At 52.0% G+C, this 142721-nt stretch overlaps 1 protein-coding gene and 1 pseudogene across 1 annotated transcript; both read left to right on the forward strand.

Annotated features, from left to right (window-relative positions):
- Positions 1–441: 441 nt before the first annotated feature.
- On the forward strand, positions 442–1147 carry LOC102922724 (proteasome subunit beta type-6 pseudogene; annotated as a pseudogene).
- Positions 1148–24306: 23159 nt separating this feature from the next.
- On the forward strand, positions 24307–45817 carry Irf8 (interferon regulatory factor 8). The gene is made up of 9 exons (XM_006990149.4): positions 24307–24395; positions 27833–28007; positions 31830–32013; positions 34590–34678; positions 35390–35495; positions 36594–36641; positions 42506–42886; positions 43367–43482; positions 44017–45817. The coding sequence occupies exons 2-9, from the start codon at positions 27834–27836 to the stop codon at positions 44191–44193; spliced, it is 1275 nt and encodes a 424-aa protein (XP_006990211.1). The 5' UTR covers positions 24307–24395; position 27833; the 3' UTR covers positions 44194–45817.
- The last annotated feature ends 96904 nt before the right edge of the window (positions 45818–142721 follow it).

Below are 142721 nucleotides of genomic sequence, written 5' to 3' on the forward strand. Positions count from 1 at the left end.
ACACACACACACACACACACACACACACACACACACACACACAAATATCAGAGAAGAGGGATCCCACAGAAGGAGTCTTTCGGGATTTAACGTGTTCCGTGTTTACCCATGCTGACATGTCAGTGATCTGTTCCTTTTCATCACTGAGTTGTGCTCCTTCGTACACAATACTAATTTCTTTATCTTTCCACCTACTGAGGAACATTGGGTTGTTTCTGACTTTTGCTGGTTCTTTGGTAAAGCTGCCATAAGCTTTGTACACAGGTTTTGGGGTGCACATATGTCTTCAGATCTCTCAGACAAGGGAGATATCCTTGCCTCAGTGTTGAACACAGGGCAAAAGCGTTTGGTCTTTCAGCACTAAGCTGTAGGTTTTGAGTAAACACCCTTTTCTGGTAAGAAGTCTCCTTATGGGCTGCTTTGTGGCAGCAGTAGAAGAAGATGGCAGCCACCTCAGCTGTCCATGGAGGGGGATCCACACTGGCTCTTGGGCTGGAGGCTCTCACCCCAGAATGGGAAAACCAGGAAGTCTCCACAGGGACCGCGATCATGGCTATGCAATTTGATGGGGGCATGGTTCTAGGAGCAGACTCCAGGACAACCACTGGGTCCTACATCGTCAATTGAGTGACTGACAAGCTGACCCTAACCATGATCATATCTTCTGCTGCCACTCAGGTTCCACAGCTGATACCCAAGCGGTAGCTGAGGCTGTCACTTACCAGCTTGGTTTCCACAGTATTGAACTGAATGGACCTCCACTAGTACACACAGCTACCAGTCTCTTTAAGGAGATGTTACCAATACAAAGAAGATCTGATGGCAGGAATCATCATTGCGGACTGGGACCCTCAAGAAGGAGGGCTGATGTACTCAGTTCCCATGGGCAGGTGATGGTAAGGCAATCCTTTGCCATTGGAGGCTCCCGGAGCTCATATGTCCATGGCTAGGTTGATGCTGCCTGTCGGGAAGGCATGATCAAGGATGAATGTCTGCAATTCACTGCTCTTGCTTTGGTCATGGAACAGGATAGCTCCAGTGGAGGGATGACTCACTTGGCAACCATTCAAGAATCGGGGGTAGAGCGGCAGGTATTTTGGGAGACCAGATACCCAAATTCACCACTGCCACCTCACCACCTCCCTGAATCCTAGTATTCTAGGGTGTAATAAAAGATATTCATACTGGTGCAAAAGTTAATAAACAGTTTGTGAAAGAAAAAAAAAGTCTCCTTATGGGGCTGGGGAGGTGACTCAGTGGTTAAGAGCACTGGGTGCTCTTCCAGAGGACCCAGGTTCAATTCCCAGCACCCACATGGCAGTCCATACCTACCTGTAATTCCAGTTCCAGGGGATCCAACACCCTCACACATACATGCAAACAAAACTCAAATACATATGAAAATTTAAAAAAAAAGAAATCTTTTTATGTCCTTGGTTTGCTGAGAATGCATTTATAATGATGGGTGGTTGTTAGAGTTAGTCTAATGTGTTTTCTGTATCTACAGAGACAATGTATGTTTCCCTCTCTCATCTCTCTTAAATTCCTTTTCTTCTCTTTGGGGTTTTGAGACAAGTATCTCCGTGTAGCCCAGGCTAGCACTGACCCTATAATCATCCTATCTGAGTTTCTCTCTCTCTCCTGAGTTTTACTATGTAGTCTAGGCTAGCTTAGACCTTACTTTGTAGCCTATGCTGGCCTCAAACCCATGGTAAGCCTTCTGTCTTAGCCTATCGGATTGCAGGGCTGAATCCCCACAGCTGCCTTTCATTTCTGTGTGTACACACTCACATGTATGTGCACATGAGTGTAGAGGTCAGAGGTTGACATCGGGAGTCTCCAGTTGCTCACCACCTTCTTTTTGAGACACAGTCTCACCAGGTAACTCTGCCTGTCCTGGAACTCACTGTGTAGACAAGGCTGTCCTCGAACTCACAGAGATCCATCTGCCTCTACCTCCCAAATGCTGAGTGAGGTTAAAGACATGTGCCACCACACCCGGCTCCACCTTTATTTTTTGAAACAAGACCTCTCACTGAACCTGGAAGTCACTGATTTGATGATACTGGCTGGCCAGTGAGTCACTGGGATCCCCCTGCCTCCCAAGTACTGGGGTCACGCTGTAGCCTTTTACCAGGGATCTGGAGAAAGAACTCAGGTCCTCATGCCTTGTACTGACCAAGCCCTGTTTCCTTCCTTCCTTCCTCCCTCCCTCCCTCCCTCCCTCCCTCCCTCCCTCCCTCCCTCCCTCCCTCCCTCCCTCCCTTCCTTCCTTCCTTCCTTCCTTCTTTCTTTCCTTTTTTCTTTTTTGAAACAGGGTCATGTAGGCCAGGTTTGCCTCAAACTGTCTATGTAGCCGAGGATGCCCTTGAATGCCTGTTCCTCTACCTTCCTCAGAGCTGGGTTTCCAGTCGTCTGGCTGAAGATTTTCTAATTTGACTCGATGGCTCCTCCCAGTACTCGGTGCCACCTGGTGTCACCTGCTGTCGGCCCCGAGCTGCTGTTGCCTCTGGAATTTTGAGGACTATGGTGTCCATGTTCATGAGTGTTGTGGTGGTATGAAATGTTCCCGAAGGCTCATGTGCTGAAGGTTTGGTCTCCAGCTAGGAACGCTGTCAAGCGTGACTGGATCAGGAGGACACCAGCCTCGTTAATGGTTTAACCCATTGGCGAATTCATAGCTAGATGGGGGCCTAGAAGGTCTTTAAAGGGAGTGTCCTGTCCGTGGCCTCTTATCCTTCTCACTGCTTCCTGCTGGCCATGGGATGAGCAGCTTCCCACACCACACCCATGGCCACGACCTCCGGCCCTACCACAAGGAGTAGCTACGTGGCCTTAGGCTGAAACCTCTGCCACCATGAACGAACTCAAATCTTTCTCTAAAGTGTCTGTCACAGGCATTATGTCACAGTGACGGAAAGCTGAGGCACACAGTGAGGTTTCCGAGTGGCTTGGAACATGCTCCCTCCTCTCATTTTCTTGGAAGAGATTACGAAGGATTAATTTGTTTGGTAGAATTTTTAAATAAGACATATTTGGGTCTGAGGTTTCCTTTTATTTTTATTTATTTATTTTTAAAGATTTATTTATTATGTATACAGTGTCTCCCCCCCGCCCCCCATGTATCCCTGCAGGCTAGAAGAGGGCACCAGATCTCATTACAGATGGTTGTGAGCCACTATGTTGTTGCTAGGAATTGAACTTGGGACCTCTGGAAGAGCAGCCAGTGCTCTTAACCTTTGAGCCATCTCTCCAGCCCCTTCCTTTAATTTTTAGAGATTAAAAAAAAATGTTTATTTGCGTGTGTGTGTGTGTGTGTGTGTGTGTGTGTGTGTGTGTGTGTGTTCCCACAGAGGCCAGAAGAGGGCATCTGATCCCCCAGGAGCTGGAGTTACAGTTGTGAGCTGTCTTGGGGTGCTGGGAACCTGACCTAGATCCTCTGGTAGAGCAGCAGCCAGTGCTCTTAAACCCTGAACTACCTCTAGACCCCTGGGATTTCCTTTCTGGAAGATTTAAAAAAGAAAATTAGATTTATTGGATTTCTTAATAGAAACAAGACTACTTAGGCCATCTACTTCATCTTGGGTTGTGCTAGTCTGTGTACAGAAACAACTCAATTTCCAGACAGGGCTACTCAGAGAAACCTTGTCTTGTAAAACAAAACCAAACAAAACAACAACAGAAATAGCTCAGTTTCATTGAAGTTGTTAAGTGCACCACAGACTTGTTGGTAAATTCCTGTCTACTGCCTCTGGGGCATTTATGACAGCTCTCATTTTGGTGATTTCTAACCTATTTCTTTTCTTTCTCCTCAATCTGGTCATACATTTTAAAGTTTTCTTTCCTTTTTTTTTTTTCTTTTTTCTTTTGAGACAGCGTCTCTTGATGTACCTTCTCCTGGCGGGCCTGGAAGTCACTATGTAGATCAGGCTGGCCTCAGACTCATAGGGATCCACCTGCTTCTGCCTCCAGAGTGCTGGGCTTACAGGCATGTGCCACACACCAGGCTTGATTTATTGGAAAGAATGGGCTCTCGGGGCCTGGAGCTGTGGCCCCGTGGTAGCCCTTCCTAGCATACCTAGCACTCTGTTTAACCTCAAGCAGCACAAACAGAAAATAGAAAACCATCCCTTTGGTGCCATGGATTTTTCTGTTTCCAGTTTTGCCTGTTTAGGTCCTAGTCCCCCTTGCCTCTCTCCCCCTGGGTTTGGTTTGTGCTTTTCTCTAGTTTCGGAAGGGTAAGTTTAGGCGTTTTTTTGAAACCAGTCTCCTTCCCAACACAAGCCTTTAATGCTGCCACTTCCCTGTCAGCACCGGCTTCCTCGAGGCCCACACATTTTTATAAGTTATGTTTTCATTTTCATTCCACTCAAAACATTTCATAGTTTCCCCTGTGACTGACTTTTTGGCTCAGGGATTATTGAGAAGTATGTTGCTTCATTTCCAAATATTTAGGGGATTTTCTAAATACCCTTTTGTCATTGATTGTAACTTAATCCCATAACTTACGCTTAGAGGACATATACCATATGATTTCAGTATTTCTTTTGTTCATTTGTTTGTGTGAGACGGGTCCCGTGTAGCTCAGGCTAGCCTCAACTTTGCTATGTAGCTGAGGGTGACCTTGAACCCTTGATCCTCCTGCCTCTACCTCCAGAGTAGTGGGGTCCCAGGCCTGGAGTTATTTTTAAATGTTTTAAAACTTAACCATGTGACTCAAGATAAGGTCTGTCTTGAGAAAAATCCGTATAAATTTGAAAAGCAATTGCCTGTGTTGGGTGGAATATTCTGCACATGTTAGTTGGGGCAAGTTGCTAGCATTGTTCAGGTCTTCTGTGCTGGTGTGAATGTGAACAGCCTCCATAGGCTCAAATGTTTGAATCCTCGGCCCCCAGTTGTTGGAACTGTTCATGAAGGATTAGGAAGTGTGGCCTTGTTGGAGGGGGTGGCGTTTGAGGTTTCCAAAGCCTGAGACCATCCCCAGTGTGTTCTCTGCCTCTTGTCTGTGGTTGAGATGTGAACTCTCAGCTGTTCCTGCTGCCATGTCTTTGACCTGACATATTAGGGACTGTAACCCTATGGAACCCTAAGTCCAATCCAACACTTCCTTTTATAAGTTGCCTTGGTCATGGTGTCTTATCACAGCCACAGAAAAGCAACTAAGACATCCATGACTTTGTGTCTGTTTCTTTATCAGTTAAGGAGCGAGAAGCAGTGACCTCCCCAAGCGCAGTTTTAGAGTTGGCCCACTTCCCTCCTCCCGGTGTGTATATATTTCGAAGCACTATTGTTAGGTGTGTACGTGTTTATGGTTGTTACAGCTTCCCAGTGAGCTTGCCCTGAACCATCATCCTTTAGCTCCTTTGTCCTCAGCCTTTTCCTTTGTCCCGAAGTCTAACTTTGCCGGATTTCCTGCAGTCACTCTAGCGTTCCTTTTTAAGTATCAGTTCACACTCCAGTTTAAAGGGTGGTCCATGTTTTTTCGGTATAGTCACAGACCGCGAAAACGTCACCCCAGCCAATCCTGTCATTGTTTGCTTCCAAAATAAGTGTCTTTGGTGTGTCCTCTCATGGGTGAAGAAGCCCCAGTGTCCCCTCAGCCCCCTTTCATAGGATTCTGGGCATAGGGTGCTGCTCTCCATGACCTAATCCCCTCCCAAAGGCCCCACATCTGCATGACTTCACCAGGGGGGAGGGGCAGCTTCCGCCATCCTTCGGAATCTTGGAGAGGCATAGATGTTGAGAGGACAGCTGTCTCCAGACAGAGCATGTGCACATGGTGACACACACAGAGCATGCCCACGAGGTGACACAGACTCTGGAGCTGGGGCTTGATGGCAGGAAGCACCTGGACACTTTTGTGAAGTCACACGACAAGGATGATTGGAATGTTACTTACTGTAGGGAAAACCAGAAAGAGCGACACTGTCTGATATTAGGGGACTGACTGGTCAATGAATTCTGGTTTATTTACACAGTGGGACAGTGAACAGTCTTTGGGACAGTTATGTACATAGAACAGAGCATGGTCATTCACCAGGCCAATAGGCAAATGTAATCTGATTTTTTTAATGCAATAAATTTTAGTATATTATCTGTCTGTCTATCTATCTGTTATCTATCTATCTGTTATCTATCTATCTATCTATCTATCTATCTATCTATCTATCTATCTATCTATCTATCTATCTATCTATCTATCCATCCATTTATCTATCAATTATCATTTATCTATTTATCATCTATCATCTCTCTTCCTTTCTTCCCATCTCTCTCTCACATTCTTTCTCTCATTCTCCCCCATCACCCTGTCTACTCTACCTGTCTCCATCCATTAGCACAGCAAGGGAGTTGGAAAACCATCATCAGAGGATTTTTACTGGACAGTTGACTCTCTAGAAAGATATTCTCTGCTTCCGTATGTCTTTATACATCGGGGAAGTTCCTTACATGAATAGTTTATCTTTATAAAAAGTAAAACCAATTTCACTAGGGAGCTACCCTAAAATAATGAGTGGCGAAGATCAGGGGATGGGGGGAGTGTACAGGGCCGCGTGGGACCTGACCTTGCTCGTCTCTCCGTCCTCCGAGCTTTTGACAGATGGTGCTGTCCTTCCATTCTCTAACAGAGAGGAAATACTTTCACATCTAAATTTATCGACGCTTTTCACAAGTTCCAGGAAATAGTAGTTTTGCTTTCCTGTCCTGCGGTCCCCGGTGGCTGCTGACTCAGTGTTTCAGGACAGTGATGTTAATGCCTGCCATTTAAATATCATAGACCATCTATTTCCCTCTGTAGCTGAAATGCTTTTAATTTTCTGGTAACATAGGCCTAAGGTAGCTAGCTGTGTGATCTCAGCCAGTTTTAGTTCAGTTCTGTGGCACTTGTTCCACACACTCACATTGCTATGCCAGTGCCACCTCATGTCCCAGGACCCTTTATCATACTTAACTGAAACTGTCCCCATTAAATAATATCCCCGCAGCCCTCACAGCCCTCATAGTACCCCCAGCCTTCCCACCCCAGCCAGTTCTCACAGCTCCCACAGCCCTCACAGCCCCCTCCCCCTACCCTCACGGTCCCCAGTATGTGAATCATTGCAATGGTATAGTGTTCAGTTTTCTCTTCTTTCTTTCTTTTTCTAAACAAGGTCTTGTAGCCCAGGTGATCTAACTCCCTAAGTGGAGGATGATGACTTGGTCTTTTAATCCTCCTGCTCCCAGTCTGCTGTGCTGGGGTTCCGGGCATGCATCACTGTGCCTCGTTTACGTAGTGCTGGGGATCAAACCCAGGACATCGTGTGTGCTAGGCGAGCACCCCATCAACTGCATTGCACCCCAGCCAGCCAGCATTTGCTCTTCTGCTTGGCTAATGTCACGTGGCATGATGTCTTCCCAACATAAGTGACCCACAGTCACCCTTGTTCGTGTGACTCAGAGGAAGCCCATCTCCAGGTCATGCTCAGCCTGGCTTGGGATCAGCAAGAGGAGCCCAGCTCCCTGCTCAAGCGCCTGCCAAGTCAGCATCTTTGAAGCAAGAGTTTTGAGAAGTAATGAAGAGAAGCCACATGTTGCTACTCAAGGCAAACACAGAGTGGATCGAAAAACATGAGGCTGGACATACCCTACCAGTGCACCCCAGCCTCTGGGACCTGCACCCCAAGAACCATTTAAGGAGGCCTGTGGAAGGTGGCATGCTCAGCTGGTCATCGTACCCTTGGTGATTAAGCTGGCAAGTGACAACTTTGTTCAAGGTAAATGTGACACAGAAAACCACCTTGATTATATGACAAATGGATGAATGTTTTTCTAAGAAACAGTGCAGTCAGGTATGGTAACATGCTGGCAGTCTCAATGCTCAGCTGGGAGAGGATGGGCTAGCCTGGTCTACAAATCAAGGTCTTGTCTCAGAAAAACAAACAAGGAAAAATGAAGGTAAGGAACTTACATGTAGCGCAGAGTGGCACACTGGACATATGTGAACTCAGCTGCTTGGGGACAGTGACCAGGCTTCTTGGGGACAGTGACCAGGAGGGCTGTGCCCCACTTGTGACAAGCCACTTCCTGAGAAGTCATGACTTCCCTCAGTGTCTCCTAGTGCTGAGGATGTCGTGTGTCTTTCAGGGTAGGGACTGTCATCCTGCTGCCTTTCTTGGCAGCCATGCTGGACGAAGGGCCCTTGTGCCCTTGAGGGTCTGGCTTTACCAAGGTCTCCATGGAGGCGTTTGTAGGGATGCTGGAAAGCTGAGGTAAAGACACCCTGCATGCTTTCTGCTTCACTGCCTAATCATGTGTGCAGGCTCACACAAAGACGCTCACACAGCCCAACCCCTTCACTGTCTTCTAGCATCCCTTTGGAGAGCACAGCGGAGTCACTTAGTACAGTTGTACTCCAGGGAGAGGGCAGAGTTCCCACCCTCTCCGTCCAGGCTGTCACCCATTGGAAAGGTCTGGTTTCCTGACTTGGGAGGGGTGGGGCCTGGGGTAAGTCACAGTGGGGATGAAGGTTTCGCTGTGTGCCGGGTTAAGTCCCCTTCTCCAACACCGAGGTCTCCCCCTTTAGCTACTGGCTCTGCAGACTGTAGACACCCAAGTGGGCAGTGCGGCGCTGTTGCTGGGGCGCGAACCCTAGGCATCCAAGGACGCAGTGCTGGACTCTGAGGCCCCTCGGTTTCTGGGTGACTGTACGCTCTCCGTTTTCTCACCCTCAGCACACGGCAGCGTCTACTGCACAGGGTGGCTGCCCAGATTCGTGCGCTGACTAATATCTACATAGCTTTCCAGAAATACACATTTCCCAAAAGCCATTGCTAAAAAGCGAAAACAAAAGGGTAAAACCCACTTTAGTATCAGAACCCCCTCCTGCCCCCCGCAAGTCTCCACTATGATTAACATAAATTTGTTTGTTAGTTTACACCCTGGAGAGATTGTTTGAAGATTTCAGCAGGGGAGCACAGCTCTCTCCATGCCCCATGATGGAAGATCTGTCCTCCTCTCTCGGGGAAGGTCTTCCTCCTCCACCAAGCACACCGTTTCAAGAGGGACATGCATGGAGCCGTGGTGAGGGGGGAAGCAGGAACCCTCCTAGCCAGCCAGATCAGTCGAATCAACCCTGGCAATCAGTAGGGTGAACCCACCTCACAGCCCGATATTGTCCTCACACCCCGTTCTACATTCATTCTGCTCATATTTAGTCTCTGAAGTCCACTGTACCGGCTGGCACCTTGCGGCACCTCTCGGCTGGCACCAGCCGCACTGCACCGTGAGGCTGGAGGCTGCCATATTGGCAAGGCAGGAAGATTTGGTGCCCAGGAAGGCAGCTCAGTGATGAGGTCAGGAGGGCTTGTTTGCTTCCTGATTACTTCCTGTTGTGTGTTTGTCATCTTTGTCTTGGTCAGGGGTGTGTGTGTGTGTGTGTGTGTGTGTGTGTGTGTGTGTGTGTGTGTGTGTGGTGTGAACACAGAGGCCTAAGACTGATGTCAGTGTTTCCCTCAACCACTCTGTAGAGTCATGTCTTGGGGTGGGCTCCCCACCTGTCAGATCTGGCAGGATGTGCCTCCCTGAAAGCCTTTCTCTGCACATGTGACGTTGGCTTGAGAGCCATGAGGACTGAGGGAACCTTATGAACTCGCTAGAAAATTCCTAACCTTTATTGTCAAAAACGGGTATCGTTTCATACTTTTTTCTACTTTTTGCATGTGTCTCTGTGTGGTATGTGTGCACGTGTGTATATATATGTGCATGTGTGTACCTGTGCATGTGCATGAACACAGCGGTCTAAGACTGATATTTGTGTTTCCCTCAATAACTCTGCACCTTATATAGAGAGGCAAGGTCTCTCAATTGGAACCCCAAACTCTCCAATACAGCTAGTCTTGCTCGCCAGTTTGCTCAGGGAATCTCCCATCTTCCTCCTCAGAATGCTCGAATTACAGGCTACCGTGCCCATATGGCATTTATGTGGGTCTGGAGACGTGAACTCTGGTCCTCACACTTGTAACATTTTGTCTCCTGAGGCTTCTCCTCGTCCCCACACATGCCTTCTTCTGCCATAACTTGTTTACACACTTACAAACCGAAAACTGCAAATAGAAAGATGATGAACCCTTCCCCCCAAAGCTTCAGGATTAGATTACAGCAAGGACTGACAGGCGTCTTTTTGACTCTCAGGATTATGTATCAGCCAACCCCTGGCAGGACTGGTTTGCCATCTGTCTTAGTGACTTTTCCGTTGCTCTTATATAGTACCCAACAGAAGCATCTTACGGGAGAAATGCTTTATTCAGCTCACAGTTCAAGGAACAGTCCATCATGGACAGACAGGGGGGTCACAACAGCAGGGGCTTGAAGCAGTTGTCCACATTACATCATAGTCAGGAAGCAAAGAGGAATGAATGCATGTTGCTCCTTAGCTGGCCTCCTCCATTTATAGGATCCAGGACCCCAGTCAGGAAAAACCCCACTCACAGGAGGACAGTTTTCCCACCTCAGTTGATGCAATCAAGATAATGCCCACAAAGCCAGGCATGGTGGGGCATACCTTAATCCCAGCACTCAGGAGGCAGACGCAAACTGATCTCTGAGTTCGAGGCTAGCTTGGTCTACGTAACAAGTTCCAAAATAGCCAGGTCTCTATATAGAGACCCTGTCTTAATAAAATGAAAGATCCCCCCCCCAAAATAAACAAAACCTATGACCCCCATGAACATGACTAGAGGCAGCTCCCAGGTAATTCTAGATGCTGTTAAGCTGATACCACCAACCACCACATGACCTTTCCCATCTCTCTTATAGCAGCATGTCCCTTACACAAGTCTGCTTTGGTGGGAGGAAAATCCCTCGCTGCTGGGGATGACGTTTCAAAGCTCCTCTGGGTGGTTTTGTGTGAACCCGTCTCAAGTCTGACACCCCTGCCTCCACACTCGCCACTTCTGCTGAGACACTGGACGCCACCGCTGGGTCACAGCAGACAGGGGCTTTATAGCCCACTTTCACCCATGGGGGCTCATGGTGCCGGAGGGGCTGGCCCCTCAGCTCCCACAGCCTACTTCTCTCCCCTCTCAGGTCTCAGCTTCCAGTCACCTCCTCAGAGCTGTGTGGCCACCTGTCTGTCTCACAGGCCTTGCGTGAGCTTTTCTCCTTTTCCGTCTTTGTCTTTTGCTGATAGTGTCTGCGGGGTGAGGGTACAGTGACCTCAGTGTTTTCAGATGACATAATTCTTAAATTTCTTCAAGTAAAAACCAGAATAGAGAAGTGGGAAGCCTTGGGTGAAGACTGTATGTAGTTCGGTAGCTTTGGAGATGGGAAAGCAAGGTTCGATTTCAGTTTGATGCACCGCTGTAATTTTCTCTCTCTCTCTCTCTCTCTCTCTCTCTCTCTCTCTCTCTCTCTCTCTCTCTCTCTCTCTCTCTCTCTCTCTCTCTCTGTTTTTTTGAGACATGGTCTCATGTAGCCTAGGCTAGCCTTAGGCTCCCTATTGTGGCTGAGGATAACCTTTAACTCCTGACCCTACTGCCTCTTCCTCCCAAGTGCTGGGATTACAGACACGCATGTCTGGCCCAGTCTTAAGTTTTTGAAGACACACAGTCACTGAAAATGAACCACGATCTTGCATATATGTTTTCCATCCCAGACCTACAACGGCTGGTTAGAACTCACCCTGATTGACAGTCCATCTGCCATGGCATTTTCCCATCTGGAGGGCACAGCTCAGTGCATCTTAGTGCAGTCATAAGGCTGACCCACATGACACCCGGAAAGCATGGCTGTTAGGGAGATTGAGTTTTCAGGTTTTTTTTTTTTTTCTATGTAGAATCTGTGTAGTGTTCACTGTTACAGCAAGATTGAAGCCGTATAGAATTAGGGGTGTTAAAGGGGACATTTCCTGCACTGGGGAGAGGTCCCATGGGTGAAGTTTCTGGTGAGGCACTGCCCGATGCCACGAGCCAGGCAGAGAACTGCCTCTTTGGAAAATCCCAGGGTCGCAGTCGGGGAGAGCAACTGCCATAGGAAAATCTTCTGAATGGCATGATGCGTTCATTTGCCCTATTGGCAGCCAGGGAAGACATGCCTCCAAGAGGATTCCGTACCTTGATGTTGGTGAGGGCTGCTTACCTCTGTGACTCCCTTTCACGGTCCTCACGTTCAACTGCTCTTGTGACTTTCCTAACGGTCCTTGAACATTGCCCATGTGTGTTCTCTGTGATGACCCTCCAGGACACCTCACTTATGTCCCTCAATATCTGCCCTAACAGTGTGCTGGGACCCAGCCTGGTGGCCAGTAGGACTCCTACAGGGAGGCAGTAGCACATCAGTGTGTCCACAGGTCAGGCCACCTGCAGAGGTTTCACAGAGACACTCCTCTGCTGCCGTCCAGCTGCTGTACACTCACTCACACACACACACACACACACACACACACACACACACACACACACACACACACAATCACATGACTTAGCCAGGCCAGGCCCCCAGCCCACGGGATGGTGCTCCCACAGTCAGGTGGGGTCGCCTCTGTTCAGGTGACCCAGTCTAGACACTCCCTCACAGACCTGCCAGAGGTTTGTGTCCTTGGCAATTCTGGGTCCTGTCAAGTCGACAGTCAATATTAACCCATTCATGTGACTATGTTACATTTTGTTTATTCATTTATCCGTTGCTAGGCACTGGTTTGTTTCTATTTTTTTGACTATTATGAAAAAAGCTACTGGGAAGAGTCGTGTATGTTTTTGTATGTGGACATATGTGATGGTCAATTTTAATCATCAATTTGACACAAAGTCACATCACCTGGGAGGAGAGTTTTAGTGAAGGTCATTTAGAGCGGGTTGGCCTGTGGGGGACTGTTTTGATTATGTTAACTGAGGTGGGAAGATCTGTTCTCTCTCTCTCTCTCTCTCTCTCTCTCTCTCTCTCTCTCTCTCTCTCTCTCTCTCTCTCTCACACACACACACACACACACACACACACACACACACACACACACACAATCACATGACTTAGCCACTTCCCCCTCGGAGGAATGAAACACGCTGTCTTAGTCTCATTCCGGTTGCTCTCATAAAGCACCCCGACAAAAGCAATTCAAGGGAGAGGGGGCACGATCAGCTCACAGTTCCAGGTTACAGCGCATCTTGGTGGGGAAGCCAACCGGTCAGGAACTTGAAGCAGCTGGTCACATGACAGCCAAGAAGGTGGGGGAGAGATGAACGCATGCGTGCGCATGCTCAGTTTGCGTGCTGTTACTGTAGTCCAGGACCCAAAGCTAGGGAGCAGCGACACTTCTCAGGAGTCATTTCTCTCCTGTCACCCACACCCCGTTTGGGATTTGAACTCAGGTCATGAGGGCTGTGTGCGGTTGCCGTTACCATCTGAGCCGTCTCTCCCGCCCTCATCTGTACCCTTTGCATGCTTGTCAAGTTAGTTGTTTGATGTGTTTTGCGGGCTTGTGGGAATCCTTGTACTTTGGGGATAACAGTCTGTTTATACTATTTGTTGGAAGTAGCTTCCAGGTCAGGGTCTTGTTTACTTTCTCTTTTCTTTTTTAATAGTACAGACGCCTTAACATGTCACCGATTTCCCTCATGGGTTATGCCATTCTGAGTGTTTCTTGTCTGAGAACGTGTTTCCTCCTTTGAAGTTGTAGAGCTGTTGGCCCATGTTCTTTCCTAAGGATTTAGGCACACTGCCTTTTGTCCTTAGATCTTTCTCTGTGTGTTTGTTGTGTGGTATGAACTGTTCTTTAAGAATCTCCCCATGACTAGTACATGGTTGATTAATCAGTCTTTCTTTCTTCTGCTGATGTCAAGCACTCCTCTGTCATGTGTGAGTCTTCACATGCCCAGTAGGATAGGTTCTGAGCCGATCCTGCTGCTCTTTCATCTTAAGCTTTTTAAAAGAAATTTATTTAAAATTACCTGTGTGTATCTGCATGTAAGTGTAGTACCCACAGAAGCCAGAAGAGGGTGCTGGAGTTACAGGCAGTTGTGAGCCACCTACCATATTGTGTTGTGGTCACAGGTTTTCTTGTGAGACGAGCTTCCTGCACCCTTAGTGTAGCCTCAACCCAGTCACCGTACAAGCTGGGTGTCCAACTTGATTTCCTGATGTAATTTAAAATTATAGATTTTAAAGTCTGTGTTTGTAAGTGATGGTGCATAATTTTCATTCTTTAAAAATCATTTTTTAGGTTGGAGAGATGACTCAGTGCTTAAGAGTGATTGTTGCCTTTTCAGAGGACCCAGGTTCAGTTCCCAGCACACACACTGTGCTGCTTGCAACCACCTATAACTCCAGCTCCAGAGAGATCTGTTGCCTTCTTATGGCCTCTTTGGGCACTGCACACACACACACACACACACACACACACACACACACCACACACATAATTAGATAGAAAATAAATAATATTTTTTTAAATATAAAAAATCCCCACCACCACAATTTTTTAATCTGGATTAATTCAAATATGGTCTCAAGTTTCTTTTTTCTTGTTGGAATTGGTTTTCTCCTTCCATCATGTGGGTTCAAACACAAGTCATCAGGCTTGGTGTCAATCATCTTCACACCTTGACTCACAGAATGAGAGTCCCACTCAGCTTTCTATGATATAGGTTTTCTTTTTCTTTTCTTTTCTTTCTTTTTTTTTTTTTTTAGAGAAGGTTTGTCACTGTAGCCCAGGCTGACTATGAACTTGAGGCAATTCTCCTGCCTTAGTCTCTGGAATACTGGGATTACAGGTATGTGCCACCAGGCCCAGCAGGTTCAAAGTCCTTGAAGGAGGCTAACCATTGTGTCGCTGCAGGAAAACCGAAAGGACCTTGCTCCTGACAGGTGTGCAGTGAGCAATTAGCAGCTGTGGGAGACGTTTGTGGAAACTTGTATGTTGAAATAGTTAATAACAGAGTCCACACAATGGCGAGGTCATCAGAGCCAAGAAGAAACTCGGGGGAGAAAGAAATCTGAGCTCCAGAGCTTGGAAGAACCACTGTCCTGTTCCAGCCAGTGAAGGGCAGGTTAGCTCTGATGAACAGCACGCATGCTCATGACCTTCCTGTGCTCACAATTCTCCTAAAGCACCAGGTTTTCATCCACCTATATCTAAACAGGAGTCCCTGGGAATTGCCTTATGAAGGGATCATTCTTTTTTTTGGTTTTTCGAGACAGGGTTTCTCTGTGTAGGTTTGTGCCTTTCCTGGATCTTGCTTTGTAGCCCAGGCTGGCCTCGAACTCATAGAGATCCACCTGGCTCTGCCTCCTGAGTGCTGGGATTAAAGGCATGTGCCACCACCGCCCGGCATGAACTTAACCCCCGAGTTCCCAGAGAAATCCAGAGCTGTAGTCGGCAGAAGCAAAAGAGCTTCACGCAGCAGGTGGACCCGCTCACCCTGCCCCAAGCCCGACTTCTGAGCAGTCCCTGGGCAGAGGCGAAGCAGGTGTCCTATAAACATGTCTCTAGGCTCCCAAGTGACCGTGCATTTATTTGCATGAGCGGGTCACAGGGGTAAGAGTGAAGAGCACAGAACAAAAAGACTGCCAGGAAGGAAATGACCAGCTTGTCTTCGTCAGCCATGCATGTCCTGCACCCAGCCTCTCCCTACCTGGTATCTGGTTGGCTCCTCTTCAGTTTGTAGATGTTTACATACAACCGTAGGCTTCACGAAATTGCAGCCATTATTTTGTTGTTTTGAGATGAGACCTCAAACTTGCAATTCTCCTGCCCCTGACTCTTGAGTGCTGAGACGATAGGTATGTGCCAGCAAGTCTGAGCAGGTTGAGGCTTTTATACCTAAAATAAACCTGAGCCCTGACTAGCTCAATGCTTTCACTTCATAGAAGAGGAAACAGAGGTGTGAATTACACCTCTGTACTCTGGGCTGCACCTGCATCCCCTGAGTGGAACACGGTAGATGAGTGGAGAGCTTGGGATTTGAAGGCAAAAGGCTTTAGCCTGCTGAACCTCAGTTTTTCCATCTGTCAAATGGGGATAACAAACACTTGCCCAAGCAAATGTTTTGCAAGAGAGGGAGAGAGGGAATTACAGAGTTTAGTTGCTGCTAGTAGCATTTAAGTCTACTCAGCACATCAGCTCTCTGTTGTCTGCACTGAGCCCATGGGTCCCTCACAACCTCTGAACTTGGATGTCTCTCTGCCTTGTGATCTTCCCTTGCAAGAATCTTTGGTGGGAAGTCCCCAGCTGCACTGCAGCCAGCCCTGTCAGTACAGAGAGAGTCATGGAGAGAGCACAGAAGAAGCTGCTACTCAGGGTGTCTGTCCTTGACGCACTCACTGAAGACGCACCAGGCAACAGTAAAGTTGACCTGGGGACACAGACTTGGAGGTGATGGGCTGAGTCATGGTCCCTTCCTCCAGCTGACACAGGGACACTGAAGTTGCCTCTGACTGTTGCTCCAATGTGAGTTTCTGCCAGGTGTGGTGTCACTGGGGTCTGAGGCAGGAGGATTGAAAGTTGGAGGCTAGCTTGGACTGTATGACAAGTTTAAAGCCAGCCTGAGTGGCAGTGATCCTGTCTCAAAAAACACCCTGAGCCAGATGTGGTGATGCACACCTTTAATCCCAGCACTCAGGAGGCAGGGACAGGAGGATCTCTGTGAGTTCAAGTCCAACCTGCTTTACATAGTTCCAGAACAGCCAGGGCTACATAAAGAGACCCTCACCAAACAAACAAACAAACAAACAAACAAACAAACAAACACAACTCCTCCAACCGCCCTGACACCTAACACCACCCCAAACAACATCAGACTCTCTAAAACCCTGAAAAGCAACAAAAAAGACAAACCTGAACCAAACTCAGATGCACACTTCCAGGGGACAGCAGCTGGTGCCTTCTGAAGCGCGGATCTCTTTTAAAGAAGGGTGTTCAGCCAGCTCACCAGTGAGTAGACTGGCTTAGAACAGGGTAAGTGGTTCTTACGGGCACAAGCAACCACATGCTGACAAGGTCTGGAACGAAGGCTGCTTGCAGGGCTGATATCCTGGCTCAGTGGGCAGAGATGCTTGCCACCAAGCCTGACAACTGAGCTGCATTCCCAGGACTCACATGGTGGAAAGACAAAAGACAAGGCACAAGTAGTCCTTTGGCCTACACACACACACACACACACACACACACACACACATACAACACACACATCACACAACACACACATCCACACACACACACACCACACACATATACATACATACCACACCCACCCACCACACACACACACACACACACACACACACACACACATCCACACACACATCCACACAACACACAACACATAACACATACAACACACACATACACACCACACACACACACACACACACACACCACATACACACCATGGCATGTGCTTCCTCCTACACATACACATAAAAAAATTACCAATGAAAATGTAATTTAATTTTTAAAAAAAGATTGCTTGAAAACAATTACAGTGTCAGTATCTGGTGAGTTCCAGGGTACTCTTAGGAAAAGCTTAGAATTTGTCACTCTCTTTCTGGGTAACTTATCTGTCGGAACAAGATGCCCAAGCTGTCTTCCTATTAGAGATGTAGATTTTCTGTGTGTCTGGTTACTTGTGCATAAGTAAGGATACATTGTTCGGAATTAGTTGAAGTTTCTGAATATGTGGTTCCCAGGCCTGGCCCAAAATGTGCTAGGTCCATCCTCCTGGGTTTTTGTGCCTGTGATAAGTACCCTGATGTGAGTCATACATACTAAAACTTAAGCACACAATTATGTGTTTTATATTAAACACACATACATGTATATATGTATTCTTTTGGAGACAGGGGCTCTTGTAGCTCAGGCTGGTCTCTAACTCACTAAGTAGTTGAGGATGACCTTGAACTCTGGATCTCTCTGGATCCTTCTATCTCCACCTCCCAAGTGCTGGGTTTAGGTGTGCCCCAGCATACCCAGCAAAATCTGTATTTTCGGTAAAATGGTATTTCTTGGCAATAGTTCCTAATATCACAGATGCTTCTTACCTATGCTTCCAATCCCTTCACCTGGGAGAGCTAATCTTTCCTGGACTGTTCTAGGCACTCACATTGATAATAAATACAAGTGACTTCCACACCTCTGCAGTCTCTCTCTGTGTAACAGCCCTGGCCAGCCTGGAATTCACTTTGTAGACCAGGCTGGCCTCGAACTCATGGAGATCCTCCTGCCTCTGCCTCCCGAGTGCTGGGATTAAAGGCGTGGGCCACCACCGCCTGGTTTCTACCTTTATCTTAACTCTTTATCGCGTTGATGAATTTTGCAGGCGTGCCTTGAACATGATATCTAGCACACTCTGGGTATTTAATAAGCATCTGATAAATGAACTAATGATGCCCTTGACAGTTGTGAATTTTAGGCTACAAATAAACACAGGTGGATATTTGTCTTGTTTCCTCTCTAAGAGTAAAGAAATAGATGGGGCAATGTTATCGGCTAGTCAATTATCATCCAAGTCCACCTTGAGCAAATAGAACATATGGATCCAGTAAAAGAGAACTGGGGCTGAGGAAACAGGGCAAAGGTCCTCCCCGCAGCATGGGTAAGTTTTGCCCCGGTTCCGAATACCTTCTTCTAGGGCCCTTGATAAGTCCCAGTTAGCCAGTGTGAAGCAATCCCACTTTTATTGGTAGGTGCTTCCTGCATGGAAAAAAAAAATTCTACCTGTGTATGAGTAGTGTGGGTGCGCTCATGCGCGCACACACACACACACACACACACACACACACACACACACACACACACACACGCATGCATGTGGTATTGAGCACCCTGATTAGCTGTGGTTCTGTGCTCAGTGAAAGAATGAATGTATCTTTCCTTATCTTTTGGGATTAACTATAAACTTTGGTGTTCTCTTTGCTTTTCCCAGGTGAGGCACCCAAAGCCCTCCCTGCACCTGCAGCCTGGGACATGTCTCTATTGCTGTCCTAGGACTAGTCTGCCTCTGGTTGACTAGTGCCTTCAACAGTGGACCTCACTGTGTTTTTGTGTCCTGTCAACTGGAGTGCACAACAGGATGGCTTTTCTGTACACGTACACACCTACTTCCACACCACTCAGATGGACACACAGAATGCCCCGGTTCTGGGTAGCATGTTTCCTATTTCTGGCTTTTAGATCCAAAAGAAACCTGGTGTGTCCAGTGGTCTCGATTCCCACTCATCCCCACCCACAGGAGCTCTCTTTTGACCTTCACAGGAGCTCGCCTGTCACTCTGGTGTCTCTGTCTGCATCCTTCCCTTAGCCCGGTGTCAGAGGTCCATCCTGTGGTTGAATACAGAGCATTCTGTTCTGTTCACCACAGTGTCTTAACACATGATTGTGTCACGGGTGGGTTTGCTGATGTTTGCTGTGTGTCCTAGTCACTGTTCTCTGGCTGTGAAGAGACGCTGTGGCCAAGGCAACTCTTGTAAAAGAAAGCATTTGATTGGGGCTTGGTTGCAGTTTCAGAGGTTTAGTTCCTTATCAGAGGTTTAGTCCCTTATCAGCACTGGCAGGAAGCATGGTGGCACACAGGTAGATGCTGGAGGAGTAGCTGAGAGCTATATCCTGATCTGTAGGCAGAAAGAGAGAGAGGGACTCCGGGCCTGGCGTGGGCTTTTGAAACCTCAAATCCACCTCCAGAAGTGACACACTTCCTCCAACAAGGGTACACCTCCTATTCCTTCTCCTTTCAAGTAACTGCTCCTGGGTGGCTAAAGACTCAGATATATGGGGGCTGTTCTTATTCAGACCACCCAGTGTTTGTACTGACTCTTATCTGAGAAACTAGTGATTTTTTTTTTTTTGTTTCTCCTAAAGACTTTTTTTTTTTTTTGAGACAGTCTTATATATGAGCTTGGCCTTGAACTCACTAATATAGCCAGCTGAAACCTTGAACTTCTGATCTTCCTGACTCTGTTTCTTGAGTTCTAGGATTACAGGGACGTGCCAGTCTGCCTGGCTTATGCAGTGCTGGGGACTAAATCCAGGACTTTGTGCCTAGGTAAGAGCTTTACCAGTTGAGCTCTGGGCCTGGCCCTCAGGTCTGAAGTTTGGGGTGTGTGGATGTAGCTGTGGCCAGTCTTTGTCGGCTTCCTGCCCTTGCTGCTCTGGGGTGTGCCCAGCAGCTGGCTTGCCAGAGGGCCGGCAAGGAATGACAGTCCATCACTCCACATCTTCCCCGGCACCCAGGCTGTCACTTTATGATTCTAGTCATTCTGGGGAGTGGGCAACATCCCCTTATTGCCAGCTTTAACCTGTGCGATTTTGACCATTTTCACCAGGGTTCAAGGCTGTTCTTAGCACCGTGGCTGTCAAACCTTTTTTTCTTCTTCCTCTCCTCTTTCCTCCTCTCCCTTCCTCCCCTTTCTCCCTCACTTCTTTCTCTCTCTTTTCCTTTTTTGTCCCTCCCCCCTTCTGGCCCTTTCTCCCTGCTTGCTTGCTGAGGACAAGCCTATGCATTCAGGGCTTAGTAAGTTAAGCCGACTTAACGCTGAGACTTCAGTAAGAGGGATCAACTCAAAATTGGCATTTGTTTTGTGTCCCTCTCCTCACGAAGATATTTTGAGACCATTAATGACCCCATAGTTGGTCAGCTTTATGCAAATAAATAATCTTGCAAAAGAAAAAATCCTGAACTCTTGCCTGGCTGGAGGGAATAAACCACGGATGCACAGTGACTGCACTAGAGACAGAAACAATGGCCACCGACTCTTCGGCAGCCAATGCCAAAGAAGGCCTTTGAGTCAGGGTGATTAATACTGCAGCAGTCCAGGCACTGCTGAGCTGGGCGCGCTCTGATGAGGGAGTTCAGATGTGAAGTGGCCTCTGGGATCTGGACGGAGAGAAAGTCCACGGAGCACAGGGATTCTTCTTGGAAGTGCAGGGATTAGCACGTGCTGGTTAACACGGGGTGTTATCATTCTCTCATGGTGCTGGCTCTGGAACCCAGGGCCCCTGCTTGGGTTAAACCCGGGCTCTACCACAGAGCTGTATCCAAGTTCAGTTTGTTTTTTTTCTTACTGACGCATGGGGAATTTTAAAAACACGTTCTGAGTAAAGTCCTTTCTTTTTCTTTTTGAGACAGAGTCTCAATGTATAGCTCAGGCTAAACTCCTGATCCTCCTGCCTCGGCTTCCTGAGTGCTGGGATGCCAGGCATGCCCTACCACCTCTGGCTTAGGTAGAATGCCAGGCATGCCCTACCACCTCTGCCTTAGACGCTCTTTCTAGACCACATATTGCCTCTTCAGTTTTGTCTCCTCCCTCATTCTGAATGCCAGCTCATATTCTATTATTTTTATTTATGGTGTGTGTGTGTGTGTGTGTGTGTGTGTGTGTGTGTGTGTGTGTGTGTGTGTATGTGCCTTTCAGAGGCTAGAAGAGGGTGTTGCATCCCCTGTAGCTGGAGAAAGCAATTATGAGCTGCCTGTTGGGAACAAACCTACTGTCTTCCTAAAAACAAGTGCTCTTACCCCCTGAACCATCTCCCCAGTCCCATGAACACATTCCTAATTTTAATTTAGTACAACCTGCCTCTGTCCTTTCCTGGTCAAAGCCTCCTCTGCGTCTTGCTGAAGCAAGCTCTGCCCAAGCCCCTTTCCGGTGTAGGGACATTGCTCCCTAGTGAACGTGTTGTTCTGTATGTCTGATCCCCAGCAGACTGTGTTCCTCATAGCTGTTCTCATCTACCCAGGTCCATCACCTAAGGTCCGATGGGGTTCCTAGCACCCATGTCTAGCAGTTCACAACTGTTTCTAACTCCAGCTCCTGGGGATCTGATGCCCTCTTCTGGACTCTGTTGATAACCTGTACTCACAAGTGTGTGTGAATGCACCCCTCCACACACACACACACATATGCACACAAATTTAAAATAAATAAGTAAAAAGATGTGCAATGTGCTTTGTTAAATACGTCACTGTAGCTAGAACCTGGGTTTTTAAAAAATTAAGGTCTATGGAGGCTGGTATAGGAGAAAGGCCTGAAGCTGGCTCTTGAGGATGGGGTGGTAGGCAGAGCAATGGCCCCTCAGGGATGCCCAAGTCAAAGTCCACAGAACCAGGAATGACGCCAGGAGGCCATACTCAGCTGACTTTAGGGCAATGATCCTGGATCATCCAGCTGAGCCCCATACAGTCCCAAAGCTCTCAGTGGAACAGAGAGGCTGGGAAGAAGAGCCAGGGACATGACTGGACATGAGGAGGACTCACCTGGTCTTTGCTGGCTTTGTATGTGAATGAGGCCATGAGCCAAGAATTTCCCTGGAAGGGAGATGGACCCTCCAGGTAGAGACTCTTCCCGGAGTCCTCAGGAGGCTCAGGAGGCCCTGTTGACACCTCTGGATGGGGAGTGCCTGCGTTTGTTCCAGTGGCCACAGACGGTGAGTGGAGAGGAGATTCTTTTTTTAGGTGACAAGAAGACATGTGTGTGTGTGAAGGGAGACAGATTTGGTGATGTAAAGGACCCTCAAAAGAGGCATGGGTAACCTGTGTACAACAGTGAGAAGGTGTCATTGGGAGGGTGTGCCCTGTGGGTCTAGAAAACATGTTCAGCTGCCTCCCCTCGAGGAAGAGCTGGGGGGTGGTGATGGCCTCTCTCAGAACATTCTGGGGGCTCTTCTGAGTTAAGCCCAGCAGATGCCTTTCTCCTATGTGGTGGTGTGACCTAGCCCCACCCCTAGAGATATGTCTATGCCTCCTCTCCCAAGGTCCCTCTGTCACCCCAGAGGCTCTGACAGGCGGGATCTTACACAGAATCTCTCCTGAGTGGCAATCTCTGGCATGTAGGAAATTTACATGTGGCTCACTTGAGACACCACCTTCATGGCCCCACCTCCAAAGACCCTGTCAGTGTTCAAGCGTGAGTTAGTGGCCATTGAAGGCTTGGGTTCTCTTAGGTCTGATCAGAAACCCGGGCTGTCAGGGGATATGTTTTAGACTTTGAAAACATTCAGCAAGAATAGGCTATGCAGCAGCTCCCCTGAACACACATGGCTCCGGACAGCTGTCAGGCAGGTTAGACTGGTGTCCTGCACTGTACACAGTGACACCTGCTCCTGGGACCACACGCTGGGGCTGGCGTCCCTTAGCTCTCTCTACCTGCAGCTAAGAGGCAGGTGTGCTGGGTGGACATTTGAGCTTTGCGTCTCTGACAACATTCGTAGGTAGGAAAATCTGCACAAGCTCACAAGCTGCATCTTTGGGAAAAGAAGGGAGTGTAAATGCACATGGGAGTCTGTTGTACAAATCTTCCCCAGGCCCCTGGTTCCTGGACCTGCCCTTCACCACAGACAACACATTAAAATAACTCCCACACTACTCTTCAAGAATTTGAGCTTTAAAAGTAGTTTTCATTTGAAATTCTTTGGCCCCAGGGAACTCCACTTGGCTCTTGACTTTTGGACAATATTTATCAGATAATTAACAAGTGGCAACCTATATCTCACAAATGCCCTTCGGGTATATCAAAATGCTCATCAGGATAAATTAGAGTTAGGAGGCCCTGTTTGGAAAAGTCCTTATTTGAATTCGTATTTATTTGAAACTTAGCCGTGTACTTCTTGTATTTGGGGGGCAATTGAAAGTTCTTGTCCTGGTTCCAACGTTTTCCTGTCTTTGAAAAGTCAGGTGAATGAGTCCCATAAACGTGGCCACAGGTGTGTGGTTGACAGCAGGCAATAAAAGTCGGTTACCTCACTTAAGGCTCCACGTCCTCACCTCCTATTCTGGCTGGGAACAGGCTCCAGCCCGGTTCCGGACACCACTGGAGCGCAAGGGAAAAGATGCTGCGGAGCCTTCCTGGGGGGCATTCCGGTCCCAACGCGTGCGACGTCCCTGGTTTCTCGGGTCCCCAGGGCAGTTTCGGGTGGTCATCCTCCTTTCACTAGGGCCGGTGGAAGGTAGCTGTCGTCCAACACGCAGCTCTGGGACCGGCCTTTGCTCGGCAACCCCAACCCGGGCAGGTGACACCCAGGGCGCCCCCGACACGTGCTCGAGACAGGGGCGCCCTGGAACCTGAGCCACACCCAAGGGTGACCTGTGCACCACCAGCCGCCTAGACCTTGGGCGAACACCCCAGCCCCCCTAGCCATCCTTGGGGCAGCCCCCTCCCGCGCCGCCCCCGGGATAAAGAGTGAAAAAGGACTCGATGGGGAGCGGGTTCGTGCAGAAGTGATTTCTCGGAAAGGCGAGCGCTTCAGAGAAGGCGGACCCAGCGGGCCGCTCTGATTGGGCGCCGCCCGCGCCCCTCCCGCGCGCCATTGGCTCGCTCGACCGTCGCTCCACGTGCTGGACCCGCCCTCTCCCCCGCCCCGTCCTTAAAGGGGCGAGAGCGTCGACCCAGTAGCCCGCGGCTGGTCGCCGAGGCGCGGGCAGCGTGGGAACCGGCGGCAGGTAGGACGCGGCCGGGGAGGGCGCGCGGGCCGGGGCTGTGTCTCTTCCACTCGCTCCCAGATGGAGTGTACAGCACATTAGCAGGTGCCTGCTCCCGAAGACTGGCTGCTTCTTAAAGCAGCAACAACCACCACCACCATCTACACAACAACCCCCCTTTCCCCTTGAAATTGGCCTGATGGGCAACTTCATGATGAAGAGAAATAGCAACCCCCTGTATTGTAAGACCTGCCAATCTCTGCGCGGCAGTCAGGTTACCTACCCAGAGTGAACTATCCAAAGCAAGCAGGTGGGCTCGCCCAGGGACCTACAGGCTCTGATTCTGACGAGTGGCGGCAGTCTGATTGCCCAGTGGTGCAGGACTTCTCTGACTGCGCCAGAGCCCAACTGGCCCTGGAGGAAAGTTATGTTCCTTGTGGGTCACAGCTCCCAGGACTGGTTTGCTGTGAGCTTGGCCCCAGGCTGTAGGGCAGACATTTCCTGGTGAGAAGGGTTACTTAGCCACAGCTGGGAAAGGCGTTCGAGGGTAGAAACTAATAGAAACTAGCCATAAATGTTCTAGAATTTTAAAATTGTCTCCTGTAGCTCACCTTTTTAATTTTTATTTCTGTTTTAAGATAGGGTTTCACTCTGTAGCCCAGGCTCGTCTGGAAAACCTGGTGATTCTCTTGCCTTATCTTCCTGAGTGTTAGGATTTCAGGCCGAGCCCCCCCCCCCCACTTTTTTTCCTTTAAGGCCAAAGATAAGAGCAGTTACAGGACAGTTCTGGGTTTGTTCTTTTAAGTTATGCCAGGGCTCCTTCATGAAGATCTGGGAGTGATTCAGTGACTTGAGGAAGCTTTGGGGCCACAGAGAGAAATGGCCATGATGGGTTTCCGCTTAGCGGTAGCCAGAGTGGTGGCCAGGGCTGAATGAAGGAGATGGTGTGGGTGAGCCCTGCTACACACGGCTGGTGCGGGCGCTGACATCTGGGTTGGATGAGCCTCTGCCGCCTGGTATCACCTGCCTTGTGAGGAGCCTGGCCCCAGGACACGTTGCTCCGGCTGTGGGTTAACTGTAGACAGGCCTGGTCCCAGAGAGGGACCGCTGCCTCAAAATCAAGAAGAGGAAGCTATCATCATGTGAGCATGTTTATAAATTATTATTGCCCATAGTTAGAAGAGGGTCAGGCTCTGCCTGCCTCGGACCTCAGAGGCGACTGCAAAGGGATTAGAAGGGATTGTCCATGTGCTGAGAGCCAGAACCCAGCTGAGGCTTTTGTCTGTAGAATGAATACAATCACTTCTGGGAGCCGGGCACAGTGCTGACGGGTTGTGCTGTGCCCAGGGGATGGCTGTCCCCCCAAGCTTCTCCTCCTCTGAGTGAAGAGGAGGCTGGGCTAGAGGATTTTAACCTCCCAGCTTTCACGGTCTGTAGTTCACCTTTCCTTCCCGTGACTTCTTTTCTCTGTCACTCTCTAAGACAGGTAGGTGTCTTTACAGTTCTGGGGTGTTGGTCCTCCGAGGAGCCCTGATGAGAAGGTGCTGTTCTTTTTCTGGAGAGAGCTCTAGCCATGCCAGCAAATTCTCTTTAGATTTCAGGAGGCTCAGGTGCCAGGAGCTGTGGTTTACAAATCCATCTCCAAGGGAGAAGTTGGGAGGGCTTTGAATTGACATGTCTTCAGACACCAGTCCCTCTCTTGTCTCCTGAGCCCCAGACCCCTGCTCTGCCCACATTCATCCTTGCAGCCCACATAAGATACTGTCAAGTCAGGAAGAGGCTCCTCTCTCCTCCCTAGAACAAGCGGTGGGAGCCAGCACCGTCCTTGCTTTTGGAAGATACTTGATGGCATTTTATTTCTCTTCTTGGGTATTCTTTTCTGTCCTATCATTTATAAACACTTAGAATTCTGGGTTTCTTGAGATATCCTCTCTTCCCCTGCTTTTCTGGTGAGGGTCCTCAGACTGAGGACCAAATGGTGAAGAGAGCCCTTGCTGAGGTCAGGGTTTCCCAGCCAAAGTGCTGTTTTGCTTGAGATGTGGCCCAGGTGGCAAGAGCACTTGCCCAGCATGCACAAGCTCTGGGTTTCAGCCCTGTGAAGGAGGGAGTGGAGGCAGGAGGATCAGGAGTTCAAGGACATCTTCGGCTACCCAGGGAGTTAGAGATTGGCTTGGGGTATGAAAATTCCAAAAATAAAACAAAAACAGAACCCGAGTCCGACTCTGCTTTGGCCCTCACCTGCTTCCAAGCCCACAGGTGGCAGCTGGCACTGTTGGGTGGCAAAGCTGAAATCAGCTCTGGAGAGATCTCACCTCCCTCTTTCAGGACCTGCCTGTTTTCCTGCACCCTCTGCTGCTTGCAGCAGCCTGGAGTTTCTGACCTGCATGCCTCTTCCCAGCAATCCTGACTACCGTTTTGCTTTGGGGGACATGCTGGCTCTAGATGTAACCGTGTTCTTGGGGACATCGTGTTTCTTCACAGCTGATTACTTCTTTCTTTCCTGCCCGAAGAGGTCACATTTTAATTGGAAGACCAGAAATGCTGTGTTCTAGTTTTGGGGGTGGGCATCTGTCCAACTGCCTCGGGGATTTCCAGGCTGTTCTAGTAAACGCTGGCTGCAAGTCTCTGGGCACAAATGTTCTCTTTCCCCAGGCGGCAGACAAAGCTACCTGACAGTGCTGGTGAGAATGTCCAAGGGTGTCGTTAGGTGTCAGGTGTGTGTGTGTGTGGTGGGGCCTGGAAACAGAGCCCCCGAGTGGGCTTTGCTCTTGTTTAGGGCTGGTCCTAAGAGTCCCCGAGGATCTGTGTTACTGGAGGAGTCCTCTAGGGCACAGGCCCTGATGCAGGTACTTTACACACATCACCTAGACCGAATCCCTAACACTCCAAGTTTAAATGACTTTAAGGTCACCCAGCTGGAACATGACTTCAGCTCTGACTCATTCCCAGTGGCAATAAGACCCTATCCTGTTTTGTATTCCTGTTACCACTCCAGCTAGGAAAGGATAACCTATAAGAGGCAGCCTTGAGGGTCTCCTCTTTCTCAGGAGGTGCTGTGGTCAAAGTCTGCCAGGGACAGGAGTCCCCTGGGCATCAGTAGTTAAGCTTGTTCTCAGAGTGGTGGGCAGCTCATAGCAAAGTACAGCATCATCTAAGAGTGACTTCTTCCCAGCAGGTGCCCTCAGTGTCTGGAATGGGAGATCAGGGGAGAGCTGGAACTCACAGCCAGAGCGGTGGTGGGTGGGGCACATCTTTGGACAGGCAGTTCTGAGTCCCTCGGGCTTTCAGTTTTCATTTGGGTTTAGGGTCATGGGGCACCACTGTTTTCTCTTGGCACTGGCCCAGACTTCTCCCAAGCCAGCACCTTTGTGTGGACCTCTGATCTTCCTGTCAGTTCTGGGGTCACTGTGACTCATGAAGCCACATTTGTTATACTAAAAGATTTGTTTCTTTCCAAGGATGTGTGACCGGAATGGCGGGCGTCGGCTCCGGCAGTGGCTGATCGAGCAGATTGACAGCAGTATGTACCCGGGGCTGATATGGGAAAATGACGAGAAGACTATGTTCCGTATCCCTTGGAAGCATGCCGGCAAGCAGGATTACAATCAGGAAGTGGATGCTTCTATCTTCAAGGTAAAGGCTCCTGCGTCCCCACGCGGCGGTTTCTGATTTCTCTCTGGCTCTAGAGGTCCTTAGGAGTGTCCTGATGACTAAACAATTGACCCGGTATTTTAAGAGAAACACCGGCTGAGGAGTGCTTGGATCTGGCGTGTTCCCCCATGAAGTCAGGTGTGCTTTTCCCACCTGCCCTGCACCCCTTTGCCTTGAGGTACTGCCAGGCTCTGCACAGTGCTATGGAAGGCTTCAGTCTTTGCTCTTTCAAAGTGTGACTCCTCCTTGGCATGACAGGGCCAGCTAAAAGGGTGACAGGTTTCCATCCTTGCTTCTGGGTCAGGGTTCGAGGGGCATTCCGAGCCTGCACTTGATATTTCCCCTTCTGAGGAGTGAGTGCGACCACCGAGGGCAGGCCAGACAGCTGGGGTGAGAGCGGGCTTGAACCGTTCTTTTCTTTTTCCTCGTCTCATCCTGTCTGCATTCTGCAGGGGCACTGAGAGGAGACGAGGCTTCTCCAGGGTCTCATAACCCCCTGTGTGATATAGCCAGCATTTGGATCAGGGGGCTCAAGGTCCTAACCCTTTACTGGACTGAGAAGTAGGGCAATTTCTCCCTAAGGACCAGGCCAGCCCAGCTCTGCAGGCAGGCTGGGTCAGGAGTCCCCTGTGAGTTGTCATAGTCACCTATGGGTGTTTCTAAGGCCCTAGGCATCTACATTTCACTCTGGGAGTTTCAGAGTCCTAGGTCATGGTCAGCCCAAACTTCTACTTTGTGAGCAGCTACAACCTTGGTGGTCTGACCCAGAGCCCAGGTTGTAAACCACTGCCTTTAGTTCTGTGTGTTCTGGGGAGCTGGGGCTGGGGAGGAAGGTCATGAGGGTCACAAGGCAGCTTGAACTGCTGAGGACCAGCAACTGACTCAAGACTGTGGTCCAGGGGCGAGCATGGCCTGCAGAGCATTGTGACGGCCCAAACCATCTTGGATGCTGTGCTCTGGGGCACAGTCTTCCCTTTCCAATGAGGACCCTGAATTGAGCTGGTGATGACTCTTATTGACACTGAATCTGAGGCACAGGGTATTGGCAGAGAGACCATCATGATTCTCCCAGAGAAAGGGCAGAGTGCTGGCCCGGGGGTCTCACTTGTTGCAGGAGATAGCGGGTCTCTCTTTAGGCAGTGCCCTACCTCAGTGAACCAGGAGTCCTGAAATAAAGCCCCAGATTTATGCATCTTATGCAACGTGCTTCACTACCAACAAGCCGTTTCAACAGCACTGAGAAGAATGCGCAAGATTCCCGATGTTTCCGTTGGTTACGCAGTCGCTCTGTGTGGCAATCTGAAATGAGACAATCTCGGCAGGAATGGCGGGAGAGAAACGGGTACCCACCAAATAGGGAGGCGAGGGGTGGGATGGGGAGGGGCGGACAGCCTGGGAGACATGGAGCGGAGAGGGGTTTTTCTGAGCTGTTCTGTATGGGGCAGGATGTCTCTGCATTATCAGCCAAATGCATCTTGGCTGTTTGAAGGGACCCCCCTGTGTTGAGGCCTTGGACAGAGAGCCATATTAGGGACTTGTTGGTTAAGGAGGAAACCTGCTATTCTCAGACTATTAAAAACTTTGAAAAAAAAATGTAGGTATTAAGGAAAAGGTCTATTGCTTGCTTTTCTACTGGGGAGAGGGCTTATACCAGAGAGCCCAGAGCTGTCTGTAGGCGGCATCTGGGGGCCTGCTTCCTGTGTAGACCACAGATGGAGAATGAAAAAGATACTGAACTTACGTCAATCAGGCAAGGGCTGAGATTCCCTGGGCCCTATTGGTGATGGGACTACTACTTAGCACTTAACTAATGCACAGAGGGCCTTGAAGGAAGAAATAGGAGTTAATTTTTATTTGATTTTATTTTGAGTCTGGGACTTACATAGTTCAGGCTGATCTCAAGCTTGCTATATAGCTGAGGATGACCTTGAACTCCCGATCCTCCTGCCTCTCTCTACCTCCCGAATGTTCAGATTATTGGTGTGGGTCACCATACTTGGTTTATATGGTGATGCTGAGGATTGAAGCCAGGGCTTCATGCATGCCAGGCAAGCACTCTTTTCAGCTGAGGTACGTTCCCGATGTTGATTTTTAAAGTGCAATAGGACACAGTGTCAGCAGTGGGTCCCTGGACGACCCACTCTGGGATTCAGTTCTGGGTGACCCCAAGAGACCATGAAGCTAAGGCAGTCCTTTAGAGCTGATCTCTGGCCAGATGTGACATGGCTCAGGGTAGGCCCCTGCTGGTACCCAGTGGTGTCTCAGAATGCTTCTTGACCATGAAGTCTGATTTGATAGTAGGGGCCTCCAGGCCTTCATCACAGAGGAAGCGTGAGCCCAGAATGAAGGAATGAACAGGGCAGTGCTGATGAGGCGCCACAGTTCCATCGTGTGCCCCTGACGGGCATGCTGCTGCGGCATCTGTGCCTCCTCAGGTGCCACTGGAGTGTGGGCTCACTCAGTGATTTAGAGAGGGGGTCTTTACTCCCAGGGCAGAAGTTCTAGATTGTATATCCAGGGGGAGGTACTGCCGGAGAGTGCTTTAGACAGTGTGTGAGATGGGGACCACGCTGAGCATCAGTGGCAAAGAGACAGAACCTTCCAGTAATCATAACCCTGAAATCACACTTAGTCTGGCTGGTTGTTCTTCTCTGCTTTTGAATTCCCAACAGTCCACAAGTCAGTATGTGGCCATCAATGCAGTTTATAATAAAAGCCAGAGTTGGAAACCATCTACTTAAAAAATATTTCTAAAAGTGGGTTTGCAACTATGTCAGAGAGGAAGTGACCACTCAGGCTCAGTGATAGGAATGTTCTCCAGCTTCTTGCCGAGCAGAAACACTGAATCCGGCGCCAGCAGTTCAGAGAGCACTGGCCTCGAATGTAAGTGTTCCCTGGAGCTGTGCATGTGCCTTTGGAAGCCAGAGGGCTATGCTGGGTGTCTCTGTCTGTCATCTTCCACCTCAGTTCTTTAGACCCAGTCTTTCACTGAACCTGGAGCTCATGGACTAGGCTAGATTGGCTGCCAGTGAACCCTAAGGATCCTTGGGTCATCGTGTCCCTAGTGCTGGGATCACAGGCACACATACCCAGCTTTTTCTGTGGGTGCTGGGGATTTGAACATATTTGATGGCAAGCACTGTATTGACTGAGCCCCTGCTTTGACTTTTTGGTCTTTGCTTAGATCATAAGCTTTGGACAGGTCAGAAAAATTAACTATTAAAAAACTATATATATATATGTATGCATGTATAAAAAGCAAAGACACTTAACAGGGAGAACAATTCATTACATTTTAAATGGCTAGAATCATGCAAAAAAAATGAAAACAAAATTTCTATTAAAAGGAAAAAAAAAACAGTGATCACATTCAGACTTTTTCACATGTTCCCTTTTTATGCTCAGGGCTTTGTTTGAAAAAGCAGAAAGTCTTTGTTTTGACCATTCCAGTGAAGCCCCATGCACATCTTCCTCTTTAAGCTTCACGACCTCAGGCTCGCAGGCCCTTCAAGCAAGAGAAGGACTTTGCCAAAGATGCATCCTAGGGTGTGGGGAGCCTGGGGCCTGGGTTCAAATTCTGCCTTTGCCGAGTGTTGCTCTGGTTTGTTCAGATACAGTAGACAAAGTGGTCTTCCTGAAGTCCCATTGAGTGCTGACCTTGAACAAGAGTTGACGGCCAGGAAAGTCTGGGGCGGGGTGTGGGGGGGGCGGGGGGGGGGGAGAGGGCCGTGCGGTCCTGTCTTCGTGGCGAACTCTGTGGTTTGTGTCCCTCCGCGTTGACTGTGTTTCTCTTTCTTTCTTCAGGCCTGGGCAGTTTTTAAAGGGAAGTTTAAAGATGGGGACAAAGCTGAGCCAGCCACGTGGAAGACGAGGTTACGCTGTGCTTTGAACAAGAGCCCAGATTTTGAGGAAGTGACTGATCGATCCCAGCTGGACATTTCCGAGCCGTATAAAGTTTACCGAATTGTCCCCGAGGAAGAGCAAAAATGTAACTATCTGTTGGGGCCAGGAAACCTCCCAGGACCCTTCCTCACCTTCCCCCCCTCTGCCCCGTTTAGCCTTTGGTCTCCACAAAGCAGGCATGCCACCCGCAGGGATCGGGTGCCTGGTTTAGCTAAACAAAGTGGTTCTCTCTTGTGTAAGCAGACCCAGAGAGCCGGCCTGCTGACCTCACACGCCATGTGCCGTCAAGTGGCAGCTTCCTGCAGAGGGAGTGGCCACACAGAGGCAGGGAAGGGTAGCCCAGGGGTCAGAACGCTCTGGGTCATGGCTCAGAGCAGAGCCTGGCAGAACCCCTGGAGCTCAGTGTAAGCTCCCCTGAATAGGTGTGAGACTCTGCCGCAGCATAGCATGCGATGCAGAATTCCTTCTTGTTTTCTAGAATTTTCTACGGGGGAGGCTGGAGAAGATCGAGTGGGCAAGGAAGGCATGGGTCATAAAGCTGAGTGAAAAGTTCTCCAGTTAGACAACTCAGCAGCAGTGACCTCACTGATGGCCATGGCGTGTGACTACTGCCAGGGATAACATCATCCCTGAGGTCTCTTCCAGCAGTAAAATCCTAAAAGCATCTGTAAAGGCCTGAAAGCAGAGACAGCCCAAACTTGCCGCACTGCGTGTGCCTGTCTGTGCTCTGGCCAGACATCACTAATCAATCAGAATGTATCGAGCTCAGCGCTGACCTCAGAATCCTTTTAAACTCCTGTCCTGTGCAGAACCAGAGCTGTTTAATCTCCATCATGAGTTTGTGAGGATTTTTGAAAAGCTTTGGTTTTCACAACCAGTCCACACAGACCCAAGAATATTGTGGAGTTGTGACTTTTTCTCTGGAAACTTACTGGCAGGCTGGGAAGAGCTGAAACCTTGCCACAGTTCTTAGGGCTGAACACAGATTCCGGGTTTGTCCTCGTCCTTCGGTGGGGGTATCGAACAGCAGACACACAGTTTTTTAAAAAGTACAAATCATGACTCAAACATCTATATAGTGAGCCAGTGCCAGAGTGTCTTCACACACCAGGGGACTGACCTGGTGACGAAGCCTGTCAGAGAATATGGAATGCTGATACAGCTAGTCTGTTAGGGGTAGGAAGTACGTTGGTGTGTGTGTGTGTGTGTGTGTGTGTGTGTGTGTGTGTGTGTGTGTGTGTGTGTGTATGTGATCCCAGGACGCAGGAGGCCAAGGCAGGAAGGAGGATTGCATCCATAAAGCCAGCCTGGCCTGCAGAGTCAGACCCTGTCTCACAAACAAAAACAAAATCCCCCAGAGAGGAAGCTGAGCCAACTGAGGCCTGACTGGTGCAGGTGCTCCCACTGCGGTCGGTCGGCGGTGCTGTATGGTCTGTCGTTTGTAGCTTAGTCACCTGCAGGTGGCTACCTGGTTTCACTGACTCAGAGCCCGTGTAGGTGACCGTGATAAGACTTACACAGTGACCTTCCGTAGAAAAGCCTCGCGGCTCCGGGGGCCTGGCCCATTCTCTGCCGCCTCTGGAAGAAGGGTCAATTAGCCGGAATCACTCCCTGCTCTAGACTGTTGGTCTTCACAGCGATCTGAAGCAATAGGGAAGTTGCTCTCAGTGCCCCGCTGCTCCCCCAGGACCAGCCAGGCTTGACTTGGTAGACGACCCTGACTTGTTTATAGCGTGGGTGGAGCCCCATCACCTGCAGCGTTGGGGGTGAGGGAGCAGCAGGCTCTTGAGCAGAGGGACACAGCATTTGCATAGTATTTGTCCTGGTGGTACACTGTACTATGAACTTGACTGATTTGCTGGCCTGGGGGTGGGGCGGGGCGGGGAGGTGGGATGGGGTGGGGGGCTTCTTGCCCTCTGCTTGCCCCAGCAATGGCTTCTGAGTGAAGCCCTGCATCTGGATGGAGCAATAGGGAGATTGCACAGGCCCCTGGGAGTAGGAGGCCTGGCGGAGGGGGGAGGGTTAGTTGGTCATGCTGTTTCTCATGGGGGCTAACCTTCCAAGGCGAACTTCTGATCAGGGAAGAGGTGCAACGTGGGCCAGAAGCCATCTGGACCCAGATGCTAGCCGATAAAAGCTCTGGCCCCCCTGGGAGGCAGGGGGGAGGCTGTGAAAAAGGGCACATGTGTGTGACTTTACCACGTGGCAGAGGTGCGCAGACACACACATGCATATTTGGAGAGGACAAAAAGGTTTCCTGCTACCTGGCTCCCCATCTGCCAGGATATTTTCCAGTAAATCTCTGGATGTTTTCAAATAACCCAGACTAGCAAACTTATCTTCAATATGTAGACAGTAAACGTCTGGTATAAAATGTACCAGGCGGGGCTCAGATAGAAGGAAGAAGCCAACCAAAGTCTGGTCCCTGTCCTGTAAAAGCCTTGTGTTTACAACCCCCACCACCCACTTCTCCCTTTTGACTTGGCTGATCAGATGACCAGGCCATGAGAAGGCACGGCTGAGTCTTTCCCAAACCTTCTAGCAGCTGCTGGTCAAAACCAGTGAGGACGCTGACCACCTCCGTTTCCTTAATTCAGCATTTTAAGAAAGGTTGCAATGCTTGGCTGCCCTGGGTCATGGTGTCCATCCCCTTTCCCATAGGCAAGCTGGGCGTGGCGCCGGCCGGCTGCATGAGTGATGTCACGGAGATGGAGTGTGGGCGCTCTGAGATAGAGGAGCTGATCAAGGAGGTGAGTAGAGGCCTCCCAGATGCCTGCCAGGGAGGGAGAGCCATGGATTTTACCCCTCACAGGCATGGAGGGCCCTAGGCTCTCAAGGGAAGTGACAGTCCTAGCTGAAGAGGCAGACTGAGGGGCTCTCAGGCCGCCTCCCCAGGCCAGCCTTCCTGTACTGGTTAGGCCCTGCATGTCCTGTCTCCTCCTGTGGGAAGTTGTGATGTTCAGGGAGGTCTTGGTTCTGCATCCCTTTCCCCTTGTCCTGTTCTCAGTGTATCAGTTTTTTTTTTTTTTATTTTTGCCAACTCACTTGAGCAAGTAGATGGTTATGATGCCGCACCAGGGTCACAAAGGAGGTTTCAGGACCTCTCGTAGTTAGATGTATCCACCAAGATCCCTGTGGCTCTTTGAGTGAGGTTCTCAAAACAGTGTAGGATTGGTTCAGTGTCACCCCACAGGTTGCCCCAGAGCTGGGTCATGTCTCCCCGCATCAAAAGACCAGTGAGCTTTTTCATCGCCTCGGCAAGCCTGGTTAGGCTACCAGCTCGGTGGGTTTGTAGTCTAGGGTCCTATGAATGCGAAGCGCAGCTCAGGCTCTGTCTCATGTGATAAAGGTGGCTTTACTTGTGTATCTGATATTGGGTTTTACCAGCATGGGCTTGGGGGAGGGCTGTGCCGGAGACCTGTGACTTAACTGTTATTTTCTGTCGGTACCTGGTCCTATAGCCTTCTGTGGATGAATACATGGGTCTGACTAAAAGGAGCCCATCCCCACCAGAGGCTGGCAGGAGCCAGGTCCTCCCTGACTGGTGGGTCCAGCAGCCCAATGCAGGTGAGTGTGGGTGACCAGCACTGCCAGCCATTAGGCGCTTTGTGTTATGGTTGGGGGTACACGCCACTGTTAGGCTCTATGTCCTGTGGAAGGTTGCTGAGTCCAGATAGGTGAAAAATCACAGCCATGAACTGAGTTAGCCAAGCTGTAGCCTCCCAGGAAGGCACAAGTGTCTTGGTCCACAATAGGTAGTTAGGCATGGCCACTCTCCTCCCAGACGCCCAGGAAATTGAGAAGAGGAGTCGTCTGCTGACATTCTCACGGCTGAAGGGAGGCCACAGCTCTCAGCCACCCTGCCTCTCCTTCCTGGCTCGCCATAAGGTTTGGTGTTCTGTTCAGACATTCAGGACACCCCCAGACCCAGAGAGACCCAGGGCTTCTGGAGAGAAGGGAGCTCAGTCAGGGCAATAGCTTGGAACCACATTGGGCAGTTGCATGTCTTGGTGGTGCCTCCATTTACTCATCTATAAATTGGGGACACCAGTACCTGCCCAGTGGAATTAGAAAGTTAAATAAGGGATTCACACCTCTGTTAGCATCTGGCGGGTGCACCCAGGCCGTGGATGCTTAAGAGGGTCATTCACCTGGGCCCCTGCTACAGCATGTGAGCAAATGTTATGGCTCATAGGTACCTTGGTTTCCTCCTTTGCCTCTTTTCTGCTAAGACAGGAGCTGCCAGGAGGTCTTAGCTGGCCCTGTAGGCCTGTGACATTTCCAGGCTGTAGGTGTTAGTGTCTTGCAAGGGGCCCTGTGTTGAAAGATGCCTTTGGGAAACCTGCCTGGGATCCCAGGCTCCCACGTGAGACAAGCCCTGGTTATGTGTATAATCTAGTGACATTTGGGCCAGATTCTTGCAGTAGGAAGGAAGCATGGTCCTGTGGATTGCTGGCACAAGGGCAGGATCCCAGAGCAGGAGGAAACCCTTTACCCTGATGAGTTTCTGCGTTTGTGAGCCTGAGAGCTCACATAGAGTGAGATCTGCCCATCAGCATCAACATCAGCATCATTAGCGTCCCATCCATACCCCAGGGACACTTGGGTCACTCCCTGCTCATAACACCAGCCCAGATGGGAATAATTTTTTTTCTCCGCCTACAGGCCTACCACTGGTGACCGGGTACGCCACCTATGACCCGCATCATTCAGGTACCAGGCTATTCTGGGTGGGTGGGCATGGCGCAGGCTCTTTTGGAAAACAGTCTCTTGACCTGGGTGGGGTCTTGAGGTCCTAGGGACAAGTGTGGCTTGGGGGTAGGCTTTGAGGGCTGCCTCCCCCTCTTCATTCTGTGTAGTTTGGGAGCAGGCAAGTGGCCCAGGTTTGCTGACCTCCCTGAGGTGGCCGTAGTCAGTCCAGAGGGTCTTCAGAGGCAGCAGGGTAGCCTTCACTCTCTTCTGCCCTGCTGCCTTGGCCTCGATGGAGGGATCTGGCCTCTTGGAGCATCAAGTTTCTCATGTGTGAAGTGCTGTGAGGACCCCATGTGCTGCACTGCCACTAACACTGTCTAGTAGGGATACAGCTGGCCAGTGCCACTCGTACGGGGGCCTTCACCTCCTTTCACCTCCAGCCCCTTAGTGAGAGTTACAGTGATGGTTGTACCGATGCTGACGGCACTGATGGCAATGGTGATGATGCTGATGGTGCTGATGCAGATGGTGATGATGGTGCTCATGGTACGGGTGATGCTGATGGTGATGATGCAGATGATGCTGATGGTGTTCACTGTATGGGTGATGCTGATGGTGATGATGCAGATGATGCTGATGGTGCTCATGGTCCGGGTGATGCTGATGGTGATGTTGTATCTTTGAATTCTCCACTTCTCTCCCTGTGCCTTCTGGCTGTCTTGTTGTCTGTGGTCTGTGTTATTTTGTCTCTCTGTTCTGTGGGTCTGATGTCTCTCTGTCCCTGACAAAGTGCTGTGCTCTGTGATTCTTTAATGGCACGGAAAACACAGTATGTGAAAGGACCGAGGAATTTTTTTTTTTTAAACAGAGATCTTGAACCGAGTTTTACAAGGGAAGAAGTTACTTTGCTGACCCCAGCTGACCCAGAATAGCACTTAGAGCTTCAGATATGTTATTTATTTTTATCCTCATGTTGCTTCTAACGCTTATGGGATATTTGTTTTATTTAAGATTGCTTTTAATCTATTGGCCACTTTCAGCAAATGATTACCACAGCATACACACAAGCACACATGTACACACACATACACACACACATATGCACACACACACACACACTATTCTGGGGCATAGGAATGGAAGAGTACATAATTTAGGATTAAAGCTATTATTTAGCTTGGGTTGCAAAAGCTGATTGCATGGGAAATCCAAGGCATAGTAAGGTTGGTTACATTGTTTTCTTAGAGGCAGGTTAAACAGGTAGAGAACACAGCAGGGAGAGAGATGGAGGTCATAGCTTTAAATGGTCTCAAGGCAAATTATTAACCTGTTTGCGGGGCCAGGTTAACTGTGCAAGTTCAGTTTCTGAAGGCAAGAGGTGTTTCCAGAAAAAAGCCAATCCCACAGTCGATGTTTCTGATGGTAGGATGGTGGTAATGCCGGGACTGATGGTACAGGTACTGATGATGCTGTTGGTTACGGTGCTGATGGTGATGGTGATGATGATGGTGGCTGGTGTTCACGGTGCAATTTTGGGTGCCAGGGTTAAGGCTGACATTCTTATGGGCTCTTTTCTACCCATGTTTCCAACCTCCTCTAGGTTATGGAGGTGGGTTGTTCCCCATTTCACAGGCCCTGGGTGGTGAGGCTGACAGGCTCCAGAGTGGAGATCTGTCCCTGGTGTCCCATCCTCACTGCTGCTGGCTGTGGGACTGCTGGCATCTCTGTACATTCCCAGGAGCCGCCATGTTGTCTGGTTTCATGGTAGACCCAGTGGAGCTCAGGGAGAAGCATGTCCTGGGGACCATCATGGGGACAGAGGCAGGTGCTCACTAAGTAAGAAAAACACAAAGGAGATGTTGCTCTGTCTAGTGCCAGACTGTATGTTGGGGCCCTTCGAGACCTGTCTGTACATAGAGACCGTAGCTTGCTGAAGTTTCTGAGGGCATTTGCCTCCCAGCCTGTTCTCAAGCCTCCTTAACCCACTCACAGGAGGCCTGGGGTCACGGGCCTTTAGCCTTGTCAGTCCTGGGCTGTGGCCCTGGGAGTCTGCTGACCAATGCATTCTGGGTGCCGTGTTGGCCGGGCCCAGACCTGTGGCCATCTGAGTGAGAGGTAAAGTTAGGCTGTGAGGAGGAAGTGTCCTTGAGCCTTGCAGAGCTGTCTCAGCATTTATGAGGAAAGCAAGGAGTTCCCGGCCAGTGCTGGGAGCAGATGCCCCACGCTCCTCTTCCAGAACCCAGGTCACACACCCCGTCCCTGTAGATAAGCCGAAGCCAGGGCTCCTGACTTCCTGACTACAGAGATGACGGAGCGTGAGATGGGTGGGGAGGAACAGTAGGGAGCAGGGGAGACTGCGGCACCGTGGAGAACCTTGGCCTTGAAGTCTGCCCCATGGTAGCTGCCTCCCTGTGGTAACCAGTGTTCTGGGCCTTTAGATCAGGCTAGGATGGGCTTCCTATTTATCAGAAAAATCCAGAGGCCTGGCTTTTAATTTTTTTTTTTTTGAGACAGTCTTAATGTGTAGCCCGGGATGGTTATGAACTCACAACCCTCTTGCCTCAGGCTCTGGAGTGCTAGGGCATGTCCACCCCCGAGTCTCTCTCAGTGCCACCTTGCTGTCAACCCTCCTGCCAGTGTGTTCCCAGCCTGTGTGTGCTCCATACATGAATCAAACAGTGAGGCCCTTCGGCGTGTCTCAGCACTTCAGAGTGAGCCAGAGCCAGCCTGCTGTGGGGAGCAAGGCCAGGCTCGCCCACAGAACAGCTGGACTGGCGCACCTTCACACCCTTCAGCCTCACTTCCTCATCTGCAAAAGGGCTGCCGTGACCAGTAACGCACGGCAGGGGTCTGATGTGTGGATGGGGCCAAAGCACCTGGCTCAGCACCTATCACAACCCCTGCGGACCGGGGTTTGTGGTGCCCAGTCTCAGGGGACTTATTTGTGGACCCAATTTTGCCCTGTTTCCCTGGCTCATGTGGTCCCACAAACCCCACCCCCACCCCCAAGCTGGTGCCGTTGCCATCTCTAGGTTGTTGATGAGCAGCAGGCACAGAGGGGTGAAGCCTCTTGCCTTAAGTCACACAGCTGTGAGGAAGCAGTGCTGGAATTCGGTACTGAAGGGGATGCTGACGGTGACGGTGCTGATCCTGATTTTATGATATTAATGGGGGTCCTGGGGTCCCATGTGGGGTGAGCCGCTGGTGTCTTCTGTGGATGCTTGTAAAGCAGGCGTAGGCTGCAGTAGAATCTCAGTGGGGGAGGTGAAGACTTGCATGACAGCATGGAGAGCACTGGTCACCTGCTTCTCCTCTGGGTCTGCACTTGTCACTTGTGAGGTGTGGCAGCTTGGCACCACGCTCCTCCCACCTGTCCCTTCTCCAAGCTCAAGGTGCTACGGCAGGGGGTCACTGAGCCAGTCCTGCCTGCAGACCTCTGAGACATTTTGCTGTTCCTGGAGCTGTTCCTGGGGGTGTTGAGGGCTTCTGGTTCCAAAATTCCTCTGAAACAACGGGGTGAAGTTCACAATGTGTTCATAGCATGAGCACAGGGCACAGTGTGGGCACAGGGCACAGTGTGAACGCAGGGCACAGTGTGAACACAGGGTACAGTGTGAACGCAGGGCACAGTGTGAACGCAGGGCACAGTGTGAGCACAGGGCACAGTGTGAGCACAGGGCACAGTGTGAGCGCAGGGTACAGTGTGAACGCAGGGCACAGTGTGGGCACAGGGCACAGTGTGGGCACAGGGCACTTGTGAACACAGGGTACAGTGTGAACACAGGGCACAGTGTGAGCACAGGGCACAGTGTGAACGCAGGGCACAGGGCACAGTGTGAGCACAGGGCACAGGGTGAGCACAGGGCACAGGGTGAACACAGGGCACAGGGTGAGCACAGGGCACAGTGTGAGCACAGGGCACAGTGTGAGCACAGGGCACAGTGTGAGCACAGGGCACAGTGTGAACACAGGGCACAGGGTGAGCGCAGGGCACAGTGTGAGAAGCCAGATGCAATGCTGGGAGCTCCATTCACTTAGAATGAAGTCCTAAATTGTCCCAGGGTGCAGAGGGGATGTGTCAGTTTGTTGGTGATACAGACACAGGGTGTACTCACATGACTGGTGGAGAGTACAGGGTGGGAGGAATAGGTACACTAGAACTACCACTTAACTGCTGACCTGGGCCTCAGTTTCCCATAATGTGAGCTTGATGACCAGAACCCAAACAGCTGACTGTTTATTCAGATGACTCTAGAACTCTCTGTAACTGCAGCAGGGGACAGCAGAGTCTGTGGACAGTGGTGGGCGCTCCGATTGATAGACCCTATGGAAGGGTCTGAGGATTCCAGATGTGCAGCCGCGTTAGCCCCGACAGTGTGTTACTCACACAGGCCCGTCCAGTGGCGAAGCTGGTGGCCGGCCGCACAGCTCCAGGACACTGGAGGTTAGGGGAGCTATCAGCTTCTGTGGCTCCAGAGGGACGCCTGAACTGGTGAGAAGCTGAGGACGCATGAGGCTGCTGTTGGGGGAAAATTCTGTTTATAGCAGTTATGGAGCATCTCCAGCGTCCAGCTCTGGGCTGTTCCCCTCATCCCTGCAGTAGTTCAGGGTCTCCCTGGCTCCCATCATTGGAGCCCCACCTCCACGCTGGCTGTCAGTCAGGGACTGCTGGGCCCTCTGCATCGTATTTTTCCTGTCTTTTCCCTTTGTAAGTTCATCTGGAATGCTGCCGCCCTTGCCTGTAAGAGGACACCGGCAGCACCTGTGAGACAGGAAGCCAGAGGCTGAAGCAAACGAAAGTCCACAAAAGCAAAGTACAGAGTTGGTACATTTCCAGCCTCACGGCTCAAGTTCAAAATCTTCCTCCAAAAAGGTTGTTGGGATTATTATGGTCTGTTGGTGCCAAACTGAAGCCTTTCTCTTTTTTTTTTCCAATTTCACTTATTGCGTAGTTTACATTTGTGGTGCTGAGGTTGTAACCCAGGACTTTGCATGTGTGAGACAAGCATTCCCACTCTGAACTGCACCCTGGCTCTTGAGGTGACAGACAGAGCGAAGGAATGGTGGGGGCAGAGCCTTTCTGTCATCACAGCCCCCTCCCGCATAGCTTCCAGGCAGAGCGCTCCCTGGCCTTTCTGGAGGACAGACGTGTGCAGGATTTTACTGAGGTTTGCGATCTGAATCCAGGGAATCCCAGGCCATCCATTGTGTGTTGTGAAAATGATATTATGACGTTCACACCGTTGATGTTTCTTCCCGTCTCGAAGGGAGGCCACTGAGTCCAGGGTGACAAGGGAACCAGAGCCCCAGGCGCTTCATGAGAAATTACGTAGGCAATACCTGCGTAGCTTGAACTTGGTGAAGTTCCCAGGTCTTCCTAGATTGTGTATGTGTGTGTATGCTCACATGTGTGTGTTCATGTGTGTGCAGAGGCATGTATATATGAATGCATCTTCATGTGTGTGTGTGCATGAATGCATGTTTGTGTGTGTGTTCATGTGTGTGCAGAGGCATGTGTATATGAATGCATCTTCATATGTGTGTGTGCATGAATGCATGTTTGTGTGTGTGTTCGTGTGTGTGTGTGTGTGTGTGTGTGTGTGTGTGTGTGTGTGTAGGCCAGAGGCCAGTCTTAAGTATCATTTCTTGGGCACTGTCCATCTTATTTTTTGAGACAGGACCTCCCATTGCCTTGGATCTTACCAGATGAGACTGGCTGGCCAGTCAGCCCCAGGGCTAGCCTTTCTCTGTCACTCAGGGTGTTTGCTGGGATTACAAGCACACACCACGTGGAAGGAGGAACAGACTCTGAGCCTTTGGGAAAGAGGGCCTGGGGCTTCCGCTCTGCCAGGCCCCTGACTGCCCTGTGTTCTCACCCCCAACAGCCTTCTCCCAGATGCTGATCAGCTTCTACTATGGGGGCAAGCCGGTGGGCCAGGCTACCACCACCTGCCCCGAGGGCTGCCGTCTGTCCCTGAGCCAGCCGGGCCTTCCCAAACTGTATGGGCCCGATGGCCTGGAGCTGGTGTGCTTCCCGACAGCGGACACCATCCCCAGCGAGCGGCAGAGGCAGGTGACCCGGAAGTTGTTTGGGCACCTGGAGCGTGGTGTGCTCCTGCATAGCAACCACAAGGGTGTGTTTGTGAAACGGCTGTGCCAGGGCCGCGTGTTCTACAGTGGCAACGCGGTGGTGTGCAAGGGCAGGCCCAACAAGCTGGAGCGGGATGAGGTGGTGCAAGTCTTTGATACCAACAAGTTCTTCAGAGGTCAGTACTGAATCACCTCCCAGTCCCTGCCCTAGAGTTCACACCCACCTGCCACCCGGTGCCACCTGCATCACGGACTCAGTTTACTCTCGCAGGGGGGGAGGGCTTTGGCAATGGTATAGCTGGGGAACCCTTTGAAGCTTGACCTGCACATTCTCCCTGAGTAGCCTGGGGAGCCCTTGCCTCAGTTTCCCCTGCGTAGACAGGACATTAGAGCGGGATCCTTTCCTTTCAGAATGTGGAGTGAATGAAGCTCGTGGTTGTCCCCTAGCCTGGGAACTGCTTAGAAATGCAGAGTCCAAGGCCTCAGCCAGCCCAAGCTCAGCTCCTTTACCTTGGCAGGGTCCCTGGAGAGGTGGCATGATTCGGTGTGTCCAGTCGTCAGCCTGTGGGCTGCGTGTGGCTCCCTTCCAAGCTCTGCAGCCCACCCCTGGACTCTGACTTCAGCTCAGAGGCTCACTGGTTTCTGTGTTCTTCCAGAACTGCATCAGTTCTACAACGCCCAGAGTCGTCTTCCTGACAGCAGGGTGGTGCTGTGCTTCGGGGAAGAGTTTCCGGATACAGCGCCCTTGCGCTCCAAACTCATTCTGGTGCAGGTGAGAGCTAGCGGCTTCTGTCTTGTGCTCAGGCATCCTCACCGTAGTTTCTAATGGGGGCCAACTTTATCCCAGAGAAGAGACAGCAAGGACTGAGAATCCCACCCCTGTGACCAGGGCAGAGGGGCGCGAACAAGACTGCACAGGGCTCCTGCCACCTCTGCGTTTTGTCTTCCCATGTTGGGAGTCTCTTCATCTGTGTTTTCCTCCTTCTCTTCCTCCCTCTCTCCTGATTTCCCTTCCTCCCTTCCCCTGTTCCTTCCCCTTTAGAAAATCTCCCCCTGCCCAGTGGCCCTAAGGTCTAAGTGACAGATTACAGTCCTGTAAGTCCTCCTTTGACTGTGGTCGAGCAGTGGCATTCTGAGCATTGTCTGGCCAGGCTGGAGCAGTCCTGGGAGAACACTCTCAGCAATGGTCAGAAGCACTGCCCTGCCTGGCTCCTTCTTGTCACGGAGGGGCTCGGGCAGCCTGTGGTGGAGGAAGGCCCCCGCTCTCCTCCCACCTCTCTTCTGACTTGGCACACGGCCCTCGCAGGTGGAGCAGCTGTATGCCAGGCAGCTGGTGGAGGACGTGGGCAAGAATTGTGGTGCTGCCTCCCTGGTGCCAGCCCTGGAGGAGCCCCAGCTAGACCAGACCTTCCGGATGTTTCCAGACATTTGTGCCTCACACCAGAGACCCTTTTTCAGAGAAAACCAACAGATCACCGTCTAAGCCTCTCCCCGGGCCGTCCCACCTCGCCTGAGGCTCAAGCTTCACGATTCTGTGACTGAGAGGATTCTGAAAGGATGTGGACCCCTCTGACTAGGGTGGGCGGTGTCCTCCGTGGGGTCTCCAGAAGCACAGACATGGACACGCTCCTGCTCAGGCAGATATCGGAAGCTGGCAGGGGCTGTGGCCAGAACCTGTGATTAAAACGTTTGTTTCCTGAATTTTCCCCTTTACCATTAATGGTTATTCTTTCTGCATGTTGAAGTCACTTTGACAGTTTAAATCAGTCTGTGCCAATAGGGCCTCCTTTGTCCTTCTTGGCTGAAGGTAGAGATTTATGACTTCCTGTGCTTGCCTCTACACAAGGCATCTTTTTACTATTCAGCCCTTTTCTGTTTGTTTTTGGCCAGAAGGCTGAAAAAATAAGTTGATGCATTTTTTTTTTTCAAAAGAAACTTTTGTAATGAGATGGTCCAGGTAACCGCTGTCTCCTTTCTAAATGGTTTTCGTTTTTTTAAACAATATTTGTATTTTTGCATGACCTACTGCCAATCACTTTGGACCTTTCCTGTAAAATGGGCAGATAATATATATGAGTGTAGATACTGCTTGTGAGTTTCATATGAATTTTGGTTGTGGCTCATCGATTCACATGACTCTGTATCAGCTGGCAGGGGTTTATGTGGGGCGTGGTAGGACCAGGAACTGTGGAGGGGACCCACCCATAGACATCTCACCCGTCCATTGTCCCACGACACACCCAATCAATCCTAAGACCCAGTGAAAAGCAATATCCAAATTGCAGTCTAGGCTTAGAAGTGCCCCCCCCCCCACATGCCAGAGAAAAGGTACACATCTTCCATATCACAGAGCAGAATGTCCACCTGTAACATGTTGAACAGAAGCCAGGGTGGAAACCTTAGGGCCTGGCTCGGTGACTGAGGCCCGTTTGTGCCCCCAGTCTGGCTGTCCCGTCTAGTTCTAGTATCTAAGTAACTTACATCACTGGCTGTGGAGCCACAGGGACGCCTCCAGAACCGCTTCCTGCAGGAGTGAGCCACTGCCAAGGATTTAGTTTGGCTACCAGGGCATAACAGGTGCGGATGCCAAGCAGAGGTGGGTGTAGGGAGCATCCCTTTTCCTTCCAGAGACCTCCTCCATTTGTTCTCCTTTGTGACCATCCTGGGTCTCTCCTAAAGTGCCAGCATTCCACAGAGAAGGGCAGGGGAAGCTTTACCTGTTGACTCTTGTTCTGAGAAGTAGGGGAAGCATGAACGGTGGGAAGACAGTCCCAGCCACTGAGGGGCTCGACAGGCCACGCCTTACAACCAGAAAAGTCAAAGAAGATGGAGAACGTCGTGGCTGCTGTGTGAAGGTGATGGAGGTGGGCCGGCTCAGCAGATATCGTCGCCAGAGTACGGGACACCTGCAAACAGAACCCGGGGCTTGCTTCTCCCCCTCGGTCAAAGCCAGGACAGCCTGTCTGCTGGCCATGTGTCACATGTCACCCACCCTCCTGTCTCAGGGAGTGCTAACACACAAATATGTAATCCAAATATTTATTTTTGTATCCACTTGAAAAGTATTGATCTCCTCCTTTATTAAAGTAAATTACTCTTTCATAAAAGTGATATCTGTTCTTTGATTTTAAAAACTACTCTCAAATATAATTTTCATTAGATTCCAGGATTTTTTAAAAAATTTTTTTGGTTAAAAAAAATTGAGACAGGATCTGACTCTGTAGTCCAGGCTTTGAACTCATTGCAATCCTCCTGCCTCAGCCTCTGGAGTGATGGGAATATAGGCATGAGTCACCATGACTTTGAGGATTCTTAAAGAAGGAACTTTAAAGAAATGATGGACTGAGATTTTAAGGATTTAGAGGTTTTTGTTTTGTTTCCACACAAACATTGGCGGAAAAGGCCTGGAGAATGGAACAGGTGGTAGAAGACACTGGAGAGCACAGTGGGCAATGGATGCTGTTCTGTCAGAGGCCTATCTGGGTTTCAGTGAGCCTGGGCTGTGTGAAGTGTGGGAGGGCATGGAGGAAGGAGACTGCACCGGTAGCACCTTTCTGGAAGTATCAGGGGGCTGGTTACCAGTCATAGCGATGAGGTAGGACCTTCCATTTACATACACATACTCATACTGGACACAAAGCCCAGCATGGTCCCTCAGTGATGCTCCATCCAGCCCAGGGACCATCGCTTTAGCAATTGGGAGCGAAGCCCCCACTGCAGGTGGGCACGGGCTGCTAGCTCAGGTGGGTGGACGCAGCCCAGCACATCCTGTCTCTGAGGCAGTGCGTGCTACCTCTGCTCTCATGGGATCCCTCAGAGACAAGGCCTGTTAGTCACAGCTTACAGGTGTGGAAAGAGAGGCAGAGGTCCATGCGTGGCTGGTGTGAAGCTTTCTGGGAGCACTGTTAGAGGGAAGAGCCTCTGTGCAAGGTCCTTGACCCAGAGGACAGCTGACCCCAGAGCGAAGGACAACAGGCATTTCTGCACTGAGTCACATTAGCTCTGGAGTGCTCGGAGCAGGAATTTTGTTTATAAGCCGCTCTTCTCTGAATGTGGAGAGTGAACCCAGTCCCAGTTTGTGTCTCTCAGAGTTAACTCATGGGCCAAGAATGGATGGTGCCCCTGCCTCTCTGAAGCGCAGGAGGGAATTAAAGTCTCTGAAGGCTGGGGCCTCCAGGGACAAGACTTGGGTCCTCAAAGGAAAGTGACTTTCTCTGAATGGAGAGTGTTTGGCTCTGAGGGAAAGACCAGCTACCTCCATTCTTAGGCTCAAAAACGGCTTCGGAAGTTGGCGTGCATCAACGCGGCTCTGTGCATTGCTGTTTAGCTCACCAGTGCCTGTAAGATCCACCAGGGAAGCAAATGTCCTCTTTCCCCTTGTACCATCCACATAGGACAATGACCCTAGAGACGAGCAGGTAAGAACAGGGTGGGGCAAGGCCAGGGTGTACCTGCTGCAGGAGGGCTTGGTTGGGCTGGTGGAGGGTGAGGGGAGACTGTGTGACCACAGGACAGGTTAGGGTGCCGCCCACTCACAGCTCACCAGCTGCTCCTGCTTCTGACTCTGGGTTTCCTCACCAGTAAGAGGGGTTTGGTTCCACGCACTGAGGAGCAAATGGCCTGCCACTCAGGAAATGCAAAAAAAAAGTGCATTTCCGTTTATCACTCATTTATAATTAAGCTGTGAGTGATTAAATAGTTACACTATAAATATTAAATAGTTCTTGTCAACGAACTGTAACGCCAATGGTCAAGTGTGTGTGGCAGTCAACTATGTCAATAACGTAATTGTTTGTGGGGTGTGGGGGTGCAGTCCTGTAATCCAAGCACTCAGGAGGCTGAGGCAGGAGGATGGTGAATTCTAGACCATCCAGGGCTATACAATGAAGCACTGTCTCAAGAAGCCAAACCAACAATAATAGAATAATTAATACTCAATTGTTAGGAGTTATGATAGAGCAATCTATGAATGTATAGAATTATATGGTTCCTTTTAATTATGGACATCGATTTAATTGTATACGATATTAATGTGATCATTTAAGAAAGCGGCAACTGTAAACAGTAATGAAATTACTAAACTTCTCTTATGAAGTTACACAGATCTCAGCTAGCCCAAGGGCCAGGCTACCTTGATCCCAGCTTCCCGCCCTGGACTACTGTAGCACTCTGTTTTATTATTTATCTGTTTGCTTTTGAGAAAGGGTCTTAGTTTGTCGTCCAGGCTAGCCTCAAACTTGGGACAAGCCTCCTTCCTCAGCCTTCCGACTGCCTGTGTGGTAGGGTGGTCTGATGGTCACACGGGTGGTGGGAGGGGCTGTGACGCATTGCCTGAGATCTACGTGGAGCCCTGTGACGGGAAGAGGGGCCCGAGGGTGGCTCAGAGCCGCTGAGAGATGTGAGATCCCATCTCAGCCGTCTCCCAACAAGCAGTGCCAGCATGAAGGCAATTTCACGGGTTTCTTTAAGCAGTCAGACGAACTCCCACACCCCATAGGAGGAATCACTGCGAGCACCTCCCCTGGAGACCACTGAAATGGTGTGCTTTAGGTCAGCCTTTCCTATGTGACCGAAGGAGAGAGGCAGGAGAGTGAAGGAAGGGCAGAATCTGGGGGTCTAGGATCACTTGTGGTGAGACGTGGGGAGGTGACAGCTTTTGTGGATGCTGACAGCGAGCAGGGACCTCCTAGTCCCTCCATCATGGCTAAGCGGAGGACGGAGTTTGGGAGTGACCCTGGCTTGGAGCTGTGTTACTGAGTGGGACCGAACTCAGAGCATTACGGGTCACACCTTTGCACTGAGGGTCTGGTGCCTATAACGCCCCCCTGCTTTGCTTTTTTTGTCTGAAGTATATGAAAAGGGAAACTTAAAAATTGCCCAAACCCACAAAGGGACAGGAGGGAACCCCAGGGCAGCTCCTTGGCTAGCGTTGGGGAAAAATCAGTGTCTCAGCTGCCCCAGATGCCCCTTTCCTTCCTGCCTGTGGCCCCTGCAGGGGTCCCTCGATCTCCACAATGCCCTGCCTCTGTCTGGAGCGAGGTGTGGAGCAAAGCAGGATCCTGAGGCCAGCATAAAGTGGCTGTTGCTAGGGCCTCTGTGAATAAGTCAAGAATCTTACAACGGGAGATCCTTCTCGGTTATCCATACAGGCCAGTGTCCCAGTGTTGAGTCAGAGTCTATGGAGAGGGGGCACAGAGATCAGAGAAGACACGTGACACCAAGAACAGGATTTCGTCAGGTGTGATGGCTCGAAGGTGGAGGCCAGGCCGTGAGCCAAGGAATGAGCAGACTCTGGAAGCTGAAAATGGCAGGGAAACAGACAGAAGGTTCTAGAAGGAGCTGCCATTCCCACTTTGTGACCCTGAGGACTGTAAGGGAACGAGCGTGTGCTGTTTTAAGCCACTATTATGGCCAATTGTCCCACAGCCCTAGGACAGTTGCCCAGAACCTTGATGTTCAGAAGAGACACCCAGGACTCCCAGGATGGGGATTAGGGGTCCTGTATTTCATGGTGGGCTGTACCATCCCCCTTTCCTCCAGACTCAGCTTCCCCACAGCTGCTTCTCTTTCATCAGCCGCCTGACCTTACGGGGGAGCCACACTGCCCCCAGCACTTAGGGACACTGGGGTGGAAACCCCAAGGTTGAAAATAGCCCATGCACTTTTCTTGGTTAGGTTTCTTGCTGTCAGCTGCCTCGGGGCAGCCGGCTGAAAAAGCCACTTCCTTTCTGCCAGCCTAGCTGTCCATACTGGCGTCTCTCTTCTGTCCTGCCGAGTTCCCAGCCATGCGGGTGGCCCAGGCTGGGCTCCTTGGGAAGACTTTCCCAATGTTCCTGGCCTGGCTGTGGCAGGTGTTTTGGGGACGGGGTGGCACCTGTTTCTGCCTTTTCATCCCAGGGTCCTTCCTCACTCTCAAGTTCGAGGTGATGTTTCCTTTCTCGGGGTGTGAGCTCCGACCACGATGGTGTCACGGCCAAGAACTTGTTTCCACTCAAAACCGCGGACAGCGCAGGCCTTTCTCAGGAAATTTCTCCCCCTCCCCACCCGCCATTCTCAAGCTTGACCTCAGGGCTGGCTGCTGCTGGAAAGTATAAATGACACCGTAGGACACAGATCGCCTTGGGTGCGTGGGAGGAAGACGCCGTCTTTACAGTTTACCTCATTTCACACAGGCTGCTTTTTAAATGCCAGGGAGGCAAACAGTGCCCCCTGCTCATGGTGACCGAAAGATGAAGCTTCCTGTGGTGGCCTGCCACTTGCCCCTCACCACAGGGCGGCCAGAGATGGATGTGTGTGTGAGAGAGTGTGCTGCCAGGGTTCTGACATGACTGGAAGGTTCTAGAACATATGATCAACCTCCCCTGTTAAGTCAGACCCACGTGCTTACTTGAAATCATTGTCCAGGTGGGTCCTAATGCCCTGAGTGTCTTCTGGACTGGACCACTACCCAGTGAGGACAGTAATCTGTTCTAGCATGATGGATTCAACCCCATGATCCCGAGGGCATGCCCCAGTCATGTCCAGGGCAGGTCCCCTCAGTCATGACCAGGAAGACTCTGTGACAGGTGGTAGTGTCTTCTATCCCATCTCCTCCCACTTCAAGAGTATCACTCTTATTATTCAGATAGAGAAACTAGGACCCAGAGATGGGGTTTAAATGGCAGAGCATCTTATGCTGGAATTGACCAGGAGGTGATCCTATGCTTGGTGGTGGGTCTGCAGCCTGCCAGTCTCTCCCTCCCTCCCTTTTTCTCTCTCTCTCTCTGGTTTTTTCAAGACAGGGTTCTCTGTAGTTTTGATGCCTGTCCTGGAACTCACTCTGTAGTCCAGGCTGTCCTTGAACTCACAGAGATCCGCCTGGCTCTGCCTCCCGAGTGCTGGGATTAAAGGTGTGTGCCACCACTGCCCAGCTCCCTTCCTTTTCTTTTTGATTTTTTTAAGATTTATTTATTTATTCTGTATACAGAAGAGAATGCCAGATCTCATTACAGATGGCTGTGAGCCACCATGTGGGTGCTGGGAATTGAACTCGGGTCCTCTGGAAGAGCAGGCAGTGCTGGGGTTAAAGGCGTGCGCCACCACCTGGCTCCTGCCAGTCTCTTGCCATGGAGCCCTGACTGTGTCGGGCATGCTGTCTTCCTCTGTGTGTTTCAGGGGAGGGTCCCGTCCTCACCCAGCTACGCACCTTGGCCATCTCTGAGACAGTGGGTCTTCCTGAAGGGTCATGTGACCAGATAACAGCCAGTGAAATATTAGGGAATGACCCATTGGGCTTCTGGAAGGTTCTCCCAGCCCTCCCTAAGCCGACAAACAGCTACAAGGACTCTCTAGCCCTGTGTCTCCATCCTCAGCCACCACACAGGAAACTCCTTCTTGCCTCTGCTTGGCCTCCTGCGCTGCGGGACTCTCCTGCACACGCACGCGCATGGTAGAGCAGAAGGAGGTGTATGAAAGGAGGGTGTGTTCAGAGGGGCCACCATGCTGGGAGAGGTCGGGTGTCACCCAGCTCTCTTGCAGGCCTGTTCCGGACACTGGTACAGAACCTAGTGTACTGGGACAGAACTAGGCCAGCCTCACACCTCAAGTATTAGCCCAAGGGCCCTGTAGGTCCCCCAGTTCCTGGGGTCTCCAGCAGCTCCTACATACTGGTTTTCGAGAGTGTTTCTCAGCAAGTTAACCTGAGTAGTTTTTCCAAAAGTCCAATAATGACGTGGCCTGTGACACTCGGGAGCCCTAGCCTGCTCTCTGCCTGAGCACCATCTCCTTCTGCCAGCTGGGCCCAGCCATGCTAGCTTCCTTTCACTTTCCCCAGGATCCACATCCCCTTCCAGCTATCCCAGGGCCAACACCCACTGTTTCTTCTGCCAGGAATCTGCTTCCTTCCCTGGTAGGCTGGTCCACTTCCTCTGCCTGGAATCTGCTTCCTTCCCTGGTAGGCTGGTGACAGCTTCCTTCTTCAGACTCAACTGCCAACAGCCACCTTGGGAAAAGCTCTCCTCCACCCTCCAGAGTAGAAGAGCTCCTTGACGCTGACAGAGCTGGAGCAAGGACTCCCGAAGTAGGGCTTTCCCTTTTGTTAGTGAGTCTCCTCTATGGTACACCCAGGAGGGCAGAACTCTTTGTGTTTGTATTCCCTGATGTATCTCCAGGGTGGCAGCCCAGAGCCAGGGGGATTACAAAAGGTCCAGGTGCTCTTGTCACTAGATCCATCTACCTATCAACCCGCCTGTCACTTGCTCATCTGTTCACTTAGCACTTAACCCACGGGATCATCCATTCATCCATCAACTTGATCATCCGTCGATTCATCCTCCTAAACATCTACCCATTCATGTATCTACCCAACCATCCATCTACTCACCCAAACATTTACCTATTCATCCATCCATCCATCCATCCATCCATCCATCCATCCATCCATCCATCCATCCATCCACCCATCCATCCATCCATTCATCTAACCATCTATCCACCCAAACATCTAACCAATCATCCATGTACCTATCCATCCATTCACTTATTCACCTGCTCACTTATCTATCTACCTACCATCCATCCATTCAGCATCAACTTTCACTTATCCATCTGTCCTCCCACTTATCCATCCATCCATTCATCTACTCTCCTATCCATTGACACATCCATCCACCTACCTCTCCATCTACCCACTCACCCATCCATTGACCTATCCATGTACCCTTCCATTCTCACTTATCCCTTCCTCCCTCCCTCCCTCCCTCCCTCCATCCATCCATCCATCCATCCATCCATCCATCCATCCGTCCATCTCTCCTATCATCTCCCACCCCTCTGCTGAGCCAAGCACAGTGACAGGTCTGGCACACAGGGTCAAGAGAGGCCCCTGCTCTTTGGGAGCCTATAATAGTCTTGGTGATTCTTCAGGGAATGATCCTGTCTCCTGATGGATCTTTAGACCTTCAGACTTGGAATTCTCTTTTGGCCCTGGACACTTTGGGGACTCTGTGGCTGCCCTGTGCTGGGTGCAGATGACAGCTCAGACAGGCCTACCACATTTGCATGTTTTACCATTTCGGTCTCAGTTTTGTAGAGGAAACTTTTCTGGAACTCTTTTAAAAACCAGAAAAAACACAGGAAATCGTGTCTTGTGTTCTTGGTAGCTAACTCATGCTAAGTTTGAACACAGCTTTCATTCTTCCCTTCCTTCCTCCTTTTTCTTTTTTCTTTTTATCTTTCTCAAGTGTGAACTGAGGGCCTGCTGTGGGAAGGTAGCAACAGCAGCCCTGGCCTGTAGTGGAATCCTGTGTGTGTGTGTGTGTGTGTGTGTGTGTGTGTGTGTGTGTGCGTGCGTGCGTGCGTGCGTGCGTGCGTGCGTGCGTGTGTGGTGTGTTGGGAGGTGGATACTAGAGCATGCCCAAGGGGAAGAAGCCTTTGAAACAGGATGGTTGAAGTGAGGACGAAGGCAGACAGAGAGCAGGGATGGCGTTCATTCACAAGACGGTTCAAAGCAAACAGCCTTACTATGCTGAGGGAGCCCAGAGATGGCTGAAAATGGGCAAATATCAAGGAGGTGGCTGCCATGAGTGCTGGTGGCTGCTGGCTACAGCAGGCGTTATGCTCAAGAGGCCAGAACTGTGGCTGTGAGTGCTGCTGGGTGGTGTGTGGCGGGGCTGAGATGGAGGGAGAAGAGTGATTTCTGTTGCTCCAGCTGTGGGTGGAAGCTCCATAGTGGGCGCTCTAGCTTCCTCCTCTGTAAGCCAGGATCTGGGACTCCTGTTTCTCAGATTCACGTGAAGGCGAAGGGAGCATGTCTACATGCTAGCCCCAGTGTGAATTTCCCCATACTGCTGACCTTTGTCTAGGTAGCAAGGTGGATGCAGGTGGCCAGAGAAAGCCATTGGCTGAAGGAATAGGGCATCCAGCTGGCATTGGGGGCACTGTGGAAAAACAGAATCAGCCTCCAGATTCAGAGGCAACCCCTTTAGCACCCTGATGTATGCTGTGGGTTTGGCCAGGTGGAGTGTCTCCATCTCTTCTGGACTCTCTCGCAGGTTGTGATCCCAGATTGGCTTGGATGCCCTCTCATGACCACGTCCACTCCCACCACAGAGCCACCAATCTGAGCTGACAAGATCCAAACCTGTGTCTTCAGAGGCAGTGTGTGAGGCAAGGAACTTGCAGCTGTCCAGGGAATAGCCAGGACTTCTCTGCTCTGGGAACCCAGCACCTGATTTTTGGTGTCTCATCCCTACCCAAAGCCTGGCCCTTGCCTGGTTACTGCATCTTAGCTAAAGTCAGCTGCAGAGATGGCAGCCTGTGCCGTTAGGTTCATTCCAAGCTGCTCTCGTGTCCTGTGAGGCTCATTGACATGGGGGCAGAGGCAGCTTTCCCTACAGACATTTGGCTACAGATCTGACCTGCACTTGGAGCTGAGCTGTGTGGTGGGGTGGTCATAAGCCCCAGGGGGCAGGCAATTAAAACTCAGATCATCAGCACAGGAGTTGGAGCCGCATCCCAGCTGGTCTCCAGGCTTCAGGCTCCTGCTCTGCTGGGGAGCAAGGGAGAAATGTTCTAGAATCTAGCTGTGTGGGGTTAGTGCCTGACTCGATCCTCAGCTTCACCTCTGCAGCTCACAGGTGAGCCTTTCCGCTCACTGCGTGGCTCCTTCCCACCCACAAGGCTTCCCCTTCACTGCTCTGCAGCAAAGCTTCCTCCAGGGCCGTGTGCTGCTAGACCTCTAAACGGTTCTTCTTTTGTGAGCCGTTGGGTCTACCTTGAACAAGGCCCCGCGGTGCAGGGGGTCACTGGAGATCCACAGTCAGGGTCATGGGGGTTAAACGTTAGTGTCCTTTTCTTGTTTTACCTGAACCTGACGAACCTTTGATGCTAAATTTTCTCTCTGTCTCTCCGCCTATCTTTGTCTCTCTGTCTCTCTCTGCTTCCCTCCCTCCTGCCCTCCCACCTCCCCTTCCTTAGACAGGGTCTCATGTAGCCCAGGCTGTTCTCAGATTCCCTGCATAGCCAGGATGACCTTGAATTCCTGACTCTCACGCTCCCTCCTGAGTGCTGGGCTTGCAGATGTTCTTCACCATGCCAGGTTCATGCTGTGCTCGGGGTGGAACTCAGGCTTCTTGCACGCTAGGCAAGCACTCTGCCACATCCTCAGGCCCCTGGTCTCTCTGTCTGTTAAAAAGGAACCTCTTTAGGTTTCTGAGCAGCGGGCCCTAGACTAGGTTCATTCTGGGCAGGCCACTTGGCCTGGCTACCACAGTTTCCCCATCCTTAAGAGAGGAATAATAGGGCAGGAAGCAATGGTATCAGATTCAGCTTAGAACTGGGGTAGCCGTTATACAGCATGGTGTAGATCCTGCCACTGGAGGCGAACCTCAGTCCTGGACACAGCCGTCTGCCTGACGCAGAAACAGGTGCTCCTCAGGGCATGGTCGTTATAAGCTCCATGTAATGGGTGTGACAGTTAACCTATAACCTAGTGGGGTGGGCATTACTGGTGCCCCGCTGAGGCTCAATAAGGGCAAGTGACGTGTGTGAGGCAGCTGCCCAGGGTCCCTCCCAAAGGAACAGCTCCTCAGGGTCGTTGAGAGTGAATTCTGCCTATGGTCTGTGAACTGAACTTCCCAGGAAAGTAAGAGCTGTCCTGTGTTAAACATTCTTTGAGGCAGATTTGAGGATGATTAAAATTTCAGTGATGGGGGCTGGAGAGATGGCTCAGCTGTGGGGAGTACTGACTGTTCTTCCAGAGGGCCCAGGTTCAGGTCCCAGCACCCATACGGCAGCTCACAACTGTAACTCCAGGATCCAACACCCTTACACAGACGTACATGCAGGCAAAACATCAATGCACACGGAATAAAACAAGTTTTAAAAGGTCAGTAATGGGGACTGGAGAGATGGTTGACTGGTTAAGAGCATTTGCAGAGGACTCAAGTTGGACTCCCAACAGCTCACAAATGCCTGCAACTCCAACTCCATGTGATCTGATGCTCTCTTCTCACCTCCTCAGACACTGCCTATGGCATATATATATATATATATATATATATATATATATATATATATATAAATATCTCTCTCTCTCTCTCTCTCTCTATATATATATATATATATATATAAATATATAAATGTATCTTAAAAAATGCTTTTGCTTTAATGACTATGGAGACCCACAATGTTGTAGAAGAGTCAATTATCTTGGGCAATCTCAGCCCCTAAACAGCCATCATTGCTCACTTCTGTGAGTGACCTAACATCTTTGTAAGTAAGTTCTTTGGACTGTACAAACAGAACCTGGCTCCCACCAATTCAAAGGCTAAGAATGTCATCAGGTGGCACCTGAAGTCTAGAGTGGAGACTCGCTTACTTGGCCTTCAACTCCCCTCCCCGACCCCCTCACCTCCCACTTATGTTCCCATTAATGCATTTGAAAGATGCCATGGCTTAGGACTTTCTTTTTCCTGCTGTTATAAAAACCCAAATCTGTATTCCTGGGCTGTGGTCATTTGTATTTGGCTCCAGAACAAACTAGCTCCTGTTTGCCTTGAGGTAAGGGCCATGGTTTTTGAACCAGAGGGCCCCATTCCCTTCCATGCAAAGGAGACCCTGGCTGGGGTGGAGAGTGTCAATCCTCGGGGTGTGCAGCCAGCTCCCCCTCCATCTCCGTCTCTTCTTGTTTCTATTTCAGCTTCTCCTTCTGAATTTCAGTTTGGCTCAGGTTCCCACCTTGATGCCTGCCCCGGATGGGAGCAGGGTTTCAGGGACCCCATCCATCAAGGTGGTTCCACAGTGTCCGCTCCTGAGATTACTCACGCGCCTAACTGAGAAGAAAAGCGAAAGGTGAAGTTGGACACTGAAGCCCCCGGCCACTTCCTGAATCCAGCTGTCCTCACCCTGCCCCAAGGAACAAGTGACTCCCCAAAAGGAATTGCTGGAGGAAACACTGAGTTTTCGATGGCCCTGGAAAGGGAACTGGCCTGGGGTAGGTCTGGTTTCAGGATTTCACCTCACCTACCAGTGGAGGGTGGGGTGTGTCAGGGCTTGAGGCAGGATCTCTTACCCCACTTTGCTGGGGCTTGGTGCTCCCCGGCCACCTGTGTCTGGCAGCCGTGAGGTTGCAACATGGCGGCTGAGGTTTCTGTGGCCCTCTAACCAAGGCTGGTCCAGGTGCCCAGGGAAGGGACACATGGGAGACAGAATTAGACCCTCGTGGATAAACCACCACCCTGCCTAGGGTTTTTAGGTTTCACCTCAGGACCCACCCCTGTAACTGACATTGGGGCTTGATTCTGGACTGACCTTAAGCTGGTTCTTGACCTTGGCTTTATAGCAGGCCAGATCCTGGGTATGGGTCTTGCTTTCTCTCCCTCCCCCCCAGGCTGGGCTATCTAGGCAATTGCTACCCTCAGTGGCTGGTTCCCTCTCCCAAAGCCCTGGGTATCCTCAGGACCTGCCTCTCCTGGGGCCTCTTAGGATGGAGAGTTAATGCCTGCGTGGTACTCCTCAAGACGACAGGCACAACATGAAAGCAGGGGAGCACATACACATTGAGTGAAGTGGTACCCGAGGGGCCCCTCAAACCGACTCACATCAAGGATTAGATACAACCGCTGAAGACAACTTTTAATTGTAAAATGTGTGTGTGTGTGTGTGTGTGTGTGTGTGTGCGCGCGCGCGCGCGCGCGCGCGCGCGTGCGTGCGTGCGTGCCTGTCTGTCTGTCTGTAATGGCAAGAACAAAGTGTGGGATTCCCTGGATCTGGGCAGTTGTGAGCCATCCCACATGAGTGATGGGAACTGAACTCCCGTACTTTAAAAGAACTGCTCTCAAGCACTGAGCTGTTTCTCCAGCCCCAACCTGCAGAAAAGTTGTAAGAATAGTACAAAGGACACTGTCATGGCCACAGTCACCTGCACCATGTTGTAACAGTCTTGCTGGGGTAGAAGTCACAGCCCAGGTAATTCACCCATCTAAAGTTTCAGTCAGTGGGCTTTAGTGCTAGGCAGATAGATTTTGGTCAGGCTTAGAGGCCATGGAGGACAGACCCACCCTTCAGAACCAGCAACTTAGAAAACCAGGAGCTGAAGCCGCAGGACTGGGACCTGGCAGAATGGGATCTGAGTTGTTATCTCTGGCCCTGGGTGGAGACATGGCTTCTGAACTGCCAGAAAGACCCTAGGACTTCTACCTAGCAGAGGCTTCCTGGTAAAGAATGAAGACATAACTTGCCTGTCCCTTAGGGATTAACCCAGTGGCCTGTCAATCACCTGCACAGGAAGGCACCTCTCAGGAAAGCTGTCTGTCCCGAAGACTTCAGGAGCACAGTGTGAAGTCTGCCTACTCGTGTGGGCAGCAGGGCCAGCTCTCTGGTCACTGTCACTGCGTTTCCCTCCATAATGGTTCCTTGGGCCACTGCCCACTCTCACCTTTGAGAGTGTTCCACACCATAATAAAAGTCTTTGTCCTCCGTACCACCTCGGTGTCTCACTTGATTTTTTTTCTTTCCTAAGAGATGACGAGGGTCGGGGAGCTGAGGAGAGACCAGCATGGGAGGGACTCTGGCCATTTTTACTGTACTCGTGGGGTTGTGTGTTCTTCCCCACGGGCGGCTTCCAGACCCAACAACTCACTTTTGCTTCACCAGAAAGAGCAGGGGTCAGGGTGGGAGCTTGGCGCCCTGGATGCAGACTGTGACGACTACTGCTGTGACTTTATCTAAGCAATCCAAGCCAGCTGCAGACTCTTGGTTGGTGTGTTTTCTAAGTTAGATTAAATGGATGCTCTCTGGAGCCACCTGGGACACCCCGCCCCCCCATACCCCCCCCAGCCCCCTCCCTTTCTTGTGCTGGGCATGGAACCCAGGGCCTAGTACATGCTAAGCCAATGCTCTACCACTGAGCAGAAGCCCTAACATTCAAAAGATTTCTTCCCACATTTAGGAATGCACTGGAAGTTCAGGTTGACAGCCTTTGTTCTGAACCCTGTGCTGAGAGGATGACCCAGGTTTCCTGTCCTCAGATCCACATAGCTTTTTAGAGTGGACCAGAACTGATGGCTCTGAGATCCCTCCATGGCCTGACTCAGTCTTCCACTCCAGGCTTGTCTTTAGAGCTGTGTGTCATGCTGGCTGTGGCTAGGGACTCGGGGCACTGTAGGGAGATGGCTGTCACTGAGCCTGAAGTCACTACTGTAGGTGACGAAAGTTGCCCCTGTCGGGGAAGAAGTTCTGTATTCACTGTGGATCTGTGGGAAGCACCCAGGAAAGGAGAGAGCCTTATCACATTTGTTTGTTTACTTATGCACATCCACAGCATATCAGCAGAGGTCAGAGGGCAACTTGTGGGAGTCAGTACTCTCCTTGCACCCTATGGGTCCTGGCGATGGAACTCAGGGAGTCGAGCTTGGTGGCAAGCAGCTTTACCTGCTGAGCTATCTTGATGGCCCAGGAGAGGAGATATTCTTTTTTTTTATTTAAAAAAATATTTATTTATGTGTATATGTGTATGTACGCCATGTGCATTTAGGAGTCTGCAGAGAGCAGAAGACAGAGTTACAGATGGTTGTGAGGCATCATGTAAGTGCCGGGAATCAAACCCAGGTCCTCTGCAGGAGCAATGTGTGCATCACTGGTGAGTCTTCCCTCCAGCCCTGAGATGTTCTGATTAACTGATGCTCCAGCAGGAGAGGAGAGACTCTAAAGAGAGACATGTGCTCCTTCCTTCCCATAGGGCAACATCATCTTCTTTGCCACTTGTGAACTTAGTGTGTTTAACAGGCAGGGGTGGGAGCTTGAGGCTGACCTGCAAAGGAAAGGCCCAGAAGGCGTCCACAGTGGACCCATCAAGGGAAGGGACTGGAGGCAAAGAATTCTGCCAGACCTGGAGACTTTTATACCCTTTTCTTCTCTCTTTCTGTTTTTTTGAGACAGAGTTTCTCTGTGTAGCTGCCCTAGAACTCGTTCTGTAGACCAGGCTGGCCTTGAACTCTGAGATCCATCTGTCTCTGCCTCTCAAGTGCTTGGATTAAAGGCATGTGCCACCACCTCCCGACTTCTTTTCTCTTTTTAAAACGGGGTATTTTAAAGATTCATTTTCCTTGGTCTGGGCTTGAATCAACCAACCAATCGACCAATCAAGCAAACAGTCTACATCAGAGAACTGAGATAACCTGGGGCCGAGGCTCCCTTACCCTGGGAAGGGCCTGGTTGACCTGCCTCAGTGTAAATGTGCACCTGTTCTAGTCTGTCTCTCGGTTTTCTGTAAAGTGACCACAGGTGTGGTGGGGAGGGTGGTAGACTTTTTTTCTCCACCCCCTGACTTGGTTTGGCCAAAACTGAAAATAAATCTACTTTCTTTACTGATTTCTGTGGGCTAATTTCTTTCTTTTATTGAGAATAGATTCTTTCCCCCACCCCCACACGATATATTCTGATTATGGTTTCCTGGCTAATTTCTTTAAAAATATCAAGAGGGGCAGGACAGATGGCTCAGTGGTTAGGAGCATGTACTGCTCTTGCAGAGGACCTGAGTTTGGTTTCCGGTACTCACGTGGCAGCTCACAAACACCTGTAACTCTAGAGCAGTGGTTCTCGACCTTCCTAACTCTGTGACCCTTTAACACAGTTCCTTACGTTGTGAGGACCCCCAACCATAAAATTATTTTCATTGCTCCTTCATAACTGTGATTTTGCTGCTGTTATGAATCGAAACATCAATATGTTTGGAGATAGAGGTTGCCAGAGGGGTCGCGACCCACAGGTTGGGGATCTCTGTTCTCGAGGCTCCGGCGCTGCTGCCTTCCTAGGACACCTGCAGGCATGAGTCCATACCCAGACTCACCCCCCCCCCAGGATTAAAGAAATAAAACAGTTCTTTAAAATACAGAGAACTTAGAGACTGGAGGGCTGGCTCCCCAGTCAAGAACACGTATTGCTCTTGCCGAGGACCTGGGTTCAATTTCCAGCACCCACATGGTGGCTCACAACCATCTGTAATTCCAGTTCTGATGTCCTTTCCTGGCCTCAAAAAGTACCAAGTACACATGTGGTGTGTATACACACAGGCAGGCAACATACCCATACACAGGGGAAAGAAAAAAAAAACCTTAAATAAACAAACAAAAAAAACCCCAAACCCAGGAAAGCATTGCAGTAGGGTTTATGGACCTAAGTAACTCCATCTAACGGTTCTGGAGACTCGAGTATATCTCTGAACTGATACAAAGGTGTGGCGGGGCTGGGTCCTTCCAGAAGGTTCCAGGAGCAATCGCTGTCTCGCCTCTCCCAGCTTCTCAAGGGTTACTCATTCTCTCCAGATCAGGGACAGCCATGGAGCGCTGACATCAAGCCTCTCTCTCTCTTCCTTCCACTCCCCAAACTGGAGCGGATCTCATGCTTGCCCTGGGTGATTTAGAACAACCCATTTCAAAACTGGCTGGTTCCTGACCTCATCCCACTTGCTGCGACTCCCCGTCACCCTGTCTCGAGCATCGTCCCAGGTCCCAGGTTTAGATACGGTCTTCAAGGGGACCAGAGTATGGTCTCTCACTGTTCCCATTTCACAGATGAAAAAACCAAGCCCCAGAAGATCTGGGCAGCTTGCCTAAGACCACACATCCAGTGAGGGCTCTAGGGAGACTCCGGGGCCCTCCTCTGCCTCCGTCTTCACTGACTTCTAATTCGCATCTCCGCAACCCAGGGTGCATTGTATATCCACCCCTGTGGCCAGGCAGGTGCAGAAGCCCTCCCCAGCTCCCAGCCTTCTCTGATGGGTATTAACCAAAGTACCCCACACCCTCTTTATGAGGTTTCTGTTCACTGATTCGGGTTAGCTGTGTGGGGAGCCATGGAGGGTGTTAGAAGCCAGACGCCAGCCATGGAGATGGCTGGGAGATGCGGCTTCCGTTGTTTTAGTTGGAAGCCGTCACAGCCGGAGGTCCGGCTCTGTCTGTAGCTCGTGTGCAGCGTTTGGGAGTGAAGGCCGTGGCACCTCATTCCCCGACACTGAGAGTGAAATGTGTGATGGGGGGCAAGCTGGAATTCTAGAACGTCTTCAGTGAGGTCTTTCTGTTGAAAGCAGTGTGTGTTAGCCCCGCATTGAAAGGATGAGGGACTCCATCACTGAGGCAGGGCCTGCAGGCAGGAAGGCTGACACGGCACTCACTCACGGGCTAGGGGAGGCAGCTCCTCCCTCAACTGTCCCAACAGAAATGAAGATATTCTAAAGAGTCACCTGTGCGCCTCTCTGGCTAGCGGACCTTTGAAACAATAGACCCTAGGGAGAGACTTCACATAGTCCTGGTAGCCTTTCAGACCACTTTGTGGGACAGACTGGAGCTGAGACAGTGATGGTGAGAAGTCCCACAGCTGGGCCAGGACCGCTTAGCTACGCATACCTCGTGCCCTCTACTTAAATAGAAACCTCCTGTCAGGACCCCAAAGGATGGACTCGGGGGTCACTAGGCCTCTCTGCTCCTCTTCCCAGCATGGACACTCTGAGTAAACCTGCTTTCTCGGCTCCTCACTATTTCTTTTCTTTTTTGGGGGGTGGTGGTTTGAGACAGGGTTTCTCTGTGTAGCTTTGGAGCCTGTCCTGGAACTCCCTCTGTAGACCAGGCTGGCCTCGAACTCACAGAGATCCTCCTGCCTCTGCCTCCCAAGTGCTCATCATTTCTTGACTGATGATTTGGCCTGCTGAGGATGGTGGCCAAGAACAGCGAGAGTCGTTCAGGCCTCTGTGGCCCTGCCCCTTGTCCATGGTGCAAGACTAGTCAGGGACACAACTCAAAGGATTCCCCCGGCTCCCCTTTTCTCTCTCTGGCACTGCCTCGCTCAGATGATCCCAGCCGCGGTCACAAAGCCCTGTTCCAGGGGGAAATGGTGGTCCTGGGGGAACGAACCAGGATCTTTCTAGGAAGGTGGGAGGCCTGAGCCAAGGAGTTGCATGTCTGTTGGGAAAGCAGACAGAGCAGACATTTGACCTTCAGATATGGGAATCCAAGTTTCCAGGACCCCGAAAAGAACAGCTCCCTTTGCACACTGGTGGCAGAGAACTGTTAGTAGTCACTGGGCTGGCCCTACAAGCACCTCAGTGGGGAAGGCAGGTTGCTTGGAAGGCAGGAGAGGCTGGTGGGGAGCAAGGCCCGAGTGAGACTCCCCGGGACCGTCAGCTCTGTGGGAGGTTCATGTAGGGTATGGAGCCCTGGGCTGCCCCCGGCTGTGGCCTGTAGTTTGGGGACCCTCACAAGGTGGGGTAGGACCTGGCTAGCTCAGTGAGAGAAGGGACAAGCATCGACTCTGGCTGGTACTAGATCTCAAATGCCTCCAGGGACCTGGGAAGGAGGCCCTTGGCTCCATCTGGGATTAGGGGGTATTTTAACAACCAAACAGTCCTCCGATGGCAGAGGCCAGGGATGCCTTTGGGCTGCAATTTTGTCAGGAGTCCTGTGGAACGCATGTCCCCCACTCATGCTAACACCTGAGTGGACTTTGGGCAGGAGGCGGTGTGGGTCAAGATGGCTTTTCTGGAGAATCCAGGGGCTGCAGCGCCTGGTTGTACAGCTGGAGGAGGTTCCCTGTGGGTGTGGCGTTCTCGGGGCTGACTCGCTTCCACCAGCAGTGGTGAGGGACCCTGAAACACAGGTGGGAGGTTACCTCATGAGGAAGGGGAACCAAACTGGGCTACCACCCCCTCTCAGTCACCGGCTTGGTCGGAACACATCTTCCCTCGGGTTTTTTTTTTTTTTTTTTTTTAATCAATTGTAAAATCAGTGCCAAGGAAACACATTATATAAAATCTGAAAGGGAGACAAGGAAGTATTCCCTGCCCGCCTTCATCCCGGGGCCAGGCTGTGATCTGAACTATGATCCTTTTTTAATGGAGTATGTCATGCTCACTGCCCTCAGAGCCACACACTGTGATCCTTTTTTAATGGAGTATGTCATGCACACTGCCCTCAGAGCCTCACACCTTCAAATTGTCACTAGGCGAGTGGCAAGCGAGAGTCACTGACAATCACTCGGGCTGCATGCACATTGCTGGCGCTCAGGACAGCGCTTCGAATGAGCAGATATGCGGGTCTTTTCGTCTCTTAGGGACTGGAGTTGCCGGGTGGCCAGTGTGGCCTGGTCCTTGTCCACTTCTCCAGTGTTCCCTTCAGCCCCACCTGCTCACCCCAGGCAACCGTGGGGCTCAGGCCCTTCACACTATTGTCCCTCTAACTGCTCATTAAGTGGCTTTCTCTTCTCTTCCGCCAAGTTCTTCTCCAACGTCACATCTCCAGAGAAAGCCGTCCCCTCCCCAGCCACTGCCCGTCTTTGTCTTTCTTGAAAACGCTCGTCTCATCTGACCACCGAACTTACCATGATGGACGGTGGCCTGTTTAGCACACAGGACTAACTCTTGGTATCTACCAGCTCTCTGCCACTTCTCCTGGGACCCAGATTCTTGGGATTCATTCGCTATGTGTGACACAGACCCTAACACCCAGAGGGACTCAGATTCCAGCACCTAGAAAGACTCAGATCCTAGCACCTGGAGGCAAACCTGTTCTCAGGTGGTTCAGGTCTGAACTGGCAGTCTCTTACTAAAGCCACTGGCCCGGGGCCGTGTGGCTTAAGCATCCATTTAATAATTCTCAACCTGGCTGTGGGACAGCAGCGGCTCCTGTCTCACCGGATAGTTGTGGATAAACATAAAAGTCTCCGAAGCCACTTAGGACAAACAGCAGGCAGCTAGAAACCTGGAAGGCTTGCTTAGAGGGGATACACCTCCTGGAAGCCACTTCAAAAGGCGGCGGGCAGCTCCTCTCCTCTTCAGTCCCTGTGGCTTAGACTGCTACAGCCCTCAGTGCTGGATACTCAGTATTCACTTAGTGCTGGCTGCTCAGTACTCTCTTGGTGCTTGAAGCCTGGGCTCCACAGCATTGGTACTCAGTTTCATGCCTCTCATTCCCAAGGACTGAGGAGTGGGGGAGCCACTGATCTCAGGAGGCAATGGAGGTGGGAGAAGTTAGCAGTGTTCTTTGTTTAGGTGACTAGGATAGAGCTTGTGGGACTCAAGTGTAGATTTCCTGTTGGCCTAGCCACTGTACCTGAATCTACTGAATCTACAGCCCCCGAAGTCAGCAGTCAGCACCCCACCAGCACCAGGTTGCCAAATGTAGGCTTTAACCAAGTCACTATCATTCTATTTACCAATAAAGACTCGGGAGTCAGATGTTGGGGTGAAAACCTGCTAGCTCAGAGAAGCTGAGAAGCAACCAGCTGACCTCCATTTTGGCTGGAGACGCAGCAAGAGAAGCGTCTCTCCACTTGTCCCAAACCAAAGCAGACTACAAATCTCTAAGTCCCTATCTACTCCTTCCGGTGCGTCTCTCTATCCGTATCCTATAGGTCCTCCATACTCTCTATGGCTGATTCTTGTCAACTAGTCACTGGCTCTGGCCCCAATGCAAGGCTAATTTTATTAACACAGTCTCGGAGTTTCACAGTGTGATCAAATATCCCACAACACTCAAGCTAGGGGCTGCCAAGTAGAAGGCTCCCACAGTTGGCTGCCATGTGTGGAGGCTCACAGCTTATCGTGCGGCAAGCTTTCCAGCCTAGGTGTGTCTTTTAATTTAACATGACTGTGTAAAGAGGGATCCTGACAGGCATGAAGATTTTTCTAAAGAGACCCCTGAGCCATCCCTCTGTCTATCAGACTCTGGAGACAACAGACCTTTGCTGGGAAAGTCTCATGCTGTAGGAAGGAAAAGGCTGAATGAAGCCTAGTACCAGTCAGAGGGGGAGCTTGTCTCATGGGAAGAGATTTTACACAGTTCTGACCTTGTCAGACCGCCTTGTTGGGGAGACTGGAGCTGAGACAGTGATGGTCAGGGCCACACCTGGACCAGGACAGCTGATCTCTGCACACCTCTGCCCTCTGTTGAAACATGAAACTCATCAGAATCCCGAATACACACTTTATGGGGTTGGGGGTCGCTGAACCTTCCCCCATTATGGACACGCTGAATGAATCTTTCTCTGCCTGCTTGCTCTTCTCCTTTCTCTGTTTAACGGGTCTATTAAAGATGGGTGTCTGGGCCACCCTCAGATTCTGTGTTGTTAGGGCTGCTGGACCCCAGGCTCAGACCCTCACAACATTAGTAACACGAGATCAAAGGCGTTACTCTCCCCATGTCACAGCTGGAGAAACTGAGGCTCAAAGAGGCTGGGGCCTTGCCCACCATTACACAGCAAGTAGTAACTGAGGGGAGGGACCCAGGGGACAGTTAGCTGGGAGGACAGTCAGGCACCCCACATTCTCCTGACCCTCTGGAGACAGCCCCACGCGCCACGAGCAGCTGGACTGCAGTGAGCCGAGACTCGGGCTTGGCCCTTGCACTCCAGCTCCGTCGGTCCCATGCAGGACCCAGCGCTGGGCCTTGACACCTCCCAGGTGCCTGAAGACACCTGGAGGAACCACCACCCAAGCTTCCAGCCACTTCTTCCCCAAACCTGACCGCATGGTGAGCACATCTGCCCGCGAGGGTGCGGCACCTGCTACCTTCTTCCCTACCCAAGGAGGAACCGGTCCCAGGACCGGCCACTTTCACTAGTGCTAATTAAAGCCAGGAGGCGGAGGGATGGGATCTGGGGCCTGGAGGGACACCTGGGACCTGGGCGATGATGATGTTCTGGGTCTTCTTTTGAACATTTAAAAATAAACTGTATTTGGGACCACAGTAAGACAGTGAGAGACACAAAGGGCTCTCGTATACTCTGGACCCCACAGCATCTCCACGAACAGATCCTTCTTGGAGCACTCCACTCTTTAGGGTCCCCAGTCCATGTGGACATGTCCCTGTCACCCAGGCTGTGTTGGGGGTGGACATCCCATGGGTTGAACAAATGCAAATGCCATTTCCTACTGCTCCCTGCCATGTAGGGCACTCCCACGGTCCTCGCGGCCCTCAGCTCTGCCTGTGTGGCCTCTGCCCTCAGGGTGCGGATTCCTGCAGTCAGAGGCATCTAGCCTCAGTGGCACAAGGCTGCCGGCAGGCCTAGCGCATGAAAGGTAGTCTGAGCAGGCCCGATGACGTTGAGGCAGAATAGAAAACAAAGGAGAAAAACCAGGGAAGGCAGAGAAGCCCCTCACCCTGGGATCTCATCTGCCTTTGCGGATGGCCGTGAGCCAAGAAAAGTCAACACAGTGAAGAAGTTCAGGACAAGGGATAAACTGCACTTAGCAGGGCCAGGATGTGTGGGCCTTGAGTTCTGGTGAATCAGCAAGGCTCTCTCACCCTAAGGCGACACAGAAAACTTCATAAAACCATCGGACACCTTCATTCACAAGAGGGAAATTCTTTAAGAAAGACAATTAAGCCAGCTTTATTTAAGCTTTGCCCAATCTTTATGCCTTAGCGTAAGTTAAGTCCCTGGAGAACACAGGTCTCCAGGGTCCTGTGTGCAGCCATTGTCCGGACACCCCAGTGTCCCTCTTGCTTGAGGAGTCTGCACCCGGATTGAGTGTGGCGTCCCTCTCTGCGACGCCTTCAAAACACCCAATAAACCCACTGCCTTTGCTTCTCTGGCTCGTGCTGAAATTCTTTCTGTGGCAAGATTGAAGATCCAGCTTTCTCTGGGTGGAGGTTCCTGAGAGGGGAGGGAACTCCCCAAGGCTGTTGGTAGCAGCAACATTGGGCTGTCTGCTGCCCCCACTCACAAGGTGGCAGGCCATTTAAAAAATAACCCATGGAAGTAAAGAACAATTTTAATCAGGTGTGGTGGTGCATGCCTATAATCCCAGCACTCAGAAGGCTGAGGCAGGAGGATCTTGAGTCTGAGGTCAGCCCATATGTGAGCCCAAAATCCCCTAAGAAACTATCAAACATATTGTGGATGACTGGAAAACACACGGAAATCTGGACCTGGACCGTTTAAAGTTTAACACTGAGAGGAATTTGGCAGCTAGGGCCCCTGGGCTGGGGAGGGGGAGGTGGGGAGGGGGGGGCTCCAGTTTCTGTGGTGTAATTCACCACCCAGGTGATCTTAAACTTCTGGAGTGATGTGACTGAGGGCTTGGAGCAGATGGCAGAGCTGGTTCTCATGAGGGGGTCAATCCAGGATGGGTGTCAGCCAGGGACAGTGAGTCTAGGTATTCTGCAGGACATGACAAGTTCAGGTTTGGATAGACAGGCCCGAGGAGGGAGCAGTGGCCACAAGTCATCCGGGAGTCAAGATGAGTTAGAGTCAGGGTACCAAGCTGCGGGCAGTCTATGTAGATTGTTAAAGAAAGGTCCAAGTCCCATTCATAGGTAAACAGCCATTGTTATCAATACAGAGCACTGTTATCAATGCAGAGCAGCAGGAAGGGATTTTGAAGTGATGATCCCTGGTTATCAGACCCCTTGTTCTCCTACTTATGGGCCAGGTAAGGGCAGTTTCAGCTCCATGCCAGAGAGTCTGTTCAGCTCTGGGCCACCCAAATTGTAGCACCATTACCTGAGTCCCACTGGGGGACTCAGGTGTGTGTGCGGCTTCAAAAGGGGAATGAGGAAGAAGTAATGTGTGAACCCAGGTCCGATGGTGCTCTCTGGACTTTTCTGTGGGTCTTCCAAGATGGATGGCTCATCCCCAGCCTGAGCTGGGATGCCTCTGCAGCACAGGTACATGGTGCTGAATATGGATGCTCAAGCAGGGTTGAGCTGGTCTTCTCCTCACAAGGACACCAGTGAGGACAGGATTACATGGGCTCATCCACTCTGGGGTCTGGTCTTGCTATATCACCATCATCACGAATGTTTCAAGGTGACCCATGGTGACATCTAGTGATTTACAAAGGAGCTGAGCTGGCTCAGCTGGTTCAGACCCCCAGCGGGTCAGGGTACAAGGTTGAATTTGATCAACATGAGTTAGAATCCTATGCCATTGGTGTCGTTTGTATTGTGAGTTGTCTTGTGGAGTGCCCATCTCTGTACCTCAGTTTCCCCATCTGTACAATGGGTATTCTGTGGTTTATCTGTCCAGGCTGCTTTGAGAACTGGCGCTAGACAGGCTTAAGCAAACATTCAGAATATAATCAGGACCAGAGATGTCACTGGAACAAAAGGTTTCATCAGGTTGACAACGAGGCCTTGGAGACCTTGGAGATCTGGACACTGCATGGTTTTACTTCTTAAATGGGAACAGAGAGAGGAAGTAACCGATCCAAGTCAGCCAGAGAGTGCCAATGTCGAAACCCAGCCTGGGGCCACAGGTTGGCTCCAGGAGTCCAGGCTCTGCAGCCCCTGGGGCAGTGTGAGCTGAGCTGTGCCAGGGTGGGTCCATTCTGTCTTTCAGCCAGAGCAAAGGCTTTGGTCGGTCAGGGAAGTGCTCTCCAAACTGCCAAGTGGCAATGGACACACATTTGTGGATACTGTCTGTGTGTCAGTGTGGGTCTTGTGTCCTTGGCACACACATCGTCTTAGCCCCACCAGAGGTCCCGAGAGGGACTTTCTGTTGTCGTTCACATTTTTGTGGCAAGACAAAGGACCAGAGAGGTGAAGTCGCTTGCCGAAGGTCACCCAGCTGGAGAGAAGCAGACACTCTGGCACAGAAGCAATCCTGAAGCCTGGAGTCCACTGACCTGTAATACAAGTCTTTAATCACCATGCTGAGCTGTTCCTTTGTGGCTTCTGTGAGCCGGGGAAGCTCAGTGGAGGTGTGCGGCTGGGAAAGGCAGCGAGTGAACATACTCAGGGCAGCTGGCCTTCTACTTCCGGGTCTTTGAAGGTTCTGCGGGGCTCTCCATGACCCCTTGTGCCCTGGCAGTGTACTCCAGCACACAAGGAAAGGGAAACTGTGCTATCTCCCTGTCTGCTGGGAAACAGAAGCCAAGTGCCCAGCTACCTCCTGCTCACAGCTCCAGGGTTCAAGACCAAATGATGTGCCTAGCTCATAAATCTCATCCTGTCCTGGTTCCTCTAGGCCCTGTGGACACCCCCTCATTTCTCAAGCCATTGAGTCCCAGCTGGCCTTTGGAGACCAACAGGGCAGAGGTTCTGAGCCACTTTGAAAGCATCTGTCTCCCAAGGCCATTTCATAGGAAACTTGCATCTGTTGCTGATCTGTAGTTCAGATCCTCAGCTGGTCCAGCAGAGGGCAGCTTCCTTTGTGACCCAATTTTCCTCTGCATGTTGTCAGGGGGTCCCACAGGCAGACCTGTGTCCAGGATTGCATCACGGGGTGCATGGACAATACAGTGTCTGCCAAGCATTAAGTGAGTTCTGGGGGTTTGAACTCAGGTTCTCATGACTGTGTGGGCCATCCCCCGAGGCCTTGGTATCAGTTTTTACTATCGACCCTGTGATGATTCTGTCCTTGGGATTTTATTGAGTTTTTTTTTTTTTTTTTTGGTTTTTCGAGACAGGGTTTCTCTGTGTAGCTTTGTGCCTTTCCTGGAACTCACTTGGTAGCCCAGGCTGGCCTTGAACTCACAGAGATTGGCCTGGCTCTGCCTCCCGAGTGCTGGGATTAAAGGCGTGCACCACCACCGAGATTGTTAACCACTTCCAGCCTCCGAGGCATTTCTAAGATCTCTCTAAAATGAGCTGACCTGGTGGAACAGCTGCAGCACTCCCAGGCCAAGGTCCTCCTCCTCTTTCCCATGTCCAGGCGCTTCTCTGGAAGCGCCTCCTCAGGTCATACACAGGACAGACATCAGATTCCACTGTCTGCAGTTCAAACACTGTCTCCAGAAGGTTCAGGTCCTTGGCCAGAGGCAAGGTACCTCGAGGTGGCCTGTAGCGTGAGGGGCAGGGGTTCCGTGCCTCCTCCTCAGCCCTGGCTCCTGACCCCTCTTAACACCCACTGACCATGTCCTGGCCGTGCTAAAGCACACTTCCTCTGGCCCCTGATGACACCTTTCAGGGAAGTGGCCAAGGTGGGATCCGTGACCACATGGCAGAGAAAACGTCCATGCAGACAAACAGTGGGGTGCATCTATTTCAAAGTCTCTGTGAAAGTCATTATTCCGCTTCCTGTGCTCTTGGAACTAATGGCAACAGTAACAATGGTGGCCCCGGCTTCTTCCTCCCCTGTGGTCTAGAACTTTGGGTACCACGTAGTACCACACCATTATGAAAGCAGCTAGAATTGGGGATCATGTGCCCCGTGTCAGACCCAATGCAACCTGTCTGTGGTGGTATTCCAGACCCAGCAATGACCCCTCAGAAAGTTCACCCTAACCTCAGAGCCTGGGAGCGTCATCTTACAGAGACAAACACAGGTCAAAATCTTTGCAAGTACTGCTGAAGTGAGGACATGGGTGGGTGGGGGGTGATCCAGGGTGGCCCAGATGCCAGCGCAAGTGCTCAATGAGAGAAGGCTCCACACAGAGAGGAGGGGTAATGGTGACCACAGAGGCCACCAGCCAAGCCAAGCCAGTGGCCACCAGAAGCCAGAAGAGGGACTCACCCCAGGCCTGCAGAGGAAGCCCAACCTTGCTGATACCTTGATTTTGATCCAACAGAATTAACTTCTGTATTAGGCACTTTTGCTGCAATGAAATACCCAACATTTGGCTCACAGTTTGAGGGTGCAGTCTCTCAAACTTGCTGGAGGGTGGGGGGAGTCCCAGCAGCAGAAGGCAGCTGCTCACTCTGTACACACAGCTGGGAAGCAGAGATGAATGCTGGCGTCCAGCTCACGGTCTCCTTTTGGCCAGTCCAAGACCCCAGCTTAGAGAATGGTGTCATCTATATTTAGGGTGAGGCATCCCTCCTCAATTAAAGCTAATCTAGAAACTCCCTCACAGATCTGCCCAGAGGCGCACATTGCTCAGCCCTCTGTGACTTTTACATTTGAGACAGGGTCTCACTAAGTTGCCCAGGCTGTATGGAAGCTGACTTCAGACTTCTAGATTCTGGAACTCACAAAAGCTAGATCCCTGTTGTAAATTGCTGAGAGTTTGTGGTGATTTTTATGGTAGCCACATGGGGGCCATGACAAACATCATCCCCATTTTACACACAGAAAAACCGAGGCCCAGGAGTATAGCCTTGGCAGTTAGTGGCAGGGCCAGCTGGTGTCCCTGTGTCATTGTGCTTCATGTCTCTGCCTCAGACATGTCTTCCCCAGCATTGTTGTTGGGCTTGAGTTTGGGAGTTTGGGAGTTTGAAAGTATGGAGCAGAGATCGGACATTAGAGATGAGCTGCAATGCAAATATATGCAAATGACCTCAAGTAGATCCGCCTATCAGCTAGTTCCTTCTCACCTTAGGAGTGGATTGCCTGAAAATAAGAGCTCTAGGTCTAGATCTGTGTATGTGAGGGAGAAAGAAAGGAGCCTCTTAGAGAGGCAAGGAGGAGACAATGCAAGAATAGTTTTAACTGCTTTCTAAATCAACAAAAGATGGCTGATTGATGAGTTCCTCACTCAGGAGAGTGAGGGGGCCATCCATGGAAAGCATCCAGAGCAAGGCAGGGAGTCCAGCAATGGAACTGTTGCTGCTGTTGTGTTTGTTAGCTTGGGGTAAAGCTACACCACAGTAACAGATCTCAAAGGTTTAATACAACAGGAGTTCACGTACTGGGCAAACTCCATCCCCATGGCAAAAATGGGCTGGCAGGTTCTCTCCACTGCCCGCAGGTTCTCTCCACTGCCCGCAGGCTCTCTCCGCTGTCTGCAGGTTCTCTCCGCTGTCTGCAGGTTCTCTCCACTGTCTGCAGGTTCTCTCCACTGTCTGCAGGTTCTCTCCGCTGTCTGAAGATTCTCTCCACTGTCTGCAGGTTCTCTCCGCTGTCTGAAGATTCTCTCCGCTGTCTGCAGGTTCTCTCCACTGTCTGCAGGTTCTCTCCACTGTCTGAAGGTTCTCTCCCCTGTCTGCAGGTTCTCTCCACTGTCTGAAGGTTCTCTCCACTGTCCACAGGTTCTCTCCACTGTCCGAAGGTTCTCTCCACTGTCCAAAGGTTCTCTCCACTGGCTACATGTTCTCTCCACTGTCTGCAGGTTCTCTCCACTGTCTGCAGGTTCTCTCCACTGTCTGTAGATTCTCTCCACTGCCTACATGTTCTCTCCACTGTCTGCAGGTTCTCTCCACTGTCTGCAGGTTCTCTCCCAACATCTGCACATCACAGCCTCCCCAGATAAAGTGGCAAGAAGGAGAGAGGCTAGAGAATCTCATGAAGGGTTTTATTTCCTTCCCCCTGAAGGGGATTTGCATCGCCTTGTATCATCCCCGGTTGTTGCTACAACAAAATACCCAAAGCTTTAAAAGGAAAAGAGGTTATTTAGCTTGTGTTTTTGGAGACTAAAAACCCATGGAACATGGAACTTGTGCTGGCTCCAGTAAAGGCCATAATGAGGGCTCAGTGGTATGTACATGCACGCACATGCACGCGCACGCGCGCGCGCGCGCGCGCGCGTGCGCGCGCGCACACACACACACACATTCACATATGCTCACATGCACATACATGCATGCACGTACACACACACATGCATTCACACGTATACACATGCTCACATGCGCATACATGCATGCAGTTATACACACACACACACACACACACACACACACACACACACACACACACACACACGAAGTCATCATAACAAGAAGAAGCCAGAATCCCAAATAAAACATCTCATTTCCTCCTGGGTTAGCACTGCCAGTGATCCCAGGACTTCCAACAAGATACTGCCTTTAAAGGCCCTGCCACCTTCCACAGTGACACTCTGAGGACCAAGCTTCCAGTATATAGACCCTTGACTGATAAACCAGATTCAAACCATAGCTCCCCCTCACCTTTTATGACAGATGCAGCCATGTGCTCCCATTGGCTCTTACAGCTCTTCAGGTCAGGGGACCTCAGTGCAGGACCCTCAGGTTCCTCACCACAGACCAGCAGCTTCCAGCTGACCAATGGGACAGCAGTGAACTTGATCTGTGAGGGAAGCATTGGATCTGATCAGAGGTCAGTTTTGCCCATCCTTCCACAGCCCACTGGCACCCAAGAGTCAGGAACTGAGATGTTGTTAGACATCTCTACAGGCCACAGTTCTTGGCATGACAAGCTTTGTGGATACTACGGGGCTGAGCCAATAACTTATACTCAGGTGTGCGGGATTTGGGAATTATGTGAGTCAACTGATTGTCTATCTATCTGTCTATCTATCTATCTATCTATCTATCTATCTATCTATCTATCTATCTATCTATCTATCTACCTATCTATCTACCTACCTACCTACCTACCTATCTACCGTCTTTCTGTTCTTCTAACCATCTTTCCATCCATCCATTACTTCATTCATCTACCATCCATCCATCAACCCATCCCATCCAACCCATCTTTATTCACGTCCATCAACGAACACTTGCAATCTTAATTTTGGACTCTAGTTCAGATACAGCTGTGGCAGTGAGGGGTTGGGGAAATCCTGGCTAGATATTGGCTAGAGGATAGTCTGTGCGGGAGAGGTCACCACAAGCCAGAGCTGGCCAGTGGAGAGGAAGTGAAGAGGAGTTTGGGAAGAGGAAGCTCAGACAGCAGAAGGCAGGTTCTGAACACCAGGAACAGCTGCACCTACTCACAAGTGGAGAGGCTGTGGGATGGCTAAGAATAAAATAAGTACCCAGGTTAACAGATTAGCTGCAGCTGGCAAGAAAGACCCACACCACTGTTAACTGGTACATGTGGTGGGGATAAAAGACTTGGTTGAACAGGGCAGTGGGAAAGCAAGGTCAGAGCAGGGGCCACAGATGACCCCTGCAAATGAGGTTGACTGTGGGTGACAGAGGTGACACTGATGACCAAGGTCACAACAAGTGCCTGAGGTGACACTGACAACTTAGGTCACCTTGGGTTTTGGAGGTGACATTGACGACAACTGAGGTCGAAGTGGGTGATAGAAGTGACGCCGATGACCCAGGTCACTGTGGATGGTGGAGGGGACACCAAGGACAGCAGTCACCGTGGGTACCCAAGGTGACCCCACTGGTTCGGCAGGGCTTGAGGCACGCTGACTGTAGCTCAGTCTTGAATGCTGAGGCTCTAGGAGGGCTCTGCTGAAGGGTCAAAGGTCCCAGCTGGAGTGGACAAGTCAGAGGCAAAGGCCAGCTGGATCCAGTGGGGTCAGGTGAGGTTGGGAAGAAGTGCTAGTCTGCAGGGGCTGTGCTTCCTCTGGGTCAAGGTTCACAGTGGGTTTCAGGCAAAGTTGTGACCACTGAGCTCAGGGTCAAGTGCAACACACAGCCCCGACCTCCAGGACTGCAGCCTGCGGGGAGGCGGGCGGGCAAGCGGGAACTACACTGGCCATGCTCCGGGTCTGAGTGGAGCAGCCAGACGAGCCAGGGGGAGCTTTGGTGCAGGCTGCCTGGCAAAGGGCTTGCCCGGCTGCTGTGGTGCGACCTCCGCCATGGGCACAGCAGCTGCTAACTGGGTCTGGAGGGAGCTATGTTTACAGTCAGCTCCGCCACTCGTGAGACCCCCGGGGGGTTCTGAAAAATGCAGCTGTCTATTCTTGGATTCTAGAGGGGAGGGGATGGGTCTGTCAGTGATTACAGTATGGAGTGAGGTTGAAAGCCACCAGCCTGAAAAGCTCCAGGTGGGGTACCTTCAGGGAACCACAGGGCTGCCCCACAGGGAAGGTCATGGTCAGAGCCATACAGGTGAAGCCTGGAACGCAGTGCCTGGAACAGGATGGTAGATGTGATGTGCCGCGTGCTTGCCTAAGGGCTAGATCCTCGCTTGAGGCCTTTGGCACCGGGGCACATCAAAACCTTCTTTCTCTCTGTGGGCACTTCCAGCTGTGGCCTTCAACAGGGAGCGAGAGGGTGGGGCTGGTGGCCAGTTACAGTCTGGGAGGAGAGGAAGCCTACCGTAGTGAGAGCAGAGACCTTGGACGGCTGGCCAGGGCACAGCTTGCCGTTATTTCCTCTCTCCGTAAGAAATCACCAGCGCACAGGGGCTCTGCTGCACTGTTGCAGCCTCCTGCCTGAGTTTCTCACTTGCCAGTGTGGTTGGATGGGGATCTGTGGCTGTTTGTAACTTATTCGGGAAGACTCACTGAAGTCCCTTTCCGTGGAGTTAGCCTTAAGCAGGGGAGGTGCCTTCCGGTAGTGTGACACCCCCACAAGCGTCCCCCTTTGCACCCCCTTGTCTCTCCCTGCCCATGTGTCCTGTCTGAGCTCTGCCATCTCTTTTTCTGAGCAGGGTTTCTCCCACAGGCAGTAGAATAGAATAGAACGGGGTCCTGCCTCCCGCTGCTCCCGGGGTTAACCTCAGGGACCAGCAGCAGGGCAGCAGGCACACTGGGAGGCTGGACCCTGTTCATGGGAGCCGCTGGCTTTTTGCTACTTGGGAGTTGATGTGGCAAGGTCTGCGGGTCCAGGGACAGCGTCTTCATTCCAGCTCTCCCCACCGACTGTGTGAGCAGTGCATGTCAGGTGGAAATCTGCCCCAGTTCCTGGAGCTCGCACATTGGAAGTGCAGGTGCAAAGGCTCCTCCCCTCTCTTCCCTCCTCCTTCTCCCCCTCCCCCATTCTTTCCCATTTCAATGCTCTTGTCTTTCCAGCGGCTCCCTCCATCACTGCCATGCCCTGTTACTAAAGGCCTCAGTGTCAGTCATTTGTCTTTGCCTGAGGTTTCAGTCCCCATGGCCTGTCCTTCAGGGCCATGGCCAGCTGGCCAGTTCCCACTGTAAGGCTTCAGAGGCTGGGCTGCAGATGCTTAAGTGTACGTTGAAGGCTACTCTTGTGGCACATGCTCACTCATTCTGTCACCATTGGAGGGCTACAAGGGTGGGGGTAGTGGAGAGAGACCTCAGGGTGGCCCCCTGTCAGTGTTAGGAAGGGCTCATGACCAGCCCCATGGGGAAGACCCGGCAGCTAGCTGTGACTGCCAGGCAGTGAACCAGAGGGCTCTCCCTTCGGATCCCCAGCTTATTTCTCTGTGTTGCACCAGGCCTCTGTGTTTCTCTCCCTCTGCTGACTGTGTACTAAGCTGCACGGCCTCTCCTGCCTCTCCCCCGCCTCACAGCCCTTCCAGTCTAGAATCATAAAGAACTCATGGGCTAGCCCTGGGAAGTAGGAGATGAATTAAACAGGCTTGCTCTGGGTGAGAGCACACCGCAGACCGGGGGTACAGCAAGCTAACTGCTGCGTTTTTGTTCAAAGACAGAGACGCCCCTTCTTCAGACCGGGCAGCACCACAGTGTCGCTTGAGAGCCTGGTCCTCTATGCAGTGCCCAACCTGAGCTCCGGGATGCTGTATACACAGCTCATCTTCAAGCCGGGCTCATCAACCTCAAAGGCTCAGTAGTCTCTTGCCAGCCATGCGGTTATGTTCCCCAGTACTCACATTGCTGACGCGGGTGTGCAAAGGCCAAGTCACAAAGAAAAGCGAGGGCATGGCCTTAAACACCCACACACCAGAGTTCTGGACGGCATATGCTCTCCAGACTCCCTCCATCTTCCTTCCTTCCTTTCCTCCTCCTCCCCCATCCTTTCCTCTTTCTTCATCCTCTCCTTCTCCTTCCCTCCTTCTTCTGTTTTTCAAGACAGGGTTTCTCTGTGTAGCCCTGGCTGTCTTGGAACTCCCTCTGTAGACCAGGCTGGCCTCGAACTCACAAGTTCTGGGATTAAAGGTCGCACCACTGTGACTGGCTCTGCCTTATTGTTTGGACAGTCTCCTCCAACCTGGAGCTCATGCGCTTGTGATCCCAGTGCTGAGGAGGCAGAGACAGGTGGATCCCTGAGACTCGTTAGCAGCCAGCCTAGCTTACTTAGCGAGCTTCGGGTCCCAGTAAGAAATCTTGTCTTGAGAGACAAAGTGGACGGCTTCTGAGGGATAACATTTGAGGTGACCTCTGTGTTCCATAGGGGCACACACACACACATATATGTATGCACGAATACACCTACAAGTACCTGCACACACATGCACATCTGCATGAACATACACAGACAGACACAGACACAGACAGACACACAGACACACACACACACATATATGTATGCACGAATACACCTACAAGTACCTGCACACACATGCACATCTGCATGAACATACACAGACACACAGACACAGACAGACAGACAGACAGACACACACACACACACACATATGTATGCACGAATACACCTACAAGTACCTGCACACACATGCACATCTGCATGAACATACACAGACACACAGACACAGACACACAGACACATACACAGACACACATACACAGACACACACACACACACACACACACACACACACACACACACACTCCAGAGGGAGAGTGGTGTATTATTAAAAGACTTAAAAATTGCAAAGGAAAAGGGGGCATCTTTCCTGTGCTCAAACTTCCAAGCATCTCTCCTGATGCACACGTGTGTGTGAGCTAGCAGTTTGTAAGGCATCTCCCTGCCCTTTGCATCCACCACCCCAGGCTTTGCACCCTGAGCGATCCTTAGTCTCTCGGCTAGGTTTTCGCCAGTGAGGCTGGCTTGAGCATAACTTGCTCCAGAAGAGCCCCGGCTGGGAACTCCTGCCTCCGGGGACGTGAGGACCCTTTCCGTGGTGAATCTTTCTTGTCATAGGAAAGGAGATGGGGCAGGTATGCTTGAGCACCCAGAGACCCTAACAGGAAAGGTGGCCTGACTACTGCTTTGGGCTCGCTCTGCCCACAGTGATTCTGAGAGAGTTGGCTTGCTCCTGTGTCTGGATGAAAACAGTTATTCTGAAAAAGGATAAAAAAAAAAGTTCTGAAGAGCTGCACAGTTGAAGTGTGGCGTTTCCTAAAATACCCAGGGACGGTTTGTGGGAATGTTCTTGGCCCTGTTATGAAAGGATCCAAGGCCAGCGTTTTCAAGGTCACATGAAAAACCAAACCTGACACTGAGCGTGTGCCCTGCCCACTCTGGGGTGTCACAACACACAGCTCTGCTTGCCATCCTGGGGGGCACCCTGGGAGCCACCAGCGGGATGCCTAGTGCTTCATTCTGCGTGCACACTCACCATTCTGAGTGCACACTCACTGCTGTCCCCTCCATCCCCCAGCCTCGGCTCTAGAACTGATTCCTGTAGAAAAGTTTGCACTTTGATTAAGAAGGAAAGACAATGTCTACCCACCATTTCCTCAATTATCATGGCTCTTTCACCATGAGGAATGACGAGGGCAAAGTAAGAATAGACAGCCACGATGTGTTGCTCAGCAGGACTTGGGGGGGGGGGCGTGCTGGAACTGGTCCCTGGGATGGAGTCTTCCTCAGCTGACCAGGGTGTGTCTTAGAGACCTGCTTTCCGTTCCTGCTGCTTTGCTGGCACAGACCTGCATCCCCCTCTGCCCAACCTGCATCCCTGATGACAGTCACTGGCCATACACTCTGAGGGTCCCTTTTCTTGCACCCTTGGAAAAGTTGGGGTGTGGATGCAGATCCCTAATCTTCTTGGGAGGGCAGAAGAGTGGGTCAGGCCTGTGCATCTGTTAAACACTGCCACCTTTTTTTAAAAATTTTTTTATTTTATTTTATTTTACAATACCATTTAGTTCTACATATCAGCCACGGGTTCCCCTATTCTCCCCCCTCCCACTCCCTCCCCTTACCCCCAACCTACCCCCCATTCCCACCTCCTCCAGGGAAAATCCTCCCCCGAGGACTGCGATCAACCTGGTAGACTCAGTCCAGGCAGGTCCAGTCCCTTCCTCCCAGACTGAGCCAAGTGTCCCTGCATAAGCTCCAGGTTTCAAACAGCCAACTCATGCAATGAGCACAGGACTTGGTCCCACTGCCTAGTTGCCTCCCAAACAGATCAAGCCAATCAACTGTCTCACCTATTCAGAGGGCCTGATCCAGCTGGGGGCCCCTCAGCCTTTGGTTCATAGTTCATGAAACACTGTCACCTTTGTGCTGGCTCTGTTGTGAGGCTCTGAATCCAGGCTGTGGGTGGGGAGACGGCTCAGCTGGCCCAACGCTCACCATGTGAACATGAAGACCTGAGCTCACTCCCCAGAACCCACGTAAAAAAGCTGGGTGTGATGAAGCGTACTTATGATCCCAGCTCTGGGAATGCAGAGACAGAAGGATTCTTGGGCCTCATTGGTTTAGTAAGAGACCCTGTTTCCAGAGCAACCGAAAAACACGGCTGAGGTTAACCTCCGCTCCCTCTGCGCATCTGTGCACATGGGAACTCACACATACATGTGTGCTAACTAAATATAAAGGCACATTCCTTCCTGAACTGGTAGCCATGCACTGACCACTCTGCTGGCCCAGTGTCCTGCCACACTGTTGGGGACCAAACTGCACAGGGCCTTGGCAGGCCACCTGGTTGCTAAGGGTGGATGGAGGCCAGAGCACCAGGTCACATGCCAGCTGTCTGACCTGGCAGCCTGGACAGCCTCTCTGAATCTTCATTATGACCTTGGCCTTTCATGTTCACAGGATCAATGTCAATTCACGGTGAGGTGAGAGGAGACCCCAGCCTCTAGGTACACGTTGTCCTGCGATACGCTGCTCCCGCCTTACAAGGCTGTGGGGAACCAAGTTGGGTCCTTTGCAAGAACAGTATGAGCTATTAACAGCTGACTGTTTCTCCAGCCCCCGACCAATGGAATTTCCTATTACTGAATTTCAAGTGACATTAAGTGACCACCCCCTCAGAGTTCAGAGCCTCGGGCGGTATCTTCCGGTATATCTAAGATGGAGCCATGAGCCAATGCAATGGTCAACCAAGTGCTTGGGTTTGAGCAGGTCACGTGAAGAGCTCTTTGCATTGATCAGTGTGGATGGCTATAGGCTGGGGGATGGGCAGAGGCTGGTTGGACAGAGCCAGGAAGGTGGCACAGTTGGTACAAAGGCCTTTGGGTGAAAAGATTTTGGTGTGTGGGAAGAGCCAGAAGTTTTTGGGGTAAGAGAGATGATATCAAGAGGTGAGGTGATGCACTCTACCCACTTCCACACCCCACCAGGAGGCCCCACTGTGCACATCACTGACACTGAAATCTTTCAATGACACGGTGGAAACATGGTTTCCTCTGAAGGTCCAAGAAGGATTGCCACATTATATGTCAAGTTAGGTATCCAAGGATAATGGCTAAAGCCACATGGAGCAACTTCACTGTAGCTGAAGGAGCCTTCCCATGTTTATATGTAACAGACTCACATGTGTGCCATTTGCTATGTGTCTGGCCAGCTATGTGATTAGACATGTACTCAATACTCCCAGTACATTCCAGAAGGATGGGTATATGTCAGCCTGTTCATCACCAATGTCATCATCATCACTACCACTACCATCACCACCATCACCACCATCATCATTACCGTCACCTCCATCACCTCCACTCAAACTGTAGAGGAGAGGAGGTCTTGGAGAGTACCAGTTAAGTTTCCCGACGTTAGTATGGTTAGCAGAATAATGCTCCTCCAACCCCCAAAGATGTCCCTACTCAAATCTCCAGAACCAGTGTGATGCCTGTCATAGGAGAGGGCTTTAGACGTAGTTAAGTGCAGACCTCAGGAAGGCCAGAGTCAGAGAAAGATAGGAAAAGGGAAGCAGAGTCAGAGAAAGACTGAATGACGCCATGCTGGATGACGCCTTGCTGACAGATGCCCTGCAGGGGCAGAGGAGCATGGGCTACAGAAGCCAGGGTGACAGCCCTGCCCTCAGGTTCCAGAGACAGCTAAGTCTGTTCACAGCTGGACCTGAGACCAGGGAGACAGAGGTGGGAGGACATGTGTGTGTTCTCTCCAAGGGGCTGGGCCGTGCCTGCAGCAGGGGCCAATGCATTAGGAGAATGGAGAAGACAGAATGTCTTCATTCTTCAGAATCTGGTGTGACTCCCTCTCTACTTCACACCTCGCCTCATTCACTATGACACCGTGGTCAGTTTGTGCTTCCCAAGGGCTGAGCCGTGTCCAGGCACACCGTATGACTGAGCCCCAAGCCTTGAACCACCCTGAGCTGTTCCAGAGTCACTGTTCAAATTGGAGAAGGCTGTGCGGGGGTCTGTAGCTCAGTAGGCTTTTGAGTCTGGAAGCGGGGTGCTTTGAGAAGATGGCTGGCTTGTTCCCACGTGAGCAGATGAAACCATCCCATGAGTCTGCCTGTGTAGGCCTGGAATGAGCGATGAACGGCCTGCCCCACGTGTCTAGTAGTAGGGACACCTGCCCTCAGAGAGAAGGGCTTTTGGCTCACCAGCTGATCGGAATGAAACTTCACAAAGAAGAGATGGAGGGGGGCGGAAAAAGAAATCAGGACACTGGCTTGGACTGATGAAGGCCTGCAGAAGGGCCTCATCTAAGCAAGGGGTCAGGGTGCTGATGTGAGCCCCGACGGTGGCTTGGTATCATTGGCTGCCTGCATCATTGTCCTCATGTCCCTGCATGACCCCCCCAGGGAGCTGGAAACACTGGGGATCAGAGCCCACCCACAGAGGACGAATCTGAGGGAGAGGAAGTGGGCTGAAGGCAACTTCTCTAAAATATTAAAAGCCTGTGGCCGCCAGAGGCCGGCGGCGAGGCCTGGGTTCCAGCAGCAGGTCCTGACCGTTGGTCCCCCGACATAGCCCTGAAATTGAGCAATAGGAATCTGCCCTGGTGTTGTCCTTGCTGCCGGGCTGGCTCTGCTCGGCACACACGGAAAGGTGGTGGGGTCGTGTGGCTGTGTGGTGCAGGGAGGCACATGTGGCCGTGTGTTGGGAGGGACAGTGGTGGTGAGAGAATAACGGTCATTGATGGGTTCTTAGTGCACATCAGGTCTATTCTGAGCGCCAGACAGCGTGGGAGCAACGATCCTGTGAGAGCATTCTGTCCTGTTGTTAGGTAGAGCGTGAAGTCAAGAGAGGTCGAGTCAATCGCCTGAGGTCACAGCACCCGAAAAAGATGGAGGATGCCCCAGAGTGCCAAGGGCGGGACTGTCAGCAGAGTGCCCATGTTCCTCCTCACCCAGGCTTCTCTCTTCCGTCTTTGACCCACTGGGGCTTCTGACCCCTTTGGTCACTCTCCTGCCCTGGTTGGGAAGGGTTTCAGCCGCTGGACTGAGTGATGAATGTAGAGGGAGCCGAGATGAGAGGCTTCGGACACCCTTCTGAGAGCCGTTCACCACGGAGGAGGTCATCACACACTGTCCATGGTTCCTGTCTGCCCTTGGCTGTTGTTCTCTGGAGAGGCAGTGCTCGGGGTGGCTGCCCTCGAGGCCCTCACAAGCCAGGCCCCCTGAATCTCCGAGAGGACAAGTCCCCTGCTCTGTGTCCCGGCTGGAGCTGGCTCACCAGCGGCTTAGAGCTGGTTTCCTGTGTCTCCCGCTTTGGCTTCCTAATGTGCAGGTTGAATCTGCACTGGGACACAGGCTGCGGGGTGGGAATGAGGCCTGTCCCTGGTACAGCATTTGTTCATCCTGAAGCTGGCCAGTCCTGGTCGTGTGTGCTGAATGAAGGATACGTGACCTCGGTTCTGGATGGATGAGTGTGAATCATGGCGCTTGGATTTACAGGTCTGCTCTGAGTTCACCTTCTGGTCCATTCATGGCTACTCACCAGCTCCAGGGACTCCTGTGACTTAAGTTTCCTCACTAGGGGCACAGGGGCAACCCCTGTACACATGGAAGTAGCAGGACATTCTCAGTTCTTCGAAGCTCTGGGTAGCTGTAACGATCACACACAGAAGTGGGGTGCAGAGGATTGAACTCCACCTCAGGCAGAAGCCAATGCCCATAGTCATTTCCAGAAACCAAGGCTCCTACATTCAGACTGGAGGCTGGATAGCCTGTGGCCAGTGGCCCATGACCTTTGTTCTTCCATTTCTCTTGAGAGGTGAGGGACTGCTTTGTCCAGTATCCTCTGCAGAGGTCAAGCGCAGACTATTCCCACAAATATATTGCCTTCTGTCCTGGAGAGGCAGCATGGTGCGCCACCGTATCCTAACCCATCTCTGTAATATTCCTAGCTGGGCATCTGGTCCATAGCAAACCAGCCGGATGCAGGAGGCAGCCCACTGCCGAAAGCCTCTGGGAGGCAACCGGCCTCAAACTTGGTGCCTGGGCTGCAGACTCAGTCCCATCTCTGCTCCTCATTGCCACAGGACCCTGCCTCAGTTTCCCTACCTGTACAAGCCTCTCATGGGGATGAACAAGTGCTTGCTTTCGGCAGGTGACCTGCCTTCACAAGCACATGGTATTATTATCCTTCCGACAGATGGGGAAGCTGGAGCCTGGAGAAAGGAAGTGAATGTGCGGAGCAGAGAGGGGGCGGCTCCCACCCCCTTCCCAGAGCAGCTGCTCTTGGCAAGCACGTGTCCGGCGGGGCCGACACAGCCCGGGCTCTTCACCCCAATGGCTCTTGCTCCCTGTTTCCCAGTGGCCCCAGCCGCACTGGGTAGGACAGCTCACACAAGCTGCACAGTTCTCGAGCAAAGGAAGGGGAGTCTGTGCCCCTCTGTGCACAGTGGGGCTGGCTGGCTCCCCTCACCCAGACCTCACCCCTGTCCGTGTCCCTTCTATGGTCCTGGGTCTGAGGAGAGTGAACCCCAGTTGCGTGGCCTTGAGAACAGGGCTGAACCTGATCCGTTCCCTCTGTTAGGGTCTGAGGTCTTCAGGTGTCCTCTAATCCATCCTATATTTACTCTGAAGTGCAGGAATATTTTTTTCTCTTTAGAAAGATTTCCCTCAAGGCCAGAGGCACCCAGGAAAAGTGTTGAACACAGTGTGGCCTTGTGATATCTATGGCTCCTGTGGATCATTCTTTTCTCTGACTCATGACTTCGAGAAAAATATTTGCTTACCTCTGAGGGTAAAAATTCAAATTTAATGGGATGAATCTGAACAACACAGATTTGGAGGGAAAAAATAAAACAGAAAAAGGAAGTGAAATGGAAGATCAGGCACCTCTCGTTGACGCAGGGGTGTGTGGGTATCCCCCTGCTCTCTGGGGGTACCTTCAGCTCCCACTTTCAAGGGGCCATAGAGCCCTGAGGTACTGTCCTTTCTGAAGTTATCTTGGAGGACAGTGGAGAAAACTTTGTGGAGTGGAGGTTCCTCATGTGGAGAGGAGACACCATGCCTGGCCTTGTTACTGTGGCCCTGGCCATGCCCCAGTGCCAACTGGATGGGAATAACAGCAGAGAGGGTGAGGGCTGCCAGGACCCGAAAGAGGCGAGGCCTTGTCCAGGGCAGTGCTGCTGTCTTGCTATTTCAAACTAAGAAAACACAACACTGGGAGATCCAGAGACACGGAGGTTGGACTTGCTGTGTGGACTTCTCTGAAGTTTCTTCAGTGTCACCCACTGTGTGAAGGTGGCTTTGGGTGGGGTGGGTTGATCCCATCACAGGAGGCTCTGGCTCTGGTTCTCAGTCCCCTGGCTGACGTGCCCCAGGGCACAGATGTGTCCATCAATTGTTGAGTGATAGATGATCGGATGAGATTGCTGTCATGGTGGGAAGGGAAGGAAAGAACCTCTGACCTCTGTCCTCAGGGCTGTTCTCCAGGCCCAGCCTGGTCACTGCTTATCATGTTGGATTAAGGGACAGCTAACCAGGGTGGCTAGCCTTGGCCTCTGTGGAAAGTTCTTGCTCAACTTTCTTTTTCGTTTTCATTTTCTTTCTGACCCAGACAGTGTGTTTCAAAGTCCAGATGTTAATTGGGGTAAGGCCATAAAGATAGGGTGAGTCCCAGGCAGATGCTTGGCGTGGTCACCAGTTGGGAGCCAGGGTGCTGGGATAGCCTCAGGGTCCATCCCTGCCTCCAGTTCTCCTTCCTGGAGGCCGAACATCTGGGAGTATAGAGGATGCTGGTGGATGGAGACCTCTGTTCTTCCCAGCTAATTCTTATGACCTTTCCCCTCAACTCCCATCACTACTAGGGGCTCATGTCAATCTCAGGTTGTGTCTCTCACTGGAAAGACAGGGTGGCCTGGAGCAGGAGCCTCAGGAGGCATTCTGGGTAGCTGTAGCCTGGAGGATGCCAAGGGCAGCAGTGCCCCCTGGTGGCCTCTCTGGAATTCCCCTTTCCTCACCATCCTCATCTCCCTAGGCTGCCAGACTGTCTCTTTACCTTGGAAGAGCAGCCTCTGGGGACTGTGGAGGACCCTGCCGGGGACAGGTCTCCCGAGAACAAAGAAATAACCCCACGGTTGTGTTCTTGAGTGTCCGCCCCCAGGAAATTCTCACATGGGTCCATGGGGACTTGTGATCTCTGTCAAGTGGGCCATCAACAAGGGGGCCCCGCGCCGGGCACACCCCGCTCACACCGCCGCCGGGGAGGGGAAGTGAGGCCACCGGTGGGAGCACACAGGAGCTTTCAACAGAGATGTCAAAGGCAGAGAGCCACTCAACGCCGCTGCCAGTGTTTCCTTATAACAATGCAGCTTCCCATCACCTGAGTGACACAGCCGGGGGATTACGGTGGAGGGGGACACACACCGAAAAACTGTCACGGAGTCCCAGGCAGAAAACTTGGTGCAAGACAGGACACCTGGGAGAGATTGGGGGACAGCTAGGGGCGACGATCTGGTGGTCGGGGGTGCTAGAAAGCGATCCTCGGGGCTCCTGACTAATGCCGCCTATTCCTCTGTTTCCCCACTCAGTGCTATTTCCGCCTATTCCTCTGTTTCCCCACTCAGTGCTCTTGCTGCCTGCTGAGTGCAGAGGACAACATTGCTGAGCTGTACGTAGAAGCCGTGTTTCTGGTTTTTGTTTGGTTTCTCTGTCTGTTGTTGGTTTTTGCCCCTGTGTCTCACTTCAGTACAAAGCACAGCCATCCACACGTCAGCACAGCATACACGCGACGTTGTGAGGAGAGGAAGGGATGGAAAATGTCCCAGGGACCTTCCTTCTGCCCCACGGTGGGGTGCAGCCCTCTGCCCTGCACCCCACCTGCCTCTCATCAACCCTGCACCCCGCCATCTGCCTCTCACCCGCCCAGGCTGGCAGGAAAGTCCCTGCCAGTTTCTTTTTCTTGCTACCGAAGGAGGTGACAGGTGTGTGTTCCTGAAACCCACGGCTGAGTTAATTTTACACTGCAAGCGAGAGAAAGGAAATGGTGCCTGGGGGTGTCACTGGGCACTGAAGAAGCTCGGCCTGACCGCTGGACCCACACCACTGGGCTGGGGATGGAGAGAGGGGCCGGCTCTATTGCTGGCTGTCACTAAACGGCCCTTTGGGCCTCAGTTTCCCCATTCTAAGGCGAGGGGTTGGACAGAACAATGCTGGAGGCAACTCCCGGAGTGCATCTGCCTCCCATTCACCTCCCCTCTTCTTTCTCATTTTATGTCCCGGCTGCGGGTGACATTAACACAAGAATGTGGCCCTGAGTTGTTGGTTTGTGTGACCCTGAGTTGTGTGTGTGTGTGTGTGTCTGTGTGTGTGTGTGTGTGTGTGTGTGTGTGTGACACCAAGACAAACAGCAGTGAAAAGCACCAGTGGCTTCATGAGGTGTCTGTGGGCTTCTCCTTACAGCAGAGGGGGCTCAGGTCTCGAGGTCAGCGAGGGGACTTACAGCCTTCTCTGTCGGCAGAACTGTCACATCTCTGCTACCCAGTGTCTCCCCTCAGTCACCTCGCCATCTCCTTCTGCCGCTGGCCTGCCTGGGTGACACAGTCTGGACCATGGCCGTGCTGTCTGGCTGTTCCTGTCACCTCTTCCTCTGCACTCACTGCAGTGGGATGCTACAGCTGGTTGGTGCCCTATCTGCCAACCTCCGGGGGCCAAGGGAGCCTCCTTGTCAGAGTCCACCACCCCAGCATGCTTCCTGCCTCCCCGCCTGCCCTTGCCCACTTCCTCTGCTCCTCTCCATGCTCGAGGTCTACCAACTTTTCCAAGGCCGGCCCAAGCCCATCTGTGAGGCCCTTCCAGGGGTGCAGCTGACATGGAGACAGGAACTTTTGTGACGGGGCAGGTGTGTACCACCACACTCGGCTCTAGAAATGGGACTGTGTGGCTGGGTGTGGTGGCGCACATCCCTGTGCCTAGCATTTGAGAGGATGAGTGTGTGGTGGCTGTTCTTGGTTGTCAACTTGACTACATCGGGAATCATCTAAAATTCAAAAATGGAGGACCCGGCAGTGAGAGATTTTTTTATTTTGCTTAATTTGAAGTAAAGATCCGCTTCTAATACAGATCTTAAAGTGGGAAGGCACACACCTTTAATCTGGATCTTGGAATGGGAAAGACACACCTTTAATCTGGGCCGCACCTTCTGCTGGCAGCCTACGTAAAGGACGTGGGAGAAGGAAGCTCTTTGCCTGCCTGCTTGCTCTCGCCTCACTGGCAAGTCTGTTCACTCTTTCACTGGCATTCATTCACTTGGAGCCTACTCCTTCAGGATTCCGGTGCATACCGAAGCCCAGCTGACACATTCAGCCTCATAGCCCGAGCAAGCCACTAAGCATCCCTGCCCTCCATGGCCTCTGCATCAGCTCCTGCCTCCACATTCCTGCCCTGCTTGTGTTCCTGTCCTGACTTCCTTTGATGGTGAATTGTGATGTGGAAGCGTAAGCTGAATAAACCCTTTCCTCCCTAGTTGCTTTGGTCATAGTGTTTCATCACAGCAATATTAACCCGAAGTAAGACACTGAGGCAGGAGGATGCCTAGTTTGTGGTCTGCCTGGGTTACACACTCTTTGTCTGAGCTCCTTTGATTGGTCCTGAAACCCCACTAAGAAGCAGGGATTCCCTTGACAAATTTTAAGTTGTACACCATGCACACTGTACCCTAGCGATTCTACTTCACAGAAAGGAGGTCTTATGTCCTCAACAAGATCCACACAAAAGTTCACAGCCACTTAGCCCAGTGACAGTCACTGAACATCAGAAACAACACAGGTGTCCATAAAAAAGACACACACCGATCGTGTCCTGCAGTCATACAGTGGAATACCATACAGCCAGGAAAGATCAACATGTGAGCTCTGCCCAGATCAACAAGGCTGCCAGGGGGTTTGTTCAGATGCCCGATGAGGCAGACACCAGGCAGACTGAGGCATGCAGGAGGTGTGTGGGGAAGCTGAGTATCTGTCACATGTTCAACCAATGAATCTGCTGATTGCTACTTGAAGTAAGAGACCATGTTTCCCTCCTCAGGAAACTACCTTGGGTAGAAGCTGAGTGCCTGAAGCCGGCTCCCTGAGTGAATACAGCATTGACAAGGAGCCTTGGCAGGGATGCTCTGTGCAGGTGTGGGGACCATTATGTAATCGGTACTGAGAAAAAGGATCCATCCCTGTTCAGAGATGACACTGCATGGCTTTCCTCATAACCATCACCATCACTACTATCTTCACCATCATCACCACCTTCATCACCATCATCATCCTCATCACCATTACCCCACCATCACCATCATCACTACCACCACCATCATCACCATTACCACCACCATCATCACCCTCATCACCATCACCCCACCATCATCATCATCACCCTCACCATTACCGCCATAATCATCATTACCCCATCATTATCACCATCACCCCATCATCAGCGTCACCACCACCATCGTCACCATAGTCATCACCCCATCATCACCAATACCCCCTCATCAGCATCACCACCACCATTGTCACCATAGTCACCATCACCCCATCATCAGCGTCACCACCGCCATCATCACCACCATCATCACCATCACCTCCACCACACTCTGGTCTTCTGAGAACGCTGACACCCTAGGATGCTCACTGCCCCACCAGTTTCCTTCCTCTGTCCTCTCACCTCACCCCCCAGAGCACGGCTGTGTCTTCTCAGAGCTCTAGCACCAGCCACCACCCTAGTGTGACACTAGCCTGAGATCTACTTTCCTTGGCCACCATACGTCAAAGGCTGATGGCATACCATCAGCTACAAGCTGCAGAGGGCCAGCCCGGTGGAACTGAGCCTGCAGAGAGTCTCCAGCTCCTAACACAGGAAGTTCTAAGATGGGTGGAGTGCATTGGGTTCACGAAATCCAGCCACAACACGGAGGAGGACTGCCGTAGGGCTGTTATCTCCTTGGGTATCTTTCCTTATGGACCCACCAAGTGAGCAGCCACGGCGCCAGACCTCACCTACAGACACAACATTGATTTGTGTTCCACAAACCTGAGAGATGATAGAACACATGAGTTACATGACAGCCTTTCATCTCCTCATGCTGATGATAGGCATTAACATATTGTGAAGTGTCAAGGCTGAGTTCCTGGCTCAAGTACCATTTGGGTGTAACTGTTGTGCTTTCCTAATGAGAATCCCGGGTCATGGAGAGGTGAGTGCTCTGTGAAGATACAGTGAATGTTGGTGGGCATCTCAGGAGGGCAGAGCTAGAACTCAGGTGTGTGTGTGTGTGTGTGTGTGTGTGTGTGTGTGTGTGTGTGTGTGTGTGTGTGTGTGTGTACGTGCATAAGTGCGTGTGCATATCTAATGTGCATGTGTGTCCAATGGCTGAACCTCCTAGACCTGAAGAGAGTACGTTTGGGACCAGGTTGCTGGGGCTCTGGCTCCCTCTAGTGAGCAGCAAGAGGAATTACCCACAATGCCTGGGGCTCCACAGTGTTGATGGAGTGGGACCAAGGGAACACCCTCGGGTGTGGGCTAAAATGCTGACTCCAAGACCTCATCAAAACTATTTGGATTCAGATTGTCTGAAGTGGGATCTAGAAATATGCATTTTAATCTCCAAGGTGATGCAGTTCACAGGCCACAGTGCCTCCCTGGCAGGTTAGGGTCAGGGAAAGAGCAGAGGATAGGTTTAGTGTCTGAAGACCTGTGTTGCTGTGTGACCATGGGCTGGTCTCACTCCCTCTCTGAGCCTCTGTGTTCTCATCCATAATGTCAGTGGGTTAGACTAGAAAGTGGGCAGATGGTGGGGACTTGGGAATGAAGTGTAACCACCCACTCACCTCCAAACCAGAAGGGACAGGGCTCACAGCCACAGGGCTCATGTAGTTGGGAGCTGGAGACTGTCTGACCCCAGCAGGGCAGGGTGAGGGAACCAAAGGATGTTCATGGAGGGGAGTGTGATCTTGCTATGAGGTCACAGGCCATGACGAGTGTGTCTACCAGCTGAGCTCAGAGCAAATAGCCCCACAGCAGAGTGCATTCTGTGGGTCTCCTACACCAAGTTCAACACCAGATGGTCCAGACAGGGTCCAGCCTGGGGACAGAAGAGGGGTGGGTCCTGGGGATATGAGGACACTCCCAGAAGGGCTGAGTGCATGGATCACAAGCAAAGAGAAGCCCCTGTGACAGTCCTGGTCACGACCCCCCACCCAGGCCCTGCTTTCTTCTTGCAGCCTATGGGGGCAGATCTGGGTCATGGGGGACTGGCAGATGCTCTGACTTGGGTGGGATTGTGGAGGTCATGGCAGGAGGCTACTGTGGGCTGAGAGATGAGCAGGAGCTGGGTTTTCTCCATGGATGACTTTGGGCTGCCTCTGGGCCCTGCCTCAGTTTCCTTGGCAGCCAGCTGTTGTCAGAGAAGCAGAGCGATGAAAGAAGACAGGGCCAGGCCAGGAGTCTCCAGAAACTCAGCCCTCGGCTGTGTCCTGAGACACGATTATGAATCATTCAGCCATTATGCAGGAGTTCTGCTCCAGACCAGCCAGACCCTTCTGGAACCTTCCAGACTCCAATAGGTCCTTTATCTGGAAGGCTAGTCCCAGATAAAGGACCCCCAACCTTGTCTCCCCACCAGAGGCTCCCGAGACAGTGCTTCTAAGCTGGGGCTCTGTCTCCTGCTGACTACTCTGTTGGCAGCAGGAGGATCCAGCCTGCCTGTGCCACCTGGGGTCTCCTGACAGAGAGAGGTAAGTGTCTTTCTTTAGGATGACAGGTCACCTCTGGCTCGGACTGGACCATGTGAGTCCTGCTGAGGCTGGTCCCCTGGGGGCTCATTCATCAGCTGACCTTAGATTGGATGAGGGTCTCACATCCTCAGTGTGGATGGAGGAGGGGACTTTATAGCCCTACTTCCCCATCCTCTCAGTGGCTCTTAGTGGCCTTATCCATATGAGAGGGAGGTGGCTTGCAGTCAGAGAATAATATGCCTCATATGCAGCATGCGGGGTTCTGACTGAACTGCAGGCATCTGGGGATTCATGCGAACACCTAATTTTTCACAGGTGGAGACTGAGGTTCAGAGAGGGTGAGTGACTTGTCTAAGGGTGAACAGCCGGAAAACAAAGCTGGGTCCGTCAGACCTGTCCAAGATGTGGGTGGGGAGGCCGAGCTGGGACACATGGGAGACAGCCACTGCCTCCAGACCTGATTTCAAATGCCCCACCGTCCTGCAGCCTTGGACTCCCCCTCCCTCCCTCCCTCCCAGGTCGCCATTGTAGACCAAGACCACAGGCTCAGACACTCCCTGACATGCGGCTGTGGTTCCACGGATCGTCTTCCGGCTCTGTAACGTGTCTGGATGGTGGATGGCTTTCCGGCTCCTGACTCAAGGCTGTGATTAACGTTTTCTTTGCGAGTTTAGAGTTTACTGAAGTCTGTTGGGCCCGGGACGCCATCTGTCTTGGCAAGGGTTCCAGGGGACCTGAAGATGGGAACATCGGGCTGTTGGGGGCTGGACTGTTCTGTAGAGTGACTTTCACTGTGCAACGTGCTGGCTTCCGGAATAGTGGTTCCATCCTTTTCGGGGAGTTGATTTCCACCCGTGACTACAGACTCGCCTGTTCTTTTCCCAGTGTCGTCCATTTGGGCTGTGCATATTTTGATGTTGCGGTTTGGCACACATGTGTTGAGAACTGTGGTGTCTTCCTAGGAAGGTGTCCCTTTCATCATGGGATGTCCTGACTGGAAGTCCACCTCACTGGGGCTAGCACAGAGCACCTTCTCCTGGATGAGAACGCCGTAGTTGCTTCCTCTCTGTTCACCCTCAGACATTCCCGTTGTGTTTGGGTCATCGTGACCCCATCCACGGACCATCACTATGGAGGAGTCACAGGTCCTGGGGCTGGAGGCGTCATTACTCACTCAGTACCCAGTGGTGTGGTGGTCCCATCACATTCCCTTGTGGCTGGTTTAGGATTTTGGGAGGTGCATGGGTTGTGCTAGGTCAGGAAGTAGAGAAGAGAGGATAGGTTTGGGGCTCTTCATTGTGGGGAGTCAGAAATGTGGTCTCTTGCTCTGGGCAGCACCATGACTTAAAGCAAATGCCTGAGAGCCCTGAAGCTCTCAGAGGAGAGGACAGAGGCCCACGGCTCCCCTTCCATGCCCTGGCAGCACCCCGACCCCCCCCCCCCGGGGCTCCTTGCTGGGGAAGCCCAGAAGTCAGTGTGGTCACCAAGATAGAAAGAGTCCCAGCCACAGACTGGAGAAGCCCAGAGGTGTTCAGAGATAGTCTGGGAGAGACAGAGAGCATGAGAGATACCACAGATGGGGATGGATACAGAATTTCAGCTACCTAGGTCTGGGTGGCCTGGACAGTGGCCAGCCTGGGGGTTAAGCATTTGGCCTTAGTCCCGGCCTGTCTCCCACCCCCACTGACTCTTTCAGACCTCATCCCACGCTGCCTAGGGAAGCCAGGGTCGCAGAGGTGGTGTGAGTGAGGATGTGTGAGCTGTTGAGCCAGGGCTCGGCTTCCTGTGTGGGGGCTGCACGTACCATGTGTGTGCACCCTGTGTGGGGACTATTCTCTTCTGCTAGCTGGAAGCCCCCTCAGACTTCCTCCTTGGATTCTCTGCTATGGTTTGGAGGTTTGGATCTGAGCCCCCAAATGCTCCCATGTTGGAGGCCTTCTGTCCAGCAAATGGTACTTTTGAGATGTGATTGGATGCGGGACACTGACCTCATGGTGGGTCAATCCACAATGGAGGGGGCAGGGCATGGTGGCGTGCCTTTGAAGAGGATAGCTTGATTCTGCAGCTTGCTCCCTCTCCCTTCCCAGCCTCCACAAGATCCTGAGTCTCCCATCATGGCACCTCAGTACCAGCCTACAGCAAAGCGGCCAGAGGGCAATGGGTGGGGATGCCTGGACTTGGAGCCAAGGTCAGTTCTCTCTCTGCTGCATTGCCATTCTCAGTATTCTGTCACCGACTCTGTGCTGTGACACCCTCACAGGTCCTCTGCCTGTATCCCCTCCTCTCCCCCTCCAGCCCTCAGCCCTCTTTTTTCATGTATAGCTCCTAGGGAGAGCATGGAGAGTGACCAACCCTGACATGCGCTCACTGTGCAAGCCTGGCCAGTGTGGACGAGTCTGGCTGAAGTTCCCAGCGCCCTTCTTAAAAATGGAAATCATCCTTTACAGGTGGCCATGTGAATGCCACTAGGAATAAAGGTGGTTTTTCTAAGCCTGCAACAAAGTTATGGCCAGTGGATATAGGGGATATGCCCTTAAAGACTTTGGGGTGCACATATGAGCCTTTTAGCCTCTTATTTCAAGTTGGCTAGAATTCGAGGGTAGTGTCTGGAGCTCCAGCAGCCACCTTGGACCATGAAGAAACCTTGGGACTAGAAATCCATGCTTGAGCTTTGAGACCATCTCTAACAACATAATAAGACCTTTATTTGAAACAAAACAAAACAGTGCAAAACGAAGTCCCTTCCCTCCATGATTTTATCATTTTAAGGCTTTCTGTTGCTCGTAGCTAACTAATCTTCAGGGTGTGTTGAATGAGGAAGGGGGGCATCCACCATGCAGGAAGAGCAGTTAACTGTGGACATCTTTAGCGTCCACAGCATATACTTTGGTGTGTGCATAGAAATGCAGATTTCATGTGGCTTCTGCAGCTACTCCTCTAAACACCATTCATATCAGCTGGAAGCCTACCACAGCTTCCTGTGGCAGGTAGAGCTACTGCATCCTACAGGTGCATGGGGCCATCCCTCCGTCCTCACAGCACACCTGCTGGGCACGACCCTGCAGGTGCATGGGGCCACCCCACCATCCTCACAGCACACCTGCTGGGCATCACCCTGCAGGTGCAGGGGGCCACCCCTCTGTCCTCACAGCACACCTGCTGGGCACCACCCTGCAGATGCATGGGGCCATCCCTCCACCCTCACAGCACACCTGCTGGGCATCATCCTGCAGGTGCATGGGGCCATCCCTCTGTCCTCACAGCACACCTGCTGGGCACCACCCTGCAGATGCATGGGGCCATCCCTCCACCCTCACAGCACACCTGCTGGGCATCATCCTGCAGGTGCATGGGGCCATCCCTCTGTCCTCACAGCACACCTGCTGGGCATGACCCTGCAGGTGCATGGGGCTATCCCACCACCCTCACAGCACACCTGCTGGGCATGACCCTGCAGGTGCATGGGGCCATCCCTCCACCCTCATAGCACACCTGCTGGGCACCACTCTGCAGGTGCATGGGGCCACCCCACCATCCTCACAGCACACCTGCTGGGCATCTCTTGATGTTGCCTTAGCACAGCAGCTTGGGCAGATGCCCCTGTTCCCGAGTCCTCTGCCCTCGACCTTTCTTGGAGACTCAGGAATTCATGTCCTGTGTCTGGGCCGGAAGCTGGTGTTGCTCACAGCCCCCAACCTTCCCAAGTCTCAACTCCCTCAATGAGAAACAGGGACCAGAAAAATCCTCGTCTCCTACCCCAAGAGCGGCACATTCCAGCTGGCCTGCAAGCTATGCCCACAGGGTGGCTCGTGGTTGTGAATTCTGTCCTGAAATACCTTGGGTAGTCATGGTGACACATTCCTGTTGTCCCAGCACTCAAGAAGTAGAAGCAGGAGTGTTGCTACAAGTTTGAGGCCAGCTAGGGCTACACAGCCAGGTTCTATCTTGAAATAAGTGAACAAACAGCAGAAGGAAGGACAGAAGAACCCCTGGCCAGATGTGCATGCCTGTCCTCAGCGGTCATAGGCTGAGGCAGCAGTGGCTTCACGTGTTTGAGGCCAGCCTGGTCTGCACAGCCAGACTCTGTTTCAAAACAAAAGAAAAAGAGGAGGGAGGCAGGGAGGCAGGCAGGCAGGGAGGGAGGGAGGGTGGGTGGGCAAAATTAGAACTCGGGCTGGGCTGGGTGCAGCCTTGCCAGGGAAGGCGGGAGGGTCCTCGGCCCTGGTGGGGCCTGTCATGTCGGCTCTCACTTTGTCTCCCTCGCTGGATCCTCTCGATCCTGTCGCCTTGCAGGCAGCTCCGGGGACTTTGTTCTGCTGCTCCAGTGGCGTTGACCATCACGGAAATGCCAGGCAGTTCTCAGCAGCGCCTGGCTATGTGCGGAGTCCCCTGTCTGCTTGTAGTCTGAGACCAAAGTCACCTTGCACTGCTGATGTCTGGCCACAGGGCCAGGCTGGCTTCCTGCTGTCCTCCTCCCCTGGGAGCCCAGCTGGCTCTGGGATCCTTTGAAGCTACTGGGAACTGAGTGTCTAGGGCAGCTCTCAGGGCCTTAGACAGGATGAGGCTCTGGCTCCCAGGAGCTCACTGTGAGGGCCTGGGACTTCCCAAAGTCACTCCTGGCCTGGACCCCGAGGCCCAGCCGAGGCTCCTCACAGGGCCGACGTCACAACCAGTTCATCCATCCATCCATCCATCCATCCATCCATCCATCCATCCATCCATCCATCGTCTGTCCGTCCGTCCGTCCATCTGTCCACCCATCGATCCATCCTTCCATCCTCTCATTCATCCATCCATTCGTTCACCCACCCACAGGTGCAGGCTGTCCTCACTGCGGAGAGGATCTAAAGCGGGCTCATAGCAGCCTGTTTCTCGGGGTTATGGCGAGCCTTAAATGATGATCTCACGGGAAGTGCCAGACAGGCAGGGCACTCAGTGTGACCTGCAGACACCAGCTTCAGAGTCCACTCTCAGCCTGCACCACCACGGGCTCTGTGACTTCTCACAAGTCACTCAGCCTCTCTGGGCTTTAGCTTGCTTCTCCACAAGTGGGCACAGCCATGGTGCCGGCAGCCCAGCTGGCGTGAGATTTGCTGCTAGCCAGGCTCGAAGATGGCTGCGGGCCCACCTGGGCTTGCCTGGTGGAGGGCAGCTGCGGAGGGCACTCTCTTCCCCTCACTCCACTCTCCCTCCTTTCTCTGTCCCTACTTGGGGACAGAGAAATTGCTACTGAATTTTCTCCCTCTGCCTCTGCCTCCCCAGTTTTACCTCACTGCTCAATTTTACCTGCCAATTTCCAGATAAGAGTCACCTTGTCCCATGTCCCTGAGACCACGAGGGCCATTTTGTGGGGGCCCCTCAGCCTCTCCAAGCTCTCCTGGAAGGAGCTGGGGGTGTTCCAGGGCCCACTGGCTGCAGACGGGCAGCATTGCCCTCGCCTGCACTTGGGTCTTTCTCCTGGGGGATAACTGAAGTGGGCTGGCTTTCCCAGGCCTTTGAGGGTGGCTTTCTCATGTCACAGGAGGCCAGGCCTGTCTGGAGCCCTGTGCTATGCGGAGATCCTTGGATAAAGTATAGAAGAAGGCTGTGCGTGGCCTGTGGAACCAGGGCTGAAATCAGCCTTGACCTCCCCACCCAATGCCTTCTCTCATTGCCCTGGGACAGCTGGGCAAGGAGCCACACAGATGGAAGAGGCCCAATGGCCCAAATTGGATGGGCCCCATGCAGGTCTCCAGGGCACCTCTGTGTCTTGCCCTGTTTGTGGCGTCTACCCTGATCATGGGGACTGCAGGGTGTGAGATTTTTCTGCAGTAACAAGCCTGACTCGCCCTGCAGAGAACTGGTGGGGAGCTGGGTCATTCTGCGTCTAGCCTGATCCCACACATGCGGGGCTCCCTGCAGGTTGCCTATCTCCATCCCTACACAGCATGGCATAGAGGACCACACATGCTGGGCTCCCACATCTAAAGGCCACATGCCTTGGGGCTGAGCTGTGTGCTGCAGGAAGGGCCCTCGTTGGCTCCTCCCTTTCTATTGTTGATGGTTCCAGAGAAGGGAGCTGGAGAATCCAGGGACCATAGAATCTTGAAGAAGGGCCTTGGGTCCCTTGGCAAGCGCAGATGTGTTCCCTCTCTGTCCATCGACCTTCCTGGACTGTGTCCAGTGGGGAAGGTGTCTGGGGCTGCATGATGTCACTGGAGTAACACAGCCTCCAGTGCAGTCCCTGGGAAGGATGGGTGCCGTGAAGGACATGCATAAGCCACAGGAGCAGAAGGCCCACATGGGCTCAGGACCATGTCCTGCTGGCCAGCTAGGGGAGGAAGAGGGTTGTGGGGCATCCTGTTCCTGTATCCGTCGTTCAGGCCTTGCTTCTGGGACTCTGCTCTGCTGTCCTCCAGGCCCTCAGATTGCTAATGGCTGGGCAGACGTGAGCTGGAGGCGTAGAGTTTGCTGTGCACGAGAAAAACAGAAAATGAGGCTGTGAGCGCTAAGCATGGAAACCACCTAGAACTCCCGGGATGTTTTGTAGGCACGGCTCTTGTCAGGTCCTGGGGGGCTGCTGGCCTGCAGGCACCAGAACAACTGTCTTCCCTAGCCTTGAGGCCCATCCCTCCCTTTGGAGCCTTGCTGGCACGGGAAATCCAGCCTGGAGGACACTGGATGTGCTTGGACTTCCCCTGTGGGCTCTGGGAACAAGGAGGACGGGGTTGGGCAGGCCAGTGGGAGTTTCCCAAGGGGTCAGCATCCTGTGCCCTCTGGAGGAGGCTCAGGAGACCGAGTTCCCTCCAGCTCTCCAGCCTCCAACGGAATGGGAGTGGCCAGTGGCAAAGCACATCACTGGGCTGACAATGTCACTGTGGCCCGCGCCTGGGACTTGTGTTAGTAAGGGGCCATGCTGAGCATTTTGTACTTTACAGTCCATCCTTCTAGGCCAAGTGTGCCTCCTTTCTCTCTTTTTTTTTTTTTTTTTTTTTTTTTTTTTTGAGACAGGGTTTCTCTGTGTAGCTTTGGAGCCTGTCCTGGAACTCGCTCTGTAGACCAGGCTGGCCTCGAACTCACAGAGATCCACCTGGCTCTGCCTCCCGAGTGCTGGGATTAAAGGCGTGCGCCACCACCGCCTGGCTTCCTCTCTCCTTTTTTTAAGTTAGGAAAGGGTGCAGACTTGAGGAGTTAAGTGACATTCTGCTCCAGGAAGTACGGCTTCCCACCCACTATCAGGCTGGCTTGCTTTGGGCATCTCCCACAACGGGTTGGGGCTGTCTCTTCTTACGAACTGAGAGCACATTAACATTGCCCCACAGTAAGATGTAGAGATGTGTCTTGTGACCTTGACCTTGGTCTGAATCTGGAGCGACCATGCTACTGCTCCTGCCTATTCTACTCTTGGGCCAAGACACCTGTCCTGCAAGCCCAGCACCTGGGCTGGAGTGTCACCTGCACCGGAACTTCCTGTGGTCCCTGGAAGGGCAGCACAGGGACACCCCCATCCCCTTGATGTAGTGGTATCATGTGGCCATGTGGTTTGTCACTCACTGGTAGCATCATTTGTTCTGGGTTGCTAGCCTGCTACCCTTCTCAGCCTGCGCCTCACGTTCTGAAGTCCATGCTTGTGTTTGGGTCTTACAACCTGTCCTTCCCCTGGGTGACATGCTGGGAGGTGGAAGAAATAATCCCTGCAGCAGCTTTGGCCTCAGTGAGACTGGGACACACCAGACTTGGGGAGAATCCTCAGCCTGTGGTGTGGCCCCACTGATCCCACGGATCCTGTCGGGGTTCTGTGAGTGGATCCTTCATTTCCATCCTCTTGGGTCTTTTGGGAAAGAGAACCAACCTGGCCTGAGGGCAGCTAAGCTCTTCGGCCACTTTCAAGGAGACCTGGGACCTCAAAAGTCAGGTATCCACTGTGACACAGGCGGCCCCACCGTGCAGATGTGGTCTGGCATGACTGCCATAGCCAGCTGCATGAGAACAGGGTCTCCAGCTTGTGTCTCCTGTGGAGATGCTCCCTTCAAGGACAGGTTTGAATACAAATGTTCATCAAGCCGAGCACAAGTGGAGTGTGGATGCCCCCCCCAGCCCTGCTTGGAAGTAGGGTGGAAGGACCAGTCCCACAAGTGTGTGTAGCACCTCCAGGTGATGAGTTGGAATGTGACTGATCCCCAGAGTCCCTCTCTTCTCCATTCTGGTGGCTCCTCTTCCTGAGACTACCGTGCTGGCTTCCATAATCCCACATTCGTGCTTTTTACTCCGAGCCTCAGAGTTGTGTTGTGAGTAACCTATGTCCATCTTCTTTTCATCAACTTGGGGTTGTGCCTGTTTTTTTTTTTCATTTTCACTGATGTATAGTATTTCACATCGAGGTGTATCCTGATTTATTTACTTCTACTGTGGGTGGATGTTTGGATAAGACAGCAGGAACACGTGAACCACAGCCTCTTTTTAAGCACACTTCCCTCCCGTAGTCAGGAGCAGACCCAGCTGCTGAATCTCTGGCTCCTAAATGGTTAACTCTGCTTAGCTTTTCTATGTTCTGCAGACCGTCATCTCCCAAAGCTGCTTCTGAACTCCCGCCACCATGCCGCTTGAAGCCCTGCCACCCAGGCTGGCCCCACACAGCTTTGAAAGGAGAGCATTCTTGGCGGGCTTCTAAAGCCTCAAACCCGTGACTACATCAACTGTGTTTTCAGGGGATGAAAGACGCCTGTGGGAGACGGCCCTGGGTCAGCGATGAGCCCGACCTCCAGGCTGGGGGATGGCTCTGTGGCTGGGCCTTGGCCTCAGCACCACGCTCCCACCTCCATCCTGGTTCTCAGTCCTTGAATTAAAAGAAAACCCTGTATCTGTCACATGTACGGTGTGGCTGTTCCCCCTGTCATGAGTGTTCTCTGTGACTGCTGGCTTCCTCTGGCCTGCATCCTCTGTCTGCCAAGTGGGGAAGGCCATAGAAGCCGGTAGATGCACAATGGTGGGCTGAAGTAAGCCCAAGATGGAGAGGACGTAGAGTCTGCCCTGAAGGGTCAGTTGCTAAGAGCTCATCTTTAAACTCACTGTCAAGGCAGTTAGACCAGGGAAGACCAGTTGCTGACATTCAGCCCATAGGACCTGATGGTGTGAGGACCACCAGGACCACAGGGGCCAAGGCCAGAACATCTATGGGGGGTGCACTTCACTGACTGGGGGTAAGGGACAGTTCCTACCCCATTCTCTGCCTGTGCATGGTTGGGTGTCTCTAGAGCTGGGGGCCCTCCTGGGTCTCGGGGTGGGATGATGAGGCAGGAATGGGTGCTTAGGAGGAGTTGCTAATTGCTCTCACAGCCCTGCAGGAGAAGCTGCTTGTGGATAATTCCAGAACTTTTCTAATGGCAGCTGCACTCACATCCACTCTCAAAACATCAGTTCTGTGTTGCTGGGTACCTCGGGTAATACTGTGGAGGATGCCATGGGGAGACACCCCTGAGTCAGAAACATGTCATGGGACCTCCTAGGCTTCTTGGGTCCAGGGAGATGGGACATGAACACTCCCTGTGGGGGTGGCAAGAAAGGACCATGAAGCTGCCCAGAGCCTGGCTTCTTCATCCTGGATCCATCTGGATCCCATAGCCAACGACATTAAACTCAATGTCTCTGTCAAGAGAGCCAGGAGTTGACAGCCGCCTCCTCGGAAAGGGGTGCACACAGCAGAAGTGTCCTTGTCCCCAATATGCTTCTGGATGTCCATGGGGTCTGATGACCGCAGGCTAAGGATTTGGACTTATCTGTGGGAAAGGCTGTCATGTCCACCAAAGCCTTCCTCCTCTGTCCATAGCAACTGAGCTTTACTGTGCCCTTAGCAGCCCGGCTGAACTGCATTTCCCAGCCTCCCTTGCAGCTCCGTGTACCCATAACTGCTTCCTTACTGGCTGACCGCTTTTGAAAAGAGCTGACAGTTGGGGCACGCCCCCTCTTTCCTTTAGCAGGCATGCTGTGGCATATCCCACCTCAAGCAGGCTGACGGTAACAATGCAGGCGGGGGATGGGGGGGAGCCTCAAGATGGCAAGAATCCGGGTCCCTGCGTCCTGTGTACAGGGAGGCCTCACTGATTTGGGAGGCATTTGGGCGTTGTCCTTGGAGCCCCTGAATGATTGGGCCTTTTGTTGTAGCAGCTAAGCCTCATTCCAGTCAGACATCAAGTTGCTCATCTTGCAGCCGGACACACGGAGCTTCAGGGAGGGGTATATACAGTCCCCGAGAGTGTCAGTCGTTGAAGCTGTTAGATTTCAGGTCTGGCTTCGGCTCCAGAATCTGACTCAGGATCAGAGGGTTGAGGCCAGGATGGCCGAGGCATGTGTTTAGAACAGTATAGAACCTAACATCTTACACGCGGAGGCAAGAGCAGGACCTGGGGTTCAGTGTGACTTTCCTGGAACTGTGGAAGTTGGTCCCCGTCCCCTGCAGTGTCCCCAGATCCTACCACAGCTGCCTCACAGGTGTTGGAGCTCCATGCTTGGGCTGTGTTGGCTCTCGAGACCCAGCTATCTTTCCCATCACCCTCCCATGCGTTCCCCCCAAACACCGGCTCAGTGTCCTTCCCAGTACCAGGCTCCATGCCAGCCTGGCATCTTGAGGGGGGTGTCCTCCACACAGCCAGGCTGGCCAGCAGGCCCTGCAGGAAGCTATGCTCCAAATGAGGCCCCGGGCTGGCCGATGCAACTGCAGCCACAGAGAGTCCCAGGAGCACGGGTGTGAATCATGAGTGTGGTGCTCTCCATGTGTGTGTCACTGCACTGGGGAACTTAGCCACCCTGTGCCTCAGTTTCTCCTCCTGTACAAAGGCAGCTGTGGCAGAACTGACCACCTGGCCAGTTGTAAGGACTCAGGAAGTGCTGGCATGGTTTGGTCAAGGCCAAGGCTCCAGCCTGTAGCCGCTCCTTCCTCTGTGGAAGCCAGTGAGGCAGTACACAGGAAACCCATCTGCACCGGGCTCCAATAAAACCCGGCCATCTGGGTTGGGGGACAGGGTTCCGCCAGGTGCCCTAGGGTCCCTGGAGGCCTATCTGAGTGATCAGAGGTTACACATGCTCCTGGCCACAAATAGTCAGCCGTGGGTGAATCCCCGGCAGAAGGGCGACAACCCATGCTTCTGCTCCCCGCGCCCGCCGCCGCCGCCGCTGTTGACATTGTGAGGAATGGCTCCCCAGGGCAGTCTAGAATGCAGAGGGACCTCCGCAGCAGCCATAAACGATCCCGGCAGATGACACAAGACTGTGACTGTGATGCTCCCTGGGGTTCGACTAAACCTGGTGATCAGCAGAGCTCTGGGGTCTGTGGCCTTGAGTGTGCATGGGACCTGTCATGGCCACGGAGAGTCACAGTATGTCTGGGGTATGGCGGGGGTGTGGTATAAAGCATCTAGGGGTTTCTCTCTGCCTCGGAGTCATTTCCAAGTTTGTATTAACTTTTCTTATCGCTATGACACAATCCTTTTTTTATTTTGTTACAAATTGACAAGTTACAAAGACAACTTTGGGAAGGAAGTATTGTGTTTTGGCACACAGTCTGTCGTGGTGGGGAAGGCTTGGCAGACAGGACCTAGAGCAGGGTGAATATCCTGCACAGAGAAAGGCAGGACTGACACCAGCGGGGAGCATGTCCACCCAGCTGCAGAGCGGACACCGAGGCACGCCTAGGATCAGAACAAGGACCCAGAAGGCGTCGGGAAGAGGCGATAGGCACAGTGTAGCTGTCGCTGTGACCAAGGGTAGAGATCTGGGCTGCAGGAAGGCCATCAGTACCACATGGAATCAACATCAGGGGTAGAAGACAATTGTCAATGTCAATAGAAAAAATACAGGTCCCAGGAGCCTGGGATGGCCTGCGGGCCGGATGAGTTCCCGGCCTGTGGGGAAAGGGCAGGAAGAGGTGGGACATCGTGAGTGGCCGAGCAGAGATCTGGAGGGGGCTCAAGGGTGAAGGCTGTGGCGGCCTGAAAGGCTGAGAGTCAGAGCTGGGTCCAGGAAGGGGTAGGGACTGCCCAGACAGGGGTTTTAGGAAACTCTTTGGGGGAGATATGATGGTCTGTATCCTGGCTAGGGTGGGATCCAAAAGGGTGGTGGTATTTGTCAGAAGTTGTCAGAAATAAACACTTAAAATGAGGGCATCATGTTGTGTGCAAAGTTTAAAACCACCCGTTCGTAAGGAGCCAGGATACGAAGTAAATAGAGATAGTTACGAAGCAACCATCTCAGGTTTTGAGGCTATGCTTTAGAGCCAAGATTTCTGTGCCTGTGTGGTGTGTGTGCATGTGTGTGCATGTGTGCACAGGCACATTGAAGTATGTTTGTGCCACAGTGCACATGTGGAAGACCAGAGGACAACCTCAGGTGTCTGTCCTTGCTTTGCACCTTGTTTGAGGCAGGGTCTCTTGCTGTTCACTGCTGCATACACCAGGCTGACCTGTGAGCGCCCGGCAATTCTGTCTCTGTCTCCTGTCTCCCATGAGGAGTACACTGTGATGATAGACAAGTGTCTGGCTTTTTATGTGGGTCCTGGGGATCCGAACTCAGGTCATCAGGCTCGCACAGTAAATACTTTACCCCCTGAGCCATCTTGCCAACCGGGAGCCAAGGTTTTTAACATCTTAGAGCCTGAGTAATTCTCAGACGGCTCCATGTGTGTATTTGTGGAGGCCAGAGGCATTGGATCCCCTCGCAGCTGGAGCCACAGGCAATGTGAGCTGCCTGACATGGGTGCTGGGAACCGAACTCAGGTCATCTGCAAGAGCAGCAGGTGCTCCAAACCACTGAGCCATCTCTCCAGCCTGGATACCACATTCTTAAAGGTATTCCCTGCCTTACCTTGGGGACCTTTTTTGTCGCTGTGCTGTGTCCAAGGAGCTAAGCGTCGTTAGTGTGCATGGCTTCCCTGGGTCGGACTCTGAGCAGTGTGTGGCTGCGGTCCAGGGACGGGTGGAGCTCAGACCCGGGATGCCCAGGCCCAGCTCCCAGGACCACCAAAGGACTCGTACTCCCTTCATCCCTATGAGCTACCTGGGAAGGAATTCTCATAGTCAGCAGCTGCCTCCGTGTTGGTCACACTTTGAGACCTGAAATCTTGCAGACGCGGCTGTTCCTGAGGGTGCGTGGGTGGAGATGGAACGGGAGAGCCACACCTGCATGGGCAGGCTTTTAGCTATCTCTATCTCTGGAGCTTGGGGCGCCTTGCCAGGGTAGGCCCTTCTTGGCAAGGTTGGGTAGCAGGACAGGCTGGAAGCCACACTCCCTAATACACACTGGGCACTCTTGCAGCCCCAGCCTAGGGACCTTGCTGGTGGACCAGGGCTGGAGCATGCCTCGAACCAGACATTTCCTTCATCTCCCCAAGGGGTCTCAAGCCCTTTGTGGGCAGTAGGAAGGACAGTGGACACCTAAACTGTGTCCACTGGGTCTTCAGGGCTGGCCATGCAGAAGACAGCCAGGAAGTGGGTCTCTCTGGTCCTTTTCTGCTTTTTTTTTTTTTTTTTTTTTTAAATTTTTAATAGTATTCTGCCTGCAGGTCAGAAGAGGGCGCCAGATCTCATTACAGATGGTTGAGAGCCATCATGTGGTTGCTGGGAATTGAACTCAGGACCTCTGGAAGAACAACCAGTGTTCTCAACCTCTGAGCCATCTCTCCAGCCCTCAATGTGTGCTTTTATCATGACATGTCCCTTCCCACGTCTTACCCTTTCATCTACTTTCCCATAGGAACGTTGGGCAAGAACATCCACAGAAAGGCGGCCCTGGGGTCTTTTACCTCCTCCTCACTGTCTTCTCCCACTACCGAGCCCCCCTATTCAACCTCGGGCTCGTGTGCCTGACTCCATGTTCTCTTCATTCACGGGGAGGGGTGGGAACCATTTAATTTTTCCATTTAAAAGCGTTTCAGGGACTGGATGGGACTGTAGATGCCTGCAATCCCAACACTTGGAAGGCTGTGAGACAGACAGGCTTGGAACACTTGAAGCCTGAGACAGGAGACTTGCACATTGGGCTACTTGTACAAGGTAGTAGTGTAGTGGCGCACGCCTTTAATCCCAGCACTCAGGAGGCAGAGTCAGGTGGATCTCTATGAGTGTGGGGCCAGCCTGGTCTACAAAGAGTTCCAGTCTAGACAGGGCTACATAGTGAGACTCTGTCTTAAAGCACCAGCAACAACAACAACCCCCAAAATAAGCAAATAAAAAATAAAAAGCCAACCATTTCAAACAGACAATGCTTGTGTGGGGACACATTTCAGAAAGTGAGAGGAATGGATTGATTTCTCCCCCTTCCTGTCCCATGATGCCCTCAAGGCAGGGCTGTGCAGATTTCAGATACCCACATGCGAATGCACATTGGGGATACCCCAAATTCATTGCCAAACATTCTTGAAGGCTCTCAGGCTCACAGCCCTTGACAGGGGTTCTGGAAGCTTCTAATTAAGGGGTAAAGCTGAGCACAGCTCTTGTACCTGGTTATGGGTTGTTCCCTGGCACTTGGTGTCCCCAGTGCAGAACTGGGAAGACAAATCTGCCATGTGGCTGGGTGCTGTGAGGTCTGGCTCTGGGCACAGGTGCCATGCTATAAAGGTGGTGGGTTCTGCTGTCCAGAGAGATGCTGAGGAAGGAGCTGTGGTCAGTATCATAGCCAGCCTTTCCCTGAGGGTCTGGAGGTCCAGGAGGAAGGGAGAGGGAGCGGAGGCAGGTTTCATCTTGTCATGTGGGACAGCTTCCCAACCTTGGAAAAGAATGGGCCCTGTGTTCCTATAGCTTGTGAGCAGGGCAAGAGCTTCTGGGTGATGTACATTAGCTTAGGTATGGAGTAAGATTGGAATCAAGCCAGTGGGTGTTATAAAGAGAGGCCGAGGGTAAGCGCAGACCCCAGGCCTGGCCAACATGGCCTTGACTATGCTTGGCTCACTCATTCTGTTCATCATTCTCTTGGTTTGTGTGCTTGTCAGTAGTTTCTGCTCCCACTCAGCAGAAAAATGGGTGGCTCTGGTCAGTGTCCTTTAGGGGCCCTTTGTCCCCCTGTGCCCAGATCTCTGCTAAAGCTGGGCCTAGTCAGACAACTGGTGTCTTGGGGCCATCATTGAGGCTGGGTCTCACATCATCACCCTCTCCTCTGCAGCCTCAGTGTCCCTTCCATAGCCCAGGCTCATTCTGAAGAGAGATACGTGCCTTTGCAAGATCTCACCAACGGAGAGTCCCAAGGATGCAGCTGGGGCAAACAGGTGACATGGTGTCCTTTGGGGCTCTGCTCAGCAAGGCTGCCATTAGAGACACTGGAGACACTGGGAGGCTGAACATGGCCTGGGCATCAGATGATGTCAAGAACTGATTTCCAAGTTGCCATGTGACAGATGATGTTGAGCCATAGGGAAGAGGGTCTCTGTGCTAGAGATACAGGCAGCCTGCAGTGGGAGATGCTTGTGAGTAATACCCATTTTATTGCCTCTCTGTTGATCAGTGAATTTGACACACACACACACACACACACACACACACACACACACACACACACACACACACACAAAAAAAAAAAAAAAAAAACAAAACAAAACACAACCCAATTTTTGAATCTAAGTCATGGTTCTGAGGGATTCATTTGCCTTAGTTCAAATTTTCTGTTTGAAGAATTTCATAATAGGCTGTTGACTTCTGAGCTAGGGTGGACAAGCCTCAGGGCAGTGTCTGGTGTGCTCTGATTTAGGGTTTTTTTTGGGGGTAGAGGCTGTCTCCTGTGTGCTGACTGGGTGCTCCTGGGCTCAACCCAGCTGAGCAGCAACCCCCATGCCCCCGAGTCCAGGCCCCCCGGCACACAAGCCTTTGGTTCACAGAACATCCTGCTCTCACTGGTCTTACGGAGCCTGATTCCCACAGTCCTGCCCCAGCTGCCCCAGCCAGGGAGTCCCAGAGCCTGCACCTCTTCCTTCCCATTCAGATGTCAGCTGTGAGAAGTGCTTTCCTCTCTGCCCCTGCAAAGTGCTGATGGGTAAGATCTAATTGGGGCCTGTGACTCAGGGGAGGGGTGGGTGCCCTCTGGGAACTGGCTGGAGTAGGGTGGAGGATGGGTGAACAGGAGGAACCCACTCTGTGCTTGGGTTTCATGGCCTTTGCAATATGGGGCAGTGTGTGTGGGGTGTATGAATATTTTTATTCATTTATTTAAAATTTGTTTTGGTTTGTTTTTTTGAGACAAGGTTTTTCTATACAGCCCAGGCAAGCCTTGAATTCCTGCCTCAGTCTCTCAAGTTCTAGAATTATAAACATAGGCCAGTCACTGTACTTGGCAGTACTTGAACTTAAAAATTTAGTAAAACTATTCTAGAAAAGAAGAGTGCTAGCATGTATTAATTGTTATATTTGCTAGTACAAATTGATTATAGTTATTTAAAACTATACAGCCATATAATTACCATAACATTAGGACATTAACTTAATGCCTCATAATGCACTTAAAATCAATAGCCTGTTATTAGTTGTATAGAATAAACATTATCATAAAGCATTTTATCATTTATTATTTTAATTTTTGTGTGCGTAAGCATGCTCATACTACATGTACGGAAGTCAGACGATAACCTTCTGAAGTCAGCGCCACTGCCCCCCCTTGAGAGACAAACTCCAGTTGTCAGACTTTGAGGTGAGCCTTCCCACCCACAGAGCCATCAGGGTCTCATGGAGCTTAGTCTGGCCCTAAACTCACCATGTAGCCGAGGTTGACCTTAAACTCCCGATCCTCCTGCCTCCACCTCCAGAGTGTCGAGAGTTTTGGTACGCGCCACCATGCCTGGTCTATGTGGTGTTGGGGATCAAGCCCATGGCCTCATGCACACTAGACAAACATTTTACCAACTGAGTCCCAGCCTCAGGCCCCGCTTAAAGCATTTGAAATTGCATTCCATATGGGACCTGAGCACATCCGATAGCCTATGATATCTGTGGTGCCCCTAGGCCCAGTTCCTGTGGATACTGAGGGAAGGATGGAACCCAGGACCCATTAAGCTGGCATCGGTAGGGTAAGATGGACACGGCTCGACCATGCCTGAGTTGCCTTGCCCTGGGCCACCGGTGACTTCTAGAGGGGCTTCCAGGCAGGGTCCCCCTGTATTGAGCTCAGGAGCCCTGTAGAGTTTGGTGTTAGCATGCTAAGCCTGAGTCCCCATCCCGTGGCCCGAGGCTCTGTATTTCTCACAGGCTCCCAGCTATGTTGGTGTCACCAGCCAAGGCACGGCTCTAAGGGAAAGGCCAACTCGTAGGCAGGAGCTGGGCCTGACCTCCTGGCCTCCATAGTGACCATGGTGCTGACCAGCACCAGCCTGCCCAGGCTGCCCCTAGGTGTCTGTTGCTGGCCCCTGACCCTGGGGCAGAAGTCAGCTGGCCTCCATTGTCATTGTGACCTACACAGCAGAGGCAGGCCCCTTCCTGAGAGGAAGCTGCAGGGCAGCTGGGTGGCCTTGGACCCTGAGGCCTCTTTGCCCGGCACAGCTGGCTCAGCCCACTGGAGCCAAGGCAGAGGGGCAGGGAGGGATAGGCAGAGGTGACGGTGATAGGCGCAGGACACTTTGGAGAAGCAGGTGAAATAGAGGGCTAGAAACTTCTGGAAGGTTCTTTTCTCCCAGGCTTCAGTTTCCTAAAGAGGCCACCATCACGCAGGGCCTGGGGAGGGACTCTCAGGAGGCAGGGAAACCCCGGCAACCTTGGCCTGGCCCCAGAATCAGGGGAGGCTGTGTGGTCAGCGCTGGGGTGGGAGGCTTGGGGTAACTGTGAACTGGTGCCGGGAATCTGTGTTACGTACGCAGCACCCCAACGTCTGTGGCTAGAGCAATCGTGGCGTGGTCACGCTCTCATTCTGCTGCACGCTGGGTGGGCTGAGGGGGCAGCTGGGCTCTGCTCCACGTGGCTGAGGCTGGGTGGGAGGACTCCTTCTCAGACGGTGCTCCCACCCACAAGTGGCCAGCCAGAGGCTGTGGGCCAGGGGAGGTGGCAGTCTTCATGTGATAGGTTGGGGTTCCTAATGAAGAGCCTTGAAGGCATCATTTTGAGGTGAATGTTGGCTTAGCTACTCCTTGGTCTGTATACCCTTCACACCTCCTCTCCGTTTCCTTCTGTCCCCCGGTCCTGACCACAAGTCCTCTTGCTTTGTCTCCAGCCACAGCCCCCACACCAGCCTTCGAATGGGATGTTCCCTCTGCTGGGAGCGTGCTTCCCCCCCCACTGCCTCTCCCACATGACTGGACACCTCCCTCTGCCGCGGTTCCCTTTCCCAGAATTTGCCCGTTTGGTAGTTTGTGGATTGTCCATGGGGTCCCCACAAGGTCCTGCACAGAGCAGGATTTCCCACACCACTCTTGCTGTCTTTGCATGCCCAGAACAGCACTCAATAGGGAGTACTCAGGACACACGTGGTATGGGCGAGTGGATGGATGAAGAACACATGAGACTTCAGCTCAGTTTTAGAAATTAAGTCTCTTTGCAGCTCAGGGTGGCCGGGAACTTGACATCCTCTTGCCTCAGCTTCCCAAGTGCTGGATCACAGGCATATGCTACCACACCCAGCAAATATCATACCTTGAAAAGCATTTCTGAGCTGAGTACGATGGCTCACACTTACGATCCACTCAAAAGGCTGAGGCAGGAGGATTGCTGTGAGTTTAGAGCCTGACAGGGTTACAGAGTGAGACCTTGTTTCGAAGAAAGGAAGAGAAAGGAAGGATGGACCCACTTCCGGGTTCTGAGAAGGCGTTCCCCTCAAAAAGCAGAGGTAATGTCCAGTCGGAACCCCTGTAATGTGAGGGACGGGGCAAGTCTGATCCATCAAGTTTCCATGCCCCTGTTTTTCCAGCAGAGGGCGCCAGCGCCCAACAGCTTGGCATTCTGGCTTGTTCCTTTTCCTCTTTGAAAGGTTTCAAGTTCACTGGAGAAGATGTGTGTGCCTAACTCCTAAAGGCCATGTGAGGGAAGACATTACCTGGCTCTTTGTGTCGCCATCCAGGCAGGGCAGCTTAAGCTGTGGTTAGCCTGGTGTCTGAAGATTCCAGAAGCCTGAATGCTATAACTCGGTCACAGCTTGCCACTATTCAGCCTGCCTGCTGGTGTCACAGCCAGAGTCTCTGAGATGTCACAGCGAGCCTGGGAGTCATTCTGGAGAGGGCAGAAGAAGCTTCCAATGTGGGTCTTATCTGGTTCTAATTAGCTGTGCGGCCATGCACAGGTCACTTAACCTCTCTGGTCTGCTTGCTCTTCTGTTAGATGTGGGGCTGGATTAACTCATCTTGACATTCCTTTCAGCACAAGACAGCGGGGAGGGGAGGCTGCTGGCTGAAGTTGGGGATGACGCAGTCTTGGGAAGATTCCCATAAATGCTGTTGAGTCACCAGGGATTGAGGAGTGGGCCTGGCGGATCGGCAGCCATGATTTCATGTGCGTGCATGAATTTATATGAGTGTGTGTGCATGTATGTGGAGGCCGAATTCAACTGTGGGTGTCTTCCTCTATTGTTTTCTGCCTTATTTTGTTCTGCCTGAAAAGTCCAGAAGGGGGCATTGGAGCCCCTGGGGCTGGAGTTACAGGTGGTTGTGAGCTGCCCGATGTGGGTGCTGAGAACTGAACTCAGGTCCTCAGCAAGAGCATCAAGTGCGTTTAGCTGCTGAGCCATCTCTCCAGCTCACCACCTTACTTCTTGAGACACAGAGCCTGGAGCTCACTGGCTGTCCTGGCTGGCCGATGAGCCCCAGGGATCCTCTTGTCCCTGCTTCCCCAGACTGGGGCTACAGATGCATCTCACGGCACCCAGCTTACGTATGGGTGATGGGACCCGAACTGAAGACGCTTGTTCATGTGGCAAGTACTCTACTCACGGAGGCATCTCCCCAGCCCTGCATCTGTGTTTGTCTCGGGCTTTGGAGTGGAACAGAGGCTGACTCTGGGTCCTGCCACTTACTGGATATGGGACCTTGGTGGCTGTTTGTCTCCACTTGCAGGCTGGGGCAAGTCCACCTCCAGGGTTGTTGTGGGTTTCCCCACCTGAGGTCCCACTCAGGATGCCCCACCCACCACTTCAGGGCCCGTTGTCCAGACTCCTGGCCCTGGGATCTCCATATTGTCCCGGGATCCTGTAATTTCTCCTCTCATTTGCACTTATCCTGATTCCTCTTCCGGTCTTAATCTAGTGGCGATTCCATCCCACAGGTCTCCAGGAAAGTGGGCTTCAAGGGAGGGGTTCTTGGTGTCTACCCCACAGCCTCTCAGTGTCTCCTGGGGTCCAGTCTCTAAGTTTGTGTGAGTGTTCCAGAGATCATGAAGACAGATGGGGACCACAGAGGGGAAACAAAGAGAGGGGTCTGTTGCGTTATAGGGGTGAAACTCACAGGACAGGAAACCATTGTCAAGAATGCACCCCCGTGAGTGATCTATCTTTGTTTCCTTTAAAAAAGCTGCTGTGTTGAGGGACTGGGATTTGGCTCAGTGTACAGCTTCCTGATAAGAACTCCCCAGCAGGGCTGGAAGCTTGGTTCAGTGGTAGAGCCTCAGTTTAGGGACCCCCAGGGAGATGTTGGGGGTGTAGCTCAAGGGTGGAGCTCCAGCCTAGGGTCCCCCAGTGAGGTGTTGGGGGCATGGCCTGGAGGTGGAACCCCTGACTAGGGTCCTCAGTGAAGTGTTGGGGGCGTGGCTTAGGGGTGGGGCCTCTGCCTAGGTCCCCCAGTGAGGTGTTGGGGGCGTGGCTTAGGGGTGGGGCCTCTGCCTAGGTCCCCCAGTGAGGTGTTGGGGGCGTGGCCTAGAGGTGGAGCCCCTGCCTAGCACGTGGGAACAGCACAGTTGATCCCCTCTTCTCACCTCATTAGCAGCTTGTTTGTCCTGAAAATTCTTTTACACTTTTTAGAGATAATTTACTTAAAACCCACGTCTTGGATCTTAAACAAACAATAGTGCATTAGAAAGGAATCCAACTGCAGTTACTAGCGATCATTGCTTCTCTCTCTCTCTCTCTCTCTCTCTCTCTCTCTCTCTCTCTCTCTCTCTCTCTCTCTCTCTCTTTCCACAGACGCAAAATAAGATACAGACTCCCCAATACATAAACGTTTCACGACAGAGCACCCGAGCCACAAGAGTACACCGTGGCTGGAGGGGAGGGAAGTGGCACATCGTGCCGGGAGGACTTAAAAATAAGACTTTTCCAGAAAATGCCACCCCCTAGTTTGACAATTTTATATGCATACAATTGTGTAGTTTGTGTGTGTGTGTGTGTGTGTGTGTGTGTGTGTGTGTGTGTGTGTGTGTACTGTTTGACTGTTTGGGGCTAGAGAGTTGTCTTGGTTGAGAGCGTTTGCTGTCTTCTAAAGGACCAGCATTTGGTTCCCGGCACCCAGTTCAAGAAGCTCAAAATCACTAGTAACTTCAATTCCAGGGGATCTGATGCCCTCTTCTGGCCTCCATGGGCACTACACTCACACCTAGTGTTTACACACATGGAAATACACATAAAAATAAAATGAAATTTAAAAATGATTATTTGAAGTCACACCCAGGAGTAAAAAACCTGGTCATTTCTTTACAAAGTGTGACTTATCAATATAAAATCACCTTAAAGAGGCAGCATGACCCAGTGAGTAATCACAGAAATTTTTTTAATTTATATTAATTTATTTTATGTATATGTGCATTTTACCTGCATGTATGTCTGTGTACCACAAGCGTGCCTGGTACACTTGGAGGGCAGAGAGAACATAGGATTCCATGAAACTGGAATTATAAATGTTCCATATGAATGCTGGGAACTGAACCCAGGTCCTCTGGAAGAGCAGTCAGTGCTCTAACCACTGAGCCACCTCCCCACCTCCCTCAAATAGTATTGAATTGCCTGGGGTATCAGCAGTAGGAGCTGCTCCCCATGAGTTCTTTGGGTCTTTCTGTCTTTAAAGCTCAAGTTGAGGAAAAGAAGCTCAGAGAAAATGGACATGAGCAATTGTCCTCAGAGTACCGCCAGGAAGGGGCAGAGGTGATGCTGACCTTCCTCAGGAGACCTGGGAAGGGTCACAACGCACAGGCAGGGAGGGTCCGTCCTTCCCTTCATTTCCTGCTCTGCGGAGAGGAAGTGGTTACAGCAGCACACAGGCCACGCTGGGGCCACAGCAATTAGATCAGCAGAGGCTCCATTGCCCAGCGGAGCCCAGGCAATGGCCTGGAGGTCAGGCCGCTGAATCCGGCTCCCCTGGCAAACTCATCTGTGACTTTGGGCATGTCCCCTTGTGTGTGAAAGGCAGAGGCTGGGTGAACTGGCCTCTGTCTCCTTCGAGGAGGGCAGATGCTGGGTGGTGCTCTCAGAAGGAGGGTCTCCCTAGATCCTTGTTCCAAGTGATCAGGTTTGGGAGGCCCTGACTCAGCCCAGCACTTGAGTACTTTGGGAATGCTCTGTCCCAGGACTGTCTGCTCCTCGGTGGTGTAAATGAAGGTCGCCAATGGGCATGGGGTGCACCGTGGCTCCAGTCGTCCCTTGCTAAGCTGTCCAGGCAGGACTTGAAGTCATTCTGTGGGCCAGGCAGGCCTCAAAATTGTGATCTTCCAGCCTCAGCTTCCCAAGGAATTGTGCCTCTAGACCTGGCCTCCTGGCTGTTCATAAAGACCCAGATTCCCCTTTGTCCAGCTGTGACAGTGACCTTTGTGTGCACACAGGGTGATGACAGGCGGTGGAAAGACCCTTCCTTCTAGAGAGCAACCCTGGTGGGGAGAAGGTGGAGGGGACTGAGGGTGTGAACAGAGAGATGCCACCAGCATCTCCTACCTCTTTGGCTGTGACCGTGTGCTATGCGGTCAGAGGCAGGAGGTGTGGGTGGGCTGCTGATGTTTGGATGGCTAGCCATCAGCAGAGGTCAAGAGCTGTGACCTGGGTGTCCCAAGGTGAGAGGGGAGGAGGAGAGGGGATCAGTTATCTCCACAGAGACCCGAGTCCTTGCAGTGGGCCACACACAGTCAAGGGGACATACCAGAATGGGAAGAGCACAGTCCATTCTGGGGTCAACCTGGTCCCCATCACCAAGGAGTCAGGACTGTCCAGCCACAAGCCTGTTGGGTGGCTTATCTGTCACAGAGGCTGTGATGGCCTCAGGCTGCTGATAGACACCAAGGATGTGGGATTTGACGGACCACAGGTGTCGTTAGAGGCCTGGAGGTAGCTACTGGACCCTAGGCCTGTCTGGGTGCTCTGTCTGCTACCTGCAGCATTTCCTCTCCTGTGGAAGAGCTGGGAAGAAGGTTCTCGATTCTTTTCTGAATCCAAGGTGAGTTTTGGGAAAATGTCCTGCTTTTGCTATAACGGACATTGCAGGGAAGGACAAAGAGAAGCAGCCAGGGCAAGAGCCACTGCCTTGAGGCACAGCTGCAGGATGGCGTTCTCGAGACCCACACAGGGCCCAGTGCTGGACTCCCAGCTTATTCTCAGTGGTCAATGCTCCCAACTGGCGTAAGGCACCCTTTCCCACACCTGCCTGAGACATCCCCTGAGCACAGCAGACGCTTTGCCCATCTGAGGTTGGACCAGAAGGGGCTGAGTGCAGAGTGGCCAGGGAAACTCCGCCCTGTGACAGGTGGGAACCAGCAGATCAGCATCCTGCACCATCACTTGGGTGAGTACCCTGGAGGGGAAGTTTCCTCCCCCCCACTGCCTGCTTTGAGAGGCACCACTTGCCTGTACCACCTCCTTCTCCATCAGAGCCCCATGCCCTGTTTCTGTCCAGAGTCATTGTCCCAGATCTGTTCCCAGCTGCTTGCCAGCTCATCAAATGTCCATGTTGTCTGCAGCCCAGGTGAACTGTCTTGGGACACCCTGGGGTGTGATCCCAGCTCTGTCACTGACAGGCAGAGAGCCCCAGACTGGGGCTCCTGCATGCCTCAGTGTCCTGGCACGGTGTGAGCCCTGCCTCATGCTTGGCTTTGTTTAGAGACGGTAGGACTAGACTAGCTCTCTTCTCAGTCCCACAATGTGGGCATCACCTGCTTCTGTCCCCGAAGCCCTCTCCAGATTGGGGATGTTTGTGTTCAGACCACACTCTCTGGGAGCAAAAACCACAGGTCGAGATCAAGTTCAAGTGACCTTGACATGTTCACCTTTCTGCTTTTGTGTTGGTGCTGTGGTTATGAGGGTGCGGGGGGGGGGGGGGGGCTGAGCAGCCCCCGGGGATGACCAGAGTCTGCCTGAAGCCTCTCCGCCTCTGCTTCCTCTCTTCCTTTTTAAAAATTCGTGTTTACCTTATTTTTACATGTAGTAGAAAACCCTCAAGGTGAACATAAAGGAAGCCAGCAAAGTCTGTGGCCACCGCCTGCCTCTGAGCACTTGCCTTTTCTCTTCAGCACTCGGGGGTCACTCTTCTGTGAGGACAGAGTGAACGGACACAGCGGAGGACGTGGCAGATAGGGCCAGGCCAGGAGGGCCCAGAGCACCCTGGCTGCAGTGTCCTTTAGGGAGTCAAAGCTCTTGGATCCCAGGATCCTGGGGTGTGGGCCAGGATCTCCACGGGAGACGTGTGGGTGGGTGCGAAGGGCAGTTGTTCAGGCAGGCAGCATTTTGCCTGCAGTGATTCTGAGTCCTCAGGTTACTGACTCCCTTGGGGGAATTTATGTGCTTACTATTTATTTATGTTTTGAGACAGGGTCTCAGCTTGTAGCTCAGGCTGGGCTAGAACTTACTATGTAGCTCAGGCTGGCCTAGAACTTATTATATAGCTCAGGCTGGCCTAGAATTTACTATGTAGCTCAGGCTGGCCTTAAACTCTGCAGTTCTCTTACCTCATCCTCTAGACTGCTGGCATTACAGGTGTGTGCCACCATGGCTGGGTCTCCAGGGACCAGGCATGTGCAGGTCTCTGCGCCTTGGGCATGGCTGGGGGAGGGGAGGGGAGTACCCACTCTGCTGTGCCGATACCAGCTGCTGTGGCTGAGTAGAACAGAGGGAAGCAGTGCCACATGCTGGGCAGGAGGTGCCAGCAGACAGGGCTGGGAGCCCCTCAGACTCACTGTCTCTGCTGCTGCTGCTGCCCTGTGCCCTACGAGGTCCCTTTGCTTCTGCTGGCTGGCAGCAGGCGCCAGAAGCCTGGGAGCAAGCTGGGGGAGGGGAGATCTCCAACACGGCTCTCTCCAGAGAAGCCATGGGAGCCTGTGGTGTGGAGAAGGTTGCTTCCCCCACAGAGGAGCCACATTCCTCAGGCCTCCTTCCTCCCTGGCTACAGTGCCTTCTTCCCAGGGAGCCCCTGATGATGGGTGGGCATGTTCTCCCTTGTTTTCTCTACCGGCCCCTTCCCCAAATGGCATCACACTTACATGGTAACTGTTGTCCACGGGCCCAGGTGCAGAAAGCAGACTGCTGTGGATCACTGCTCAGGATGTAGCGTGGTCCCACCAGGAAGGCTGGGCTTTTACACTTTAGAGAAAGCCTCTTGACCTCCATGAGCCTCAGTGTTGCCATCTGTAATATAGGGATGAAAATCCTCACAGGAGTGTGGCCTTGACAGCCCGTGACAGACATCCCACGCATCCTTTCTATTTCTATAACTCTTAGGTGTGTTGGCCTCCCCTATCTGAGATAAAGCCTTGCTTTTAAACATCATTGGGCTTCGAACTTGTGACAATCCTCCTGTCTTACTCTCCAGAGTGCTGAGATTCTCAACATGGCCAGCAACACCCCAGCTTTGAGCAAGGGAAAGGACTGTGTAGACAGAGCCTCATTTCCCAGCCGCTCTTCCAGCAGGTGTGAGGCTGAGATGGCTCTGCCTGCCCTCCCTGGGGTGCTGGGTGGCGGGAGCTCTGCTGTGCCTGGCGGGCAGAAGGGCAGCAAGCCCCGGAGTACCCTGTGACTTCCCAGGCCCAGCTTTGCTTCAGAAGCAGGAGGAAGGCCGTGCTTGCCGGAACCTCAGGCTGCGCAGCCCACAGGAGCCCTGACTTCCACAGAGTGCTCAGCACCTTCCATTTCATCTCAACACTGTTACGTCCGATTTGCAGTTGAGAAACCCAGGTGGAAGAGGGGAGAGCCACAGACCTACAGTGGTGTAGCCTTCTGGAAAACAAGATCCGAAGCTCATCTCCAATGCAGACCAGCTTCCTGGTCACGGAGGCACCGGCGTATCTCTTGGCATCCTGGGCCACAGAGGTTTGCCCAGCAGACTTGGCTCTTGGGGACTTCAATCACTGCGGTTCATCCGCTGCTTTTTTTTTTTTTGTCCTGGGTTGATATCTGGGGAACTTGCCTCCTATTAGGACATGTCACCAGAAGCCTGATGTGCTGGCTATGCTTGTCACTCAGTGTCAGAATGCAGAGGTAGGGGGATTGCTGCAAGCTCAAGCCAAGCCCAAGTCCAAGGCTAGCCTGGGCTATATAGTAAGCTCTGAGCTATAGTGCAAAACCCTGTATCACAGAAATAAGCAAAACAAAACATCATTGGAAAAAGGCGACGTTGCCTAAGAATCTGTATTAGTCTGGGTCCTCTAGAGGAACAGAACTGATCAAATAAACACTGTATATATGTTTAGTCCACAAGGCTGAATGTCTCAGTTTACCCTCAGTATACACCAGATCCCGAAGAAATAGGCTCTAATGCCAGTAAAGGAATGGACTTGCCGGCAAAAGCTAGGGCAAGCAGGCAAAGAGAGCAAAAGCTTCCTTCTCCCATGTCCTTTACATAGGCTGTCACCAGAAGGTGTGGCCCAGATTAAAGGTGGATCCTCCTATCTCAAAAGATCCAGATTAAAGGCGGGTCTTCCCACTTCAAATGATTTAATTAAGAAAAAACCCTCACAGGTGTACCCAGCCATTTGGGTTTTAGTTAATTCCAGATGTAGTTAAGTTGACAACCAAGAACAGCCATCACAGAATCCTTGTGTTGTGGTTTCCCTGAAGCCACATACCTCCTGGCTCCTGACTCCTGGTTGCCTATAGGTTGGCGTCTCATACAGGAATTTCCTCAGAGAGGCTGATGCAGCCTGAGCTCAAAGCATCTCTCTGGAGGAGCTGGTTGTCCTGGGGGTGGACGCCAGCCTCTGGGACAGAAAGGAAATAAAGATCGGCTTCTAGAAATGACGGTCAGCAATCGGTCTGGCTAGTGTGTGTGTGTGTGTGTGTGTGTGTGTGTGTGTGTGTGTGTGTGTGTGTGTGAGAGAGAGAGAGAGAGAGAGAGAGAGAGAGAGAGAGAGAGAGAGAGAGAGAGAGAGAGAATGAGAATGGAACTCAATGTGTTGGCACCTCCTGTCTTAGTTAGGGTTTCTGTTGCTATGAGGAAACATCATGACCAAAAAGCAAGTTGGAGAGGAAAGGATTTATTTGGCTTACACTTCCATATTATTGTTCATCATGGAAGGAAGTCAGGACAGGAACTCAAATAGGGAAGAAACCTGGAGGCGGGAGCTAATGCAGAGGCCATGCTCTTTACTGGCTTGCTCCTCATGGCTTGTTCAGCCTGCCTTCTTATAGAACTCAGGACCACCAGCCCAGGGATGGCACTACTCACAGTGGGCCAGGCCCTCCCCCATCCATCACTAATGAAGAAAATGCCCTACAAGCTTGCCTATCGCCTGATCTTATGGAGGCATTTTCTCAACTGAGGCTCCCTCCTCCTAGATGACTTTAGCTTGTGTCAAGTTGACGCAAAAGCAGCCGGCACAGCATACGGTAAGTGCCCTACATCTGAGCTTCGTCCCTGGTTCTGTTTTTACTTTGCAGCCCAGGCTGGCCTAGAACTCACGCGATAGCCCAGGCGGCCTCAAATTCACAATTCCCCTGCCTTGGCCTCTTGAGTAGCTGGTAGACAGGCCTTCATCATCAGGCCTGGCTTGCAGGGCCATCTAAAAAGCCCAAGCTTGGCTCATACACTCGGGACAACGTCTGAGCATTACACAGAGGGTCTCAGGTGGGGCGAGAAGCCAGGTCCTTTGGCAACAGAGGGAAGGGTGAGCCTGGCCCCTCTGGCTCCTGGCAGCTGTGCCCAGCCCTATCCTTCCGTCCGTGTCCGCCCCTCCTGGACTATTGTCTTCTGCCTCCCTGGCACCCAGCGACCTCACTCAGCCACCATGTTCTGGAACAGTATTCTCACATTTTTCTTCCAAGACGGGCTCAAACATAAACAGCCCTGGATGGTGGGCATCCGGACTCTGGGTCCCATCCGCTCTATCCGGCATTCGTCATTTCCCCAGAGAGGGTGGAGGGTGAGCAGTGTGGCTTGAGCCAGACATTCACGTGTCTGAGGGGTGCTGAGGACAAAGGAGCATCTCTGGGCCCGAGATGGGGTGACCCACCCGGCCGGCCGCGTTCTTACTTCAAAACCTAGGCCCCTGAAACCGGCTCTATCTTACTTCACAGGAAGTTTACAGCTTGCAGGTGACATGCTGGCTGAGCCTTCCCAGGCATGCCACTGTCTGCGGCTGCCACTAGGGCAGAGAAACCATTGGTCCCTTGGGCAGCTTTTCCCAGGTTTGGGTGGACCTCTGTCGTTGCACACTTGAAGCAGAGTGAGGTGGGCTGGATCTCCCTGTTCGGTGGGTACCCATTGGTAGGCATCTTTCCAAGAGCCCCATTGGTGCCTCAGCCCCTTGGAGTTTGAGTCTGACTCCATAGGGAACCACAGCTTTAGTTTCAGGCTAGTGTCTGCTGTGTAATTCGGGACAATGTTTTGGGACTCAGGCTTTCTGGCTTCCAAGTTTTAAAAGTTGGCTGGCTCAGCAGGGTACAATGGTACCTGGGGACAGCCACTTAGGAGCTGATGTAGGAGGATTGCATGGGCCAGGGGCTCAGGGATAGCCTAGGCAACAGAGAGACCCATCTCGAAGACAGATGAAATAGAAGGTTACAGACTCAGGAAGTGTGTGCAGGCATGTGTGTGTGCCTGTGTGCATGCGTGTGTGTGTGTGTGTGTGTGTGTGTGTGTGTGTGTGTGTGTGCATGTGTACATATGTAATATGTATGTCCATGTGGCTGTGCACACACCTATGTGTGCCTGTGTATTCATGTGTACATTGGCATGCACATGTGCAGGTATGAGTATGTGTGTTTGTGTGTGTGGTGGACATGTTTGTGTATGAGCATAGGCTTGTGCATACATGTACACATGCCCATGTGTGGCACATGAGTGAAAGTGCATGAAACCCCAGAGTGTAACTTAGGGGTTCTCACTTTTCACCCCAAAGACAGCCAGCCCTGAAGATCAGTAGGCAGGTGGTGAAGGACCCCATCCACCCAGCGGGTGGGGTGGTCATTTACCTCACCATCCATCACTCCTGAGTGTCAGTGTGGCCTCAGCAAGAGATAGCGGAGGAAAAATGACCTAAGCCCGTGGTGCATTTATCTGGCTCAGGGCCTGTGAGCCTTGTCAAGTGAGGGCGGCCCATTTGTCAAAGTGGAACTGGCCGCTGCTTGCCAGGCCTCATGGCACCCGGTGCTCCTCCCTTGGGCTACCATGTCCTGGAATCTGCCACCAGAGAGTCCTTTGTGGTCTCTTTGTTAAGAGTTGCTGCTATCCAGAACAGAAGCCTGTGGTTGACCAGATGGCCACATTTCCTGGTCCACACTCCTAGCCTTCTATGAATTTGGAGGTGCTGTGTGAAATTCTATAACTGCACAAAGTAATACCAAGTTCTCTCTCCCCGCCTCTCTCTCTCCCCAGATAGAGTCTTGCTATGTAGCCCAGGCTGACCTCAAACTCACAACTCTTCCTTCCTAGGCTCCCTAAGTGTACACTACCACATTTGGCTATTGATGCTTTTTTATTTTTAATTTTTTTGGGGGGACAGAGTCTCATTCTGTAGTCCAGGCTTGCTTGGAATTTAATGTGTAGCCCAGATTGGCCCCAAGCTTGTGATCTTCCAGCCTCAGCCTCCCAGAGCTTTTGGTACAAGAAGGCCCACCATGCTTGCTAGCTATGCCCTCCTTAAAGCTGACCAAACGCCGGCAGTGGGGAGGGTGGTCAACAGTCTCATCATGAGCCTTTTATGTCCAAGCAGCACTTGGCATCACAGTCAAAGCTGGGATGACCCCAGAGAATGCTCAACCTAGCTTCATGTAGGGTCTACCAGCCTCTATGGCTCAGGTCACAGACCTAGTAGATCTTCAAAGGCAGGCACAGCTGGAAACAAAGCTAGGCAGCAGACAGATGGGGCTATCAGGTGAATGGATGATTGCAAGGAGACAGGGCTTTCCTGAGTGCCTGGTGGGGAATCTGGGGATGGTGGACTGAGGAGTGGATGTGCAGCCGCCCAGGCTGCTGCCTCAGCCTGAGGACATCTGTGTGCTCAGAGGCCACAGGCTGATCTTCCTTGCACCCACTATGGCCCTTGCTGTGCTTCTGAGGGTCCCCAGGAATTTCAGTGGCCTCTCCCTAGGCACATGCCTGGGGTATCTTTGGGGTAGATGTGGCTGCTGCCTGCCGGGCGAGCCCTCCCTCAGTCTCCTCACACACTGACCTGCTGTCTTCCTCTGGGCTCTCTGGGAAAGGGTTCAGCCCCCTCCCCCACCCCCACCCCATGCTCTGCTTTGTTTCCATAGGCATCAAGGGCTGTCAGTCCTGCCCCACTGACTTGACCCCAGGACAGCCGCCACTATCAGCCCATCTCTGCAGCTAGGGCTCCAATCCAGCCAATGACATCGGAGGTTATCAGTGACAGACGGTAGTTCTCCTAGGGCAGCAGGGTCATAGGTCAGTGGCCACCAGAGCCCCATGTGGGATGGATTAAGTCTCTGCCACGCCTGGGTGGCAGGCAGCTCCAGGGAGAACCCGGGTCATTGTGGAAGTCACTTGTATGAATGCAGGGCTCAGAGCTGCGAGACTGAACAAGTCTTCAGTGGAGTGAGCGAGCTTTCCCTGGGAGAGGGTGGGTTCCGTCAGGGAAACGTGTCGAGGTGGGTGTTTTGGTCTTCGTGCCTGTGACTGTGGGTGCAAAGTGGAAGAGCGAAGGTCAAGATCTAGGGTTCATGGGCATCAGGGGTGGGAGATGAGTATGGAGGATGGGCTGAGAGGCCCCACTGCTGGCGACGGATTCCCTGACTAGGTGTCAGGGAATCAAAGACTTCCAGAAATGGAGTGAACCTCCCAGAATGCACAGCCAGGACATCTAGAAGGAAGCTGCTTCATGCCAGCAGCACTGTCTATTTTCTGGGTTGTAAGAGGCCCCAGAACTTGTTATCACTCACTCAAGAAGCATCTATTGGGCACCTGCTGTGTGCTGGACTCTGTTCTAGGTATGAAAGACTCACTGGTGGGAAAAAGAAAACAACAGAAATCCAGCTAGCCAGAACTCCTTTCCCTATGGGTCCACGTAGCAGGGTGCACAGAGGTGGGAATGGGAATGTGCCACCCGTGAGCAGGCCTGGGGCGAGACCAGGGGTGCAGGGACAACAGCCCAGCTGGTGGGAAGTTAGACAGCCCTGTGGGGTAGGGGGGTGACTTAGGAGGGTATAGATATAAGTGGAGTCACTGGGGGCTCTAGCAAAGGGGGTAAATCCTGAACCAATGTAAAGCCACATGGTGTAGGACTTTCCTAACCCCCCTGGGACTGAGACAGTTTACTCAACCCTCAAGGTGGCTGCTCAGAGGCCTCCCATGGCGTCTGGGACAGTGACTCAGAGGGAGCCACTGAAAGGGCTGCCAGAGATGTGGGAGACAGGGACTCGGGTACTGGCTCAGAGCAGGGTCTTCAGAAGTAAACATGGGAGGCAGCTTATCTCAGCACATCTCATTATCCACGATCCACCCTGGATGTGCCTCATGTCTGAACAGACATCACCCCCAAAGGCAAGGTCCTTTGGGATGAGCTGGCACATGTGCCTGCACATTTGACTATGCCTGTAGAGTCTGGCAAAGTTCCCGGTGCCTTTGGCAAAGTCTTGGGGAAATAGGCTCCGGGCAGTAACCTTCCCACCTAGACCTACATCTTTGCGGCTTCTCTGATGGTCTTGGGAAGATCTCATTTTGTAAAAGGTCCACATGGCAGGAAGCCTCTCACCCTGCTTGGCTCAGGTTCCAGAAAGGGTGTCCTGCCAGTGTGGGCTCCATCAAGGTCCACAGTCCCTGTTATACCCTGCAGCCCCAGAAGCAACCACTGTGACACTGTTCCAGTCTGTCCTCAGCTACTGTCCTTCCTTCCCGACCTATCTGCTCTGGGGATGGGCAGCCTGGATCAAGAACTTAGAGTTGGGGCTATTTGGCTAACTCCCTTGGCCCTGATGATGGTTTCTGGAAGCAACTGGGCATTTCTAGACCATAGGAGCCATGACTGATGGCGTCTGCCAAAGTGGACTGGGGTTCTTCCCTGGAGAGCACGCGGCCAGTCCGCAAACCTGAGAACGGAGAGCTAGGCTTTGTTGGTGGAGAGGGAGAGGAGGAGGAGAGGAAGAAGAAGAGGAAGAGGAGAGGGGGAGGGGAGGAGGAGGCGGGTAAGGAGGAGGAGGAGGAGGAAAAGGAAGCTTGGAGGATGAGGAGAAGGAGGAAGCGGAGGAGGGAAGGAGGCAGGAGCTTGGGAAGAAGGCATCGATGGGAGATGGTAGTGTTGGGTCTGTGGTTCCCTTCAGAGGGGTTTGCTGAAAGGCCAGGGTGGAGATAGTGACCGCCAGGATGTGAGATAAGGCTGCAACTAAATAGAGTTCACCATGTGTCTTCAGTGCCAGATGGAGCACAGCCATACAGGGGCTTGGGACACACAGGGACACAGTACACATGGGGACTCGGTACACACAGGGATTCAAGACACATGGAGGCTCAGGACACACAGGGCTCAGGACACAGAGATGCTCAGGACACACAGGGCTCAGGACACAGAGATGCTCAGGACACAGAGATGCTCAGGACACAGAGATGCTCAGGACACACAGGGCTCAGGACACAGAGATGCTCAAGACACACAGGGCTCAGGACACAGAGATGCTCAGGACACACAGGGCTCAGGACACAGAGATGCTCAGGACACAGAGATGCTCAGTACACACAGGGCTCAGGACACACAGAGCTCAGGACACACAGGGCTCAGGACACACAGAGCTCAGGACACACAGTGCTCAGGACACAGAGATGCTCAGGACACACAGGGGCTCAAACAGATAGGTCCTCAGTCCACACTTGGAGCATGGATCACGTATAAGGAACTGGTTCAGAATCACAAGAAAGTTTCTCCCAGTGCAGAAGTCACAGATGGGTGGGGACATGCTCCCCTGAGGCTCTGGAGAATGTCCTTTTGCCTCCTCCTTCTGGGTGCTCCGGGTATACCTGGGTGACTTTTTGGCTCCAGACTCTGCCCGTATTCACTTGGTTTCTTTTCTGTTTCTTACAAGGATGCAAGGGTGTCCTTACATTCGACTTGGGATGGACTCTATGATCCAGGACAACCTCCTCAATGTCTTTAATCACTTCAGCAAGAACCCTTTGTCTAAATGAGGGCCACAGAGGCAGAGCCCTGGAAGCTGCTTGTTGGTTTGGTTGGCCGGGTTTTTTGAATATTTCCCTGTATCTACTTAGATGATTAGGGATGGATTTTGTTGATTTCTGAGCTCTTACATCTAGTATGTCTGGTGGCTTCTAGGCTTTTGTGGCTGAGTGACTTTGATAGGTTATATAACTCACTGGGCCTTGGGCGGGCTTCTCCATTCACTAAACTGGCCACTGACCTCAGAAAATCTGGGGTTATGGTAGAGCTGAGGTTGCTATGAACCTTGGGTCCCTGCAGCCTGACCATTAGGCCATCAGCTTACTAAGGGCTGACACTTATGAAGCACCTGCTGTTTGCCGGGTCTCAGGCTAGACCTTTAGTCGTTTCCCACGACCATTGAGAGCTGTGCGATTTGACCTTCACTTGACAAGAGAAAATTAGGATGGAGTCAGCCAGGGCATCACCCATAGTTTCATAGGTGTCAAGGAGGCCCCCTCATCACGGGTGGCATGGGATGATGATGTGTGGCTTCCTTCTGGGGAGATGTGAACAAAACCTGTTCACCTAGACACTGTGCTGCTGCAGTGCTGAAGGACAAAGGCCTGACCCCACCCACATCTAGCTCCATGGACCAGCAGCACACTTACCGGGGTCACCCACAGGAACATGGGCGAAGGGTCACTCAAGGGTGCATGGATGAGGAGTTTCTCACAGGAGCATAGATGACTCAAGCCCACCCCAGCACAGGTGACAGGTCGTTAAACCACATCCTCAGAGCACCTGGACAACTTGCAGGGAGCCCCACTGAAGAGTCTCCCCTTCCCGGGAATCATTTAGTGCTCGTACATACCTGGAGAGGCGCCTCCTCGGCCTTGTCAGTCTCTGAGCTTTCTGTTTCTTATGAACTTCCTCTCTCCCCTCTCTCTCCTCCTGTCCCTCCTTCCTCCCCTTTCCTTCTCCTTCCTCATCCCTTCTCTCCTTCCTTTTCCCTCCTCCCTTCCCGTCCTCCCTTTCTTCCTTCCTCTTCACTCCCCCCCTCCCTCCTGGAGGAAGCAGTTCAGAGAAAACAGCTCTGCATTCCTGATCCAGCACCCAGCAGGAAGAGTATGACCTGTGACTGATGAGTGGGGAGGCCTCTTCCATCACAGCGAGGTCTGGATTTCTAAAGACGTGGAACTAAAGAATTTAAACATCTCCTCACCAGCTTTCAACATTGTGCTTTGTGCTAGAATAGCGTCTTGTGTGCATTTGGGTTAAATAAGCTCCATTTTGAAAATGAATTTCACCTATTATTACTATTACTATTATTATTATTATTATTATTATGCCACTGGCAGATAACCTTCATCAGTAGACACGACTTTCCACACACAGTGCCATCCCCGGGCAGAACCAGCTCATCTTGGCCCACAGCTGGTGTGCCTATCCTCTTTTAAATAAAGTTTTATTGGCACAGGCATGTCCTTCTGCTGACGTGTTGTCTGGGCTGGCTTACTACTGCAAGGTCAGAGTCAATGAGCTTCAGTAGAGATCTTATGTGGGGCTACATCTTGACAGGATTCAAATCACCATGGAAACAAACCTGTGGGTCTGTCTGTGAGGGAGTCTCTATGTTAACTGAGGTTACAAGAACCACCCTGAATGTGAGCAGCAGCATCCTCTGGGCTGAATAAAATGGACAAAGTAAGCTGAGCACCAGCATCCATCTCTCTCTGCTTCCTGGCTGTCAACATCATGTGACCAGCCGCCTTGTACTCCTGCCTCCATGACTTTTCTGCCATGATGGACAGATGTACCCTTGATCTGTCAGTCAAAGTAAAATCGTAAGTGCTTATTTAAAAGTTTGTGAATTAAGCTGGGCAGTGCTGGCACAGGCCTTTAATCCCAGCACTTGGGAGGCAGAGGCAGGTATATCTCTGAGTTCGAGGCCAGCCTGGTCTACAAAGTGAGTTCCAGGATGACTGTTATACAGAGAAACCCAATCTTGAAAAGCAAAAAGCAAAAAACAAACAAACAAACAAAATAAATAAACCGTAGGTAGCTTGAAAGAGGCTTTCAAGTCAACCCTGATAAGGGACCCCAGGCTTCTCTCAGGAGGGTGGGACCTTGGCAGGCTGTTGCCTGGCTGTAGGCACCATGTCCTCCTCTCTGATGGCTTTTACTCAACAAAGAGCGAAGGAAATCAGCTCGCCAAGGGCAGCCGTGAGGAGGCCAGGCCGGCGGCGTGGGGGTTCGGGAAGCGAGGCCCATCTGGTTTGTGTTAGGTTTATAAGGTTGATGGCAAATAAGGGTATTAGAGCTAATTTACTTATTTAGAGAAAGACGACTCGGTCCCAGAATCTGTGACTGGGGAGGAGTGGGCTCCGTCTCCCAGCTTGCAGGAGTGCCCCTCAGGAGGAGGGGCCTGCCCCGTTCAGGCCCTGGTGCAAAGATGCAGATCATTTTAAAAATAGACCTGCAAGCATGTGGGGCCAGCTGCCCCCTCCTCCTACCTCCTCTGGCCAGAAGCACTCTTACCGGGACTTTGTCCTTCATCCCCTGGGATACTGGCTGTCGCCACAGTCTGGGACTGTGTATAAGACAAGACCAGAGGAATCAGCATGGCCACATCCTCAGCTCTCTGGATACCAAGGGTCCTGGCTGTCCCTTGTTAACGCTGAGTTATGGCCTTCGTGTACCTGCCGTTAGCTGAAACTTCACATCTAAGCAACCAAAGGCAAGTCCCAACCTTTCCTCTGGGATTTCCTGGCTGCAGCCCTTCTGTTTAGGCTCCACCCTTAGACCCAAGGATTTGGTTCCAGAACTACACAGCTCTAGGCAGAGACCAGGGTCCCCTTGGCTGGGTTTTGTGGGCAGAGTTGGGGCTTGAGAATGACTGCAATAGGCTTAGCTCCCTTCTTTGCTAAAGCTGACCTTGGTGAGCTTCATGTCCCCCTACCTGTGAGATGCTGAGGGGGGGGGTCCCCTGATGAGGAGGTGGGGAAGACCAGACAGATGTGTGTGAAAAGAGTCAGGTAGCTTAGTTTTATTTTTCAATTTTAAATATTTATTTATTTAGTGTGCACGTGCATGTGTGTGTGTATGTGTGTGTGTGTGTGTGTGTATAAGTGTGTATGTATGTGTGTGACTGTATATTTATGTGTGCAGATGTATGTGTCTGTGTGTATGTCTGTGTGTATGCAAAACATGTGTGTGTCATAGTCTGAGGTCAGTTTTCAGGAGTCAGCTCTCACCACAGAGGTCCCAGGGATTGAACTCACATTGTCAGACTCAGTGGATAGCATATTTACCCACTGATCCACCCTGGCCCAGGTCAAGAAGCTTTACAAAGACTGAATGGGAGAAGTCTGGCAATTGATTAATGCTGTCTGCATTGTCTGTGTAGGGGAAGTACAGCAATCAATTAGTGCTGTCTATCTGACCTTGGTAGGTGGCACACAGGAATTGACTAGTACTGTCTGCATGGGTATGAGTATAGAGGACTTTTATTGTCTGGTGAGCATCTACAATCTACTCAGGACTTCATTTCCTCCTTACATACTTACTCAGGGCTTCCTGGGCTCTCCACACACTTTTCCATCTAGGTCAGAAGTCTCTACCTATAGAAAACTGATCATCATCATTGAAGTGTGTGTGTGTGTGTGTGTGTGTGTGTGTGTGTGTTGTCTGTTTCCGTCTTTCAGCTTCACTTGGACTTAGCAATCTATTTTCCTTATAGTCCTGTTGAGAAAATTCCTCATTCTGTCATTTTAGATACAATCTAACGGAGGAATCCCGGGAGAATCCAGTGATTTAGTGTGCTTCCCCAGGAACAGCCCGCACCTCAGTTCTGTGTTATCAGTCCAGCTCGTTCCCCTCGCTGGCTTTGAGATCCATGTTACTCGTGTTTTTACTTCTTTCTTTTAAATGGGATTCATTTTGGCCCAATCGTAAAAGGAATGGATCTCCACGATTAAAAGATAAGCAAAATGTTGAAAGGCACAAGGAATTAAATCTACACATTTGAAATCCCACAGCTAGACATTATTCATCTTTAATGCTTTGACTCCATTCTCACTTACTTTGTAAGTTTTATAAAAGACTTAATCAACTCTCTTCTGATTTCCGGATGTCCTTCCCCAGGAGCTCAGACGTGGCTGGGTCCAGGAACTTGAAAGACACAGTGAGAGTCAGCCTCTCTCTTCTCTGGGCTTGGTCCTGCTCTAGGATAGTTGTATGTCAGGAAGTGAGGGGTTCCTCTGGTGGTGGTCCCTGAAACAACACTAGACAAGCTCCTCAGGTAGAAGACCAGTGAGCTGAGAGGAAGAGAACATTCCAGAGCACAGGAGGCCTGAGTGGGAGGCTATAGCTTCCGAAGGATGGTGTGAGAGCCCCACTGTCCTACTGGAAGTTTTTGTCTAGACAGGGAGAGGCTAGGTGGGCAAGTGTGCAATTTTGTAATCCTCCAGTGTCAGCCCTGTCATAGCCAGGCTTTTGAGGAGCACCTCGGCCACTTACAGCTGCCTCTGGCTCCTCTGTGAAAGGTCTGCTCACTGCAGGGAGCCAACTCCAGTAAGCAACAGCTGTGCTGCTATGAACACCTGGGCTCCCGCCCTCTTGAGCCTCCATCCCTCCTCGAGGCTGGGACTTCCCAGAGTGTGAGCACATTGTGTGATTTGTCTGAGCTCTGCTGCCCAGCGTGCAGCTGGTACTCACTAAGTGCTGCATGTTTGGATACATGGTAGGGAGTTGAATGAGTGGATACTTGCTTGAATGACTGGCTAGAAGGATGGTTGAGGGGATCAAAGGATGGAAGGGTAGATGGATAGATGTACAAGTAAGTGGACAGATGAATGAATGGATGACCAAGTAGATAAGGTTGAGTAGAGAGATGAATAGAGAGATGGGTATACAGATGAATGGATGAGTGGATGGGTAGGTAGGTAAAATAGATGAATGGATGGATGCAAGGGCAGATGGATGGCTGAATGGACAAATCAGTGTACAGATAGAAGAATGCATGGTTAAGCAAATTGATGAATGGATGGGCAGAAATGGATAAAGGGAAAGATGGGTAGATGGATGGAAAAATTGGGGAATGGATGGGTAAATGAATGAGTGGGTAGGTGAATGAATGGATGGTTGTGTTGATTGGTGAATGGATAGGTAGGAGGATAGATGATGGATGGGTACAAGGATGAATGAAAGGATGAGCAGATGATGGATGGATGGATAGGTGGATAGATAGGCAAGTAGATGAATAGATGGGTAGATGGATGGATGGAAAGATTGGTGAATGGATGGATGGGCAGGTAGATGAACGGGTGGATGGATGGATGGATGGATGGATGGATGGATGGATGGATGGATGGATGGATGGATGGATGGATGGAGACACTGGAGAATGCATGGGTAGGTAGATAGATGGATGGGTAGGTGGATAGATGGGCAAACTGATAAATGGATAGATGGGTCGGTTGGCTGACAGGCTGGCAAGGAGATGGGTAAAGTACTGGGAAGTGGAAGGAAGGTGAGCTGGGACTGAATGATGCCACATCGTCAGGTTTAAACCCATGTCTGCTCTGTACTAGCTTGTCAACTCCGAGTCAATAATTAGGCTCCCTGGGACTTGGTCTTTGGATCAGCAGTGTGGACACTGCAGAACTCACCTCAGAGAGTGCTGGGTCACTGGTTCAAGTCCTGGTATACCAGACAACTTTGCAGAGCACTAGCCATGCCCTAGCTCAGAAACCCTGATCGACCCTGCCTGCTTTCACTTGTTTTTCACTAAATATTTGTTTAGTGTGTGTGTGTGTGTGTGTGTGTGTGTGTGTGTGTGTGTGAGAGAGAGAGAGAGAGAGAGAGAGAGAGAGAGAGAGAGAGAGAGAGAGAGAGAGAGAGAGAGATGCATGTGTGTGTATGTACACACCGGTGAATACACGTGTGGAAGCTGGAGCAACCTATCAGACGTCCTCCTCCTTTGCTCTCCTTCTCACTGCCTTCAGACAGGGTCTCTCACTGAACCGGAAGCTTGCTGTTTCAGCTAGGCTGGTTGACCAGAGAGCGCCTTCTATCTGCTTGTCATTGCCCCCAAAACGCCGGAGTTACAGGCATATGCAGCCATGCTTGGCTTTTTCCACAGGTGCTGGAGATTCTAACTCAGATTCTCATTCTCACAGAACATGCTTTCTTATACACCAAATCATCTCCTAGCCCTCATTTTCCACCAGATATTTACCAAGCACCCGGTGCTGTGTGGCCAGGTGCCTCTCACGTACCAGGGGCAAAGTGGGACTGAGAATCATGCTTCTCCCAGGGACCTTTTATGGAATGCGTTTCCTCTTCGGCTTTTTACAGTCCTTGTTACAATTTCCCCACATTTTAACATGCCTGTATTTAATGCCAGTGTTTACTTTTTAATGAGTGCCCCCCCCCCCGTTACTGGACTGTGCCGTCTGGCAAAGCGAAGGCCTTAGAGCTCTGCTCACAGCTGGATATCAAAGACAAGCATAAATGACTATTCCCCTTCCAGTTGCTCCGGCCAAAATCCTGGGCTCTGTCTCATTTCTCTTCTTCGCACGCCACATTCAGGCTGTTCAGATCCTGTCGGTTTTGCCTTCGAAGTAAACTCCAGGTCCAGCTGCCTCTCCTGCACCCCCACAGCCGCCTGTGCCTCAGTTCATGACCCTTTGAGTCTCTTGTTAACTACCTGGCCTTCCTGCTTCTGACCACACCCTGTGGCTTCTTCTTGTGTTAGCAAGTGCCTAGAACATTCTGCCTCCAACCCCCAAATGCTGGCAGCCACCAGGGCCAGTGAGAGGCAGGGAGGAGCCTGCTCAGGGTTTCTGAGGGGCGTTAAGCTCATAGACTCAGGCTGTCAAGACGCTTGGCCTCCAGGACTGCCAGCGGGATTCATTGCCCTTGTTTTAAGCCGTAGCGTTTGTGGACAGGACTTTGCCCCCAACATGAACACTGGTTGTGAGTTTCCAAAGCCAGCCTGGGTTTGGGTAGGTGCTTGTGGCTGCTGCTGGGGACAAGGCTCCCCTGAGGAGCTGGGGCCATAGCCTAGCAGCTGGCCTGGAATTCTGAGGCCACCAATTACAGGAGTGCTGAACTTTGCGTGGCCAGAAGACGTGGCAGTCTGGAAACATGTGGGAACTTTAAACGGCATCCTGGTTTATAGACCCAAGATAGATGGGAGCGTGGGATGGGCTGGCGTCTCACATGCTTCGTGACTCAATTGCTGGGAGGTGTGAACAAACCCTAGACAAGGATCTGGTGACAGCCCAAAGAAATGGTATGAGTAACGTTCAGCTTGGTCGACTAATAGATTCATTGGGGTGACTTACAGGAGTAGGCGTGAAGGGTGACTTCCATGAACATGGGTGGCTCAAGGACAGTTGGGTCACTAAAGCCCCCTCCAACGGGCTCTCTGCATGACTTTCAGCCCCTTGGGTACAGAGTCTTGTCCACAGCGGTCTGCACTGCTTATAACCTCAGGGAGGGAGGGGCCTTGGGAATCTGTGGGCTTTGGGAACTTCCTGAGACTTCTGCATTGTTCATTTCCTGAGTCTTAAAGAGCCTCCCTCCAGGGTGGGATCTTTCAAAACTGCAGAAAATTGCCACATAGCAGCATCTTGCTGGCAACCTTCTCTTATATTCTGGGGCCACCTCAGGGGGTTCTGTGTATCTGCTGGGATGAAACAAGAGAGAGAGAGAGAGAGAGAGAGAGAGAGACAGAGAGAGAGACAGAGAGACAGAGAGACAGAGAGACACACAGAGACAGAGACAGACAGAGAGAGACAGAGAGACAGAGACAGAGAAAGAGAGGGAGAGACAGAGACAGACAGAGACAGAGAACACTTGCCTGACCTTGTTGAGATCTTAGGACTTCTCTCCTGTTTCAGGAAGGGGCCCCAGCTGTGGAGCTGCGGGATGGTACTGTCTTCAGGAGCAGCAACAGGGTCTTGCCCCTAGCTTCCTGTAAGAACCTTCTGTGTCTTTCCCTCCTCTCAGAACAGCGAAGAGGTGGGGCAGCCCCTGTCATAGGGTTTCTGTTGCCATGACCACAACCAAAAGCAACTTAGGAAGGAAAGGGCTTATTTCATCCTACCTGTCTAGGTCACTGAAGGAAGTCAGGACAGGAACTCAAGCAGGGCAGGAACCCAGAGGCAGGAGCTGATGCAGAGGCCGTGAAGGACTGCTGCTTACTGGCTTGCTCCTTCTGGCTTGCACAGCCTGCTTCTTGTACAACCCAGGACCACTGTCTAGGGGAGGCACCGTCCACAGTGGACAGGGCCCGCTTCTGTCAATCACTAGTCTAGAACATGCACCACAGACTTGCCCACGAGCTAATCTTCTGGAGGCATTTTGTCAGTTAGCATTCTTTCTTCAAGGTATGTCTAGGTTTGCACCAGGATGACAGAAAGCCAGAGCACAGAGTCACGTGGGGAAACCGAACCTGACTGATCTCTATAGCCTCCATCTTAGGGAGGGCTGCTTGGAGGCCAAACCACATTTCCTGAAGACCTCGGACACCGGGATCACAGAGCAAGAGTGCACAGAAGGCCCCGGGGGTTGCAGGGGTGTCCACAGGGGTGCCGAGGAAGCTCGTGGGAGTTAAGAAGAGGTTCGTGAAAGGCAGGAGAGACACAGGAGTTCACAGGATAGTCACAGGCCACAGAGGAAGCTTGCTGGGTTAGTTGGGTAGAGTCTGGAGCCTGGTCCTGGATGCTCAGGTTACTGTAAGGGAATCAAGCCCCCGGAGCTCACTGCCCTAACAGAAAGCTGAGCTTCGGATGGGGCTGCGGATGCCACAGGAGAAGCCCAAGTTCCCAGCAGCAGCAAGTGTGGGTGAGTTAGCTCAAGAGGCGGCAGTCTGGGGTCCACGGTTCTGTAGGTGGAGAACATACACCACTACAGAAGGTTCGGAGTAGCAAGAGGCCACATCTCACGTAGGTGTGAACCCCGAGGAAGGGCGTGTACTGGGTGGCTGAGCCTGGCTGGACAGTCCCGGGAAGACATGCTGTGCCCGCTGGTGGGAAAGTCTGCCCTGGGATTTCATCTGACTGTCGAATCCGTGGACTGTCACGTGGGAGGGGACATCAGGGCCTTTCCCCGAGGCCCCAGGTCCTATGCCAATGGCAGTGCACACAGCTCCTGCTTGGAGCCTTCCTTTCCCGTGAAGCAGGGCCACTCCCCACTCTGTGGCTTGCACACAATAGCTGTCACTTAGCCAATATCCCTCCACCCCCGGGCCTGGGTTGTGCCTCTTCTCAGAAGAGGGCTCAGGTGCCTATGAGGCCTGGCTGCCCTCTGGCTGGCTGGCTGATTGGGCCACATCTGGATCTCATTAGCCATGGGTTCTCTACCAACGGCCCGCGCTGCCTTTATCGCCCACAGTGCAGATCTGGACAGGAGAAAAATGGCTGCTGATATGTTCCACTTCCTGGGGTACTGCTTCAAGGCAGTGTTGGGGCTGGAGTGAGGAATGGAGAGTCCAGAGTAGGAGGGAGCATCCGTGCCCTGCCCCACATGGGTGGACAGCCACATGAGTGCCTGGAGAGCCAGAGCGCGGCAGAGCTCCTCCCTAGGGATGGCACATGTCTTTAGGGCCCCGAGGAGGTGGAAGCCATCACGGGGGCCTTGGTAACATCTTGTCTCATTTTACAGCTCTCACTGCAGAAACTTTCCAGCTAGCCAGAACGCACACACACACAAAAAGCCGAGCCTGGCAGCATACATGGGTGACCAAGCACCGGGGGGTTGTAGGGGAGGCAGACAGATTCCTGGGTACTCCTTGGCCAGCCAATCTAGCCAAAATGGTGAGCTCCAGACTCAGTGAGGGACCTTGTCTCAAACATATGGTGGGAGCCTGGTGTGGTGGTGCACACTTTTAATCCCAGCACTTAGGAGGCAGAGGCAGATGAATCTCTGTGAGTTTGGGGCCAGCCTGGTTTATCTACATAGTGAGTTCCAAGACAGCCAGGGATATATATATATATATTCACACACACACACACACACACACACACACACACACACACACACACACACACACACACACAGCCTCTCCCTGGCTTAGCTTCTCCTCTTTCTTTAAATATTATTACTATTAAATGTGCATGCGTGTTTTACCTGCGTGCATGCCTGGTACCTGAGGAGGCCAAAAGAGGGCATTGGATCCCCTGGAACTGGAGTCAGAGACAATTGTGAGCTGCCATGTGGGTGTGGGGAACCAAACCCAGGTCTTCTAGAAGAGCAGCCAGGGCCGTTAACTGCTGACTCATCTTTCCAGCCACCCCCCCCCCCCCGTATGTGTGTGGGGAGGGGTCAGTCATGTCTCAGACTCGGGGACACTTCTGCTGGCTTTCTCTCCTGGAGCTCAGGTGCCTATAGCAGCACCCCAGGGGCCTTCAAGTGATCCCAGGACCATCCAGAGAGCACGGTTCTGGGAAGAGCCCCGGAGGCAGCCAGCCAAAGCCACAGCACATGTCAACGTGGGTTTCAAGTCCTCTGAGAGAGGTCCAGGTCCTGGGAGGGGGGGGATTCCCACAGAAAGACTCCAAATGTGATGTTTTCTAGATTAAAGGGGCATGGACGGAGCGGGGCACACTCACTCGGTGGGATTGTTTAGCCACTTGTGTGTGCACCACAGCTCTGTTGCCTTGCCAACCAATCACTAGGCTTGGTGGCTCAAGCTTCACTCTATTCAATTAGCCTGGCATGCTCTTTGGATCAGAAAAAAAGAAGAAGAAAAAAAAGCACACCGCTCACGGTCCTCTTCAGTGCCGACAGCCCCTACACAGAGCACAGTTTTCTCCCTTCTTGCTGCCCACTCTGGCCACCCCAAGGTGGCCCTGCAGTTCTCACCCCAACAGAAGGTGCCTCTGCTGTGATCCTGTGTGATTTACAGCCAGTGGGATCCCGGCTCACCCCCAGCCAGCATCTCATCCGGAACAGCCACCACCACCCGGGCCTCTGCAGAAGTTAAAAGCCCCGCGTGGAGGTCGTGCTTCTTTGCTGGAGGTCGTGAACCGCATTTAGGGGAAGGAATGAAAACACTGTCCAGCGGCAGCAAATTGGGAATTTCCTCCACGGGTTTAAAAACATATTTGAGGGTCGTGACCCTCTTGGGGGTTCGTGTTTTTCTTTGCCTGGCCCACATGTGTAATTGAAGCCCACGTTGAACGTGAGGACTGGGAACCCAGGTCTCGCTCGCCTCTGGTTTTCCTCCGTCCCTTGCCCCCTCCTCTTTAGCTCCCCTCTTCCTCCTCCTCTCTCCTCCTCTCTCTCTTTCTCCTCTTGTTTCTCTTCCCCCTTCTTCTCCTCATTCCTCACTCCTCCCTTTACCCATAACCCTCTTCCTTCCTTCCCTCCCTTCCTCTTCTGTCTCCTTCTCCTCTCCCAGTTTCTTCTTGGTCCCCCTCTTCCATTCGGGTAGACATCTACACATGGCATCCCCTCGCCCTTTTCCCGGCCGCTCCAGCTCCAGGCATGCCCCACCCGACTCCACACTTCTCCCAGCTGGTGCACCAGACCCCATTCTTCTAATGTGCAGGTCCCCAGGGGTCCCTGCTCTGCTCCTTCAGGCCCAGAGAATGCCAGAGCTCGCCCGCCCACCCGTGGTTCTCCACTTTGCTGGAAGCTGTGACCAGTGGGAACTGAGTGCATCCTGACACCAGGCTCCCTCCTAGACACACACACCCCCTCCTCCTCCTCCTCCTCCAAAGCCTCAGCCATTGGTCTCTCCCTGGGATCCAGAAATATGCCAAGGGCAGAGATTCACCCTGAGGACATAGTGACATTGGGGTTGAAATGGGACCAAGTCACCATCTATTTCCACATCAACAAAATGCCAGAATTGGTTTGTTCTCCACAGAAATTATTTCAGAGAAAGCGACTTATTTTTATGTTTTGCAAACCATGATATCTTTTTTTTTTTTTTAAATAGACTCACCCTTTAATCTTAGCCCTCACAGAATGCTCCCATCACACCAGACATTTTATACAGCATTCTACACAGCTGGACATTTAAACTTTGCCAGTGGAGACATCACTGTTTTCTGTCCATTTCAAGTCAGTGGAATAGATACAGGGAGGATGTGGGCTGTGTGAGGTGTGACCTGGCCAGGCCAGGATCAGGCTTTGACCTGGGTGGTGTCTGCACTTATATGCAGAGGGGACCACCTCCAATCCACATTGAAATAAATAAACAATGGCTAAAGCACCCCCCCCCTGCCCCCCGCCCCGTACCTCTGAAACTCACAGGAAGCAGATCTCTCATTCAGAGGAATGATGGAGAAAAAGAACTCATGGGTGTGAGTTTGCTCGGTATGAATGCCAGCTCTGTTCCTATCACTGTGGGACCCCTGAGCATCAGTGTCCCACATGCATGAAATGGAAGTAAAGGGGGTCGGGGGTGGCTCAGTGGGTAAAGTGCCCGCTGCACACACATTGGGACCAGACTTGGCTTTCCAGCAGTCAGGAAGAAAGCCAGCATGGAGGCCTGGAAGATGGGGACAGGAGGATCCTCTGAGCTCTTCGGCCAGACAGTTAGCCAGTGCATGAGCTCCAGGTTAAGTGAGAGACCCTGTCTCAAAAAATAACGTGGAGACGGATGAAGGAAGTCACCTCTGTCTGCCACATAAGCACACACAGGGGCACACATGCACGTACACACACACGTGTACACACACACACACACACACACACACACACACACACACACACACACACACATACTACAGCCAACAGAAATGTCTGCAATGATATAAACCTAGAGCGGGGTGAGGCCGAGAAAACAAGGGTCATTGTCCTGGCAGAGGCTGGTGGTGCAGACTGTAGGCTGCCAGCCTTAAGAGCAAGGCCAGGTCAGAGCCTGGATGTCCCAGGACAGCTGGGGCATCACCCAGGACTAGGGGAATAACTCTATAAATAGAGTCCACATTTTGCAGGCCTGCCATGTTCTTGCCTGCAGACAAGAGCTTTCAATGTTTTTGTGACCAAAACCCCCTTCTAGGGACCAGGTCAGGGACACTGGCAGGGAGTCAGACAGTTCACTGTGGGACCACTATCAGCAGGGGGATCCCAAAATAGCAGGAGTTGTTTATGCAAATCAAGTCAAAACAAATTAGATGTCATCAGCACTAGATACAGATCTAGATGCAGAGGCCAGACAGGGAAACTCCAAGAGGATGATCAGGCAGTCTCCACCACCCAGCTGTGGGGACCACTTTCTCACAGGGATCAAATGTCACAGACCATGATAGTACATTTAATACAGCTAGGCACTGTGAAATGATCCCAGTTCATAGAACAACTTTAAATAAGTCATCAATTAGAGTTAAACCAAACGGGCTGGAGAGGTAACAGTAGTTAAGGACATGTTGCTTTTATTCCTAGCACCCACATCAGTCAGCTAACAACTGCCTGTAACTGCAGCTCCGGGGTGTCTGATGCCTTCTTCTGGCCTCTAAGGAAACTGCACACACACACACACACACACACACACACACACACACACACACACACACACACACACACAGTAAAAAAATAATAAAAATAAATATAAAAGACAAAACAAAACCAAACCCAGAGGTATCTGAGGATGTAAACAGACAATTCCTAGTAATGGCAACCAAAAACTAGCTATAAAAGCCCATTGTGGGAGCATCAGCAGGGGTGTGGGACCCGAAGAGGCAGGCAGGCAGCTCAGAGGAAAGGAGGTTTGGAACAGAAACAAGGTCTACACGCTGGCACTTAGTGTTCTCAGCTATGCTACAAACCGACTTTGGGGTTTAAAAAGCTTCAAAAGTAAATATCAGCAGGAGATTCTGATTTCTTTTTTTCTTACATAAGACCTCAAGTAGTAGCCCAGGCTGCCCTAGAACTCCTGGCAACCCTCCTGCTTCTGCCTCTCAATGCTAAGATTATAAATGTGAGCCATAGTTACTGTACCCTGTCCCCTCTCTCTAGGATACTTGTAATCCTCCTGCCTCAGCCTCTCATGCCCAACTGCTGAAACTCTTTAAAAGCAGGCAAACTCAGCCGGGTTGGAGGCACAGTTACAGTCAAGGCACTTGGGAGGAGAAGGCAGAAGGACCCAGAATTCCACACACAATGAAACTCCCCAAAACAAAATCAAAAGCACGACACCATGCAACGGGTCCTGTGGCTGCACTGAGAACCAAGCCCTCAGAAGAATCAGTCTTCCCTACGTGCGGCTTGGAAGTGGGGATTTCTGGGCCAGACAGGAAGGTCTCGAACCCACAGTGGTGGCTGGTCTCTTGCAGCAGTGGGAACAAGAGTTGGCAGCTTGGGGCTTGGGGGTCACTCCACAAGTTCATTTACAAGCACAGTCTTCACCCCCATCTCCAGGCAATGTCACAGACCATGGCTGGCTGGGAAGCCAAGCCTTTATTCCCTCAGCAGCCGGCCGTGGGCCCTCTTTGCTTAGACCTAGGCTTGAAGTGCTGGCCACCAGGGTGGGCGGCCACCAACCTGGAAGGGCCCTGTTCCCCAGAAATGGTCTCCAATGGAGCGTAAATGGCCAAATATTAGCCTGCCACGTAACAGAGGGTGAGAAAATGTCGGCCTGTTTCTTGTATTTGATGCATAAAAACTATTTAAACCTCCGATTTTTTTTTTTTTTTTGAAGCTGCTTGTGTGGTGGGAGGGAAGAGGCCCGGCTGGGGCCAGTGCACGCGTTGGATGGGGGCTTCTGCGCTTGGCATCCCGGCCTTCATGTGGTTGCTCGACTTCCTTCCAAATGGCCTTTCTTTCCTTTATTCCCCTTTTCGTATTTTACATGTTGTGATTTCATGGAGCCCTTCCAGTCGGTCATCAACAGTTCATTTGTGCCAGGGCCTTCTGTAAACTTTGCCTGGCTCGGGCCTGACCACCCACCCTCGCAGGCTGTCTAAACAGCGTCGGGGCAGACACAGTGCCGGCATATGGATCCGGGCCAGTGAGGTGGGGGTGGGGGCGGTGGCCCCAGGCCCTGTGCACATGTGGCCTTTGCAGCTGGAGGGAGGTGGCCTTGGCTCCTGCTCCCTCTCTCCAAACCTTAGTCACCTTTGGCCCTTCTGAGGGTTGCCCTCACCCTCTCTGACTTGGGGCCGATCTCTGTGTCAGGGGCAGTCATGTTTATGGGGACATGCTGTCTTTCACAGGGTCTTAAATAACAGCGCATACCCCTGTCCCAGCCCCATTCCCCATTCCCGCTGTGACCGTGAGCAGCGCTCTCCTGAGGTCCTGAGTGGCCCTTGGCTGACAGCTGGTGATTTCATTCTCTGTGTTTTGTTTGGGTTGTGGGGACACCCTCGGGAGGACCAGAGACCATGCCTGTGAGTGGGCTCACATTTCCCGTGCATCGTCTGCAGGGTACTGTCTGAGAGCGTGGCCTGGGTCCCCTGGGTCTGTGCAGTCACAAACAATCCCGGTGCCGTGGTGACACAGACGAGGTCGGGGGAATAGGATCAAGGGTCTACAGCATGGTGGCCGGGATGAAGTGGCCTGACACTGATTCTGTGAGGGGCCACCTTCCTTGTCACTCAGTGAAGCCAGTACCTTTACCACCCTCATGCTTCCAACAGGGAAACCGAGGCCCGAGAAGATCTGAGGATCAAGAGTCACAAAATGCCACGTCCCACATCTCCATTGCTGGAGTCCCTGCCATTGTGTTACCTGGTGACACTGAAGAGCTCCTGCCTGTGTCAAGACCCTGTGGTCAGCGTCTACACACGGTTAGATGGCACCACTCTCAGAGCTGGGCGTGGCCGTGGGGGAAAAGAGAAAAAGGGGGACTCAGAGATGCTCATCCAGAATGACTTGCCACGTACATGGTGGAGGGCATCAGGGCCCAGCCCCTGGGATGGTGCCATCCACAGTCAAGGTGGATCTTCCCACTTCAACTAGCTTCATCTAGAAACTTAGCGTCTCCTCTATGATTCTAGATCCCATTGAGGTGGCAGTCAGTATCAACTGTCACACTCACAGAGACCTCATCTCAAAATAAAAAGAAATGGGAAGTCAGTGGGGCCTGAGGCGGGTCAGCAGTGAGTGCTTGTGTAGGATGAGCGAGGTCCTGGGTCCATCCTTCATACTGCATTAGCTGTGCTTCCTGATGACTGTCCGCCAACATTGGATGCTTTGGTCCTTTTCATGACTGAATAATACTCCAGTGCAGAGCTAAGGTTTTTCCATTCTGTCATCTTTTGCACTGGGGGGCTTTGGGTGTTTTGGCCTTATGGCCATTAATCATGCCGCCATGAACATTACCAGAAGAACATCCCCATGAACACACGACTCCATGTCTCTTGGGTGTATATCTGGTAGTAGACTCTCCGGGCCACCCGGTGACCCCAAGTGTGACCTTTGAGGGCCAAAAGTCTGAGTCCAGAGTGACTGTTCTGGCTTCCTCCCTCATCACCAGCCTGTGGGAGTGTGGCTCCCTTTTCCGACACCCGCCATTCCATCTTTTGGATTGTGGCTGCATTTGTGGGTGTCAAGTTCAAATTCAGCCTGTCCCTTCCTCGGGGCATCTTCACTGTGCCTGTCAGCACCTCAGTTGTCTTCCCTGGAGCAGCTTCTACTCAGATTCCTCACCAAATGTTGTATTTCAGTCATTTTATCACTGGGAACTTTGTCTTTGGCTCAAGAATCCTCCCACCCCACTTACAGTGTAAAACCCTGGGGAATGGAGTTCATTATCACCTTCTTAGTCATTTGCACCTTAGTGTGAATGAGGGGCCAAGACATTTCCTGAGTGTGGCTGATGATGGGGGAGCCAAGAGGCCAGGAGAGGAAAGCTATGCCCATGAGGGAAAAGCCTCTCAGTGGGACCTGGGAGAGCCATAGGTACCAGCTTCCCTGACAAAACCCTAGGACGCACAAAGCTGGGCAGTCACATCCCTTCAGAACAGCTGTCTAAGGCTCAAACCAGTGTGCAGGCCAGGAGAGGGTCCCATACTGTCGATGCCTGCACCTGTTTGAACTGGGGTGCAGCCCTCTAGTCTCCAAGCCGTTATTTTATCATTTTGAGTTTTCCACGTGTCTGCCTGCACACACACCTGCCTGCACACTTGCCCACACACCTGCCCATACTTGATTTCACACCTCTCCATACCTGCCTATGCACCTGCCCACACCTGATTGTAGACCTACTATGTGATTACCCACACCTGCCCACACCTGACTGTGTATCTACTATGCACCTCCCCACACCTGGCCACACACCTGCCCACATATCTCCCCGAACACCTCCCCGCACCTGGCCACACACCTGCCCACATATCTTCCCAAACACCTACCCGCACCTGGCCACACACCCGCCCATGTATCTTCCCGGACATATCCCCACACCTGGCCGCACACCTGCCCACATATCTTCCTGAACACCTCCCTGCACCTGGCTGCCCACCTACCCACGTATCTTCCCGAACACCTTCCCGCACCTGGCTACACACCTGCCCATGTATCTTCCTGAACACCTCCCTGTACCTGACCGCATACCTGCCCATGTATCTTCCTAAACACCTCCCCCACCTGGCCACACACCTGCCCACGTATCTTCCCGAACACCTTCCCGCACCTGGCTACACACCTGCCCATGTATCTTCCTGAACACCTCCCCCACCTGGCCACACACCTGCCCACGTATCTTCCCGAACACCTCCCCCACCTGGCCGCACACCTGCCCACATGCTTGCCTGGCTTTGATAGCCTGGCACAAGTGAGCTTGCCCAGCACCCAGCGAGCCCTGTGTGATGGCTCATCTTCAACAACAGCTTGACTGGATTTTTTTTTTTTTTTTTTTGGTTTTTTGAGACAGGGTTTCTCTGTGTAGCTTTGCGCCTTTCCTGGAACTCTCTTTGGAGACCAGGCTGGCCTCGAACTCACAGAGATCCGCCTGCCTCTGC

The sequence above is a fragment of the Peromyscus maniculatus genome, chromosome 5 (assembly GCF_049852395.1).
Source record: "Peromyscus maniculatus bairdii isolate BWxNUB_F1_BW_parent chromosome 5, HU_Pman_BW_mat_3.1, whole genome shotgun sequence".
NCBI lineage: Eukaryota > Metazoa > Chordata > Mammalia > Rodentia > Cricetidae > Peromyscus > Peromyscus maniculatus.

Bases quoted from the DNA above. Each gene is read 5' to 3' on its own strand.
- Irf8 (XM_006990149.4), top strand. From the start codon at position 27,834: ATGTGTGACCGGAATGGCGGGCGTCGGCTCCGGCAGTGGCTGATCGAG. The intron at 32,014-34,589 runs GTAACTATCTGT...CCTTTCCCATAG, and splicing joins CCCCGAGGAAGAGCAAAAAT to GCAAGCTGGGCGTGGCGCCG. The intron at 34,679-35,389 runs GTGAGTAGAGGC...CTGGTCCTATAG, and splicing joins TAGAGGAGCTGATCAAGGAG to CCTTCTGTGGATGAATACAT.